Source organism: Caretta caretta, chromosome 28 (genome assembly GCF_965140235.1).
Source record: "Caretta caretta isolate rCarCar2 chromosome 28, rCarCar1.hap1, whole genome shotgun sequence".
Taxonomy (NCBI): Eukaryota; Metazoa; Chordata; order Testudines; family Cheloniidae; genus Caretta; species Caretta caretta.
The window spans coordinates 1781947-1920919 of NC_134233.1; the positions used below are offsets into that span (position 1 = coordinate 1781947).

The window sequence follows — 138973 nt, forward strand, 5'->3', positions numbered from 1 at the left end:
AGACAGGGGGAAATGGAGGGATAGGAGGCCGGGAAGAAAGGATGGAGACAGGGAGAAATGGAGACGAGCCAGGAGAGGGAAGGGGGGACGGATGGATGGAGGTGGGGGGGGAGACAGGGGATGGGGAAGACCGGGACGGAGGAAGATGGGGGGATGGAGAAGACCCAGGGGAGGGAAGGGGAGATGGGGGGGTGGATGATCGGGGGAAGGGGTGACAAAGGGGTGACAAAGACAGATGTTGGGGGGCAGGGAAGGGGGGGACAGATGACGGGGGAACGGCGAAGGATGGAGAAGACCCAGAGGACAGGGCGGGGGGCCGCATTTCCCTCCCCCCCCCGCACCCCCTCTTACCTCTGCCAGCTGCTGCAGGCCGGGGGCCCCCCTCCCTCCCCGGCGGGCCCCCCCTGGCCGGGTCTAGCGCCGAGCGAGGCTCCGCATCTCCCAGAGCATCAGGCAGCGGCCATGGGGTGGGTGGGGGCGGGCGTGTGGGGGGGGGGAGGGAGGGAGAAGGAGGCGGCCTGGCTGGGGGGGGGGGAGGAGGCAGGGAGCGGAGCTCGTAGGGGGGGGCTGCGTATGTCAGCAGAGTAGAGACCCCCCCAGCGAGGAGCTGGGTGTGTGTGTATGGGGGGGGGAGATGCAGGCTCTGTGGGGGGGAGGGGGGGGAAGGATTGCAGTGAAAATAACCCAGAGGGAGGCGAAGGCAATCAAAGCCCCCCCCCCTTCTCTCTCCCTGGGAGGGGCCCCTCCTCCCCAGCAGGGTGGGGTGTGCGGGGGGGGGGCGCTGAAGCAGGGACGTGTCGTTCAATGGTGGCAGGAAAGGAAGGGAGATGGGGGGGGATCAGCTGGAGTCGCTCTGGGCTAGGACGGGGGGGGGTTCGGGGTGGGGGGGCTGCCCCCCCTCTCCGTGCTCAGCCCAGATGCATCATAGCGCGCGTCACGGGGTCTTAAAGGAAACTCGCCGTATGCGGGGCCGCAGCCCCCCCCCCAAAAATCACACACAGCCCAGAGGGGGAGATGGGGGGGGCGACGGAGAGAGAGGGGATGAGAGAAAGGAAGGAGAGAATGGGATGGGGGCTGGGAGCCAGGACTCCTGGGTTCTCTCCCCGCTCCGGGTGGGGAGTGGGGGCTGCTGGTGAGAGCAGGGGGGGCTGGGAGGCAGGACTCCTGGGTTCTCTCCCCGGCTCGGGGAGGGGAATGGGGGCCACTGGGTTAGAGCAGGGGGGGCTGGGAGGCAGGACTCCTGGGTTCTCTCCCCGGCTCGGGGAGGGGAGTGGGGGCCTCTGGGTTAGAGCAGGGGGGGCTGGGAGCCAGGACTCCTGGGTTCTCTCCCCAGCTCCAGGAGGGGAGTGGGGGCTGGTGAGTTAGAGCAGGGGGGGCTGGGAGGCAGGACTCCTGGGTTCTCTCCCCGATTCGGGGAGGGGAGTGGGGGCCGCTGGGTTAGAGCAGGGGGGCCTGGGAGGCAGGACTCCTGGGTTCTCTCCCCGGCTCGGGGAGGGGAATGGGGGCCGCTGGGTTAGAGCAGGGGGGGCTGGGAGGCAGGACTCCTGGGTTCTCTCCCCGATTCGGGGAGGGGAGTGGGGGCCGCTGGGTTAGAGCAGGGGGGGCTGGGAGGCAGGACTCCTGGGTTCTCTCCCCGGCTCGGGGAGGGGAGTGGGGGCCGCTGGGTTAGAGCAGGGGGGGCTGGGAGGCAGGACTCCTGGGTTCTCTCCCCGGCTCCGGGAGGGGAGAGGGGGCTGGTGGGTCAGAGCTGCAGGGGGCAGGGCTGGGCTAGCAGGGGAGTGAGGGGCACCCGTACAGCTGTTCCACTTTGCCCTGAAATTGCAGCAGGTATAATCACACTCGAACCCGGGGTCAGCCGTGAAGTGAATCAGCAGCAGGTGTAAACCAAACCCAAGGCAGCGCTTCCTCTCCCCGACGCTCAGGCGACCTGGGGAACTCCTCGCCACAGGACGCTGGGACGGCCAAAAGTATACCCGGGGTCAAGCACGAATGAGAGACGTTCCCGGCAGACAGGTCCATCAGAGGCTGGTAGCCCAGACTGGTGGGGACGCGGCCCCCATCAGACGCCAGACTGGGGCGTTGTACTCAGCACTCAGAGGGGGGTTCTGCTTGGCTGGGATGGGGGGCCACAAGGATGGCAGGGGAGGGGCTCAGTAGGGGATGCTCTCCCCCCTCAGTCAGTGAGGACCACAATGCCTCATATAACCAGCCGCCCCGCCCCAGAGGTGGCTGCATCTCGGCGCCGGGCGAGGGGTCCCCGTGTCACCGGCCGTTCTGCCCCAGAGGTGGCCGCATCTCAGCCCCGGCCGAGGGGTCCCTGGGTCACCGGCCGCCCCGCTCCAGAGGTGGCTGCATCTCAACGTCAGATGTTGTGCTTGGGGGGTGGGGGGGTGGGACTGGGAGCACAGGAGGGCCCCATGGACACAGAGAGGTCACAGGGCCCCACTGGGTGTCCGTTCCTCAGCGCCCCCTGCTGGGGAGAGGGAAGGAGGGGTCCTCCCCCGCCCTGGGGCCTCGTCTCACCTGCCCGCTGCCCCCCCCGACCCGCTGCTAAATTTAAAGGGCCGGAGGTGGCAGGTTTACCAGGACGTCAGAAGATTCACAGGCCCGAGTCCTGTGATGGGGAATTTTACACCTTTCGTACGTAAGCGACCCAGATACCAGCCCCGGAGGGGACGGGACCGGTCACCTGCAGGAACAAACCAACCTTCCCCCCCAGACACGGGGCCGGCCTAGCAGGGGCTGCGGGTCGGGAGTGAGGGGCGCTGGGGGGGTGCAGGGCTGGGCTGGCAGGGGGCTGCAGGTCGGGAGTGGGGGGCACTGGCAGGGCTGGGGGGGGCAGGGGGCTGCGGGTCGGGAGTGAGGGGCATTGGCAGGGCTGGGCTAGCAGGGGGGCTGCAGGTCGGGAGTGAGGGGCACCGCTTGGGGCTGGGGGGGGCAGGGGCTGCAGGTCGGGAGTGAGGGGCACCGGCGGGGCTGGGGGGGGGCAGGGGCTGCAGGTCAGGAGTGAGGGGCACCGGCGGGGCTGGGGGGGGCAGGGGCTGCAGGTCGGGAGTGAGGGGCACTGGCAGGGCTGGGGGGGGCAGGGGGCTGTGGGTCAGGAGTGAGGGGCATTGACAGGGCTGGGCTAGCAGGGGGGCTGCAGGTCGGGAGTGAGGGGCACCGGCGGGGCTGGGGGGGGCAGGGGCTGCAGGTCAGGAGTGAGGGGCACCGGCGGGGCTGGGGGGGGGCAGGGGCTGCAGGTCGGGAGTGAGGGGCACCGGCGGGGCTGGGGGGGGGCAGGGGCTGCAGGTCGAGAGTGAGGGGCACTGGCAGGGCTGGGGGGGGCAGGGGGCTGTGGGTCGGGAGTGAGGGGCACCGGCAGGGCTGGGGGGGGCAGGGGCTGCAGGTCGAGAGTGAGGGGCACCGCTTGGGGCTGGGGGGGTAGGGGCTGAAGGTCGGGAGTGAGGGGCACCGCTTGGGGCTGGGGGGGGGCAGGGGCTGCAGGTCGGGAGTGAGGGGCACCGCTTGGGGCTGGGGGAGCAGGGGCTGCAGGTCGGGAGTGAGGGGCACCAGCAGAGCTGGGGGCGGGCAGGGGCTGCGGGTCGGGAGTGAGGGGCACCGGCGGGGCTGGGGGGGGCAGGGCTGGGCTGGCAGGGGGCTGCAGGTCGGGAGTGAGGGGCACCACTTGGGGCTGGGGGGGGCAGGGGCTGCAGGTCGGGAGTGAGGGGCACCGCTTGGGGTTGGGGGGGGCAGGGGGCTGCAGGTCGGGAGTGAGGGGCACCGCTTGGGGCTGGGGGAGCAGGGGCTGCAGGTCGGGAGTGAGGGGCACCGGCAGAGCTGGGGGGGGGCAGGGGCTGCGGGTCGGGAGTGAGGGGCACCGGCGGGGCTGGGGGGGGCAGGGCTGGGCTGGCAGGGGGCTGCAGGTCGGGAGTGAGGGGCACCGCTTGGGGCTGGGGGGGCAGGGGCTGCAGGTCCGGAGTGAGGGGCAACGGCAGAGCTGGTGGGGGCAGGGACTGCGGGTCCGGAGTGAGGGGCACCGCGTGGGGTTGGGGGGGCAGGGGCTGCAGGTCGGGAGTGAGGGGCACCGGCAGGGCTGGGGGGGGCAGGACTGGGCTGGCAGGGGGCTGCAGGTCGGGAGTGAGGGGCACCGCGTGGGGCTGGGGGGGCAGGGGCTGCAGGTCCGGAGTGAGGGGCACCGGCAGAGCTGGAGGGGGCAGGGGCTGCAGGTCGGGAGTGAGGGGCACCGGCAGGGCTGGGGGGGGCAGGGCTGGGCTGGCAGGGGGCTGCAGGTCGGGAGTGAGGGGCACCGCGTGGGGCTGGGGGGGGCAGGGGCTGCAGGTCGGGAGTGAGGGGCACCGCTTGGGGCTGGGGGGGGCAGGGGCTGCAGGTCGGGAGTGAGGGGCACCGCTTGGGGTTGGGGGGGGCAGGGGGCTGCAGGTCGGGAGTGAGGGGCACCGCTTGGGGCTGGGGGAGCAGGGGCTGCAGGTCGGGAGTGAGGGGCACCGGCAGAGCTGGGGGGGGGCAGGGGCTGCGGGTCGGGAGTGAGGGGCACCGGCGGGGCTGGGGGGGGCAGGGCTGGGCTGGCAGGGGGCTGCAGGTCGGGAGTGAGGGGCACCGCTTGGGGCTGGGGGGGCAGGGGCTGCAGGTCCGGAGTGAGGGGCAACGGCAGAGCTGGGGGGGGCAGGGGCTGCGGGTCCGGAGTGAGGGGCACCGTGTGGGGTTGGGGGGGCAGGGGGCTGCAGGTCGGGAGTGAGGGGCACCGCGTGGGGGAGGGGCTGCAGGTTCTCGCTGGTCTCTGCCGCCCCCTGGTGGCGGCCGGGGCGCTGCGGGGCCGGTACCGTATATACTGTAGCCTGGCGCCTCGCCCCAAGCGGGAACATTGGGTTTGGCTGCGTCTTACCGTATCCCCCCGACATGGGGCGCACTCCAATCGCCCCCGTCCCTGTGGTCACGGGGCGGGACGCGGCTCTGCGCCAGCATTGGCCGAGGAATGGGAACGACAGGCCTCTTGTCCAATCGGCGCCGAACGGGGAGGGAATCCCCACGTTCCACTCTTCCGCCTCGCTGCGGCCCGGCGGCGCGCGCCCTGATTGGCCCGGCCGCGGGGGAGGTGGGCGTGGCCGGGCGGCCGGGCGCGGCGATTGGCGGAGGCGGGGCAGTGACGCGGCGGGGCCATGGCGGGGCGCTGGGGCCGCGTGGGGGCGCTGAGCGGGGCCGGGGCGGTGGGGGCCGCTGCCTACGGGGCGCACGGTGCGGGGGGGCCGGGGCAGGAGGGGGCCGGGATCGGGAGGGGCCGGGGGCAGGAGGGGGCCGGGATCGGGAGGGGCCAGGGGCAGGAGGGGGCCGGGATCGGGAGGGGCCGGGGGCAGGAGGGGGCCGGGATCGGGAGGGGCCGGGGGCAGGAGGGGGCCGGGATTGGGAGGGGCCAGGGGCAGGAGGGGGCTGGGATCGGGAGGGGAGGGGCCGGGGGCAGGAGGGGGCCGGGATCGGGGGGGTCCGGGGGCAGGAGGGGGCTGGGATCGGGAGGGGAGGGGCCGGGGGCAGGAGGGGGTTGGGATCGGGGGGGTCCGGGGGCAGGAGGGGGCTGGGATCGGGAGGGGAGGGGCCGGGGGCAGGAGGGGGTTGGGATCGGGGGGGTCCGGGGGCAGGAGGGGGCTGGGATCTGGGGAGGGCCGGAGGGAGCTAGGATTGGAGGGGGGGTCCGGGGGCAGGAGGGGGCTGGGATCGGGAGGGGAGAGCCGGGGGCAGGAGGGGGCTGGGATCGGGGGGGGCCGGGGGCAGGAGGGGGCTGGGATCGGGAGGGGAGGGGCCGGGGGTAGGAGGAGGCTGGGATCTGGGGGGGGCCGGAGGGAGCTAGGATTGGAGGGGAGGTCCGGGGGCAGGAGGGGGCTGGGATCGGGGGGGTGGGGGGCCAGGGGCAGGAGGGGGCTGGGATCTGGGGAGGGCCGGAGGGAGCTAGGATTGGAGGGGGGGTCCGGAGGCAGGAGGTCGGGGAAAGGGGCTGGATCCGGGGAAGGGGCTAGAGGGGGAGGGGCTGGGGCAGGAGGGAGGGGGGGCCGGAGGGAGCTAGGATTGGAGGCGCGGGGGTCGGGGAAAGGGGCCGGGGGCAGGAGGGGGTTAGGGGACTGGAGGGAGGGAAGGGTAGGAGGGGTCGGGGGGTCTCTGCCCTCCCCCCCAGCCGGGCTAACCCTGCTCTCTCTGTGCCCCAGGCTTTCGGCGCAGTGACCGGGACGACTACCAGAAGGAGGTGGGGGGGTCATGGAGACCTGCGGGTGTACCAGTGTGGGGAGCGGGGGCTGGTGGGCCAGAGCAGGGCGGGGCTGGGAGCCAGGACTCCTGGGTTCTCTCCCTGGCTCAGGGAGGGGAGCGGGGGCTGGTGGGCCAGAGCAGGGCGGGGCTGGGAGCCAGGACTCCTGGGTTCTCTCCCTGGCTCAGGGAGGGGAGCGGGGGCTGGTGGGTCAGAGCAGTGGGGGCTGGGAGCCAGGACTCCTGGGTTCTCTCCCTGGCTCAGGGAGGGGAGCGGGGGCTGGTGGGTCAGAGCAGTGGGGGCCGGGAGCCCGGACTCCTGGGTTCTCTCCCCGGCTTGGGGAGGGGAGCAGGGGCTGGTGGGTCAGAGCAGTGGGGGCCGAGAGCCCGGACTCCTGGGTTCTCTCCCCGGCTCCGGGAGGGGGGTGGGGGCTGGTGGGTCAGAGCAGGGCGGGGCTGGGAGCCAGGACTCCTGGGTTCTCTGCCCGGCTCGGGGAGGGGAGCGGGGGCTGGTGGGTCAGAGCAGTGGGGGCCGGGAGCCCGGACTCCTGGGTCCCTTCCCGGTTCTGTGTCCCTCACTTTTCGCTCTTTGCTGGCAGCTCTACGAGACGGCCAACAAGTACCACTTCCTCCACAGCCTGGCGCTGCTGGCCGTGCCCCACTGCCACCGCCCTCTGCTGGTGCGTAGCCTGGGGGTGCCCCCGTCTGCAGGGGTGGGGTGGCACCCCGGGGACCTCAGCTCCCAGGAGGACCCTTGTTTGCCCTCCCGGCGGCCCGCTGGATTGGTTGGGGTGGGCCCTGTACCCCCCCACTGCTACCCATGCCCCCCCAGATACGCCCCCCCAGATACACCCCCCTTGGTAAGATTCCGCCCTCCACCCTGCTGTCCCCGTCGCCAGGGTCTCCCTCCTCCCAGTCCCACACCCCAATCCCCCTCTCGACCCTCCTCCCCTCAGTCTACCCCCATCTTCCTCCACCCCATTTACCCCTCAGGATCTTCCCTCCCGCCTGGGGTGCCAAGAGCAGGCTGGGAACCCCAAGACCTGGCCCCTGGAGCCAAGGCAGCAGCTCCCCCGTCTGGCAGCTAAAGTAGAGCCTTTATCTTCTTGGGCTTAGACCGGGTGGGGGCGGGGACGATGATCTGTGCCTTGAGCGAGCAAGCGGGGCTCAAACATCCCCAACTGTTCTCATGCTGCCCCCCCCCCGCTTTCCTCTGCCCCCCCAGGCCGGCGCGCTGCTCACCTCCGGGATGGGGCTCTTCTGTGGACCTCTGTATTACCATGCGTGGAGTGGAGACCCGACTCTCAACAAAGCGGCCCCCTACGGGGGCTCCCTCCTCATCCTCGGCTGGCTGGCGATGGCTCTCTGACCCCCCCCACCCTTGGGGGACCCCCTGGCTGACCCCTACCCCCCCCCCCCCGCACCACTGGGGCTCCTGGCCCCGCCCACCCAGCTGAATTGTCACTCAAGCCCCGCCTCCTGCGTGTGGGCCTGGCTTCCTCCAGCACTGGCCCCGCCCCCACTGGCGAGGCGATGTAGCCAATAGGTGAACTGGAGGTGGGGAGGGGCGTTGACTGTGCCAACCACTGACCAATTGGAGAGCTGGGCTTAATGTGTGCCTGTCACTCGCGGGCCTGGATCTGCAACCAATGGCAAAGCAGGAGGCCCTCCTCCTCCATTGGCCAAGCTGGTGGCCAATCAGAAGGCTGTCTCTAGGGCGGCTGTTGTCATTGGCCAAGGGAGTTCTCACCCAGGGACCAACTTTCTAGCCAGTGGGAGGGGAGCTCTTCATTCATTGGCTGATGCTGAGGGGTGGGCGGGCACTAGGCTAAGCCTTGTCCTATCACAGGCTGCCTGGGTTCTGATTGGCTGGGTGGAGCGGAAAAGCGGGATTGTCGCTTCATGTGGAAAATCGGTTGATTTGACGATTTTTTGAGTCAGTTTTTTCTTAATTAACGAATCAATAAACGCTAATTTCTACGCTGAGGCCTGGGCGTCCGGATTCTCTTTCTCCTCTCTTAGGTGAATTACGGCAGGGCGAGTGTGGGGGGGGACACCCAATGCGAAAACCTGAGAGAGGCTGGGAGGGGAAACTGAGGCACAAGATGGAGACGTGATTTAAGATCACACAACAGCCCAGTGGCGGAGCTGGGGAGAGAACCCAGGAGTCCTGGCACCCAGCCCCGCCTGCTCTAACCCACCAGCCCCCACTCCCCTCCCAGAGCCGGGGAGAGAACCCAGGTGTCCTGGCTCCCAGCCCCCCTTGCTCTAACCCACCAGCCCCCACTCCCCTCCCAGAGCCGGGGAGAGAAGCCAGGAGTCCTGGATCCCAGACTCCCTGCTCTAACCACCAGCCCCCACTCTCCTCCCGGAGCCGGGGAGAGAACCCCGGAGTCCTGGCTCCCTTCCCAGTCCAGTCTCCCACCTTCGATTTCGCCCCCGGTAGTTATGGGGAGGACGGCTGGTGACGCAGGGACCCCTTGCCCGGCGCCGAGATGCACCCACCTCTGGGGCGGGGCGGTGGGTGACACGGGGACCCCTCTCCCGGCCCTGAGATGCGGCCACCTCTGGGGCGGGGCGGTGGGTGACACGGGGACCCCTCGCCCGGCCCTGGGATTGACGGGCCTGGGCCGTGCCCAGCTGCGCCAGGCCCTGGTCTATAAATAACCGATGGATTCACAGGTGCTCGGGTTGCATCCCCCCCCCCCATCGCCATGCTGAGGACGGGGTGACTTCGACCCTCGGATAACTGGGGCAGGGAGGCCCGATGGGGAGTGGGGGGGGGCAGGGGCAGGCAGCTCTGCGTGCGGGTACAAAACACGACACCCAGCCGAGCCCGTCACGCCTACGCACGGGACAGGCCCGCGGGCGCCAGCTGCCGCCCACAGTTACCCCACACCCCAGAGACGCCCGGTCACAGCCCTGCCTGGCCCCCCATGACACACACACAACTGCCCCCCCGTGATGGCCCCCCCCACAGCTGCCCCCCCAATGACACACCCACGGTGCTGCCCCCCGTGACACACACCCACGGTGCTGCCCCCCGTGACACACCCCCACGCCCCCCACACACACATAGAGCCCCCCCACACACACAGCTGCCCCCCAGTGACACCCCCCCACACAGCTGCCCCCCCACTGACTCACCCACGGTGCTGCCCCCCATGACACACCCCCACACACACATAGAGCCCCCCCAATCACACACACACACACACACAGCTGCCCCCCAGTGACACCCCCCCACACACAGCTGCCCCCCCATGACACACACCCATGGTGCTGCCCCCCCATGACACACCCCCACACCCCCACACACACACATAGAGCCCCCCCCCCACACACACACGGTGAGGGGGGCAGGGAGTGGGGTCGGGGGATACTGGGGGTGTGAAAGGGGGGCAGGAGACACGGGGAAGGTGGGCAAGCGGGGGGGGGATACCGGGGAGGGGGGCAGGGAATGGGTGGGGGGTAGCGGGGGCGGGCCCATGGATCGGGGAGGGGGGAGGCTGCCCGGCGGGGGGAGGGGCCGGCTATTCCGGTCTCTCCTCCCTCCTCCCTCCGCCCAGCTCGGCTCGGCTCGGCTCGGCCCCGCTCTCCCCGCGGCGCGCCCCGAGGTACGGGACCTGGGCGGGGGGAGGGGGGTGCTCCGGGAAGGGGGAGGAGACAGGAGAGGAGGGGGCAGCCGGGGGGGGGGGAGAGGGGTTTTGCCGGGGGGGGGAGGCTGGACTCAGACAAAGCCAGACCTGGGGCGGGGCTGTGGCCGACTCCGAGGGGGGAGAATCCGGTGCCCTTAGGTTTTGGGGGTTGGGGGGGCGGCTGGGGCAGGGCACCCCCCTCTTCCCACCGGGAGCAGCTCCATAGTCTTGACTCGTCCCTGGCCCAGATTTCCCCTCCCCCGCTGTCTAGGGCTGGGTCTGCCCCTCTGACCCCCCCCCTCACGCAGTGGGGCGTTGCTGCCCCCCCCCCAGATGGGATGCAGAGAAAAAAAAGGGGGGGGGGGTGGGAGCCAGGACTCCTGGGTTCTCTCCCCCGCTCTGGGAGGGGAGTGGGGGCTGGGGGGTTAGAGCCGGGGGGGGGTGTTGGGATTTGGGGGGGACCCTCGAACGGAGGGGGGTGTCTCTGAGTCAGGGCGACCCCCCGGGGAAGGGCCGGGAACCTCAGCGCTGGGGAGAGCGCCTGGCCATCGACGGGGGGCGGGGGGCTGCTGTCCTGCCCCCCATCCAGTGGGGGGAGGAGCCGGGGCGGCGCGGGGGGGGGGTGTTCCCAGCATCACCGCCCGTCCGGCTCCACAGGGCGCCTCACCCGTCAGCGCTCCAGCGCCGCTAATGAAAGTCCTTTATGTAAGACCCCGGACTCCTGGGTTCCCTCCCCGGCTCTGGGAGGGGAGTGGGGCTGGTGGGTTGGAGCGGGGGGGCTGGGAGCCAGGACTCCTGGGTTCCCTCCCCGGCTCTGGGAGGCGAGTGGGGGCTGGTGGGTTGGAGCCGGGCGGGGGCTGGGAGCCAGGACTCCTGGGTTCCCTCCCCGGCTCTGGGAGGCGAGTGGGGGCTGGTGGGTTGGAGCCGGGCGGGGGCTGGGAGCCAGGACTCCTGGGTTCCCTCCCCGACTCTGGGAGGGGAGTGGGGCTGGTGGGTTGGAGCGGGGGGGCTGGGAGCCAGGACTCCTGGGTTCTCTCCCCGGCTCTGGGAGGGGAGTGGGGGCAGGTGGGTTAGAGTAGGGGGGGCTGGGAGCCAGGACTCCTGGGTTCCCTCCCCGGCTCTGGGAGGCGAGTGGGGGCTGGTGGGTTGGAGCCGGGCGGGGGCTGGGAGCCAGGACTCCTGGGTTCCCTCCCCGGCTCTGGGAGGGGAGTGGGGGCTGGTGGGTTGGAGCCGGGCGGGGGCTGGGAGCCAGGACTCCTGGGTTCCCTCCCCGGCTCTGGGAGGCGAGTGGGGGCTGGTGGGTTGGAGCCGGGCGGGGGCTGGGAGCCAGGACTCCTGGGTTCCCTCCCCGACTCTGGGAGGGGAGTGGGGCTGGTGGGTTGGAGCGGGGGGGCTGGGAGCCAGGACTCCTGGGTTCTCTCCCCGGCTCTGGGAGGGGAGTGGGGGCAGGTGGGTTAGAGTAGGGGGGGCTGGGAGCCAGGACTCCTGGGTTCCCTCCCCGACTCTGGGAGGGGAGTGGGGCTGGTGGGTTGGAGCCGGGGCGGGGGCTGGGAGCCCGGACTCCTGGGTTCTCTCCCCGGCTCTGGGAGGCGAGTGGGGGGGCTGGTGGTTAGAGCTGGAGGGGGCTGGGAGCCCGGACTCCTGGGTTCTCTCCCCGGCATCGGGTGGCGCTGAGTGTGTGTTGTGGGCCGAGTTGTGTCTCGGGGTGTGAGTGTCGGTGGGGCTGTCAGACCCCTGTGTGTGGGGGCGGGGGAGGGATCTTGGGGAGATCTGGGGGATCTGTGGGGGGAGCTGAGAGTATCTGGGCATGCGGGGAACCTGTGGGAAGCTGTGGGCATCTTGGGGGGGGCTTTGTGGGGGGCTGGGAATATCTGGCGGGGTGGGAGGAGGCATGGTCTGGGGGTTAATTTGTGGGGGTTGGTGTAATGGGGTCTTTGGGGGTTGTGGGGGGGGAGAGGAGGGTCTGCGTGTAGCAAGTGGGGCTGGGGGGGTTTCGGGGGAGGGGCAAGAGACTCAAGCTCAGGTTTAAATCAGCCCCGACCCCCTGCCTGCGTGACGAGGCCTCGGGGTCCCCGGGCCCACACAACCTCCCCCCCCGGCCATCCCCACCCTGCGTGACCCCGGTTCCTCCTGCACCCCAACCCAAGCCCATCCCCCCCCGCCTGACCCACCCCGTGACCCCCTCTTCTCCGTCACAGGAGCCGTGAGGAGCCGGGGCACTGAGCGGGGGAAGGAGCCGGAGAGAGACGTGGGGGGGCCGCAGCTGAGACCCCCCCAGCATGGCAGCAGCAGGTAGGGGGCAGTGGGAGACAAATTGCCCCCTGCCGGGGGCAGATATGTGCCCCCCTGTCCATCCCCTCTGTACCTCCATCCCTCCGTCCCCCTAGACACCCTTCTATCCATCCCTCCATCCCCTGACACCCCTCTATCCATCCATCCCTCCACCCCTCCCTCTGTCCCCCCCGTACCTCCATCCCTCCGTCCCCCTAGACACCCCTCTATCCACCCCTCCCTTCCCCCTAGACACCCCTCTATCCATCCATCCACCCCTCCACCCATCCCTCCCCATAGACACTCCTCAATCCATCCACCCGTCCGTCCGTCCATCCCCTCGATCCATCCCTCCACCCCTCACGGCCCCATAGACACCCCTCCCTCCCTCCGTCCCCTCTGTACCTCCATCTCTCTGTCCCCATAGGCACCCCTCTATCCATCCCTCCACCCCTCCCTGCCCTCTAGACACCCCTCTATCCATCCATCCCTCCACCTCGCCTTCCCCTAGACACCCCTCCATCTCTCCATCCATCCACCCCCCATCTGTCCCTCCCCATAGACACCCCTCTGTCCATCCATCCATCCACCCCTCCATCTGTCCCTCCCCATAGACACCCCTCTATCCATCCATCCACCCCTCCCTCCGTCCTTCCCTCCATCTTTCCATCCCTCCATCCCCATAGACACCCCTCTATCCATCCATCCACCCACCCATCTGCACCTCCATCCCTCCAGCCCCACCCACCCCTCCCCCCTCTGTCCCTCCCCATAAACACCCCCTATCTATCCCTCCCCCCAACCTCATACACCCCGCCTTAATCCAGCCGTCCCTCCAGAGACTACACCTCCAGCCCCCCACCCCAATCTATCCATTCTCAGCCTGCCACCCAGCCCTGTCTCCCGCCATCCCCCCACACATCGATCCGTCCCCATCCACCCCCTCCCCTGTATCTATCCCCATCCCCCCCTTTATCTATCTATCCCCGTACACCCCCCTTCCCCCCTCTCCTCCCCCCCCAGCTCTGGCTGGTTCAGCACATCAGAATGTGGAGAATGCAGAGGAAGAAAAGACAAACCCCATTTCGAGATCCCGCCCCAGGACAGGAAGCCAGGGCACAGCCCCACCCACGGCTAAACCCAGAGCCAGCCTGGGCATGGGGCCAGCTGCCAGCCCAGCTCTGCCCCCCCAGCCCTGCCGGTGCCCCTCACTCCCGACCCGCAGCCCCCTGCTAGCCCAGCCCTGGGCTCCCCCCAGCCCTGCCGGTGCCCCTCACTCCCGACCCGCAGCCCCCTGCTAGCCCAGCCCTGGGCTCCCCCCAGCCCTGCCGGTGCCCCTCACTCCCGACCCGCAGCCCCCCTCAGCCCAGCCCTGCCGGTGCCCCTCACTCCCGACCCGCAGCCCCCCTCAGCCCAGCCCTGCCGGTGCCCCTCACTCCCGACCCGCAGCCCCCCCCAGCCCAGCCGGTGCCCCTCACTCCCGACCCGCAGCCCCCTGCTAGCCCAGCCCTGGGCTCCCCCCAGCCCTGCCGGTGCCCCTCACTCCCGACCCGCAGCCCCCTGCTAGCCCAGCCCGTGGCTCCCCCCAGCCCTGCCGGTGCCCCTCACTCCCGACCCGCAGCCCCCTGCTAGCCCAGCCCGTGGCTCCCCCCCAGCCCTGCCGGTGCCCCTCACTCCCGACCCGCAGCCCCCTGCTAGCCCAGCCCGTGGCTCCCCCCCAGCCCTGCCGGTGCCCCTCACTCCCGACCCGCAGCCCCCTGCTAGCCCAGCCCTGGGCTCCCCCCAGCCCTGCCGGTGCCCCCCACTCCCGACCCGCAGCCCCCTGCTAGCCCAGCCCTGGGCTCCCCCCAGCCCTGCCGGTGCCCCTCACTCCCGACCCGCAGCCCCCTGCTAGCCCAGCCCTGGGCTCCCCCCAGCCCTGCCGGTGCCCCTCACTCCCGACCCGCAGCCCCCTGCTAGCCCAGCCCGTGGCTCCCCCCCAGCCCTGCCGGTGCCCCTCACTCCCGACCCGCAGCCCCCTGCTAGCCCAGCCCGTGGCTCCCCCCCAGCCCTGCCGGTGCCCCTCACTCCCGACCCGCAGCCCCCTGCTTGCCCAGCCCTGGGCTCCCCCCCAGCCCTGCCGGTGCCCCTCACTCCCGACCCGCAGCCCCCTGCTAGCCCAGCCCTGGGCTCCCCCCAGCCCTGCCGATCCCCCCACTCCCGACCCGCAGCCCCCTGCTAGCCCAGCCCTGGGCTCCCCCCAGCCCTGCCGGTGCCCCCCACTCCCCCTGCACCCTCAGTGCCGGGATGAGTCACGCGGGGGGCGGGGCGGGGATGCTGACACGGGGAATGCAGCCGAACCGGACCAGGGTGGAGGCACCAGGAGGCCCCTGAGTCACTCCCCAGCCCCAGCCTCTGTCAGATGGGCTGAGCCCCAACGCGCTCGTTACAGAGCCGCCCCTGCCCTTCCTCGCTCCCTCCAGTGTCACGTTCCTGCTTTCCCGGCTCCCTCCCTTCCTTCCTCTCCGCCTCGCTCCCTCCTCCACCTCCAGTCCTGCTTCGCTCCCTTCTTCGCCCTCGCCCCAGAGCCAGGGCCCGGCCTCGGGCGGCTTTCGCCGGCCCCTGGGGGCCACTCTGCCTTCGGCCTGGCCCACGCGGCCTCTTTCTGTCTTTCCTGCTCGGCCTTTCTGTCTCACTCTTCTTTTCTTCCTTCCTTTCTTTCTTTCTTACTCTTCCTTTTTCTTTCTTTCTCACTCTTCTTTTCTTCTCACTCCTTTTCTTTCTCACTCTTCCTTCCTTCCTTTCTCACTCTTCTTTTCTTTCTTTGTCTTTCCCACTCTGCCTCTTTCTTTCTTTCTTTCTTTCTCACTCTTCTTTTCTTTCTTTGTCTTTCCCACTCTGCCTCTTTCTTTCTTTCTTTCTTTCTTTCTCACTCTTCTTTTCTTTCTTTCTGTTCTTTTTCTTTCTTTTCTTCTCACTCCTTTTCTTTCTCACTCTTCCTTCCTTCCTTTCTTTCTCACTCTTCTTTTCTTTCTTTGTCTTTCCCACTCTGCCTCTTTCTTTTCTTCTTTCTTTCTCACTCTTTTCTTTTCTTCTTTCTTTCTTTCTCACTCTTTTCTTTTCTTCTCTTCTCACTCCTTTTCTTTCTCACTCTTCCTTCCTTCCTTCCTCACTCTTCCTTCCTTCCTTTCTTCCTCACTCTTCTTTTCTTTCTTTGTCTTTCCCACTCTGCCTCTTTCTTTCTTTCTCACTCTTCCTTTCTTCTTTTCTTTCTCACTCTTCCTTTCTTCTCACTCCTTTTCTTTCTCACTCTTCCTTCCTTTCTCACTCTTCTTTTCTTTCTTTGTCTTTCCCACTCTGCCTCTTTCTTTCTTTCTCACTCTTCTTTTCTTTTCTTCTCACTCTTCCTTCCTTCCTTTCCTTCTCACTCTGCCTCTTTCTTTCTTTTTCTCACTCTTCTTTTCTTTTCTTCTCACTCTTCCTTCCTTCCTTCTCTTCTCACTCTTTCTTTCTCACTCTTCTTTTCTTTCTCTGTCTTTCCCACTCTGCCTCTTTCTTTCTTTCTTTCTTTCTTTCTTTCTTTCTTTCTGAAAGTGCTTTGCATAAAAGCGCTAGATAAAAACAACCCTTACTGACAATTAACTTTGTTTTTGTTCTACACATAAGAGCCCACGACTCATATTTTAATACCCGGCGTCTTACCTCTCCCGTGCGATGGCTGTGCCCTCCGTCTCCCCCCCAGCGGCAGCCCCCGAGCTGGGGCTGGGAAGGAGGGGGGGTCTCTCCCTGGCAGCCTGGAGCTGGGGAAAGCTGCCTCTTTCTCCAACCACCGCAGCCCTGCATGTCCCAAACTCCCCCCACCCCCTCTTCTCACCCCACTGCCCCCTCCCACCTCCCCCCCCGTCCCCCCCAAGGCCAGCCGCTCACCTGACCTGTGCGCCTTACCTGTGCGCCCCCGTAATGAGGTGCCCAGGCGCGCCCCGGAGGGGGAACTCGCCACGGACCACCGGTACTGGAGCCGATCGAGGGCTCACCGGCACGGCGCCTCCCACTGGTCCGTCCGGGAATTGGCTCAGCACTCGGAGCGCCCCCTGCTGGCCGGTGTCTCTCCTGCCTCAGGGCCCCGTGTCCCTCCCGGACCCCAGTGGGACATAGCTTGGGGTACTGCCCCACAGCACCCCCCCCACTGTTGGTCTCCCCTCCCAGGGGAACCCCCAACCCGCTATGCCCACCTTGCCTCAGTGGCTACGGCCGGTGGTCCTCCAGCCCCCTTTCCGTGGGGCAGATGCAGACTGTGATGGCCACTCATCACTGGCAAGGGGGTGGGACCAGCTGCCTCTGCCTATCCCCGGGCTGCCCCTCTGCGCCCCCAGTACCCCCCTTAGGCCTTAAACAAGGGCTCAGCCCGGGGAGTGGCCGAGCCGGAGCCCCCCTTTGCCCTTCCCCAGCCCGGCTCCACGCCCGGGACCCTGAGCTCCCCGGCCTGGGCTGAGACGGACCCTTATATCAGGGCCAGGTGTGGGCTGATGGGGGCGGGGCCCCAGCTGTGGGTCCTTCCCCCAATCAGCCAGTCCGTTTCCCCTAGGAGCGGGGTACCTGCCCCTCTACGCACCCCCTCAAAATCCCGCACCCCGGGGGGCGGGGTAGGAGGGTCCCCGAGCCTGCGCGACCCGGAAATGCCCCGGCAGCCGCGCTCGCCGTCCGGCTGACCACGCTCCTGCTAATGGGAGCGCGCGGCCGTTTGGGCCTTGGCCTGCTAAAGCCAGGGTTGCGAGTTCAATCCCTGAGGGGGCCGTTTCGGGATCTGGGGCAGGAATTGGGGATTGGTCCTGCTCTGAGCCGGGGGGGGGGTTTGGACGAGATGACCGCCTGAGGTCCCTTCCAGCCCTGATAGTCTATGAGTCTGGACGCCATTAATTAACTCACAGACCCGATCCCGGCGGGGACCCCCCCCCCGTTATGTCCTGCCAGCCTGACTGTGAACCGCTGCGGGGTGAGGGGTGCGCTGGCCCTTTAAGGGGGGGGGGCTGCCTGGCCCAAGGAGTTCTGGGATTTGTAGTTCCAAGGAGCCGGGGGAGGGGTCCCTGTGTAACCAGTAATACTGGGGGAGGGGGAGGAATTTGATGGGGGGGGGTTGATTTTTAACCCTGTCCCCCCTCTTTCATTCACAGGTTACCCCCAGGCTACCTACCCCTCCGCCCCGTACCCCAGCCCCGCCCCCGCCCCTGCCCCCACCCTGGGATTCAACGTGTACCCCTCCTCCAATCCGGGCACGGGGCCGCTGGTCCAGCCCCAGGCCCCGCCCCAGGCATACGGGGACCCCGCCGCTCAACACCCCCACTCGGCCATCACGCCCTACCTGCCCGTGTCCACCGGCATCCCCCCGGGGCTGGAGTATCTAATGCAGGTGAGTGGGGGTGTAAACGGGAACCGTGACCCGCCCCAGAGCTGGCCGCATCTCGGCGCCGGGCGAGGGGTCCCCGTGTCACCGGCCGCCCCACCCCAGAGGTGGCCGCATCTTAGTGGCAGTGAACCTGACTGGAGGGGGGCTGGTGGGTGGGGGTGAGGGTGGGGGCTGGGAGCCAGGACTCCTGGGTTCTCTCTCTGGCTCGAGGAGGGGAGTGGGGGTGGGTGGGTTAGAGCAGGGTGGGGCTGGGAGCCCGGACTCCTGGGTTCTCTCGCCGGCTCTGGGAGGGGAGTGGGGGCTGGTGGGTTAGAGCAGGGGGGGCTGGGAGCCCGGACTCCTGGGTTCTCTCCCCGGCTTTGGGAGGGGAGTGGGGGCTGGTGGGTTAGAGCAGGGGGGGCTGGGAGCCTGGACTCCTGGGTTCTCTCGCCGGCTCTGGAAGGGGAGTGGGGGCTGGTGGGTTAGAGCAGGGGGGGCTGGGAGCCCGGACTCCTGGGTTCTCTCGCCGGCTTTGGGAGGGGAGTGGGGGCTGGTGGGTTAGAGCAGGGGGGGGCTGGGAGCCCGGACTCCTGGGTTCCCTCCCCGGCTTTGGGAGGGGACTGGGGGCTGGTGGGTTAGAGCAGGGGGGGCTGGGAGCCCGGACTCCTGGGTTCTCTCGCCGGCTTTGGGAGGGGAGTGGGGGCTGGTGGGTTAGAGCGGGGGGGGCTGGGAGCCCGGACTCCTGGGTTCCCTCCCCGGCTTTGGGAGGGGACTGGGGGCTGGTGGGTTAGAGCAGGGGGGGCTGGGAGCCCGGACTCCTGGGTTCTCTCCCTGGCTCTGGGAGGGGGCTGGGGGGGTCTGAGTCTCTCCTACCCCAGCCCCTTTGGCTCTTTTCAGATCGACCAGGTTCTGATCCAGCAGAAAGTGGAGCTGGTGGAAGGTGAGCGAAGGAAACACCACATGGGGTGTGTGCCGCGCCCACACCGTCCTCCCCCGCTACACAACCCCCCCCTCCCGCCCCCGCATCCTCTCAGCCACACACAACACACACCCCGTGCCAGCCGTACACAGCACACCAACCGCACACACTGTCCTCTCAGCCGTACACAACACGCCAACTACACACACACGCCATTGACTCAGCCACACACAACACACACCCCGGCCTCTCAGCCGTACACAACAGCCCAATCTCACACACACACACACAATCCTCTCAGATGTACACAACACGCCAACTACACACACACACCATTGACTCAGCCACACACAACACACACCCCGGCCTCTCAGCCGTACACAACAGCCCAATCTCACACACACACACACACAATCCTCTCAGATGTACACAACACGCCAACTACACACACACACCATTGACTCAGCCACACACAACACACGCCCCAGCCTCTCAGCCGTACACGATACCCCAATGACACACACACACCCCGGTCTCTCAGCCGTACACAACACCCCAATGACACACACACACACACACACACACAATCCTCTCAGCTGTACACAACACGCCAACTACACACACACGCCATTGACTCAGCCACACACCACACACACCCCGGCCTCTCAGCCGTACACAACATCCCAATCACACACACACACACACACACACAATCACACAATCCTCTCAGATGTACACAACATGGCAACTACACACACACGCCATTGACTCAGCCACACACAACACACACCCCGGCCTCTCAGCCGTACACAACATCCCAATCACACACACACACACAATCACACAATCCTCTCAGATGTACACAACACGCCAACTACACACACACGCCATTGACTCAGCCACACACAACACACACCCCGGCCTCTCAGCCATACACAACAGCCCAATCTCACACACACACACACAATCACACAATCCTCTCAGATGTACACAACACGGCAACTCCACACACACACCATTGACTCAGCCACACACAACACACACCCCGGCCTCTCAGCCGTACACAACAGCCCAATCTCACACACACACACACAATCACACAATCCTCTCAGATGTACACAACATGGCAACTACACACACACGCCATTGACTCAGCCACACACAACACACACCCCAGCCTCTCAGCCGTACACGATACCCCAATGACACACACACACCCCGGTCTCTCAGCCGTACACAACACCCCAATGACACACACACACAATCCTCTCAGATGTACACAACATGCCAACTACACACACACACGCCATTGACTCAGCCATACACAACACACACCCCAGCCTCTCAGCCGTACACAACACCCCAAACACACACACACAATCACACAATCCTCTCAGATGTACACAACATGGCAACTACACACACACGCCATTGACTCAGCCATACACAACACACACCCCAGCCTCTCAGCCATACACGATACCCCAATGACACACACACACCCCGGTCTCTCAGCCGTACACAACACCCCAATGACACACACACACAATCCTCTCAGATGTACACAACATGCCAACTACACACACAAACGCCATTGACTCAGCCACACACAACACACACCCCGGCCTCTCATGACACCCCGGCCATGACGGTTGCCGATGACAGCGGCCGTGACGGTTGTGATGGCGACGAGGGCGGCCGTGATGGTTGGTGTTGACATCAGCCATGACGGTTGTGATGGCAATGAGGGCGACCATGACGGTTGTGATGGTGATGAGGGTGGCCATGATGGTTGGTGACGAGGGCGGCCAAGACGGGTGTGAGGGCGACGAGGGGTGGCCATGACGGTTGGCGATGAGGGGCGGCCATGACAGTTGGTGATGGCGACGAGGGGCGGCCGTGAAGGTTGGTGATGGCGACGAGGGGCGGCCGTGATGGTTGTGATGGCGACGAGGGGCGGCCATGACGGTTGGTGATGTCAGCGGCCATGACGGGTGTGATGGCGACGAGGGGCGGCCGTGACGGTTGTGATGGCGACGAGGGGCGGCCGTGACGGTTGGCGACGAGGGGCGGCCGTGATGGGTGTGATGGCGACGAGGGGCGGCCATGACGGTTGGTGATGGCGACGAGGGGCGGCCGTGACGGTTGGTGATGACAGCGGCCATGACGGTTGTGATGGCAATGAGGGCGACCATGACGGTTGGCAACGAGGGCAGCCATGATGGTTGTGATGGTGATGAGGGTGGCCATGATGGTTGGTGACGAGGGCGGCCAAGACAGGTGTGAGGGCGACGAGGGGTGGCCATGACGGTTGGCGATGACAGCGGCCATGACGGTTGGTGATGGCGATGAGGGGCGGCCGTGATGGTTGTGAGGGCGACGAGGGGTGGCCATGACAGTTGGCGATGACAGCGGCCGTGACGGTTGTGATGGTGACGAGGGGCAGCCATGATGGTTGTGATGGCGACAAGGGCGGCCATGACGGGTGTGAGGGCGACGAGGGGTGGCCATGACGGTTGGCGATGACAGCGGCCATGACGGTTGGTGATGGCGATGAGGGTGGCCGTGAAGGTTGGTGATGGCGACGAGGGGCGGCGGTGATGGTTGTGATGGCGACGAGGGGCGGCCATGACGGTTGGTGATGACAGCGGCCATGACGGGTGTGATGGCGACGAGGGCGGCCGTGACAGTTGGCGATGGCGACGAGGGGCGGCCGTGACGGGTGTGAGGGCGACGAGGGCGGCCATGACGGTTGGTGATGGCGACGAGGGCGGCCATGACGGGTGTGAGGGCGGCCATGACGGTCGGCGAGGGCGGTGTCACGGCCGTAACTGTCTCCCCTCCTCCCCTCCCAGCCGTCATCGGCTTCGAGACCGCCAACAAGTACGAGCTGCGGGATGGGCTGGGCCGGCGGCTCTTCGAGGCCGAGGAGCAGAGCGACTGCTGCACCCGCAACTGCTGCGGGTCCCTGCGGCGCCTCCGGCTGAGCCTGGCTGAGCCGGGGGGGCGCCCCGCCCTCCGCTTCCTGCGCCCCCTCAAGTGCGCCTCCTGCTGGTGCCCCTGCTGCCTGCAGGAGGTGAGGGACGGACCCCACCCCCGCGTCCCTCCCCCACTCCGGTACCCCCCCGTGTCCCTCCTGCACCCCGACAACCCCCCCGTGTGCCTCGCCCACCCCGGTACCCCCCGCACCCCGACAACCCCCCTGTGTTCCCCCTGTGTGCCTCGCCCACTCCCACGTCCCCCCCGTGTCCCTCCTGCACTCCGACAACCCCCCTGTGTCCCTCCAGTGTGCCTCCCCCACCCCGGTACCCCCCGCACCCCGACAACCCCCCCATGTCCCCCCCATGTGCCTCCCCCACCTTGGCACCCCCCGCACCCCGACAACCCCCCCGTGTCCCCCCCCGTGTGCCTCCCCCACCCCGGTACCCCCCGCACCCCGACAACCCCCCTGTGTCCCCCCCGTGTCCCTCCCCCACCTCGGCACCCCCCCGTGTCCCACCCATGTCCTCCCGCACCCCGGTACCACCCTGTGTCCTGCCTGTGTCCCTCCCCCACTCCCATGTCCCACCGGTGTCCCTCCCCCACCGTGACACCCCCCTGTGTCTGTCCCGTGTCCCTCTCCCCATCCCGGCACCACCCTGTGTCCGGCCCATGTCCCTCCCCCACCCCGGTACCCCCCCGTGTCCCTCCCCCACCCCGACAACACCCCTGTGTCCTGCCCGTGTCACTCCCCCACCCCAGCACCCCCGTGTCCCTTCCGCACCCCGACAACCCCCCCCGTGTCCTGCCTGTGTCCCTCCCCCACTCCCAGATCCCCCCCCGTCCCTCCTGCACACTGACAACCCCCGTGTCTGTCCCGTGTCCCTCCCCCATCCCGGCACCACCCTGTGTCCTGCCCGTGTCCCTCCCGCACCCCGACAACCCCCCCGAGTCCCTCCCGCACCCTGACAACCCCCTTGTGTCCCTCCCCCATCCTGGCACCCTCCCCCACCCCGGCCCCACCCCCGTGTCCCTCCCGCACCCTGACAACCCCCCTGAGTCCTACCTGTGTCCCTCCCCCACCCTGGTACCCCCCCGAGACCCTCCCACACACTGACAACCCCCCCCGTATCCCACCCCAGCACCACCCCGTGTCCCTCCCCCACCCTGGCACCACCCTATGTCCTGCCTGTGTCCCTCCCCCACTCCCATGTCCCACCCATGTCCCTCCCCAACCCCGGCACCCCCCTGTGTCCGGCCCATGTCCCTCCCCAACCTGGGTACCCCCACGTCCCTGCCCCACCCCACCCCTGTGTCCGGCCCATGTCCCTCCCCAACCCCACTGCACCCTCTGTGTCCCTCCCTGTTGGTCCCCCCCGCACCCCGCCTGTGTCCCTCCCCCACCCCTGTACCACCCCCGTGTCCTGCCCGTGTCCCCCCCTTACCTTGCTGTGCCCCCCTGTGTCTCTCCCCCTGCCCTCCGCTGCACCCCCCCGTGTCCCTCTCTGACCTTACTGCCCCCCCATGACCCACCACCCTGGCGTCCTGCTGCCCCAATCCCCCCCCCCCAGTCCTGTGCTATTCCCCTATCTCTCCCCACAACGTCCTGGCCCCAGGCACGGCTCCTACCCCCCCCCCAGCCCCAGGTACCCCCTTCCCCTCCCCTCCCGGGGCTCCCCCTCTGCCCTGACCCCTCTTTTCCCAGCCTAGGCTCCCCAGTGTACCCCCCCGCCCGCTCAGGGCACCCACACCCGCCACCCGGCTCCCCCCCCCCGGGAGGCAAGCGCCCCATGACCCCCCACAAATCTGGGCCCCCCACTGCCTCCCCCCCAATCTCCAGGACTCCCAGCCCCACTCCCGGGGGGCTGGTTTCGGTGGGGACACGGGGCGGGGGGTTTCTCCCTGCCACCCCCATTCTAACCCCTGCCTGGTGTGTGTCTCTCCCCGCCCTCCCCCCACCCCAGCTGGAGGTGCAGTGCCCCCCGGGCACCACGATCGGGCATGTGGTGCAGACCTGGCACCCCTTCACCCCCAAGTTCTCCGTCCAGGACGCCCAGAAGCAGACGGTGCTGCGGGTGCTGGGGCCCTGCTGTGTCTTTCGCTGCGGGGGGGACGTCAACTTCGAGGTAGCGGGGGGCCGGGCGGGGCGGGGCCTGGCCTCGCTTTGGAGGGGGGCAGCTGGGCCTGGAGGGGGCGTATCTGGGGGGCGCAGGATGGGGGACATCTGGGTCTGGGGCTGGTGTCTTGGTGGAGTGGGGGATATCTGGGGGGCAGGATGGGGGACGTCTAGGCCTGGAGGGGGCTTATCTGGGGGGCAGGATAGGGGGGCGTCTGAGACTGGGGTTGGCGTCTCGGTGGACGGGGGCGTATCTGGGGGGCTGGATGGGGGTGTTTGGGCCGGGGGTTGGCATCTCGGTGGGAGGGGGCAGGGTGAGGGGCATCTGGGCCTGGAGGGGGTCTGTGGGGGGCAGGACAGGGCATCTGGGTCTGCAGTTGGTGTCGGTGGATGGGGGCAGGACGGGGGGCATCTGGGCCTGGAGGGGGTATATCTGGGAGCAGGATGGGGCATCTGGGACTGGGGTTGGCATCTCAGTGGAGGGGGGGGCATGTGGGGGACAGGACGGGGCTTCTGGGTCTGGGGTTGGTGTCTTGGTGGAGTGGGGATATCTGGGGGGCAGGATGGGTGTGTGTCTGGGTCTGGGCTTGGCGTCTTGGTGGAGGAGGCATATCTGGGGGGCAGGACGGGGGGCATCTGGGTCTGGGGTTGGTGTCTTGGTGGAGGGGACGCATCTGGGGGGCTGGATGGGGGGGCGTCTGGGGTTGGTGTCTCGGTGGAGGGGACGCATCTGGGGGGCAGGACACGGGGCATCTGGGGTAGGCGTCTCGGTGGAGGGGTGTTGGGGGGCTGGATGGGGGGAATTTGCATCGTGGTGTGGGAGGGTAGTTGGAGGAGGGGGTGCTTGGGGAGGATACAGGAATGGGGTGTGGGGGAGGATGTCCGAGATGGGGGGCTGTGGAGGTAGATGGGTTCGGCCTAGGTGGGGGACTAGGAGCACTGGGGCTTCGTCAGGTGGGAGGGCTTTCTGGGGCACTTCCTGTGTTGGCATGTCCCAGGGGGAGGAGCTATGGGGGCACTTCCTGTATGGGGCGTGGACTACGGGTGTACAGGGCAGGGAGGATTGGCAGCTGAGGCACTTCCTGTTCAGGAACTGCCTCGGGGGCGGGACTTCCTGCATTGGGCACGCCCCAAAGGGCATAGTCCCTTGCGGGGGGGAGGGTAATGGTCTCTCCTGGGCCCTGTGGGGCAGCGTCTGACTCACATTCGGTGCTGCTCCCCTCCCCACAGGTGAAGACGAGCGACGAGTCGCGGGGCGTGGGCCGGATCAGTAAGCAGTGGGGGGGGCTGCTCAAGGAGGTCTTCACTGACACCGATGTCTTCGGCATCCAGTTCCCCGTGGACCTGGACGTCAAGATGAAGGCCGTGCTGCTGGGGGCCTGCTTCCTCATCGTGAGTGCCCCCCGCTCCCCTCCATCCCACCACTGCCACCAATCAACCCAACCTCGCCATCCCCCTGCTGCCACCAATCAACCCAACCTCGCCATCCCACCTCTGCCACCAATCAACCCAACCTCGCCATCCCCCCGCTGCCACCAATCAACCCAACCTCGCCATCCCACCTCTGCCACCAATCAACCCAACCTCGCCATCCCCCTGCTGCCACCAATCAACCCAACCTCGCCATCCCACCTCTACCACCAATCAACCCAACCTCGCCATCCCACCTCTGCCACCAATCAACCCAACCTCGCCATCCCCCCGCTGCCACCAATCAACCCAACCTCGCCATCCCACCTCTGCCACCAATCAACCCAACCTCGCCATCCCCCTGCTGCCACCAATCAACCCAACCTCGCCATCCCACCTCTGCCACCAATCAACCCAACCTCGCCATCCCACCACCCCCGTCGACAAATCACCTTCTTCTGTTTTGCTACCAGTTGACCTCTGCCCTCATCCGATGTGTGATACCAACCAACCTGCCCACCCTCTCTCCCCGTCCACCGACCAATACAGCCAGTTTCTTCCCTTTCCACCCCCGCCCCCTACCGTCACAGAGTTTAAGGCCAGAAGGGACCATCTTGTCTGACCTCCTGTATCTCACAGGCCACCAGCCCCATCCTGTACCCACACACGAAACCCAACAACCAAAATAGGCCAACGGATTACAGCCCACGGGAGATCACCCTCTCCCCAGTCTATCGGTCCCACCAGTGAGCGCCCTCCCCCCGCTACTGCCACTGGCCACCCTAACTTCCCCTTCCCCCCACTCGCATCAACTGTCACGTAGTGCCTCTTTGCCATCCTCATCCCACCACTGCCACCAGTGAATAGCCATCCCACCGCTCCCACCAATGAATAGCCATCCCACCTCTCCCACCAAGCACCTCATTCAACCTCTCCCCCATTTCCACCCCAACCCACATGCCCTCCCTCATCCCATTGCTGCCACCAGCCAACCTCTTTTTCATGCCACCAGCCCGCCCTACCTCCCCCTCCACCCACCTCTCCCCACCTGCCCTCTTCCGCCATTCCACCACCACCCCACCTCCTCTTCTCATAACCGGAGCCCCCAGGGTGCAGGGGCCAGGACCCGTTTTCTTTCCATGGTGATCCCACCCCGAGATTGGAGATCAGCCGATTTGGAAAGCACTAGACTGTGTCTGTTCAAAGCCCTCTTCTTCTCTTTTTCCTTCCCCAGGATTACATGTTCTTCGAGAAGGTGGGCAAGACCAGCCAGAGGAGCACGGTGCTGAGCAGTTAGAAGCAGCTGGACCCCCGCACCTCCCACTCGCTGCCACTTACGAGGACCCCCCATCCCACTGCTGACACCAACAGGGGCTCCCATCCCATCTCTAACACCAATGAGGGGTCTTTATGAATAGGACAGCGTGTTTATGGGCTGGCGTGGGTGTCAGGGCAGTGAGACTGTTTGCAGAGGCGGCAAGGAGGCCTGCGGGTGTGGGTGTGTCCTGTGCCATGGGACTCGGTAGACAGCACGATGGGGGCTCTTTTGGTTGTATGTGAAGAACATCAAGCCCCAGGCCTTCTCCCACCAAGGCGTCTTTAGGACCTTCACCCAGACAGGAAACTCTGGCCTCCATTGGCTGCCAAGTTCCTGGGGCCTTCATATCCCCTGCCCCCACCTGTCGGCTGAGGGGGGGTCCCTTCAACACCAAGCCAGTGGTGGCAACATCCCGAAGCCAAATCTCTTAACTATAGATATTTCTCATTCTGTATTTTGTGTATTTATCGCTTATAACAAAGTGTCTTGCGCTGAACCTTAAAGGGGGCTTTGTGGGGGGAGCATCATGGTGCTTTTTAATGGGGTTCCCCCTGGTTCCCCTGAATTCCTGATGCTGAGGGAGGGGCGTCAAGCCACAGTGGAGGAAGGATAGGGTTGGCTTGACCAATGGAGGAGCTATGGCCAGCGTGAAGTGATGCCAACCCACGGTGGCGTCATGTGGGCCAAGAGGGAGGCCAGCCAACCCAAGATGGTGGGCCGTTGGCCGCGATGGATGGAAGCCAACCCAAGCTAGAGGGCTGTTGGCCACGATGGATGGAAGCCAACCCAAGATGGAGGAGCCTTGGCTAAGATAGTCATGCCAACCGCGGAGGCACGTTGGCCACGATGGATGGAAGCCAACCCAAGATGGAGGGAAGTTGGCCACGATGGATGGAAGCCAACCCAAGATGGAGGGCCGTTGGCCACGATGGATGGAAGCCAACCCAAGATGGAGGAGCCTTGGCTAAGATAGCCATACCAACCGCGGAGGCACGTTGGCCACGATGGATGGAAGCCAACCCAAGATGGAGGGCGGTTGGCCACGATGGATGGAAGCCAACCCAAGGTGGAGGGCCATTGGCCACGATGGATGGAAGCCAACCCAAGATGGAGGGCCGTTGGCCAAGAGAGGGAGTCAAGCCAACCCAAGATGGAGCCCTATTGGCCAACGCGAGAGACGACAACCTTGGACAACTCCACTGTGTCTTTCGTTCGTGAGGGGAGTGGAGGGGGGAGGAGACTGGAGGGGAGGGGAGAGGAAGGGGAATCTCCCCCACGGGCAGGAGAGGAGCGGACTGGACCTTGTCTCTCGACGGAGGGTTTTGCTGGGCGTTCCTCCACGGGCAACCAAAACCAATAAAAAGCTAAGACCCTGGGTGTCCACGGCTCCTCTGTCCTGGCTCCTCATCCGTGAGCCCCTTCCTCGTGCTCTCTCTCCTCTTCCTCTCTGCCCCCCATATCCTTCCCCCCACCCCTCATTGTCCCCCGAAATCCATCTCCCTCACAACTCCTGCGCTCACCACCCCGGTACCCCCACCTCCCACCCATCTTGCCCTGCCCCACTTCAGGGAGGGTGAAGGTCACATGGCCCATTCCAGGTGGGGTGAAGAGGTGGAATGGCGGAATTCCCATGGGGGCCCAATCACGCTACCTGGGACGCTGGACTCGAGGTCACCTTTATTGCAGTGCACAATATATACACAACACCCCTAACAACTGTACAGTAGGAACACACAGGGCCTGGCTCGCAGGCCCACCCCTTCATGTGCAAGGCGCACACCACCTGGCACGCGGCCAGCTTTGCACACCCCCATTCATCACGCACAAGTCTCGTGAAAAATCACGAACCCCGGGAAGGGGGCGGACACACCGTCACGCGCGAGGGACGCACAAGCCTGGCCGCGGCTGTGTGCGCACGCGCATCCCAGACTCACAATCGTGTGTCTCCCCCAAAACACTCACACAACGGGGCAAGCTCCACACCCTCACAGGGGGGGGAACATGCAAAAACAGACGACACGCAGCGTCACCGACTTCCATGCACACAACACCCATACCCTCGCGCCCCTCCCGAAACGCGCACGCAACCCCGGCAGGCTACAGCCACACAAGCAACTCACAACCAGCCGCAGGATGCCTGGGTTCTCTCCCCAGCTCTGGGAGGGGAGTGGGGGCTGGTGGGTTAGACTAAGGGGGGCTGGGAGCCAGGACTCCTGGGTTCTCTCCCTGGCTCTGGGAGGGGAGTGAGGGCTGGTGGGTCAGAGAAGGGGGTGGGGGTGGGGCTGGGGCTGGAAGCCAGGACTCCTGGGTTCTCTCCCCAGCTCTGGGAGGGAAGTGGGGGCTGGTGGGTTAGAGCGGGGGGGCTGGGAGCCAGGACTCCTGGGTTTTCTCCCTGGCTCTGGGAGGGGAGTGGGGGCTGGTGGGTTAGACGAAGGGGGGCTGGGAGCCAGGACTCCTGGGTTCTCTCCCCAGCTCTGGGAGGGGAGCGGGGGCTGGTGGGTTAGACGAAGGGGGGCTGGGAGCCAGGACTCCTGGGTTCTCTCCCCAGCTCTGGGAGGGAAGTGGGGGCTGGTGGGTTAGAGCGGGGGGGCTGGGAGCCAGGACTCCTGGGTTCTCTCCACGGCTCTGGGAGGCCGGAAGGCCCAGGCCAGGCGGAGGCGGGAAGCCGAGGCTGTCCCTGGGCCCCGCTGGGGTGGGGGACGCCCCCTTCAGGCCCGGAGGCCACGGCTCAGGATGTAGCGTGAGGCCATGGCCAGGTTCCAGCGATGCTTCTCCAGGATGCGCCGGCATTCGTCCCGGGAGTGCGGGCTGATGTGGAACAGCTGGTCAACCTGCCGGGGAAACGGGCGTGTCAGGGGCCTGTCCCCACTAGGGGGCGCCGGCTCCCGGGCGGGGCCTGGCTGGCTCAGGGGGGCGGGGAATGGAGCAGGGGCCTGTCTCCTCTAGGGGGCGCCGGCTCCCCTCAGGGCGGTGGGGGGGGGTGGTCTCCCACCTTCAGCTCCTCGACGGCTCTCTGGGTGTCCCAGCCGTGCAGCCTCAGCGCCTCGCGACACTCGTCCACCGTCACCCCGTGGACCTTCTCCTCCACCTGCAGACGAGAGGCCGAGACCCTGCTGGGGTGGGGCACCGGCCCCCAGCCTCCGCCCCCCAGCCCCCCACACTGCCTGGGAGAGGGACGCTGTGTCAGGACTCCTGGGTTCTCTCCCCGGCTCTGGGAGGGGAGTGGGGGCCGGTGGTTAGAGCAGGGGGGGGCTGGGAGCCAGGACTCCTGGGTTCTCTCCCTGGCTCTGGGAGGGGAGTGGGGTCCGGTGCTTAGAGCAGGGGGGGCTGGGAGCCAGGACTCCTGGGTTCTCTCCCTGGCTCTGGGAGGGGAGTGGGGTCCGGTGCTTAGAGCAGGGGGGGCTGGGAGCCAGGACTCCTGGGTTCTCTCCCTGGCTCTGGGAGGGGAGTGGGGTCCGGTGCTTAGAGCAGGGGGGGCTGGGAGCCAGGACTCCTGGGTTCTCTCCCTGGCTCCGGGAGGGGAGCGGGGTCTGGTGGTTAGAGCGGGGGGGGCTGGGAGCAAGGACGCCTGGGTTGTTTCCTCAGTCACTCACCTCTTTGATTTTCCGCTCCATGTCACTGTTGCCCTTCTGCCCGCCACATGGGGGCCCCATGACCCCCACTGCGGCCCTGTGGGCCCCCCCAGGGGCCTTGGCCCCCCCTGCCTCCCTCCTGTCCCTAGGTTGCTGGAGGGGAGCATCTGTCCTGCGGGGTTGGTTGGGCCGAGGGGCAGGCCGTGACTTCGGGGGCGTCTCTAGGGGCCGGAGCCCCATTTCCCACGGTGGGCGGGACGGTGGGTTGCCGAGGTGATGAGGCAGGAAGGCGAGATCTTTACCCGGACGCCTGGGTTTCATCTGAAGGACGCTTAAATCTGACACTGAGTCCAGACTCTTAGAGAGACCTAGGAAGGAAAAAAGGGAAACTGAGTCAGAGCTGGACTCCTGGGTTCTCTCCCCAGCTTTGGAAGGGGAGTGGGGGCTGGTGGGTTAGATCGGGGGAGGGGCTGGCGGCCAGGACTCCTGGGTTCTGTCCCTGGCTCTGGGAGGGGAGTGGGGTCTGGTGGGTTAGATTGAGGGAGGGGCTGGGAACCAGGACTCCTGGGTTCTCTCCCCGGCTCCGGGAGGGGAGTGGGGGCTGGTGGGTTGGATCGGGGGAGGGGCTGGGAACCAGGACTCCTGGGTTCTCTCCCCATTCCTTTCCAGCCCATGTGGCAGGGGCAGGGCCGTGCCCACCCTGCCCCCCCCCAGCGCCCCCGCCGGGGGGGCCAGATACTCACGCGTCAGCCGGATCAGCTGCTGGGCCCCCGGCTTGATCCCGCCGGGATCTTTAGGGTCTCGGGGCTTCCCCTTCAGCCTGGGAGGGGGACACGCGGGCGGGGGGAGGGAGGGTGAATGATATGGGCCCTCGGAGGCTAATTCCCAGGTCCCGCCTGGAGGGGGGGGAGAACTTGGGGGGTCCCTGCCCCAGTTGACAACCCACCCCACACTTAGAGGGTGTCACGGAAACCCCTGGGGGGAGATGGAAGAGCGGGGGTGGGGTGCAAGGGAGAGGCCCATCCCCTTGATACAGCCCCCCCCTTTAGAGCCAGCTGCATCCCTTCCCCATCACACACAGCCACGCCCCTCCCTTCCCCACCTGCGTGGCCACACCCCTCCACAACAGCCACGCCCCTCCCTCAGAGACACGCCCTTCCTTCCATAGCCACGCCCCTTCCCATCCGACACCCCCAGCCCTCCCTGAGAGACACGCCCCCTCCCCTGCAGCCACGCCCCCTCCCCTCCTCCAGAGACCCTCCCCTTCTCTCGGCCACGCCCCTGCCTTCAGCCACGCCCCCTACCACACAGCCACGCCCCCTTCCCTCAGCCACGCCCCCAAAGCACACACACCCCTCCCCCAGCCATGCCCCCTCCCTCCAAGTGACACGCCCTCTACCCTCAGCCACTCCCCCTGCCCCACACTCACTCCTCGATGCGGTCAGGGGCCCCCCAGCTGCGGCTGGGCTCCAGGTCTCCGTGCCCCACGTGCTGGAAGCTGTTGCGGACGGGGAGGCTGATCCGGGGCACCCCAGAGGGGGGCGATTCCTCCGGGCTCACCACCGAGGCCGGGAAGATCCCGACCTGCAGCGTCCGCCTGTTCTGGCCCCTCCAGGTCGAGGACTCGGGGCTGCATGGGGTGGGGGGCAGGAACTGGTGTGAACCCAGGAGTCCTGGCTCCCAGCCCCCGCCCCGCTCTCACCCCCCAGCCCCCATTCCCCTCCCGGGAAGAGAACCCAGGAGTCCTGGCTCCCAGCCCCGCCCCCCCGCTCTCGACCCCCTGTCCCCATTCCCCTCCCGGAGCTGGGAAGAGAACCCAGGAGTCCTGGCTCCCAGCCCCGCCCCCCGCTCTCGACCCCCTGTCCCCACTCCCCTCCCAGAGCCGGGGAGAGAACCCCGGTGTCCTGGCTCGCAGCCCCTCCTGCTGTAACCACCACCCCCCACTCCCCTCCCAGAGCCGGGGAAAGAACCCAGGCGTCCGGGCTCACCTGCCCTCTATCACCGTTATGAGATCGTTGGTTTCTAGTCTCAGCCACCCCGGTTCATTCAAGTCGTGAGCGGCTCTCACCTCCCGGGGACGGAGCTGAGAACAGAAGGGAAAGGGTTAATCCCACTCATCGGGCTGGGCGGGGAGGGAGGACGACACCAGCAGGGGGCGCCGTGGGGGGCAGGGCAGGGGGGCTGGCTGTGGGGTGGGGGATCCCAGCAGGGGGTGCCGTGGGGGGCAGGGCAGGGGGGCTGGCTGTGGGGTGGGGGATCCCAGAAGGGGGCACCGTGAGGGGCAGGGCAGGGGGGCTGGCTGTGGGGCAGGGGACCGCAGAAGGGGTCACCATGGGGGGCAAGGCAGGGGGCCTGGCTGTGGGGTGGGGGATCCCAGAAGGGGGCGCCGTGAGGGGCAGGGCAGGGGGGCTGGCTGTGGGGTGGGGGATCCCAGAAGGGGGCACCGTGAGGGGCAGGGCAGGGGGGCTGGCTGTGGGGCAGGGGACCGCAGAAGGGGTCACCATGGGGGGCAAGGCAGGGGGGCTGGCTGTGAATTGGGGGATCCCAGCAGGGGGCACCATGGGGGGCAGGGCAGGGGGGGATGGCTGTGGGGTGGGGGATCCCAGCAGGACCGCTGGCTGTGGGGCAGGGGACCGCAGCAGGGGGCACCGTGGGGAGCAGAGTAGGGGGCTGGCTGTGGGGCAGGGGATCCCAGCAGGGGGCACTGTGGGGGGCAGGAGCACTGGTGGGCTGTGGGGCAGGAGACCTCAGCAGGGGTCACCATGGGGGGCAAGGCAGGGGGGCTGTCTGTGAGGGGGGACCCCAGCAGGGGGCGCCGTGGGGGGCAGGGCAGGGAGGACTCGTTGTGGGGCAGGGGACTGCAGCAGGGAGCAGCGTGGGGGGCAGGGCAGGGGGGCTGGCTGTGGGGCGGGCCCCCCCCGGGGGTCTCTCACCTCATGCAGGAGGGCGATGATGTCCCTGAAGTGGGGTCTCTCGTTGGGGTTGTGGGCCCAGCACTTCAGCTGCAGGCCGTACAGCCCCCGGGGGCAATCTTCGGGGCGCTCCAGCCGCCCCCCCTCGCGCTCCACCTTCAGCATGATCTGGGGGGCGGCGGGGGGCAAGGACAGTGTAAATTTCCAGCACCTCAGCGCCCCCTTCCCCCCCCCGGCCCGGGCTGCATTACCCACCCCCACCACTGGATGGAGCCCGAGTCCTTCACCGAGCAAAGGTGGATGGGTTGGAACAGGGGGGGGCCAGGACTCCTGGGTTCTCTCCCCGGCTCTGGGAGGGGAGTGGGAGCTGGTGGGTCAGAGCAGGGGGGCTGGGAGCCAGGACTCCTGGGTTCTCTCCCCGGCTCGGGGAGGGGAGTGGGAGCTGGTGGGTCAGAGCAGGGGGGCTGGGAGCCAGGGCTCCTGGGTTCTCTCCCTGGCTCTGGGAGGGGAGTGGGGGCTGGTGGGTTAGAGCAGGGGGGGCTGGGAGCCAGGACTCCTGGGTTCTCTCCCTGGCTCTGGGAGGGGAGTGGGGGCTGGTGGGTTAGAGCAGGGGGACGGGGAGCCAGGACTCCTGGGTTCTCGCCCCGGTTCTGGGAGGGGAGTGAGGGCCGGTGGGTCAGAGCAGGGGGGGCTGGGGGCCAGGACTCCTGGGTTCTCCTCCAAGCCCGGCCCCCCCAGGCTCACCTGTCGCCCCGAGAGCCCCATCCAGGGCTCCTCGCAGTAGGAAAACATCTCCCAGAGGGTGACCCCGAACATCCACACGTCGGACGCGTGGGAGAAGGTGCCAGAGCGCAAGCTCTCGGGGGCGCACCTGGGGGGCAGGAGAAGACACCTCAGGGAAAGCGAGCGAGAGAGAGAAACCTGCCCCCCAGCACCCCCCGCCCCGCCTCCTGCCCCCCACCCCACAGCGCCCCCTAGAGCCGCCCTGGGGCCAGCCCCGCCTGCCAGGGGAGAGCGCCCCCTGCCGAGCCCCCCGCCCCGCCCACGGCCCCCCCTACGCCGCCCTGGGGCCAGCCCCGCCTGCCAGGGGAGAGCGCCCCCTGCCGAGCCCCCCGCCCCGCCCCCGGCCCCCCCTACGCCGCCCTGGGGCCAGCCCCGCCTCCCAGGGGAGAGCGCCCCCTGCTGAGCCCCCCGCCCCCTGCCCCCCCGCGCCCCCTAGAGCTGCCCTGGGGCCAGCCCCGCCTGCCGGGGGAGAGCGCCCCCTGCTGAGCCCCCCGCCCCGCTCCCTGCCCCCTAGAGGAGCCCTGGAGCCAGCCCCGCCTGCCGGGGGAGAGCGCCCCCTGCCGAGCCCCCCGCCCCACCCCCTGCCCCCCCGCGCCCCCTAGAACCAGCCCCGCCTGCCGGGGGAGAGCGCCCCCTGCCGAGCCCCCCGCCCCGCCCCCGGCCCCCCCTACGCCGCCCTGGGGCCAGCCCCGCCTGCCAGGGGAGAGCGCCCCCTGCCGAGCCCCCCGCCCCCTGCCCCCCCGCGCCCCCTAGCGCCGCCCTGGGGAGCAGGGGAGGCCTCTCACCAGGCGAAGGGGACTCTGCGGTGGGCGGACATGATGTACCGGTCGCCCCGGCGGGAGAGCGCCCGCATGAGGCCGAAGTCGCCGATCTTGGCCTGCTCCTCGGAGGCCAGCAGGACGTTGCGGGCGGCCACGTCCCGGTGGATGAAGAGTTTGGACTCCAGGTAAGCCAGGCCCTGGGCCACCTGCAGGGCATAGAGCCAGAGCCGGTGCAGGGGGTAGGGCGGGCGCAGGTGGTCGTACAGGGAGCCCAGCGGGGCCAGCTCCATGACCTGCCCAGAGCGGAGCGGTGATGAGCCGGGGGAGAACCCAGGCGTCCGGGCTCCCAGCCCCACCCTGCTCTAACCACTAGCCCCCGCTCCCCTCCCAGAGCTGGAGAGAGAACCCAGGAGTCCTGGCTCCCAGCCCCCCCTGCTCTAACCACCAGCCCCCTCTCCTCTCCCAGAGCCGGGGAGAGAACCCAGGAGTCCTGGCTCCCAGCCCCACCCTGCTCTAACCACTAGCCCCCACTCCCCTCCCAGAGCCAGGGGGAGAACCCAGGAGTCCTGGCTCCCAGCCCCACTGCTCTAACCACTAGCCCCCACTCCCCTCCCAGAGCCAGGGGGAGAACCCAGGAGTCCTGGCTCCCAGCCCCACTGCTCTAACCACTAGCCCCCGCTCCCCTCCCAGAGCTGGAGAGAGAACCCAGGAGTCCTGGCTCCCAGCCCCCCTGGCTCTAACCACCAGCCCCCATTCTCCCCCCAGCACTGGCGAGGGAACCCCGGCGTCCGGGCCCCGCTCACCATCTTGAGGGGCTGGCTGAGGACCACCCCGTGGAGCCGCAGGAGATGGGGGTGCTCCAGGCCGCTCATGGCGTTCACCTCGCGGAGGAAGTCGACCAGCGCCAGGGGGTCGGTGCTGACGTCGGAGCGGAGGGATTTCACAGCCACGGAGAGCTGGGGGGGCAGGGTGGGGGTCAGTTCCTGGGGGGATCGGGGGGGGCTGGAGGGGTGGACAAAGGGAGGAATGGAGGGGGGAGGAGAAAGGGAAGCAGCAGCCAGAAGAGAAGGGAGAGGGGGAAACAGGTGGGACCAGCCCCACACCCCCTCCCCGCACACCCCACTCCCTCCCCACGGCCTCCCCCACCCCACTGTCTTCCCTCCCCCACCCCTTCATCCCCCAAGACTCCCCCCACCCCTGCGTCCTCCCTTCCATCCGTCCCCCCCTTTCCAATTCCCCTCTCTGCCTTGCCTGCCATCTCTGCCACTGGGGGGGGGAATCGAACTGGCACCCCCCGACCCCCACCACCTCGTCCTTGGGCCCCGGGAGCTCACCGGGGGTCAGTTCAGGGGCCGGGAGAAGCTCTGGGGCCCTGGCTCACAGAGCGGGGCCCCAGCCAGGCCTCGCCCCGGGGACCATCCCGCCCCACAGCTGCACGGGAAAGGGGGCTCATCGGCGGGGCAGGGGGCGGTATTGGGATCCCGGGGGTCAAACGGGCCGGCCATCCCGTGATGGCTGGCGCCGATCTTGCGATTTTCGGCTCTCGTCTCTGGATCTTTCCCCCCGCCCTGCGGCCCAAATGGGGTCCCCTGGCTGTTCCTGGGGGACACCGGACACCCCCCCCCGTGTCCCTCCACCCCGCACAAGGCCCCAGACACCCCCCTCCGGCAACTCACAGTGCCCCCGCCGGGCGGGGTCCACTCCCCCCGGTGCACCACCCCGAAGCAGCCGTCCCCCAGCCTCTCCCCCAGACGCAGGTCCCACTCGCTGATCAGACATTTCAGGGAGGTGTCCGAGTCCAGGCGGGGAGCGGGGGGGCGGGAGGGCCCCTCCCCCGGCTCCTGGGTCCTCGGGCCACCGATCATCTGAGCAAGAGAAAGACATGCACACCACTTAATGGCCAGCGAACCCAGGAGTCCTGGCTCCCAGCCCCCCCTGCTCTAACCCACCAGCCCCCACTCCTCTCCCAGAGCCGCGGAGAGAACCCAGGAGTCCTGGCTCCCAGCCCCACCCTGCTCTAACCCACCAGCCCCCACTCCCCCCGCAGAGCCAGGGAGAGAACCCAGGAGTCCTGGCTCCCATCTGCCCTGCTCTAACCCACCAGCCCCCACTCCCCTCCCAGAGCCAGGGACAGAACCCAGGAGTCCTGGCTCCCAGCCCCCCCTGCTCTAACCAACCAGCCCCCACTCCCCTCCCAGAGCCGCGGAGAGAACCCAGGAGTCCTGGCTCCCAGCCCCCCCTGCTCTAACCCACCAGCCCCCACTCCCCTCCCAGAGCCGGGGAGAGAACCCAGAAGTCCTGGCTCCCATCTGCCCTGCTCTAACCCACCAGCCCCCACTCCCCCCGCAGAGCCAGGGAGAGAACCCAGGAGTCCTGGCTCCCAGAGCCCGCACCCCGCCTGCCGACGCACACCAGGCTGGCTCGAGGGGGGGGGGCTCTGTTTTTCCGCCCCCCGGACACCAGGGTTCCTGTGAGGATGGGGGAGGGGTGAAGCCAAACCTTGTAAACCCAGGACTTGGGGCGCAGCCCCTGCTGCTTCCTGCGCTTGATGGCGTCTTCCAGCCGCCGCTGACCTGAATTGGGGGGCTGGCGGTTAGAAAGGGGGAGCCCGGCCGGTGCCCCTCACTCCCGACCCGCAGCCCCTCCTAGCCCAGCCCTGCCCCCCTCCAGCCCTGCCGGTGCCCCTCACTCCCGACCCGCAGCCCCCTGCCAGCCCAGCCCTGGGCCCCCCCCACACCTACCAGGGCGCCCCATGCCAATGTGGTCGAGGTCGGAGGGTTTGACGTAGTCGAAGTGGGCCAGGCGGGTGACGTGTAACTCGTCGCGGATCTTGTGGTAAAATTGCTCCAGCTGGATTTCGGTGAGCAGCGCCAGGAGCCAGTCGGGGCCGTCGTCCAGGGCCATCGGGCACCTGCTGGGGGCACGGCCGGGTGAGACGGAGACGCCCGGGGCGTCCCCACCGAGACGGAGAATGGAGATCGGGGCCCCGTCGCGCCGGTCAATCAAGAGACACACAGTATGGGACAGTCCCTGCCCTGTTACAATCGACACAGAGAAAGGAACCCCCTTTCTATGATAGAGAAACTGAGGCACAGAGAAGCTCCCAGCCACGCCCCTCAGGCGACCGTGTGTCTCTCTGCGAGTTATGCTATGTCAGCACCTGGGAGCTGTTTTCCTCCCTCTCTCAGGGCAGCCTCATTGTTTGGTCTTGTCTTGCCCCCTCCCACTCACCCCCTGGGGCCTGCGGGACTCCCTGCCACTGCGCCAACCCGCCTGACTGCTCTGCCCTAGCCCCAGGGGGAAACATACAGCGCCCGCATCCAGACCACACACACACACACCCCTCAGCCTGGGGGGTGTAGCGGATTAGAGCAGGGTGTTCTGGGTGCCAGGACTCCTGGGTTCTCTCCCTGGCTCTGGGAGGGGAGTGGGGCCTGGTGGGTTAGAGCAGGGGGGTTGGGAGCCAGGACGCCTGGGTTCTCTCCCTGGCTGTGGGGAGAGAAGCCGCTCAGGACATGTGGAAACCCGCTCTGAACCCATCCGCTCCCTGCCCCCCAGCACCCCACTCCCTGGGCGGGGCGGTGGGGTGTCACAACGCCACTGACAGTCACCCCAAGGGTTGAAACGCTTCGACACAAAGCGGCCCGCGACCGGGCCCCAGGACGCCTCCCTAAAGCCAACGGGGTGGGGCTGCGAGTTGGGTCTGAATTTCCAGGGTGAAGATTTTGGGGGGGGGGTGAGTTGGGGGGCAAAGGTTCAGGAGAATTGGGGTGAGTTTGGGGAAAGGTTTGGGGAGCAGGTGAGGTGGGGGGGAAGATGTGGAGAGGGCCAGGGGATGAGTTGGGGGGAAGGTTCGGGGGGGATCCCCTCATTCCCTACCCCCCATTTGGGGGGCTATTAACCCTTTCCTGGCTTCATGGGCCGATTCCTTCCCTCTCCTTCGCCAGACTGATGACAACCCAGGGCGGAGTTCAGACTCTAGGACAAATATTGACACAAGCGGATGCCAGACATAGGGACCCGTCCCATTGGGGCTCTGCCCCCGTCAGGCCCTATAGGGGGCGCCGGCTCCTCCCCAGCCCCAGGGCAGGACTGGCTGGCTGAGGGGGGCGGGGAATGGGGCAGGGGCCTGTCCCCTCTAGGGGGCACCAGCTCCCACCCGGCCCCAGGCAGGGACTGGCTGGCTCAGGGGGGCGGGGAATGGGGCAGGGGCCCGTCCCCTTTGGGGGTGTCATACTGGTTTCTGGGACCCCAGGGGTAAATCATGGGGCTTGCTGGGCTGGGGGTCACTGCCAGGAGGGCTAGAGGGGAGGGTGGGGAGGGAAAAGAGGAAGGCGAAAGAAAAAGTGACAGACCCAAGGAAGGAAGGGAACAGAGAACGGGGCGAATGAAGGAAGGGAGGAGTAAAGGAACGGGCTTAAGAGAGAAGGAATGGGGAAATGAGGAGACAGAGGTGTAGAGGGAGTGAGGGAGTAAGAAAGAAAGAAAGAAAGAAAGAAAGAAAAAGGATTAATGAGTGAGAGAAGAAAGAAAGAAGGAAGGAAAGAAAGCAATGAGTGAAAAAGAAATGAGTGTGAAAGAAGGAAGTGTGGATGAAAGAAGGAAAGAAGGAAGTGTGGATGAAAGAAAGAAAGGAAGAAAGAAGGAAAGAAGGAAGTGTGGATGAAAGAAGGAAAGAAGGAAGTGTGGATGAAAGAAAGAAAGGAAGAAAGAAGGAAAGAAGGAAGTGTGGATGAAAGAAAGAAAGGAAGAAAGAAGGAAAGAAGGAAGTGTGGATGAAAGAAAGAAAGGAAGAAAGAAGGAAAGAAGGAAGTGTGGATGAAAGAAAGGAAGGAAGAAAGAAGGAAGTGTGGAAGAAAGAAAGAAAGAAAAAGGATTTATGAGTGAGAGAAGAAAGAAAGAAGGAAGGAAAGAAAGAAATGAGTGTGGAAGAAAGCAATGAGTGAAATAAAGAAAGCAATGGGTGTGAACAAAAGAAAGAAGGAAGGAAAGAAAGCAATGAGTGAAAAAGAAATGAGTGTGAAAGAAGGAAGTGTGGATGAAAGAAGGAAAGAAGGAAAGAAGGAAGTGTGGATGAAAGAAGGAAAGAAGGAAGTGTGGATGAAAGGAAGAAAGGAGGAAAGAAGGAAGTGTGGATGAAAGAAAGAAAGGAAGTGTGGATGAAAGAAAGAAAGGAAGAAAGAAGGAAGTGTGGATGAAAGAAAGAAAGAAAAAGGATTAATGAGTGAGAGAAGAAAGAAAGAAGGAAGGAAAGAAAGAAATGAGTGTGGAAGAAAGCAATGAGTGAAATAAAGAAAGCAATGGGTGTGAACAAAAGAAGGAAGGAAAGAAAGCAATGAGTGAAAAAGAAATGAGTGTAAAAGAAAGGAGTGTGGATGAAAAAAGAAAGAAAGAAAGAAAGAAAAGGGGGAAATGCAAAGCGGGAAGGGGGAAAGGAGGGAATGGAGAAGGAATACAAAGGCAGGACGGAGCAGGAGAAAGGAGGGAAGGGGAAACGAGCCCAGGGAGGAGTGGAGGGACGAGCGGCCCGGGGGAAGGAGGGACGGGCGCGGGGGCTGGGAAAGGGAATTGAAAAGGGAGGAAGTCAGAAGGGGGGAGGGGGAGGGAAGGAACAAGACCCGCAGGAGGGAGGCGGAAGGAAAAGTGTGTGGGGGGGGCGTCTTTGTGCCCCCCCAGCTGGGGCTCACCTGGGATGGGGGAGGGGAGGGGGGTCCCTCTCCCTCGCTCTCTCCTCTGCGTCTCTCTTCGGGCTCAGTCCCCAGTAGATTCCTCCCCCCTCCCCCTCCGCCAGCTCCTCCCCATCCCACTGCTGCCACCAATGGCGCCCCAGCTCCCGGCCGCTCCCTCCCTCCCCACACACACCTGGGCGGGTCCCGCTGAGTCCCAGGGACACCTGACACCTGGCCAGGTAGGCACCGCCCCCTGGGTGTCACGTGGGGCACATCACGCATGGGACACCTTAGAACACGGGGGAGGGGGCATGTGCCCCACTGGGCCCCCTCACCCTTGTGTCATGGGGTCTGTGTGTGTGTGTGTGGGGGGGGTTACAGAAAGTCACGGGGTGGGGGAGGGATAACATGGGCCGGTGGGGACGTGTGACACGCTCCCGACACGCGGTGCCGTTCTGACACGCCAAGCCCCGTGCGAGGCACGCATGGCACAAGGGCCAGGTGGGACACACAAGTGCACAAGCTGGCCGGCCCGCTGCCCTGCCCCCCCACCTTTGCACAGCCGTCCCCCTGCCCCCCCTACGCCCCCCTGGCCCCTCGCCCACCCGCCACACTGCCCCCATGCTCTGGGCCTTGCACGCCCAGCCGCCTGCCCCATGCCCTGGGCCTTGCACGCCTGCTACCCTGCCCTGGGCCTTGCACGCCTGCCACCCTGCTGCCATGTCCTCGCACGCCTGCCACCCTGCCCTGTGCCTTGGGCCTCGCACGCCTGCCACCCTGCCCCATGCCCTTGCACATGGGCCACCCAGCTCCCACACCCTTTCATGCCCGAGACCATGCCCCCACACCCTCGGGTGCACCCCCAGAGACGGCTGCTGCCAGGACAAGGCCCGGAGGGGAAGCCCATTTATTGGGGGTGGGGGGTGGGGGGGGTCACTCGGGCACCGGGTAGAACCGGAATCTGTGGAGAGAAAATCCAGACATCAGCCCCGTGGGTCACCTCCCCCACACACCTCGCCCGGACCTCCGCCCCCCAGCCGCAGGGGCCCCTCAGTGCCGCGTCCCCCCACTCCCTGGCTTTCCATCCCCCTTCTCCCTCCCCCACTATTCCCATTCCAACCCCTCCCTCCCCATGTTCTCCCCCCTCAGACCCCACTGTGCCCCATCCGCCTTCCCCCACAAAAAACCCAGCCCAGGCCCCGCCCCCTCCCCTTCCCCAGCCCAGGCCCTGCCCTTTCCCCCTCCCCTATCCACAGGCCCCGCCCCCTTCCATAACCCCGCCCCCTCCCCAGCCCAGGCCCCGCCCCCAGCTCACTGTAGGGCGCAGGTGATGAACCCCACAAGCAGGCTGGAGGCGGACAGGACGCTCAGCAACAGCACCGAGGCCTGGAGATCCCTGCGCCCTGGGGGGGGGGGAAATGGAGGGGCTGAATGGGGGGGGGCGGGGCAGAGAGGGGCAGTCTGGGGGGGAGGGGGCGGGTCGTGACTGGGAGGGACCCCGGCACCCCTTCTCCCCCAGCAGATGGCAAGGGGGCGTCGTGTAGGTGGGGGGAGCAAGCCAGCGCTGGAGGGGGCAGAGGAGAGAGGGGGAGGCCAGGCCCCCCCACTGGAGGGGGGCTCAGGCCGTGGGGCGGGAGGGGGGAGCCCCTCACCGGAGTAGCATTTCTTCGGGGCCCAGCAGGGCACCTTCCCCTTCTTGCAGCTGGAGCAGTTGATGGCCAAGGCCGAGCCCCCTGGAGAGGAAGAGGGGGCCAGGGTCAGCTGGGGGGGTGTTGGGGTACCCCTCAGCCCCCCACCCCGGGGTGCTGCAGAGGGGGGGCCATTTGCTGAGAGCTGGAAGGACACGGAGAGGCCAGAGGTCGCAGGTGACCGGGGGGGGGTCTCCTCCGCCCGCCCTCCTTGTCTCCGGGATCAGCCACCTCCGGGGTGGGGCCTGCTCTGCTGACCCCCCCGTTGTACAGCGCCCCCCAGCGCCGCCCTGGGGCCAGCCCCTCCGCCCAGGGGAGAGCCCCCCCCGCTGAGCCCTCCGCTCCCTGCCCCCCAGTGCCTGATACAGTGGGGCCCCCCAGAATAATTTGGGGGGACTCCATTCCCCCATACTAGTTTTGGGGTCACCCCTCCCAGCACCCGCCTCCCGAGGGCCGGTACTTACGGCAAGCTGGAGGGCACAGAACTGTGGGAGGGGGGGCAGAGAAAGAGAGAGAGAGAGAGAGAGGTAGAGTGAGGTCATCATGGACTGTGGGGGGGGGCCCTGCCCCCCTGTACCGCACATCCCACCCCAGCTCATGGGGCAGGGGCGACTCTCAGCGACGGACGCACCCCAAAACCCGCTGTGGTGGACACGGGCGGGCACCCCAATAAGGGAACGGGGCCCGGGCCGACACCCCGGAGTGGAGGGGGGGGGACAGCGATGACACCCCAATAGCGGCCCAGCCCCTCCCCACAGCCCCCCAGTACCCTCCTTGCTGGCTTCCAGGAGCTTCACTTCCCGCAGCCAGTCCCAGAACTTGGGCAGGTCCGAGAGAGTCCGGCTGATCTCTGTGGGGACAGCGACGGCGCCCGTTGGATGCCATCCTGCCCCCCCAGGCCCCCCGCGGGGGGGGAGCGGGGGGGGACGGGGGGGGCAGGGGGCATTACCAATGACACGTAAGACTCGGTGTGTTTTCTCAGTCACCGCGTCCAGGGCTTGCTCGTCTGCAGGAGGAAAAGGAAGGGTTGCGGGAGGGGGTACGGGGTGGGTGGGGGGGGGGAGTCTGCTGGAGTTAATCTATGGGGCACGCCGGGATGCCGGTGGATGGGGAGTGGGGACGGGGCAGTCTGGTACTGCGGGTTAAATCTTGCGTCCAGGGCGGCAAGGAAACATCGGTGGTCAGTAGGGACCAGAGTTAACAACCCGATTTGCGTCAGGCAGGGCAGGCCACGCTCCCCTTCACCCTGTGGAGGTTATTAGAAGAACCCAGGCGTCCTGGCTCCCCTCCCGCCCAGAGCCGGGGCTAGAGGACGGCACCCTACCCAGGGCGAACCCCTTGAAGGACTCCGGGCCCCAGGGCTGGCTGGGGCAGCCCGGGCGGCCGTGAACCTGGCGGTAGCGGGCACAGAGCCGGGCGAAACGGGCCGGGACGTCCTTGTGCCCCGGGCGGCACTGAACGCAGCCCCGGGCCGGGGGGGCCAGGAGGGCCAGGGCCAGCAGCAGGGGGGCAGCCAGCGTGGGGGGCCGGGGGAACAGAGCCACGGGGGCGCCCCAGGGGGCTGCCAGGGCCCGCTGGGGGGCACCGGTTCCCCAGCCGGGTGCCATGGGGCGAGGGGAGTGGGGCGCCAGGCCCAGGGGGAGATGGGGGTCAGGTTTCTCTAGGGCCAGGAGCAGGCGGGGGCGCGGGGGGGGGGGAAAGGGCGTGGCCTTTGGAACGCTCTGTATCCAGTTGTTTGTCCCCAGCGTTCCGAACGCCCCGCCCCCGCGCGCGGCTCTTAAAGGGGCGACGCTGGGGCGGGGGGCGTGGCCTTTGGAACGCCCCGTCGCCGGACGTTCTAAACGCTCCGCCCCGCCTGCCACGAGTGCTGTTCTTAAAGGGGCAGCCGGCGGGACAGGGAGGGGGGGGGAAGGACGCGAGCCTGTGGGTTGCCCTCCACACTCTCGGGGCCCACCAGGGTCCACACGTTGCCCTTGGCAACAGCCCCACCCAATGACTCAACATTCCGCTCTTAAAGGGGCACCCGCCAAGAGTCTTTCGGGGCAAGGCCTCGAAGGGGGCGGGGCTTCTCCGCCTCCCACCCCAGCCAGGAATTACGCTCCTGCCCTCCTTGAAATGGGGGGGGGGGGAGAAAGGAGGGAGAAAAGAATAAAATAGCCCCCCAGGGTGATATCTTACAAGCCCCACCCCCTTCCACAGATTGTCTCCCCCCTTCCCCCCCCCCCCCCGGCAGGTGTGTTGCTCAGTGTGACAGGGTATCAGTGTGTAGAAGGGGGGCAACTCCCCCATGTGCACGTGGCTGCTAGAAAACCTTCTAGCCCTGGGGGCAAGGCGGACCCCCTCGCCCCCGAAAAAAAGCCAGAGTCCACACCCACACCTTCAGGACATTCATTTGTTCCACACAGCTTCGCACCAACATCGGTTACAGACAGGTGTGCAAAGGGGCCAGGCCCCCACGGCAGCTGACGCTCCACCGCCCCCCCCGCCGCGTGTGCAAAGGCGCTTGTGCAAACGTGCGGAGGCCCTGGGAGCACCGACCCCCTCAGCGGGGTCTGCAAATGCACGAGGGAGCCAGGGCCGTGGAAATACAGGGGGGCAGAGGGCTTGTCCAAGACCCCCCCCCCCACACACAGGGTCCCAGCCCAACTGCCCACTTGCAATTCCCCAGGCAGCCAGTAGGTGGTGCCCCCGAAGCCCCACCCCCTGCCTGGGAAAGTCCCACCCTCTTAAAGAGACAGCCCTACTGAAGTCCCACACCCGACAGAGGTGACTTGTCCTTGCCGGAGATGGGGGATTTAGGGGGGGGGGGTGGCAGCCTCCCCCACCCAACAGAGATCACTGGAAAGCTAAAGGTGTGAGCCTGGTTTCCTGCCCCATGCTCTAACCCCCGCCTCCCTCACAGAGCCAGAGAGAGAACCCAGGAGTCCTGGATCCCAGCCCTGCCCTGCTGTAACCCATGAACCCCCGCCCCACTCGCAGAGAACCCAGGAGTCCTGGATCACCCCCTCCCCTTTTATGTGCAGTAGGGGGAAGGTAGGGCCATGGGGGGGGGGGAAATGTACAATAGCAACAGACTTAAAGTGCAGATACAGGCATTAATCAGGCACCCCAAAAAGTCACCATCCTTCCCTCCCCACACACCCCATTAAGCACCAGCTCGAGCTCCAGGCGGGGGAGCTGGAAGTCCCTTGCGACCCCACCCCCCGGTCGGGTGGCTGATTCCGATCCCAGGGTCTTCATTTCCCAGCTGTGGGGGGGAAGTGGGTCAGGACCCGGCTGGGCTCTGCTCCCCAAAACCCAGGGCATTGGCAGGAAGGAAGGATCCATCGCGAGGCAGAGAATCGGTTCTGGAAAGGAGCCGGAAGAGGGGACGGGGGGGTGGGGGGAAAGAGAGAGAGGAATTGGTGAGAAGTAAAACAGCTGTCCTGTCCTGCCCCGCCCCCCCCCCCCCCGCCCATCCCAGAGCGGGGGAGAGAACCCAGGAGTCCTGGCTCCCAGCCCCCCACCCCACTCTAACCACTAGCCTCCACTCCCCACCCCAGCCCCATAACAAAGCAGGGCATTATGATATCAGGCCAGGCAGGCATGACAGGGTACAAAGCCAGCTTTGTGTCGAGGGCCGTCTGAAGCAAGAGGCAGAGTTTCAGCCCCACTCCCTAGGCATCGGGGACCACCCCCCATGCCCCATTTACTCCCTGGAGAAACAGCCAGTCCCTCTCCCCAATTTACACAGCTTGCCCATGAGAGTCAGGAGACCCTACCCAAATAAAGGGGACCTTTGCCAACACCCCAAAGTATACAATGATCGATTCTATATAACCAGAAGCCCCCCCCCAATACTCACCCCCTTATAATAAATCCAGAGACCTCCCCAGAAATATCCAGGGGGACCCCAGTGCTGAGGTAAATGAAGAAAAGCCATGCACCCCCAAAAAATCACACCTTGCCCAGCCCTCCCTCCCCCAAATCCTGGGTTTGGGGCGTGGTTATGAGTTATCCAATGCCCCCAGTGGCCATTCAGGGAGTTGCAGGGATTCTTTCCACAATGCCCCTCCCCCGAAACACACTATAGCCTTGCAAGTATCCCACTGCTCCCACCAAGATATGGGGGAGAAACTATTTCTTCCCCCCACCCCACCCAGTCACTCCCTGCCTGGGATTCAGTCACTGCTCCCACCTCCCTGTCCACCCTATCTCAGGGCCCACCCTCCCTGCCGCCCCAATCCCATCTACCCTCATCTCCTTCCTACCACCAGAAGTGATTTTCTTGCCCCCCTCCACCCCCCAACAACCTCCACTAATGGACCCCTCCACCCGCTCTTAGCCTATCTGCCTCTACCCCTGCAGTCGCCCTCCCTGTTCCCCATCTCACCAACCCCGAGATCCTCTTCCTGCCACCATTCAGGATCCTATTTCATACACCAGCACCCACCAAGAAGTCCACCCCCAGCTTTCACCTACTCCCGTTCTTCCTGCCCCCACCACCTATCTCCAGAGCCATCCACCTCCTCCCCATCCCATCCACTCCCACTCCCTTCCTGCCACCAATCCACCCTCCACCACCTGCACCCCACCCGCCACCTCGTCCAGAGACAGTGCCCATCCCCAGCCAGCCTCCCCCTGCCATCTACCACCATGGCAGATGGTTTCATCTAGAGCCCCCCCATCCCCTTTCTCCCACCAGTCATCATCGTTTCAGGATCCATCCATCCTCCGCAACCTTCCCCATCCCATCGCGCCCCCACACCATCCATGCACCAATCCTGCCCCCCCAGTTACCAGCATACTGCATTACAGACCAGCGGGACCAATGCCCCCCCAACCACTATTCCCATTTACCTCCATCCCCTTGCTGCCACCAACCACTATCCCCTTGCTGCCACCAACCACCATCCGCTGACATCTCCAATCCCGGTCACTTACCAGTGCCCACCACTGTAGTCAGGTGAGAGCAGCCCCCCCCCCCCAATCTCGTTCCCCAGCCGGTTCTTCTGCCCCCTCCTCCGTGGTCAGTGGCGGACGAAGCGCAGCGAGTGCGAGTTGAGGATGTCCTCCGGGTCGGGGAAGACCGAATCCACCCGGAAGCCTTGGTCCAGGGCCGCCTTCAGCACCTCCTCCAGGAACTCCGCCGCCGTGCCAATCTCCCGCCCCTCCGGCGGCGCCGTCCGGAGGGGGCGCACCTTCTGCTTGGCGTACTCCGCCTCGGGCAGGTCCGGGGGCCGCGGGGCCCACTCCAGGCACAGGTGGTGCGGGCTCCGGGTTTCCCCCTCTTCCGCGGATCGGCGCGGCCCGGGCCCCTCCTCTTGGGGGGCGTCCCCGGCGGCGCCCAGCCGGCGGCCCAGCAGCGCCAGGAAGGGCCCGTCGGTGCAGAAGAGGTTGGCGGTGAAGACGCGGAGCCGGCAGGTGCTCAGGCCGTAGTTCTGCGGCCCGCGCCGGACGGTGAAGTGCAGCAGCCGCTCCCGGCCGTCGACGGCGGCGTGGAGCACGGCCCCGGCCCGCCGCCGCCGCCGCTCGGCCGCCAGCCGGCTCAGCTCGGCCAGCAGGGGCCGGATCTGGTAGAAGTCCGCCTCCGCCCGCAGCAGGGCCAGCTCCGCGTAGCCCTCGGGCAGGTCCAGCCGGCCCAGCCGCAAGAAGTTGAGGACGTGCCGGAAGGCTTTGCCGTCGCGGTCGATGAAGTAGTGGCCCCGGCCGTCGGTGCGGGCCGGCCGGGGCCCCCGGAACATGGCCCCCAGCATGGAGTCGGGGAAGCGGGTCAAGGTCTCCAGCGTGGTGCTGTACAGGGTGCCGCCCACGTTCAGGGAGACGGGGCCCACGGGCAGCCCCGGGGGGTCCCCCCGGGCAGCCGGCAGCGGCCCCTTCTCCGCCTCTTCCTCCCCCATGCCAGCACCTGGAAGGGTTCGCGAGACAGCGTGAGGGCTGGGGACTCCGATCCCACCCCCAGACAACGTGTGTGTGTGTGTGGGGGGTCCTCTCTCCCGGACGCCGGGGTTCCCTCTCCTTTTCCGGCACCTGGGTTCTAAGGTGCCCAGACACCTGGATTCTCCCCCGGACGCCGGGGTCCTCTCTCCCTGCTCCTGTGGGTTCTCTCCTGCTCTTGCTCCCGGACGCCTGGGTTCTCCACTCCCTCCCTCTGTCCCAGCTGCTGGGGAGGGGGGGTCCTTTCTCTCTCCCCCGGACGCCTGGGTTCTCTCCTGGGACAGATACCTGGGTTCTCTGTTGCCCGGATCCCCCCCCTCTCTCGCTAACCAACTCCCCACCCCGGACACCTGGGTTCTCTCCCCGTAAGGGCACCGGGTGAAGGGGGGGGGGGGGGAGGGCGCTCTCACCGCCTTCCCCAGCCGGTGCCGCCGACCCCAGCGACTCCCCGCCTCTACCAGGAAGTGAAGCTACCGGCGGGCTGAGCCGCGCCAGGCCCCTTTATAGGGAGGGAGCAGCTGGTGGGGGGCGGAGCCAGTCCCTCCCCCGCCGGCTCGCCCGGTCCCTGAGCCGCTCCGGGTTCGCGAGTTCGGTCCCCGCCCCCGGCCCCGGCCCCGGCCCCGGCCCCCTCTGCGGGGAACCCCGGCTCCCTGCAGCCGTCCAGCTCGGGGACCCCTCTCCTCCCTCCTTTCCCCTTCCCTGCTTCTTCCTTCCCCCCTTCCCACTCGGGGACCCCTCTCCTCCCTCCTTTCCTCTTCCCCCTCTGCTTCTTCCTTCCCCCCTTCCCACTTGGGGACCCCTCTCCTCCCTCCTTCCCCTTCTTCCTTCCCTCCTTCCCCCTCCGCTTCTTCCTTCCCCCCTTCCCACTTGGGGACCCCTCTCCTCCCTCCTTCCCCTTCTTCCTTCCCTCCTTCCCCCTCCGCTTCTTCCTTACCCCCTTCCCACTCGGGGACCCCTCTCCTCCCTCCTTTCCCCTTCCCTCTTCCCCCTCCGCTTCTTCCTTCTCTGCTTCTTCCTTTCCTCCTTTCCACTCAGGGACCCCTCTCCTCCCTCCTTTCCCCTTCCCTGCTTCTTCCTTCCCTCCTTCTTCCGTCCTAACTTCCCACTCGGGGACCCCTCTCCTCCCTCCTTCTTCTTCTTCCTTCCCTCCTTCCCACTCGGGGACCCCTCTCCTCCCTCCTTTCCCCTTCCCCTTCCGCTTCTTCCTTTTCTGCTTCTTCCTTCCCCCCTTCCCACTCAGGGACCCCTCTCCTCCCTCCTTCTTCTTCTTCCTTCCCTCCTTCCCCCTCTGCTTCTTCCTTCCCTCCTCCACTTCCTCCATCACTTCTTCCTTCCCTCTGTCCCCATCCGCTCTCTCCTTCCCTCCTTTTCTGCTTCCTCCTTCCCCTTCTCTTCTCATTCGTTTCATTCACACTCCTATCTTCATTTGTTCCTCCATTCTCTCGTTCTTTTGTTCACACGTCTTTCCTTTCTTTTTCCCGTTCTTTCGTTCTCCCTCCTCTTTCCTTTCGTGATCCTGCGTTTTTCATTCCCAGTCCTCTCGATCTCCCATCCACGCTCCTCTTTTCGTTTGTTCCTTCGTTCCCTCCTTCCTTCATCTTTACACATATTTTTATTGTTTCCTTCTCCCCCGTCTTTTCTTTCATTCTCTCCCTTTTTCTCATTGTTTGTTTCATTCCCCTTTTTCTTCCATCGTTTCATTGTTGCCCTCACACTCGTCTGTTCTGTCGTTCTCACGTTCTTTCATTCGTTCGCCTTCACTTCCCATTTTCTTCCTCCTTGCACCCGTCGCCCGCCTTTGGTTCTTCCCTCGCCGGGGTGGCTCGGTCATGCAACCCCCCCACCCCGGCCAGTCCGGGACAGGTGTGTCCGTGGATCCGTGACTGGCCGTGTGTGTCACCGCGTCTGGGCGTGTGACTCAGGGCGTGTGTACATGCCAGTCGGTGCCGCGGTGTGAGTCCACCCACCGCCACGGACGTGCGAGAAGCGTGTTGGGGCAACGGCTGTTTGTCGCTCGTGCCCGGATGCCTGGGTTCCAACTCCCCCAGAGTCTGCGGTTCTCTCCCTCCCGGATGCCTGGGTTCTCTCTCCCCCAGAATCTGGGTGTGTCTACATCCCAGACACCTGGGTTCTCTCTCCCCCAGAATCTGGGGGTGTCTCCATCCCCGATGCCTGGGTTCCAACTCCAGCAGAATCTGGGGTTCTCTCCATCCTGGACACCTGGGTTCTCTCTCCCCCAGAATCTGGGGTTCTCTCCATCCCGGACACCTGGGTTCTCTCTCCCCCAGAATCTGGGGTTCTCTCCCTCCCGGACACCTGGGTTGTCTCTCCCCCAGAATCTGGGGTTCTCTCCATCCCGGACACCTGGGTTCTCTCTCCCCCAGAATCTGGGGTTCTCTCCCTCCTGGACACCTGGGTTCTCTCTCCCCCAGAATCTGGGGTTCTCTCCATCCTGGACACCTGGGTTCTCTCTCCCCCAGAATCTGGGGTTCTCTCCATCCCGGACACCTGGGTTCTCTCTCCCCCAGAATCTGGGGTTCTCTCCATCCCGGACACCTGGGTTCTCTCTCCCCCAGAATCTGGGGTTCTCTCCCTCCTGGACACCTGGGTTCTCTCACTCCCAGATTCTGGGGTTCTCTCCCTCCCGGACACCTGGGTTCTCTCCCTCCTGGACACCTGGGTTCTCTCGTTCCCAGATTCTGGGGTTCTCTCTGTCCCAGACACAAAGACTCTCTATTCAGGCTGTGGTGTGGTTTTAATTGCACCAAAAAACCCCAAACCTTCTGCAGCCACATCACAACCAGGAGACCTTGACTCACCACCCTCCACACCCACTGTGGGGTGTATCTGCTCCACCGAATGCCGCTGTCAGAATCATAATTAGCTCCAGTGTTAATTAGCCAGGGACGCCACCCAGGACTAGCCAGCGAACCGGATCTGCAACAAACTGACACGCAGAGAAACACAGCAGCAAAACCAGCCTTGAGAACCCAGGAGTCCTGGCTCCCAGCCCCGTCTGCTCTAAGCCACCAGGTCTCACTCCCCTCCCAGAGCCAGGGAGAGAACCCAGGAGTCCTGGCTCCCAGCACCTTCTGCTCTGAGATTTAATCAGCAACCCAGATTCCAGCCAAGATCCCCATGGGTGCTGAGTCAGGCAGTTTTGTGGGGCTGGTGCCCCACATCATGGTGGGGGTCTTATGGGATGACGGCATCCTCAGGAACCCCGCAGTTACTTGGAGGTGTAACAGCCACATGGGAGAAACAGCCGCCCCGCCCAAGAGGTGGATAGAAAGCTGGCTAGATTGTCGGGCTCAACGGGTAGTGATCAATGGCTCCATGTCTAGTTGGCAGCCGGTATCAAGTGGAGTGCCCCAAGGGTCGGTCCTGGGGCTGGTTTTGTTCAATATCTTCATTAATGATCTGGAGGATGGTGTGGATTGCACTCTCAGCAAGTTTGCGGATGACACTAAACTGGAAGGAGAGGTAGATACGCTGGAGGGTAGGGGTCGGATACAGAGGGGCCTAGACAAATTAGAGGATTGGGCCAAAAGAAATCTGATGAGGTTCAATAAGGATAAGTGCAGGGTCCTGCACTTAGGACGGAAGAACTCAATGCACAGCTACAGACTAGGGACCGAATGGCTCGGCAGCAGTTCTGCGGAAAAGGACCTAGGGGTGACAGTGGACGAGAAGCTGGATATGAGTCAGCAGTGTGCCCTTGTTGCCAAGAAGGCCAATGGCATTTTGGGATGTATAAGTAGGGGCATAGCGAGCAGATCGAGGGACGTGATCGTTCCCCTCTATTCGACATTGGTGAGGCCTCATCTGGAGTACTGTGTCCAGTTTTGGGCCCCGCACTACAAGAAGGATGTGGATAAATTGGAAAACGTCCAGCGAAGGGCAACAAAAATGATTAGAGGACTGGAACACATGAGTTATGAGGAGAGGCTGAGGGAGCTGGGATTGTTTAGTCTGCAGAAGAGAAGAGTGAGGGGGGATTTGATAGCTGCTTTCAACTACCTGAGAGGTGGTTCCAGAGAGGATGGATCTAGTGGTAGCAGATGACAGAACGAGGAGTAATGGTCTCAAGTTGCAGTGGGGGAGGTTTAGGTTGGATATTAGGAAAAACTTTTTCACTAGGAGGGTGGTGAAACACTGGAAGGTGGTGGAATCTCCTTCCTTAGAAGTTTTTAAGGTCAGGCTTGACGAAGCCCTGGCTGGGATGATTTAGTTGGGGTTGGTCCTGCTTTGAGCAGGGGGTTGGACTAGACACCTCCTGAGGTCCCTTCCAACCCCGATATTCTATTCTATGATCTCAGCGCCGGGCGAGGGGTCCCCTTGTCACCAGCTGCCCCGCCCCAGAGGTGGCCGCATCTCATGCTCTTGCTTCGTTGAACAATTTGTTTATTGAATGGCTCCAGACGCCTGATTGGGCGGCGCTAACCCAAGCCCCGCCCTCTCCCTCCCCCCCCATGGCTTCCCAGGCATGGCTCCGCCCCTGGTTGGCCTTAAGCCTTGAGCTCCTCCTCGCACACCCAGCGGTAGAGCCGGGAGCAGTGTTCATCGTTCCAGAGCCCGTCGTCGTGCAGGTGGATGCAGTCCTCCCCACCCCCGAGTCCGTGGCCGTGGTATTCGTCGGGCTGGCCTTCCCTCCAGGACCTGCAACGACAGCACGATCGCCGGAGGGGGGGCCAGAGTGAGAGAGGAACGGGCCGGGCAGGGACCCTGGGGAGAGCCCAGAGAGGGAGCGGGGGTTAAAGGAAGGGAGATTAGAGCAGATTAGGCCAGATGGGATTAGGTCAGATGAAGATTTTTGGAGGCAGGGGGGCTAGACAGAAGGAGCTCGTTCTGAAATCTCTCTACCCCACGTCGGCCCCTCGCGACGGGCTGAGACTTGGGGTGGACTGGATGATGTCACGTGACGTGACGTGACGTGACATGACGTCGGTTGAGATGACCTGACGTGGAGTGACGTGACATGATGTCCCGTGACATGACGTGACGTCCATGACAAGACATGACATCTGATGAGATGACGTGACGTGACGTGACATGACGTCGGTTGAGATGACCTGACGTGGAGTGACGTGACATGATGTCCCGTGACATGACGTGACGTCACATGACAAGACATGACATCTGATGAGATGACGTGACGTGACTTGAGATGACTCCACGTGACATCATCATGACATGACATCAGATGAAACGACATGATGTGCTGTGGCTGGTGTGGATTAACATGGCATTGGTTACTGGTGTAGAGTGGATTAGACTAATCTACATTGGGTGTGGATTAGATTACTGGACTAGGCTTGTTTAGATGAGGCTACATTGGGTGTGGATTAGATTAGGTTGGATTCGATGAGGCCACGTTGGGTGTGGATTGGATTATGATAGATTAGATGAGGCCATGTTGGGTGTGGATTGGATTATGATAGATTAGATGACGCCACGTTGGGTGTGGATTGGATTTCTGGAATGGACTGGACCCGATGAGGCTGGACTCGGGGGAACTGAGATGACCCAGGGGCCAGTCATAGCCAGCCATGCTCCCGGGGGGCGGGGCTTCATGGGCCAGGCTCCGCCCCTTCCCCCCCCCCCCCCGGGCATTAGCCAGGCAGCGGCCGCTCACATGCCCAGTGGTAGAGGCGGGAGCAATGGTCATCGTTCCACCGTCCGTCATAGTGGTACATGACACAGTCCTCCCCGCCCTCCAGGCCATGTTCAGTATAGTTATCCGGCTGATCCGGACTCCAGTCTCTGAAACGAAAGCAGAATGGGGGAGGGGCAATGGAACCCCAGTCTGCGGAGCTGCAGGAGGGGAGGATGGGAGCCAGGGACCCCAGTGTCCTGCGGGAGAGGAGATCGGTTGGGATTAGGGATCTGATTAGATTGATTTTGGAGGGTATGAAAATCAAATCAGATTGGCATTCAGATTAGCACAGGGATGGGTTGGGTTAGGATGTGGATTTGAATTGGGACTAGAGCTGGATTGGATCTGGATGTGGATCTGGACTGGGTCAGGAGAGAAATTGGATTTGGAACAGGATCAGTATTGGATTGGCATCTGGACCTGGATTTGGACTGAATCAAGACTTGACCTGGATTTGGATTGATATCAGGATTTGATCTGGAGCAGGAATGGGTTGAGATAAGGATTTGATTGCAATCTGAATTGGATCAGGATCGGAAACAGAACTGGATCAAGTTTCAATCTAGATCACAAGTGGATCTCGATCCGGATTGGATGTGGATTGCATCTGGATTCGATTGGATTAAATCTAGACCGAGATTGGATCTGGAGTCGATCTAGATTGGGACTGGACTGAGATCAGGATTGGATACAGATCAGGCCTGGGATGCAAGGTTAGGGTCGGGTCTCTATGGGAGTAGGTTTGTATTTGGGAACCTGAGACTCAGTTATGATTTGTTGAAGAGGGATAAGTGTGGGTTAGATAAAAACCAGTACAGATTATCGTAGAATATATTTCATTAAAAGGAATAGTAGATTAAACAGATGGGAATATTATCTAACAACCCCTAATCCTGGGCTAGACCAAATTCACCAAAGCACGTGGAATTTGAGTTATTTTGGACTGGAGAAAACAAAATTCGATGATATTAAATCAGATTGGGTTAAAGGTGGGTGTAGACTGGATTCAAGATTATACCAGAGGCTGGGACTCAGAATTTGTATAGACGCGAGCACTCTGGAACATGACGCGACGTCACGTGACGTCACATGATCGGCCATGACATTAGATGAGATGCCATGACGTGACAAGACATCCGAGGAGATGCCATGACATGACGTGAAGTGACGCGCCGTGAGATGACGTTCCGTCTCACGACGTGACAGCCGACGAGATGCCGGGACGGGACATGAGATGATCCCACATGATGTCATCATGACATGACAGCCGATGACATGACGTGACGTGATGTGATTGGTGCGGATTAGCATGCCATTGATTACGGGTGTAGAGTGGATTGTGGATTAGATTAGTGGCAAATAACATCAATTTCAAGGAAGTCGAGGACTGACGGTGAAACGAATAGATTATGAAGGAATTAAACAATTAGGTGACTAGGAATTAGATTAGATGGCATACTAGATTAAATTGGAGTGAATCAGATTAGAAAGAGATTAGATTATGGTGGAGGAGATAAATTAGAAAGAGATTAGATTACGTTGGAGGCGATAGGAATTGCTTAGAGTAGATGAATATTGGAACAGATGATCGCAGAAGGATTGTTAGGTTCTAGTATCTTGGGTTAGATTGGAACAGATTACATTGATGGATTATTAAATTACATTAGAGGCAGATTGTTTATTAGATGAAGAGGAAGAGTTACATTAGATAGAAACGAGAGTAGCAATTAATTATATTAATAGTACATGCAACCCTAACCCTAACCCTAACGGATTACACAGTTTATTCAATTATATTAGCATGCATAGCAATTATTAGATTAAATTGGAGGAGCTTTTCGTGCAGATTGGAATCGATTATATTACAGAGGATCTAATATGAGATGGGTGTAGATCCAGATATATAGAATGTGAGATTAGAAGGGATATTTCATAAAACTGGCATGATACGAATTGGATTAGATGGATTATTAGATTCAACTATATCATTATATTATTTGATTAGATTATTAATAGTAGATTATTAGATTACATTATTTGATTATTTACGATTAATAGATTATTAGGTTATAATATTTGATTATTAGATTCAATTATTATTAGATTAATAGATTATTAGGTTATTCGATTCGATTACAATACATTGGTTGAGAGGGATAGTATCTTAGATTTGAATCGATTCGTTTCCATGGCCGGAGGTAGCCGGAGAGATCAGATTAGATTCGAAAGGCAGTAAAGGAGTTTATCATAGATTGGATTGGACAGATTATTAGATTTAATTATATTATTAGGGGTGATTCGATTCGATTATAATAAATTGCTCAAGGGGGCTATTATCTTAGATTTGAATGGATTCATTGAGATGGCTCGAGGACATAACCGGAGAGATCAGATTAGATTCGAAAGGCAGTAAAGGAGTTGATCGTAGATTGGATGAGGTGGATTATTAGATTTAATTATATTATTAGGGGTTATTCAATTTGATTACAACACATTGATTGAGGGGGATATTATCTTTGATTTGAATCAATTCGTTTCCATGGCTGGAGGACATAACCAGGGAGATCAGATTAGATTTGAAAGGCAGTAAGGAGTTGATCATGGATTGGATTGGATGGATTATTCGATTTAACGAAATTATGAGGGGTTATTTGATTCGATTATAATAAATTGGTTGAGAGGGCTATTATCTTCCATTTGAATCGATTTGTTTCCATGGCTTGAGGACGTAACAGGAGAGATCAGATTAGATTGAAGGGAGTTGATCATAGATTAGATTGACAGGGAAGATTATCTGAAATAAATTGGCTATTTTGGGTAAGGTTGGAAGGGATTATTTTCAAGGGATTCATCGTGGAGATTAGGGGAGAGACTGGATTAGATAATCGAGGCAATGAATGAGATGGGATTAGATTCGGATCGATTACTGGGGCCAGTCGATTTGATCGTGAATTTGGCGCCGATCGGACGCGGGAAACCCAAGGCCAAGATTCGGCCGGATTAAGGATTAACCCGGGAGAAGTGGGGGCTGAGGGAGTCTCCCGGGGACGGACGGAGCCGGGAAGCGGGGGACCTGGGGGATAGGCCGAGGCGGGGGCCAACCCGCGCCGCTCACCGGGAGTCCATGGTGTAGAGGGAACCATCGACCCACCGCCACTGGCCGCTCTTGTCGGTCAAACCGATCCAGGTGTACAAAGGGACCGTGCGTCGCTGTACGTACAGCTGCCAAGGGGGGGAAACGATAATCAGCTCCGGATTATTTAAGGGGCCCGCGCGCCCCTCGCTGGGAGAGGCCGGGGCGGGAGGAGGCGGGAGCCCCCCCCCCCCAGCGCCCCCCGCTGGGAGAGGCCGGGGCACCGCGACCTCTACCTGCTCCTCCTGGGTGTTGATGATGACCAGGTGCGAGTCCTGCGCCTGGCAGTAAAGGTTCGATTCCTCCCAGGTCTTCTGCTCGGTGGAGAACCAGTAACAGCCCCGCCCGAAGCGCTCCCAGGCCCTGGGGCAGCAGCCGGGCCGGCTCCCTGGGGCAAGGGCGAGGTCAGCGGGTCAGAGAATCCGCCCCCCTCCCTCCCCGCTCCCCACGGCGCCCCCTGGTGGGAGAGGCCGGGGCTGGCGTAGCCGGGCGCGCCCCCCCGCAGCCAGCCCCCACCCCCGGCCCCGCTCCCCATGGCGCCCCCTGCCGGCCGCTCACCGTTGGATTTCAGTTCGATCAGGTCGCAGTTCAGCGAGTTCAGGGAGTCCCGCAGCACCCCCACCTGCTCCTCCAGCCGCTGCTGAGCTGCGGGGGGGGGAGGGAGGAGATGGGGGGTTAGCACCCCCTGCTGGGGAACCCCCCCCCCCACACACAGCGCCCCCTGCTGGGGAAACCCCCCTGCTCACTAGCGCCCCCTGCTGGGGAAACCCCCCTGCTCACTAGCGCCCCCTGCTGGGGAAATTACCACACACACAGAGTGTCCCCTGCGGGGGAAACCCCCCCCACACACACACAGCGCCCCCTGCTGGGGAAACCCCCCTGCTCACTAGCACCCCCTGCTGGGGAAATTACCACACACACAGAGTGTCCCCTGCTGGGGAACCCCCACACACACACAGCGCCCCCTGCTGGGGAAACCCCCCTGCTCACTAGCACCCCCTGCTGGGGAAATTACCACACACACACAGAGTGTCCCCTGCGGGGGAACCCCCCCCCACACACACAGCGCCCCCTGCTGGGGAAACTCCCCCCCCCCACAGCGCCCCCTGCTGGGGAAACTCCCCCCCACACACAGTGTCCCTGCTGGGGACCCCCCCCCACAGCGCCCCCTGCTGGGAAACCCCCCCCACTCACCTTGGATTGATTTTTCCTTTGTTTCATCCAGGGACGCGGCCACATGGGTCAGTTTATCCTCCAAGGTGTGCACTGCGGGGGGGGGGGAGATAGGGTGCTGGGGGGGGCACATCTCCCCTCCCCCTTGTGTTCCCCTTCTCCCTCCCCGTCAGACCCCTCCCCTTTCTGATCTTCCCTCTGAGCCCCCTCCCCTCTACTCCCCCTCCCGCTCTCCTCTTAACCCCCACCCCATCAGCCCCCTCCCCTCTGATCCCCCTCCCCCTCCTCACCAAACCCCTCCCCTCTGATCCCCTCCCCATCAGCCCCCTCCACTCTGATCCCCCTCCCCCTCCTCACCAAACCCCTCCCCTCTGATCCCCTCCCCATCAGCCCCCTCCCCTCTGATCCCCCTCCCCCTCCTCACCAAACCCCTCCCCTCTGATCCCCTCCCCATCAGCCCCTCCCCTCTGATCCCCCTCCCCCTCCTCACCAAACCCCTCCCCCCTGATCCCCCTCCCCATCAGCCCCCTCCACTCTGATCCCCCTCTCCCTCCTCACCAAACCCCTCCCCTCTGATCCCCCTCCCCATCAGCCCCCTCCACTCTGATCCCCCTCCCCTCCTCACCAAACCCCTCCCCTCTGATCCCCTCCCCATCAGCCCCCTCCCCTCTGATCCCCCTCCCCCTCCTCACCAAACCCCTCCCCCCTGATCCCCCTCCCCATCAGCCCCCTCCACTCTGATCCCCCTCCCCCCTTCACCAAACCCTCCCCTCTGATCCCCTCCCCATCAGCCCCCTCCACTCTGACCCCCTCCCCTCCTCATCAGCCCCCTCCCCACCAACCCCCTCTCCTCTGATCCCCCTCCCCACCCCATCATCCCCCTCCCCTCTGATCCCTCCTCCCCACCAACACTCTCCCCTCCAATCCCCCTCCCACTCCCCTGCCAGCCCCCCCAGCCGCGCCCCCCACTCACTGCTGCGGGCCAGCCCCACGAGCTCGGTGCTCAGACTCTGGTTCACGCTGCCCAGCACCCCCTGCGTCCCCCGCTGCTCCGCGCCCAGCCTGGAGCCTGGGGGGGGGTGAGCGGGGGGGGAAGGGGGTGAGAGCCGGTCCCAGACCCTCCCCCTCCCGCCCCCAAGACCCCTCCCTCTGGAGCCCCCCTCTCCCTGCCCCTCCCACTGCATCCCCCCACGCCGGGGGGGGGGGTGGCACCCACGCCCCGTGAATGCACAAGGAGCCGTGACAGTGACGTGCAAATGGAGAACTGGGCTCCACGGGCTCGAGCCCACCTGGGTTATGCACCCCCGGCCTCGCACACGCACCCCTAGCCTTGCACGCCGGCCCAGGCCTCACTCGCACACGCCCAGGCCTCGCACGCCCACCCAGGAGGCCTCGCATGCCCACCCAGGAGGCCTCGCACGCCCACCCAGGCCTCGCACGCCCACCCAGGAGGCCTTGCCCGCCCGCCCAGTCCTCGCACGCCCACCCAGGCCTTCCACCCCTGCCCAGGCTTTGCACGCTCACTCCTGGCCAGGCATGAGCAGGACCAGGCTCGCACACTTGCTCCCAGCCCTCCACGCTCACCCCGAGCTTTCCCCCTGCGCACACCCCTCGCCTCGCACAATCAGCCCAACCGTGCACACTCTGCCCCCCCCCACACCGGTGCACACTCACCCCTCTGTTCACCCCCCCACCTCGCACGCCCAGCTCCCACCCTCGCACACTCACCGCTGACCGCCAGGGCGATGGTCCCGACGGTGAGCCCAAGGCACAGGGCCAGCAGGGCGCAGAGAGGCCGGGGGGGGGCGCAGAGCCGCTGCCAGGCAAACTGCTGGGCGGGAACGCTGGGGGGGGGAGAGAGCGTCACGGGGGGGGGGCTCGGCCACCCCGATCGCCTCCCTCGCTCCCTGAGACTGCCACCCTCTCCCCCACATGAGAGGGACCCAGGAGTCCGGGAGTGGGGGAGATGAGGCAAGGACCCAGGAGTCCGGAGATGCCAGTGGGGGGGGCCTCAGAGCTGAGACTCATCCCCTCCCCCATCTCATGGGCGTGACCCCCACCCCGCAGCCTACCCCACCCCTTGTCTCCCGGCCTGGATTCCCCCCCCCGATGCTGCACCACGTGATACCCCACTCCCATTCCTCTGTACCCCAAGTCCCCGCAGACACCCCACCCGGCCCCCTGCCCCTGCCCCCCGGGCCCCGCCCCCTACCTGTCCCACGCGGGGTGCAGTCCCCATCATCCGCCTCGAGCGCCTGGAAATCCTCGTAGTCCTTGCCCATGGCGCCGGGGGGCGGCTGGGGGGCGGGGGGACAGGTTAGTTATGGGGGGGACGCGGGGAGCAGGGGGCCAGGGCGCTACTCCTCCTTCCCCCTCCCTTCCCTTTCCCTCCCCCCTTCATCCCCCCGTTACTGCCCCCCAGCGCGACTTCTCCCTCCCCCCTCGGCCCTACTCCTTCCTCCCTCTCCCCTCCCGCCCCCCTTCCCTCCCCCCCGCCCTACTCCTTCCTCCCTCTCCCTTCCCTCCCCCCCGCCCTACTCCTTCCTCCCTCTCCCCTCCCTCCCCCCCGCCCTACTCCTTCCTCCTCTCCCCTCCCTCCTCCCTTCCCTCCCCCCCAGCCCTACTCCTTCCTCCCTCCTCCCTTCCCTCCCCCCGGCCCTACTCCTTCCTCCCTCTCCCCTCCCTCCCCCCCGCCCTACTCCTTCCTCCCTCTCCCCTCCCTCCCCCTTCCCTCCCCCCCGCCCTACTCCTTCCTCCCTCCCCCCTCCATCCCCCGTTACTGCCCCCCCGGCCCTACTCCTTCCTCCCTCTCCCCTCCCTCCTCCCTTCCCTCCCCCTCTGGTCCTACTCCTCCCTCCCCCCCAGCACTAGTCTTGACCTCCATTGCTTGAGTCTCTTTCTCCCCACTTTGGGGGGGGGGGGTTTGACACCTCCATTCACTCATTCCTTCACTTCCTGCCTCTTGGGCTCTGTACCTCTCTCCTGGCGTTGTGGGGGGGGGCTGACCCCTCTGGTCTCCTGTTGCCTTAATCCACGGCCTAGGATGCGTCTACCCCTCCGCTGACTCGCTCCCTCCTTCCCCTCCAGGAGCACTTTGATCTGTAAATATTCCTCCTGTATCGAGTTGGGACAAAACAGGCCCAGGGTGACCTCAGAAATATTAAAGGGGCAGGGAGAGAACCCAGGAGTCCGGGCTCCCAGCTCCCCCCCCCCCCCGCTCTAACCACCAGGCCTCACTCCTCCCCCAGAGCCAGGGAGAGAACCCAGGAGTCCTGGCTCCCAGCTCCCCCTGCTCTAACCACCAGGCCTCACTCCACTCCCAGAGCCAGGGAGAGAACCCAGGAGTCCTGGCTCCCAGCCCCCCCTGCTCTAACCACCAGGCCTCACTCCTCCCCAGCGCCAGGGAGAGAACCCAGGAGTCCTGGCTCCCAGCTCCCCCTGCTCTAACCACCAGGCCCCACTCCCCTCCCAGCGCCGGGATGCCGGGCTAGATGGGCCTTGCTTCTGAGCCCAGGCAGGACCTTGTCTTCGCTGCGGTGGCTCCAGCCGGCGCCGAGGATCCAGGGAAGCCGCATCTACCTGCCTGTCCCCTGCGCCCGCGATATAAAGACACTCCCCCACCCCGCAACCGCTGCCCCCCCCAGCCCCCCCAAGCTCTCCTCCCACGGCGACCTCTGTGGGTTTGCCCACATCTCCGATCGGAGGCAGATGGAGCTGGTTCCCCTTTCTCGTTAAATCAGGAAGCCCCCCCCCCGCCCCCTACAAAGGGGGAAATGGGAAGTGACTTGGGGCGTTGGGAATAACCTCGCGCCCCCCCTCCACCCCCCCCCCCCCGAGTGCCTCAGAATAGCTGACTCGGCTAAGTAGGGTGAGGGCTGGCCAGTGCCTGGGTGAGAGACCAGCCCTAGGGGGCGCAGTGGGGCCGGGAGCGGGGCAGGGGGCTCAGCAGGGGGCGCTCTCCCCTGGCAGGCGGGGCTGGCCCCAGGGCGGCGCTGGGGGGGGGGGGCGCAGTGGGGCAGGGAGTGGGGCGGCACTAGGGGCCAGGGTGTGTGTTTCGGGGGGGGGCTCAGCAGAAATCACTACCCCCTTCGTTAGCGAAGAACCTCTTCCTCTGGGGGGGGGGACAGGCCCTGCACCCCGTCCCCCACCCCCCTGAGCCAGCCCGGCTCCCTCCTGGGGCCAAGTGGCAGCTGGTGCCCCCTGTGCTTCCTCTTACAACTTTGCTGTCCGTCCGTCTGTCCCCATGCCCCCCTCCCTGTCCATCTGTCCCCATGCACGCCCTGTCCGTCTGTCCCCATAGCCACCCCTGTCTGTCCCCATGCCCGCCCCTGTCTGTCTGTCCCCATGCCCCCCCGCTGTCCATCTGTCCCATGCACGCCCCGTCTGTCTGTCCCCATAGCCACCCCTGTCTGTCCCCATGCCCGCCCCTGTCTGTCTGTCCCCATGCCCCCCCGCTGTCCATCTGTCCCCATGCACGCCCCATCTGTCTGTCCCCATGCCCCCCCGCTGTCCATCTGTCCCCATGCACGCCCCGTCCGTCTGTCCCCATAGCCACCCCTGTCTGTCCCCATGCCCGCCCCTGTCTGTCTGTCCCCATGCCCCCCGCTGTCCATCTGTCCCCATGCACGCCCCATCTGTCTGTCCCCATGCCCCCCCGCTGTCCATCTGTCCCCATGCACGCCCCGTCTGTCTGTCCCCATAGCCACCCCTGTCTGTCCCCATGCCCGTCCCTGTCTGTCTGTCCCCCATGCCCCCCCACTGTCCCATCTGTCCCCATGCCCGCCCCATCTGTCTGTCCCCATAGCCACCCCTGTCTGTCCCCATGCCCGTCCCTGTCTGTCTGTCCCCATGCCCCCCCCGCTGTCCATCTGTCCTCATGCACGCCCCGTCTGTCTGTCCCCATAGCCACCCGTCTCTCCCCATGCCCGCCCCTGTCTGTCCCCATAGCCACCCCTGTCTGTCCCCATGCCCGTCCCTGTCTGTCTGTCCCCATGCCCCCCCCCGCTGTCCATCTGTCCCATGCACACCCCGTCTGTCTGTCCCCATGCCCGCCCCTGTCTGTCCCCATGCCTGCCCCTGTCTGTCTGTCCCCATGCCCCCCCGCTGTCCATCTGTCCCCATGCCGCCCCTGTCTGTCTATCCCCATGCCCCCCTGCTGTCCATCTGTCTCTCCCTATACCCGCCCCCCGTCTGTCTGTCCCCATACCTGCCCCGTCTGTCTGTCCGTCTGTCCCATGCCCGCCCCACTGTCTGTCTGTCCCCATACCTGGCTCCATCTGTCAGTTTGTCCCCATGCCCGCCCAGTCTGTCTGTCCCCATACCTGCCCCCGCCTGTCTGTCTGTCCCCATGCCCGCCCCGTCTGTCTGTCCGCGTACCTGCCCCTGTCTGTCTGTCTGTCCCCATGCCCGCCCCGTGGTCTAGTGCCCCCCAGGGATGCAGGCCTTCACCCCCCAGCAAGGTACATAAAGGGCTTAATCAGTGACCGATTCCTGGCCTGGCACTGCTCCCGGGTCACTGCGCTCAGGTCCCTCGCCCAGGCGGGCCGCACGTCACCCCAAGGTGGGGCAGGGAGACCCCAACATCCCACTTCCAATGTGGGACACGACAGTGGGGCAGGGGGCGCAGGGGGGGCGCGGCGGGGGCTCTCTCCCCCGGCAGGCGGGGCTGGCCCCAGGGGGCACTGGGGGGCGCAGGAGGGCAGGGGGCGCGGCGGGGGGCTCTCTGCCCCGGCAGGCGGGGCTGGCCCCAGGGCGGCACTAGGGGGCGCCGTGGGGCAGGGAGCAGAGGGGGTGGGGTTTATTGGGGGGCTGGGTTTCCACCAAGAACACTAAAGACCGTTTGTAAATTCTGGGTCACTTGAATTTTTATTTTTAACTTTTTTAAAACTTTTTTTTTTTTTCAAATATTCTCCTCGTCTCTTCTCGTCGCTCGCTTCAGTCCCCTCGACCTCAATAAAGTTTCTGTGACTCTTTAAATTAAAAGTAACGTCTTGTGGGGGGCGGGGGAATAAAACCGCCACAGATTAATCATCGGTCCTGGCTCCCAGCCCCGTCCCCCCGCTCTAACCACCAGCCCCCGCTCCCCTCCCAGAGCCGGGGAGGGAACCCAGGCGTCCTGGCTCCCAGCCCCCCCGCTCTAACCACCAGCCCTGCTCCCCTCCCCGAGCCGGGGAGCGAACCCAGGCGTCCTGGCTCCCAGCCCCCCCTGCTCTGACCCACCAGCCCCCACTCCCCTCCCCGAGCCGGGAAGCGAACCCAGGCGTCCTGGCTCCCAGCCCCCCTGCTCTGACCCACCAACCTCCGCTCCCCTCCCCAGAGCTGGGGAGAGAACCCAGGAGTCCTGGCTCCCAGCGCCCCCCAGGAAACTCACACCCAGCTGTCTCTCTGAGTGGGAACAGAAAGGCGCAGTGTGGAGAAGCGGGTAGAGAGATCGATATTGTCCGTTTTAATTCTCTGGTAATAATATTTCTATGCAAAATATTCTTTTCTCCCCCTCCCCCCTCCCCCATTCCCAGACCCCTGTAGGAAAGAGAGACCCCCCCCCCCACCCGTCACTAAACCTGAAGCAGCCCCCGAGGGTCACCGTGTCCCCCCCGGGGGTCATGAAGTGCACACAGCATCGCCCTCGGGGTGGGTTATGGTCACTGCAGAGGCCGAGAAAGTGCCTTTGTGGGAGAGAACCCAGGAGTCCTGGCTCCCAGCCCCCCCTGCTCTGACCCACCAGCCGCCACTGCCCTCCCAGAGCCGGGGAGAGAACCCAGGAGTCCTGGCTCCCAGCCCCCCCTGCTCTGACCCACCAGCCGCCACTCCCCTCCCAGACCCGGGGAGAGAACCCAGGAGTCCTGGCTCCCAGGCCCCGCTGCTCTAACCCACCCGCCCCCACTGCCCTCCCAGAGCTGGGGAGAGAACCCAGGAGTCCTGACACAGCGTACCCAATTCCCCGCTACTCGGGCCGGACGTGGCAGGTCTTTCTTCTCGCAAGGGTCTCTGCGGCCGGCTCGAGTTTATATACCAACCCCCCCCCCCCAAAAAAACCCCAACCCCAAACCACCCCCAAACCAAAAGGAAAGAAATCAACAGCGTCATAATTCAGAACGTGTCCCAACGGAAAGGCCTGTAACGAGAAAAGAAAGGACCGCCCGCCCGCCCCCCCGGTTTCATACAATCACGGACAGCCGCACCAAAAACACTCGCTATGACCCCGAGGGGAAGAACGAAAAAAGATATTCACAGAACGTCGAAAACTTGTTTCGGTTCCCACCCCCCCGGGAAAGAAAAATCGAAATTGCCGAGCCAGCAAAATGCGAACGGCGGGTTATTTCCTCCTCTGTCCCCGGCCGACGAAGCCACAAAAATGAATTGGCTCGGAAAGACGGGGCGAGGGGGGGCGTTGGTTTTAAATCCGTTCGTTCCCCCCCCCCCCCAAGCCCAGCCCGCCGCGGCGATCGTCCCGACAACGCCACGAACCCGGGGCGGCTCTTGGCTCCGGGTCTCCTTGGATCTGGGCCGGGGGGGGGACACTCTTTGACGCCCGCTGGTGCGGAGACGAGGGTTTTGTCCGTCCCCGGCTCTCTCGCTTTTCCCCGTTCCGCTCTTCTCCTTCGCGCGTCCCCTGACGCCGGGGGGGTGGGGGGGTGGCCGGGGGGGGGGGGGGCGGGGGGGGGCAAAAGCCAAGTTCCGGAAGCGCAGACGTCACAAGCCAACACCTCTCGAAAAAACACAAAGCATGCACAAAGCGCTTTCCTCGAAGCGGGCGGGCGGGGTGCATTGAGACGGGAGCGGGGCCGGGGAAGGAGCCAGGCGAAGGATTGCGCCAAAAAGAAACCCAAGGAAGGAGAAGAAAGAAACAGCCCTTCTCGCGCCGCCCCCCGCCCGCCCCGCCCCCTCCTCCCCGAAACGTGACCCCCAACGGCTCAGTTCCGTGTCCACAATCGTCTGGGTCAGGCCGGAGTCGCCCCGCGTGGGGCAGGTGCCTAGAGCCTCTCCCGGGCCGGGATCCAGATGTAGGGCCCCGAAAGTTCCTCGATAATCCGTTTGATTTTGTGGTAGATCTCCTCGAAACTCTCGCCTTCCACGATGGCTGCAGGGGGGCAGGGGGGAAACACGGCACAGGGTCAGTGGGGGGAGACGGGCGAGGGGGCCCCCCCGGAGATCCCACCCGGGCCGGGGGCAGATCCCGCCCCGGATCTGGGGACGCGCCCGTCGGGAAGGATTTTCCCAGCCGGGCCGGCTTCGGACCAAGGGCGCCGGTGAGTGCATGGGAGCCGGCAGCCTCCGTGTCCCCCAAATTTGGGACAGCGGGACCGTCCCAGGGGTCTGACGGGGGGACCCTGGGGCTGGGGGGGACCCACCCGAGAAGCACTCTGTGAATTCTTGCTCCAGTTTGATGGCTCGATCGAAGGCTTTCCGCGCCTGCTCCTCCGTTACCCGCTTGCTGATCTCTCTGTGGGGGGGGGACGGGGGGACACACGTGTCAGACTTCGCTCTTCGCCCCCCACTTAGACCCCACCCCACAGCCCGCTTAGACCCCACCCACCGCCGTCTCAGCCCCCGCCCCACAGTCCGTTTAGACCCCGCCCCAGCCATCTCAGACCCCGCCCCAGCCATCTCAGACCCCGCCCCCCGCCATATCAGACCCCGCCTCCACCGCCCACGTAGACTCCTCCCCCAGCTGTCTCAGACCTCGCTCCCTGATCCCACCTGACCCCGCCCCCGCCATATCAGACCCTGCCCCCATCCATTGCAGACCCCGCCCCCAGCCTTCTCAGCTCCGCCCCCAGCGAGCCCGCCCCCAGCCCATGGGCCCCGTACTCACAGGACATTCTCCAGGGACCGGGGCCGGATGAAGATGGCGATCGGGTGGAGCTGGGCGGCCTGGAGCCGTCGCACCGCGTTGGCCGAGACGTCAAGGATGCAGTGTTTGCCCTGCAGTGCCGGGGGGGGGTTCATCAACCATCCACCGACCCCCCCTTCCCGCTGCCCCCCTCCCCTCCACTAGCCCCCCCCATGATGTCCCTCCCTCCCCCCTGCCAGCCCCCGCCCCCCCAGCTGGCCCTCCCTCACCTCCGCTAGCCCCCCCGTGATGTCCCTCCCTCCCCACTACTGGACCCCGCCCCCTGGCTGCCCCTCCCTCCCCTCCGCTAGCCCCCCCCCCGTGATGTCCCTCCCTCCCCACTACTGGCCCCTGCCCCGGCTGACCCCCCCTCCCCGCTGCCTCTCCCTCCCCTCCACTAGCCCCCCCTCCCGCTGCCCCTCCCTCCCTTCTGCTAGCCCCCCTCCCGCTGTCCCTCCCGTCCCCCAGCGGGCCCACACCCCGCTGCCCCCCCCTCACCTCCGCTAGCCCCTCCCTGCAATGTCCCTCTCCCCCGCTGCCGGCCCCCACCCCCCAGCTGCCTGCTCCCTGCTGCCCCTCCCTCCCCTCCGCTAGCCCCCCTGTGATGTCCCCACTTCCCCTCCGCTAGCCCCCCCATGTCCCTCCCTCCCCCTGCCAGTCCCCGCCCCCAGCTGCCCCTCCCTCACCTCCGCTAGCTCCCCCCCACGATGTCCCTCCCTCCCCCCTGCCGCGCCCCCGCCCCCTGGCTGCCCCCTCCCTACTGCCCCTCCCTCCCCTCCACTAGTCCCCCCCCCGTGATGTCCCTACCTCCCCACTGCTGGCCCCCTCCCTGCTGCCCCTCCCTCCCCTCCACTAGCCCCCCCACGATGTCCCTCCCTCCCCACTGCCGGCCCCCTCCCCGCTGCCCCTCCCTCACCTCCACTAGCCCCCCCCACAATGTCCCTCCCTCCCCACTGCCGGCCCCCTCCCCGCTGCCCCTCTATCCCCTCCACTAGCCTCCCCCCTGCGATGTCCCTCCCGCCCCACTGCTGGCCCCCGCCCCCCCCCGGCCGGCCCCCCCGGTACCTGCTCGGCCACCTCGCGCACGGGACTGGACGCTGGTCCCGTACAGGTGGCTGTTGTACTGTCCCGGCCTCGATGAACTTGTGGCCCTGGATGTCCTTCTCCATCTTCTCCGCGAGGCCACGAAGTGATAGTCCCGGCCGTCCACCTCGTACTCCCGCTTGGGCCGCGTGGTGTCTGGGGGGGGCGGGGGGGTCAGGGCCTTCTCCGGAGCCCCCCCGTAGCCCGGCGCCCCCCTGCTGAGCCCCAGCCCCCTCCCGCTGCCCAGCACCTCTCTCTGCCCCACCCCCCGACCATGCGGCACCCCCCGCCGAGCCCCCTGCTACAACGGCGCCCCCCTGTAGCCCAGCACCCCCTGCCCCCCCCGCTGCCCAGCACCTCTCTCTGCCCCACCCCCCGCCAGACGGCGCCCCCCCGCCGAGCCCCTGCTACACGGCGCCCCCCTGCCCCCTCCCGCAGCCCAGCACCTCTCTCTGCCCCACGCCCCGACCATGCGGCACCCCCCGCCGAGCCCCCTGCTACACGGCGCCCCCCTGTAGCCCAGCACCCCCTACCCGCCCCACAGCCCAGCACCTCTCTCTGCCCCACCCCCTGCCAGACGGCGCCCCCCCGCCGAGCCCCCTGCTACACGGCGCCCCCCCTGTAGCCCAGCACCCCCTACCCCCCCCGCTGCCCAGCACCTCTCTCTGCCCCACCCCCCGACCATGCGGCACCCCCCGCCGAGCCCCCTGCTACACGGCGCCCCCCTGTAGCCCAGCACCCCCTACCCCCCCCACTGCCCAGCACCTCTCTCTGCCACCCCCCCTGCCAGACGGCGGCCCCCCGCCGAGCCCCCTGCTACACGGCGCCCCCCTGTAGCCCAGCACCCCCTACCCGCCCCACAGCCCAGCACCTCTCTCTGCCCACCCCCCCTGCCAGACGGCGGCCCCCCGCCGAGCCCCCTGCTACACGGCGCCCCCCTGTAGCCCAGCACCCCCTACCCCCCCCGCTGCCCAGCACCTCTCTCTGCCCACCCCCCTGCCAGACGGCGCCCCCCCGCCGAGCCCCCTGCTACACGGCGCCCCCCTGTAGCCCAGCACCCCCTACCCCCCCCGCTGCCCAGCACCTCTCTCTGCCCCACCCCCCGACCATGCGGCACCCCCCGCCGAGCCCCCTGCTACACGGCGCCCCCCTGTAGCCCAGCACCCCCTACCCCCCCCACTGCCCAGCACCTCTCTCTGCCCACCCCCCCTGCCAGACGGCGGCCCCCCGCCGAGCCCCCTGCTACACGGCGCCCCCCTGTAGCCCAGCACCCCCTACCCGCCCCACAGCCCAGCACCTCTCTCTGCCCACCCCCCTGCCAGACGGCGGCCCCCCGCCGAGCCCCCTGCTACACGGCGCCCCCCTGTAGCCCAGCACCCCCTACCCCCCCCGCTGCCCAGCACCTCTCTCTGCCCACCCCCCTGCCAGACGGCGCCCCCCCGCCGAGCCCCCTGCTACATGGCGCCCCCCTGTAGCCCGGCACGCCCCTGTCTCCCCCCTGCAGCCCAGCCCCCATCTGCCCCACCCCCCTGCCCCCTGTAGCCCGGCACTCCCCCACCTCCCCGCAGCCCAGACCCTCCTGCCCTACCCCCTGCCCCCACAGCATGGACGCCCCCTGCCCCACCCCCCCCACAGTGCAGCACCCCCCCGCCCTGCCCCCTGCCGAGCCCCTGTAGCCCGGCACCCCCCTACCCCCCCACAGCATGGACGCCCCTGCCCCCCGCCCCCACCAGGACTCACGGGGGACGCAGGACCCGAACTTGTCGGGGAATTCGGAGAGCAGATCGTCGTTCGCTCGGTCCTTGGTGGGCCCCAGGATGATAATGGGGCGAGCGTAGTGCACTGGGGGGGGGGGGGGAGAGAGAGAGAATCGAGATGGGGGACAGACGGATTCCCCTCCCCCCCTCCCCAGCGCCCCCTGCTGGCAGCCAGCCAGACCCTCACCTTCCATCTGCATCACGGTCTCGTAGCTCAGGACTGAATCTTCCCGACCTGGGGGTGAGAATCCGAAAGAGTCACCGGCAGGGCTGGGGGGGCACATCTGGGGGGGCAGGGGGCTGCGGGTCGGGAGTGGGGGGCACCGGCGGGGCTGGGGGGGCAGGGGGCTGCGGGTCGGGAGTGGGGGGCACTAGGCGTATATCGGGGGGCAGGGGGCTGCGGGTCGGGAGTGAGGGGCACCGGCGGGGCTGGGGGGGCAGGGGGCTGCGGGTCGGGAGTGGGGGGCACCGGCGGGGCTGGGGGGGGCAGGGGGCTGCGGGTCGGGAGTGGGGGGCACCGGCGGGGCTGGGGGGGGCAGGGGGCTGCGGGTCGGGAGTGGGGGGCACCGGCGGGGCTGGGGGGGGCAGGGGGCTGCGGGTCGGGAGTGGGGGGCACCGGCGGGGCTGGGGGGGGCAGGGGGCTGCGGGTCGGGAGTGGGGGGCACCGGCGGGGCTGGGGGGGGCAGGGGGCTGCGGGTCGGGAGTGGGGGGCACCGGCGGGGCTGGGGGGGCAGGGGGCTGCGGGTCTGGAGTGAGGGGCACCGGCGGGGCTGGGGGGGGCAGGGGCCTGTGGGTCTGGAGTGAGGGGCACTGGCGGGGCTGGGGGGTCGCGTAGGACGTAAAGGGACAGTTGGAAACGGAAGGAGAAGGCGACAGCAGGAGAGAAACCCACCTTGAGAGCCCGATCCTGGCACCCGATCCTGGAGCGGGGCAGAAAGAGAGAGAGAGAGAGGAAGAGAGTGAGAGCGAGAGCGAGAGAGAGAGATGGGGTGCGTCGGGGTAGATAGAGGGGGTGGATGGGCTGTGACGAAGCGGGACTGTTCTTAATGTTTCCTCTGAACAGTGTGGGGGTGCCTCAGTTTCCCCTAGGCAGTTCTTAAGTATCTAGGGGGTGGGATGAGGGTGTATGATCCTTGCAGAGCCCTGGAGGGCAGGTGTGTGCAGGGGTCTGGACACAGAGAATGGCCGACACCCTGTTTCCTGGCCACGGATGGCCTGGGCCCTTCCCCCCTGCAAGGTGAGAGCTGAAGGGTTGGAGAACGAAGGGATCCGGTGACCTCCTGGCCTGGGAAAGGGACAAAGCCCAGAGGAGGAGGGGCTGGGGGGAGTTTCAGTTTGGGGCTGGCTGGGGACATGGAGTGAGGGGCAGACGGGGTTGTCTGGCTCACTGCCCCCCAAAATGGACCCGGCTGAGGGGTCCCGGTCTCTGCACCTACAAGCTCTGTGTCAGACCCTGTCCCTGTCGTCTAATAAACCTTCTGTGTTACTGGCTGGCTGAGAGTCACGTCTGACTGCGAAGTTGGGGGGCAGGACCCTCTGGCCCCCCCAGGACCCCGCCTGGGCGGACTCGCTGTGGGAAGCGCACGGAGGGGCAGAGGATGCTGAATGCTCCGAGGTCAGACCCAGGAAGGTGGAGCCAGGGGAGCTGTGTGTCCTGAAGACAGGCTGCCCCCCGAGAGGAGACTCCCCCCGAGTCCTGCCCGGCTTCATGGGGAGCAGTCCCAGAGCATCGCCCGGGGACCCCGGGACAGGGGCATAGATAGATGGGGGGGTGGACGGGGTAGATGGATAGATGGGGGGTAGATACAAAGATAGAGGGGGTGGATGGGGTAGATAAATAGATAGATAAAGGGGGGTGCATGGGGTAGATAGATAAAGGGGGGTGGGTAGATGGGGGGTGGATGGGGTAGATAGATAGAGGGGGGGTGGATAGATGGATAGGACAGACAGACAGACATAAATTGCCCATGTCCCCTCCCATTTCTCTACCCATAGGGGGGTCCATTACAGCCTCCATCTCTCACCTCCCCCCATCCCATTCCCCTGCCCGCCCCACAACCCCAGAGCCCCTCACCCCAGGATAGCCCCACCCCCCATGGATCCCCCCTCCCCCACGTCTCTTCCAGCTCTGGTGCCTGCGGTGGGAGCCGCGCCCCACAGCGCCCCCTGGGGGTCAGGCACCCTGGCTGCCTCCCCCCCCCGGTGTTTGCAGACCCAGCCCCCCCGCCCCCAGGGGGAGCGTGTGGGGGGCATGGGAGCAGCCACTCACCTTGGCCTTTAACCGCGTCCACTCCCGGCGCTCCACCCTGCAGGGAGGGCAAAACTCAGAGACGGCCCCGCCCCCTGCCCTGCGGCCCCGCCCCTTTCCAAAGCCCCACCCCCAAACCCTCCCCACAACCTCTCCCCCTGCGGCCCCGCCCCCTGTGGCCCCGCCCACTTCCCAAAGCCCCACCCCCAAACCCTCCCCACAACCTCTCCCCCTGTGGCCCCTCCCCCTGCCCTGAGGCCCCGCCCACTTCCCAAAGCCCCACCCCCAAACCCTCCCCACAAGCTCTCCCTCTGCAGCCCCCCCGCCCTGCGGCCCCGCCCCTTTCCAAAGCCCCACCCCCAAACCCTCCCCAGAAACTCCCCCTGAAGCCCCGCCCCCTGTGGCCCCGCCCACTTCCCAAAGCCCCACCCCCAACCCCTCCCCACAACCTCTCCCCCTGCAGCCCCCCCGCCCTGCGGCCCCCCCCCCTTCCAAAGCCCCACCCCCAAACCCTCCCCAGAAACTCCCCCTGCAGCCCCGCCCCCTGCCCTGCAGCCCCGCCCCCTTTCCAAAGCCCCACCCCAAACCGTCCCCAGAACCTCTTCCCCTGCAGCCCCTCCCCCTTCCCAAAGCCCCACCCCAAACCCTCCCCCTGAAGCCCCGCCCCTGCCCTGAGGCCCCGCCCACTCCACCCCTCCCCACACCCTCTCCCCTTGAGGCCCCGCCCCCTGCCCTGCAGCCCTGCCCCCTTCCCAAAGCCCCACCTCCCCCCAACAGCCACTTCAGCCCCACAGACTCTCCCCCAGCCCCCGCCGGTACCGTCTCTTGCTGGGCACGAAGCCGATCTCGTCGCCCTCCCCGTCGGGGTGGACCCGCCGCGCCTGCCACCACTCGTCGTCCGAGGCGTCGACCACGTGCAGCACGTCCCCGAAGCGGAAACTCAGCGCCTGGCTCAGGAACCCGCAGTCCTTCGTCTTGTCGTAGTCGAACAGCGCCCTGCAGGGCGGGGCGGGGGGTCAGAGAACCCAGGCGTCCGGGCTCCCAGCCCCCTGCCCTGACCTGCCCTCCCGGAGCCTGGGAGAGAACCCAGGAGTCCTGGCTCCCAGCCCCCTCTGCTCTGACCCACCAGCCCCCGCTCCCCTCCCAGAGCCGGGGAGAGAACCCAGGCGTCCGGGCTCCCAGCCCCTCCTGCCCTGACCCGGCAGCCCCCACTGCCCTCCCGGAGCCGGGGAGAGAACCCAGGAGTCCTGGCTCCCAGCCCCTCCTGCCCTGACCCGCCAGCCCCCACTGCCCTCCCAGAGCCGGGGAGAGAACCCAGGCGTCCGGGCTCCCAGCCCCCTCTGCTCTGACCTGCCAGCCCCCACTGCCCTCCCGGAGCCGGGGAGAGAACCCAGGAGTCCTGGCTCCCAGCCCCCTCTGCTCTGACCCACCAGCCCCCGCTCCCCTCCCAGAGCCGGGGAGAGAACCCAGGCGTCCGGGCTCCCAGCCCCCTCTGCTCTGACCTGCCAGCCCCCACTGCCCTCCCGGAGCTGGGAAGAGAACCCAGGCGTCCGGGCTCCCAGCCCCTCCTGCCCTGACCCGGCAGCCCCCACTGCCCTCCCGGAGCCGGGGAGAGAACCCAGGAGTCCTGGCTCCCAGCCCCCTCTGCTCCGACCCGCCAGCCCCCGCTCCCCTCCCGGAGCTGGGAAGAGAACCCAGGCGTCCGGGCTCCCAGCCCCTCCTGCCCTGACCCGGCAGCCCCCACTGCCCTCCCGGAGCCGGGGAGAGAACCCAGGAGTCCTGGCTCCCAGCCCCCTCTGCTCCGACCCGCCAGCCCCCGCTCCCCTCCCAGAGCTGGGGATAGAACCCAGGCGTCCGGGCTCCCAGGCCCCCGGCCCGCTCTGACCCACCAGACTAGAGGACACTCCCCTTCTGTGGACAGGGGGGACATGAGGCTCCCCGGCTCCATGCGTATGAGGGGCGGAGTTAGTGGGGTGCTCAGCAGCCGGGCTGGGGGGTCGTGTGTGTGGGGACGGTTGGGGGGGCTCAGGAGGGTTTGTGGGGGGATGGGGGAGCTAAAGGAGCTCTGTGTGGGGATGGGAGGGTTTCTGCGGGGTGGAGCGTCTCAGTGGGGTGGGGAAGCTCCTGGGGTGTCTGTCAGGGGCTGGGGGGACTCCTGGGGAGTTGGGAGGCTTGTGGGGAGATGGGGGGCTTAGGGGGGTGGAAGGTTCTGTGGGGGGATGGTAGGATTTGTGGGGGGTGGAGCGTCTCAGAGGGGGTGGGGAAGCTCCTGGGGGCTCTGTGGGGGGCTTGTGGGGTGACAGGGGGGCTCGTGAGGGGCTGGGGGGAACTTGTTGGGGGTGGCTCCTGGGGATCTACGGGAGGTCTTGTGGGGTGACAGGGGACTCGTGGGGGGGCTGGGCATCTCAGGGGGTGGGGGGCTCCCGGGGGTCAGTGGGGGGGCTCGTGGGGGGGCTGGGCATCTCAGGGGTCTGGGGGGGCCCCGGGGGGGCTCTCACCGGATGTAAAAGCCCCGCTTCGGGTTGCTGCGCAGGGAGGCCGTCCCGGAGCCCAGGCTGCTGCTCATCAGCTGCTCCCGCAGGTCGTGGATTTTGGCCTCGAAGCGGCTGTACTCTGGGGGGCAATCGGGGGGTTCGGGGCCAGGCGCTGCCTGGGGCCCCCCCCAGGACGTCCCTCCTCACCCCTCGGCATCCCCCAAATCCGCCCGGCCGGCGCGAGGCCTCCTGCCAGGGGAACCCGCCGGTCCGTCCGTGCGCCCCCGTCCCGCCGTCCGTCCGCCCGCCCAACACCCCGTCCTGCCGTCCGTCTGTCCACCCACCCTCCATTCCCATCCGCCCGCCCAACACCCCGTCCTGCCGTCCGTCCATCCCCATCCCTCCATCTGTCCATTCACCCACCCTCCATTCCCATCCGCCCGCCCAACACCCCGTCCCTCTGTCCGTCCATCCCCATCCCTCCATCCGTCCATCCACCCACCCTCCATTCCCATCCCACCGTCCATCCGCCCGCCCAACACCCCGTCCCTCTGTCCGTCCATCCCCATCCCTCCATCCATCCATCCATCCACCCACCCTCCATTCCCATCCCACCGTCCATCCGCCCGCCCAACACCCCGTCCCTCTGTCCGTCCATCCCCATCCCTCCATCCGTCCATCCACCCACCCTCCATTCCCATCCCACCGTCCATCCGCCCGCCCAACACCCCGTCCCTCTGTCCGTCCATCCCCATCCCTCCATCCGTCCATCCACCCACCCTCCATTCCCATCCCACCGTCCATCCGCCCGCCCAACACCCCGTCCCTCTGTCCGTCCATCCCCATCCCTCCATCCGTCCATCCACCCACCCTCCATTCCCATCCCACCGTCCATCCGCCCGCCCAACACCCCGTCCCTCTGTCCGTCCATCCCCATCCCTCCATCTGTCCATTCACCCACCCTCCATCTGCTCAACACCCCATCCCCCCATCCCTCCGTCCGTCCGTCCACCCAACACCCCATCCCCCCATCTGTCCATCCCCATCCCTCCATCCGTCCATCCACCCACCCTACATCCCCATCCCGCCGTCCATCCATCCGCCCAACACCCCGTCCTGCCGTCCGTCCATCCCCATCCCTCCATCTGTCCATTCACCCACCCTCCATTCCCATCCGCCCGCCCAACACCCCGTCCCTCTGTCCGTCCATCCCCATCCCTCCATCTGTCCATTCACCCACCCTCCATCCGCTCAACACCCCATCCCCCCATCCCTCCGTCCGTCCGTCCACCCAACACCCCATCCCCCCATCTGTCCATCCCCATCCCTCCATCCGTCCATCCACCCACCCTCCATTCCCATCCCACCGTCCATCCGCCCGCCCAACACCCCGTCCCTCTGTCCGTCCATCCCCATCCCTCCATCCATCCATCCACCCACCCTCCATTCCCATCCCACCGTCCATCCGCCCGCCCAACACCCCGTCCCTCTGTCCGTCCATCCCCATCCCTCCATCTGTCCATTCACCCACCCACCCTCCATTCCCATCCCACCGTCCATCCACCCGCCCAACACCCCGTCCCTCTGTCCGTCCATCCCCATCCCTCCATCTGTCCATTCACCCACCCTCCATCTGCTCAACACCCCATCCCCCCATCCCTCCGTCCGTCCGTCCACCCAACACCCCATCCCCCCATCTGTCCATCCCCATCCCTCCATCCGTCCATCCACCCACCCTACATCCCCATCCCGCCGTCCGTCCATCCGCCCAACACCCCATCCCTCCGTCCGTCTGTCCACCCACCCTCCATTCCCATCCGCCCGCCCAACACCCCGTCCCTCTGTCCGTCCATCCCCATCCCTCCATCTGTCCATTCACCCACCCTCCATCCGCTCAACACCCCATCCCCCCATCCCTCTGTCCGTCCGTCCCCCCAACACCCCATCCCCCCATCTGTCCATCCCCATCCCTCCATCCGTCCATCCACCCACCCTCCATTCCCATCCCACCGTCCATCCGCCCGCCCAACACCCCGTCCCTCTGTCCGTCCATCCCCATCCCTCCATCCGTCCATTCACCCACCCTCCATTCCCATCCCACCGTCCATCCGCCCGCCCAACACCCCGTCCCTCTGTCCGTCCATCCCCATCCCTCCATCTGTCCATTCACCCACCCTCCATCCGCTCAACACCCCATCCCCCATCCCTCCGTCCGTCCGTCCACCCAACACCCCATCACCCCATCTGTCCATCCCCATCCCTCCATCCGTCCATCCACCCACCCTACATCCCCATCCCGCCGTCCATCCATCCGCCCAACACCCCATCCCCCCATCTGTCCATCCCCCCACCCTCCATGCCCCAGGCTGTCCATCCCCATCCCGCCGTCCGTCCATCCGCCCAACACCCTGTCCCACCATCCGTCCGTCCACCGAACACCCCATCCCCCCATCTGTCCATCCCCATCCCTCCATCCATCCATCCCCCCACCCTACATCCCCATCCCGCCGTCCATCCATCCGCCCAACACCCCATCCCCCCATCTATCCATCCCCCCACCCTCCATCCCCCAGGCTGTCCATCCCCATCCCGCCGTCCGTCCAGCCGCCCAACACCCCGTCCCACCATCCGTCCGTCCACCGAACACCCCATCCCGCCATCTGTCCATCCACCCGCCCTCCATTCCCATCCCAGCGTCCGTCCGTCCACCCACCCTCCAACCCCATCCCTCCGTCTGTCCGTCCACCCTCCATCCCCATCCTGCCATCCGTCCATCCGCCCAACACCCCATCCCACCATCCGCCTACCCAGTCTCCATCCCCATCCCTCTGTCTGTCCATCCGCCCACCCAGTCTCCATCCCCATCCCTCTGTCCGTCCATCCGCCCACCCAGTCTCCATCCAACACCCCACACATCCCTTCTCCCGGCTGGCCAACCCCCGGGCATCCCTCCATCCTTCCAACCCCATCCGCCCACCCAGCCCCAGCCCCAGCCCCAGCCCCACCCACCGAGCCCCTGTCCCTCCCTCCATGATGCCACCCAGAGGTGGGCCCCGGCCCGAGCTGACCCTCACCGTCAGGTTTATACTGAGCGATGATTGTCACTGTCTGGCCAGCGTTTTTCAGTGCGATGGCAGCCTGCTCGTGGGTTGCATTCCTGAGATCCACCCCGTTCACCTGAGGGGAGAGGGATGCCATGTCAGGGGGGCGGGGAATGGGGCACAGGGTCTGTCCCCTCCAGCGGGCGCCGGCTCCCATCCGGCCCTGGGGCAGGGGACTGGCTGGCTCAGGGGGGTGGGGAATGGGGCAGGGGCCGGTCCCCTCTGGAGGGGCGCTGGCTCCCATTTGGCCCCAGGGCAGGGGGACTGGCTGGCTCTGGGGGGGCGGGTTCTTACCGAGAGGATCTGGTCCCCTTTCCGCAGCTCCCCACTCAGGTCTGCTGGCCCCCCGGCCAGGATGAAGGAGATGAAGATCCCTTCGCCGTCCTCGCCCCCGACAATGTTGAATCCCAGGCCCGTCGAGCCGCGGTGGATGATGATCCGGCGGGGTTCCCTGCGGGAGTGGGGGGGGGGGCGTAGCGAGGTCAGGAACCCCACAGGGCGAGGGCACAGTCACCGACGGAGTCCCGCAACACCCCACCACCCAGAGTGCACAGCCGGAAAGGCAGAGCACCCCGAGGGGGATGAGTGTGTGAGGCCTGATGGCCATGACGCCTGGCGGTTACAGGGGGTGGCTGTACATCTCGTGGGCGACGGTAGCTTACGGGTGCGGCTGTACGTCGCTGCAACTCTGTGTGTGTGTGTTGGCCGGGTGCGCCTGTACGTCACTTCCACAACACGGAGGCCCTGGTTCTTTCACAAGCGCCTGTGCGCATTTCCCTGTACCCCTCCTATCCGCCTGTATGTGGACACCCGAACCCGGTCCATGAGCCTGTGCGCCTGTACTTCCCCGTGAGGCTGGAAGAGTTGCAGGGACCGGCCGCACGCCCCTGTGCCAGGATGTGCTCACGCACACGTTGACCCGCACCCCCATTTGAACGCCTGTATGTCATGTGGGCCCCTGAACGGTACATGGTAGCATGCAGGGCGCATGTGTGGCCGTGTGCGACGTGTGTTCCATAGGCGGTTGTATAGTCGGTGACAACCTACACAGCGCATGAGCGCCGGTACCTGACCAAGTTGCCTGTTGGTTATGAGGCTGCGTGTGTGTCACAAATGTGTCATGTGGATGCCTGAATGTCACACGGCTGCCTGTCTATTATTTGTGCGCCTCTGTGATCTGTATACAGCTGTACATAACCTGTGCGCCTGTAGGTTACAGTGGGTGGCTGTAGGTAACCTGTGCGCCTGTATGTTACGGTGGGTGGTTGTAGGTAACCTGTGCGCCTGTATGTTACGGTGGGTGGCTGTACATTAGCTGTGCGCCTGTATGTTATGGTGGGTGGCTGTAGGTAACCTGTGCGCCTGTATGTTACAGTGGGTGGCTGTACATTAGGTGTGGGCCTGTATGTTACGGTGGGGGGCTGTACATTAGGTGTGGGCCGGTATGTTACGGTGGGTGGCTGTACATTAGGTGTGGGCCTGTATGTTACGGTGGGTGGCTGTACATTAGGTGTGGGCCGGTATGTTACGGTGGGTGGCTGTACATTAGGTGTGGGCCGGTATGTTACGGTGGGTGGCTGTACATTAGGTGTGGGCCTGTATGTTACGGTGGCTGGCTGTACATTAGCTGTGCGCCTGTATGTTACGGTGGGTGGCTGTAGGTAACCTGTGCACCTGTATGTTACGGTGGGTGGCTGTAGGTAACCTGTGCGCCTATATGTTACAGTGGGTGGCTGTACATTAGCTGTGCGCCTGTATGTTACAGTGGGTGGCTGTACATTAGCTGTGCGCCTGTATGTTACAGTGGGTGGCTGTACATTAGCTGTGCGCCTGTATGTTATGGTGGGTGGCTGAACATTAGCTGTGCGCCTATATGTTACGGTGGGTGGCTGTACATTAGGTGTGCGCCTGTATGTTATGGTGGGTGGCTGTAGGTAACCTGTGCACCTGTATGTTACGGTGGGTGGCTGTAGGTAACCTGTGCGCCTATATGTTACAGTGGGTGGCTGTACATTAGCTGTGCGCCTGTATGTTACAGTGGGTGGCTGTACATTAGCTGTGCGCCTGTATGTTACAGTGGGTGGCTGTACATTAGCTGTGCGCCTGTATGTTATGGTGGGTGGCTGTACATTAGCTGTGCGCCTATATGTTACGGTGGGTGGCTGTACATTAGGTGTGCGCCTGTATGTTACGGTGGGTGGCTGTAGGTAACCTGTGCGCCTGTATGTTAAGGTGGGTGGCTGTAGGTAACCTGTGCGCCTGTATGTTAAGGTGGGTGGCTGTAGGTAACCTGTGCACCTGTATGTTACGGTGGGTGGCTGTACATTAGCTGTGCGCCTGTATGTTACGGTGAGTGGCTGTACATTAGCTGTGCGCCTGTATGTTAAGGTGGGTGGCTGTAGGAAATCTGTGCGCCTGTATGTTACGGTGAGTGGCTGTACATTAGCTATGCACCTGTATGTTACGGTGGGTGGCTGTACATTAGGTGTGCGCCTGTATGTTACGGTGGGTGGCTATACATTAGGTGTGGGCCTGTATGTTACGGTGGGTGGCTATACATTAGGTGTGGGCCTGTATGTTACGGTGGGTGGCTGTACATTAGCTGTGCGCCTGTATGTTACGGTGAGTAGGTGTACATTAGGAGTGCGCCTGTATGTTACGGTGGGTGGCTGTACATTAGGTGTGCGCCTGTATGTTACGGTGGGTGGCTGTACATTAGGTGTGCGCCTGTATGTTACGGTGGGTGGCTGTACATTAGCTGTGCGCCTGTATGTTACAGTGGGTGGCTGTAGGTAACCTGTGCACCTGTATGTTACGGTGGGTGGCTGTAGGAAATCTGTGCGCCTGTATGTTACGGTGAGTGGCTGTACATTAGCTGTGCGCCTGTATGTTAAGGTAGGGCTGTAGGTAACCTGTGCGCCTGTATGTTACGGTGGGTGGCTGTACATTAGGTGTGCGCCTGTATGTTACGGTGGGTGGCTGTAGGTAACCTGTGCACCTGTATGTTAGGGTGGGTGGCTGTACATTAGCTGTGCGCCTGTATGTTACAGTGGGTGGCTGTAGGTAACCTGTGCACCTGTATGTTAGGGTGGGTGGCTGTACATTAGCTGTGTGCCTGTATGTTACGGTAGGTGGCTGTACATTAGCTGTTCACCTGTATGTTACGGTGGGTGGCTGTACATTACCTGTGTGCCTGTATGTTAAGGTGGGTGGCTGTAGGAAATCTGTGCGCCTGTATGTTACGGTGAGTGGCTGTACATTAGCTGTGCGCCTGTATGTTAAGGTAGGGCTGTAGGTAACCTGTGCGCCTGTATGTTACGGTGGGTGGCTGTACATTAGCTGTGCGCCTGTATGTTACGGTAGGTGGCTGTACATTAGCTGTTCGCCTGTATGTTACGGTGGGTGGCTGTACATTAGCTGTGCGCCTGTATGTTAAGGTGGGTGGCTGTAGGAAATCTGTGCGCCTGTATGTTACGGTGAGTGGCTGTACATTAGCTATGCACCTGTATGTTACGGGGGGTGGCTGTACATTAGGTGTGCGCCTGTATGTTACAGTGTGTGGCTGTACATTAGGTGTGGGCCTGTATGTTACGGTGGGTGGCTATACATTAGGTGTGGGCCTGTATGTTACGGTGGGTAGCTGTACATTAGCTGTGCGCCTGTATGTTACGGTGAGTAGGTGTACATTAGGTGTGGGCCTGTATGTTACGGTGAGTGGCTGTACATTAGCTATGCACCTGTATGTTACGGTGGGTGGCTGTACATTAGGTGTGCGCCTGTATGTTACGGTAGGTGGCTGTACATTAGCTGTGCGCCTGTATGTTACGGTGGGTGGCTGTAGGTAACCTGTGCACCTGTATGTTAGGGTGGGTGGCTGTACATTAGCTGTGCGCCTGTATGTTACGGTGGGTGGCTGTAGGTAACCTGTGCACCTGTATGTTAGGGTGGGTGGCGTACATTAGATGTGCGCCTGTATGTTACAGTGGGTGGCTGTAGGTAACCTGTGCACCTGTATGTTAGGGTGGGTGGCTGTACATTAGCTGTGCGCCTGTGTGTTACGGTAGGTGGCTGTACATTAGCTGTTCACCTGTATGTTACGGTGAGTGGCTGTACATTAGCTATGCACCTGTATGTTACGGTGGGTGGCTGTACATTAGGTGTGCGCCTGTATGTTACGGTGGGTGGCTGTAGGTAACCTGTGCGCCTGTATGTTACGGTGAGTGGCTGTACATTAGGTGTGCGCCTGTATGTTACGGTGGGTGGCTGTACATTAGGTGTGCGCCTGTATGTTACGGTGGGTGGCTGTACATTAGCTGTGCGCCTGTATGTTACGGTGGGTGGCTGTACATTAGCTGTGCGCCTGTATGTTACGGTAGGTGGCTGTACATTAGCTGTTCGCCTGTATGTTACGGTGGGTGGCTGTACATTAGCTGTGCGCCTGTATGTTAAGGTGGGTGGCTGTAGGAAATCTGTGCGCCTGTATGTTACGGTGAGTGGCTGTACATTAGCTATGCACCTGTATGTTACGGTGGGTGGCTGTACATTAGGTGTGCGCCTGTATGTTACGGTGGGTAGCTGTACATTAGCTGTGCGCCTGTATGTTACGGTGGGTAGGTGTACATTAGGAGCGCGCCTGTATGTTACGGTGGGTGGCTGTACATTAGCTGTGCGCCTGTATGTTACGGTGAGTGGCTGTACATTAGGTGTGCGCCTGTATGTTACGGTGGGTGGCTGTACATTAGCTGTGCGCCTGTATGTTACGGTGGGTGGCTGTACATTAGGTGTGGGCCTGTATGTTACGCTGGGTGGCTGTAGGTAACCTGTGCGCCTGTATGTTACGGTGAGTGGCTGTACATTAGCTATGCACCTGTATGTTACGGTGGGTGGCTGTACATTAGGTGTGCGCCTGTATGTTACGGTGGGTGGCTGTAGGTAACCTGTGCGCCTGTATGTTACGGTGAGTGGCTGTACATTAGGTGTGCGCCTGTATGTTACGGTGGGTGGCTGTACATTAGGTGTGCGCCTGTATGTTACGGTGGGTGGCTGTACATTAGCTGTGCGCCTGTATGTTACGGTGGGTGGCTGTACATTAGCTGTGTGGCTGTATGTTAAGTTGGGTGGCTGTAGGAAATCTGTGCACCTGTATGTTACGGTGAGTGGCTGTACATTAGCTGTGCGCCTGTATGTTAAGGTAGGGCTGTAGGTAACCTGTGCGCCTGTATGTTACGGTGGGTGGCTGTACATTAGCTGTGCGCCTGTATGTTACGGTAGGTGGCTGTACATTAGCTGTGCGCCTGTATGTTAAGGTGGGTGGCTGTAGGAAATCTGTGCGCCTGTATGTTACGGTGAGTGGCTGTACATTAGCTATGCACCCGTATGTTACGGTGGGTGGCTGTACATTAGGTGTGCGCCTGTATGTTACAGTGGGTGGCTATACATTAGGTGTGGGCCTGTATGTTACGGTGGGTGGCTATACATTAGGTGTGGGCCTGTATGTTACGGTGGGTAGCTGTACATTAGCTGTGCGCCTGTATGTTACGGTGAGTAGGTGTACATTAGGAGCGCGCCTGTATGTTACGGTGAGTGGCTGTACATTAGGTGTGCGCCTGTATGTTACGGTGGGTGGCTGTACATTAGGTGTGGGCCTGTATGTTATGCTGGGTGGCTGTACATTAGGTGTGGGCCTGTATGTTACGCTAGGTGGCTGTAGGTAACTTGTGCGCCTGTATGTTACGGTGAGTGGCTGTACATTAGGTGTGCGCCTGTATGTTACGGTGGGTGGCTGTACATTAGCTGTGCGCCTGTATGTTACGGTGGGTGGCTGTAGGTAACCTGTGCACCTGTATGTTAGAGTGGGTGGCTGTACATTAGCTGTGCGCCTGTATGTTACGGTGGGTGGCTGTAGGTAACCTGCGCGACTGTATGTTACGGTGGGTGGCTATACATTAGGTGTGGGCCTGTATGTTACGGTGGGTAGCTGTACATTAGCTGTGCGCCTGTATGTTACGGTGAGTAGGTGTACGTTAGGAGTGCGCCTGTATGTTACGGTGGGTGGCTGTACATTAGGTGTGCGCCTGTATGTTACGGTGGGTGGCTGTACATTAGGTGTGCACCTGTATGTTACGGTGGGTGGCTGTACATTAGCTGTGCGCCTGTATGTTACGGTGAGTAGGTGTACATTAGGTGTGCGCCTGTATGTTACGGTGGGTGGCTGTACATTAGGTGTGCGCCTGTATGTTACGGTGGGTGGCTGTACATTAGGTGTGCGCCTGTATGTTAGGGTGGGTGGCTGTAGGTAACCTGTGCACCTGTATGTTAGGGTGGGTGGCTGTACATTAGCTGTGCGCCTGTATGTTACGGTGGGTGGCTGTAGGTAACCTGCGTGCCTGTATGTTACGGTGGGTGGCTGTACATTACCTGTGCACCTGTAAATCACAGTGTGTGACTGTCCATTACCTACCTGTATGTCATGGGGTATGGCTGTATGTTACCTGTGCGCCTGTATGTCACAGTGCATGGCTGTCCTTTAGCTGTATGTCACCGTGTGTGGTTTTACATTACCTGTGCGCCTGTACATTACAGTGCGTGGTTGTCCATTTTCTGTGCGCCTCTGTATTGTGCACGCGGCCGTGTGTTACATGTCCGCCTGTATGTCACCTGAGCGCCTGTCCATCTCCTGCACCCAGGGACCTACACTTCAGCTGGACAACCGTGTGCATCCCTGGCAGACGAATGCCATTAAGAGGCCACAAAGGGGGTGATCTTTGTGCACCCCAAACTATGCCAGTCGCCTCCCTCCCTCGGCACCCAGGCGCGCTAGGGGGCAGCCATCTGGCCCCAGGGGAGGGGCAGGGGCTTTGCTCACCTGGGTATGTCCTCTTCCCCCATCATCTCCTTGGGGATGGGGGAGTAGCGCCGGGGGGAGGTGGGGGTCATGGCTTGTGGATAGTCAGTGCCCAGGTAACTCTGGTGGCTGATTTCGTTGTCCAGGTGCTGGGAGTACGCTGTAGCGGGGAGAGAAAAGCGCGGTGTTACGGGCGGAGATGCGGCCACCTCTGGGGCGGGGCAGCCGTTCATGCCGAGGTCCCGCCATGCTCCCTGCCCCACAGCGCCCCCTGGGGCCAGCCCGGCCTGCCCCCGGCTGAGCCCCCCACCCCGCCCCCCGCAGCCCCCGGCAGTTCTCACAGGTGGTGATGTCGGGCGGGGCGTAGGAGTCATTGAGGTACATGTTGGTGGGTTTCGCCACCTTCAGGTAGACGACGTCGTACGTGTTCTTGAGGGCGGCCACCGCGTCCTCGTGCATCACGTCCTCCAGGCCGACGTTGTTAACCTGGAGTGGGGGGGACATGGGGTCAGACCTATGGGCCCATCTGCCCCGGTATCCCACCTGCCTCTTCTTCCAGCTCGGGCCCATGGGCCCATCTACTCTCGGCAATATCCAGTGGCAGGGAGTCCTGCAGAAAAATTCTGTCCCGGGGACGCCCCCCACCCAGCTCAGCACCCCACAGGTAAGCCCCTCCCACTCGGCTTCCCCCCCCCCGACGAAGGCTCCTCCCTCTCAACTAAGCCCCTTCCCTCAACTAAGCCCCTCCCCAACTCTCTCCATTCCACTAAGCCCCTCCCACTCAGCTTCCTCCTCTCAGCTAAGCCCCTCCCACTCAGCTTCCCCCTGACATAGGCTCCTCCCTCTCAACAAGCCCCGCCCCTCAATTAGGCCCCTCCCTCAACTCACTCCACAAAGCCCCTCCCACTCAGCTGCCCCCTCACTTAGGCTCCTCCCCCTCAACTAAGCCACACCCTCTGCTAAACCCCTCCCACCCTGCTAAGCCCCTCCCACCCTCTACTCAGGCCCCTCCCCGCCCACCCTGGGGCTCAGTTAACCCCTGCCTGGCTGGGGGGAAGACTCACCGCCAGGATCTTGTCCCCAATCTGGAGGCGCCCATCCTTGTGGGCGGCCCCCCCCTCGATGATCTTTGTGACGTAGATGCTGTTGTCCCCAGGGATGTGCTGGTTGCCGACGCCCCCCGCGATGCTGAACCCCAGACCTGAGCCGGGGGAGGGGAGAGAGATTCAGAGGGGGAGATTTTCGGGGGGGGTGGGGGGGCAGGCAGAACTGGGGAGAGTCAGAGAGAAGGGGATGAGGGGGAGATCCCAGGGAGGGGTCTTTGGGACTGATCTTTGAGGGGGGGTCCCTCTGGGGAGCATGGGGTGATGATGGGGTTCGGGGGGATCATGGGAAAGAAAAGGGGGACTTCTGCCCTAAGGAGGGGAATCCTGGAGGGGGGGATCTCCAAGGAGGGAGTAGAAAGTGGTGGGGGGCTGTCAAGGGGGAGCATGTATGGGGGGGCTAGTGGCGGTGGGGAGGGGATTCCAGGGGGACTCCTGGCTTTGGGATGTGCTGGGTCCAAGGGGCTCTCTCCAGGATGGGGGTTATCCGGTGGGGGGGGCAGGTCTCTCAGTGTATGGGGGGGACCAGGGGCTTATTGAGGGGTTCTCTTCAGGGGTTTCTTAGTGGGGGGAACCAGGGGGTGGACAATGGAGACCCTGGCTCTAAGGGGGGTCTGGGGTGTTCTCTCAGGAGGCCTCAGTGGATGGAAGCAGGAGGGGGGGCTGGTGGAGCAGGGAGTGTATGTGACCCCCAAGTTATCAGGGTCTCTCAAGGGAAGACGGGGGGTTCATAGGGACATCCCCAGCCATGGGGGGGGGTCTCTCAGAGGGAGGATCTTTCCAAGGAGCTTGGGGGGCTGTCCGGGGTATCCCAAGCCATGGGGGGCGGATTCAGGGGGGCTGTCCAAGGGGCTCCCCGGCTGCAGGGCGTCTCTGACCTTTGGGCCCCTTGATGAGCTTCACTTCCATGACCTTCTCGGCCAGGGCCTTGCGCCGCATGACGTAGAGACGCACGATGGAGCCGGCTTCCTTCAGCGCCTCCACCGCCGTGCTGTGGGTCACCTCTCGCACGTCCACATCGTTCACAAACAGGATGCTGTCGTTCACCCTGGTGCAGGGACACGGTCGGGGGGGAGATCAGGGGGTCTCATGGGGGCCGGGGGGCCCCGGGGCGATTGCGAGCGGGTGCCGGGAGCAAGCGTGCGAGACACACGTGCTGCGAGCGATGGGGCGACGGAGGAGATATGAGCGACCGGGCAAGGAGCCCTTGGGCGGGTGTGCCATGAGCAATTGGGGAATGAGTGTGCAAGGAGTGACAGCATGGCAAGCGTTTGTAAGCCTCTGCAATGAGTGGTTGTGCGATGAGTGTGCAATGACCACCCGGGCAATGAAAGATGGCGCAACAAATGATTGTGAGCATCTGCAAGAGCGATTGTGCAAGGAACAACTAGGAGAGTCTGCCGTGAGCAGTTGTGCAAGGACCAATTGTGCAAGGAATGAGCCGGAGAGTGTGCAGGGAGCAGTTGTGCAAAGAGCGATTGTAAGCCTGCGCCACGAGGGATTGCGTGATGAGGAATTGTGCAAAGAGGGATTGTGATCACAGGCAATGAGTGTGGGGTGAGCAATTGTGTCGTGGGCGATTGTGAACGTCTCCAGTGAGTGACTGTGCAATGGTGAGTGTCTGCCATGAGCAACGGCGTAATAAGTGTGTAACAGGGAACAATGGTGCAATGAACAATTGTGAGTACGTGCCACAAGCGATGCGGTAAACAGTGTGCAATGAGCAATTCTGCAGGGGGAGAGTGTGAGCACATGAGTGTGCAACGAATGGTTGTGCCGTGAGCGATTGTGCGCATTTACAATCAGCAAGTGTGCACAGAGACATGGTGAGCACCTGCCAGACTGTGATTGGGCCCGTGCAATGAGTTTGGCAGGAGTGCGACAAACATGTGTGCAAGGAGGGACTGTGAGCGTTTGTGCAACGACGGCGACAGTTTGCAACACGTGATTGCGTGCCTGCCACGAGCGATTGCACGATGAGCGTGCAACGCACACGCGTGCAATGGCCGTGTGCCATTGTGCCCCAAGCCACTGTGAGCGCACAAGGGTAATGAGCAACTGGGACCAGGCAATGAGTAATTGGGCAAGTCACCAGGCGCCGGTGCCAAGGAACGGTCAGCAAACCGATTCGCACGCGTGCAAGGAGCGATTCTGCAAACGATCGTGCGCGGGATTGTGCACGAGGAGGCCGGTGCACATTCAATCAGCCTCCGGGGGCTTGTCACCCCCCGCAGCGAGGCGTTGTGTGCGGGCGTGTGCATGGCCACACAACCCACCCGTTGCACCGGCTCGGCGACCTCGCACACCCGGCTCACCCTCGCTTCCACGCTCACGCCGAGCCCGCCCCGCTCCCCAGCCCCTTCTCCGCCCCCCACTCCCCCCGCGGGTACCTGAGGCGGCCGTCCTGAGCCGCGGCTCCCCCAGGGATGATTTTGGTGATGAAGATGCTGGCTATACGTATATCTATTGGGGTTGTCCGTGCCCCCAGCAATGCTGAACCCCAACCCGGAGTTACCCTGGAGGAGACACCCCCAAAACCTGTCAGTCGCGCTCCAGGGGCTGCGGGTCGGGAGTGAGGGGCACCGGCAGAGCTGGGGGGGCTGTGGGTCGGGAGTGAGGGGCACCGGCAGGGCTGCAGGGGGGCAGGGCTGGGCTAGCAGGGGGCTGCGGGTCAGGAGTGAGGGGCACCAGCAGGGCTGGGGGGGCAGGCAGGCCGGCAGGGGGCTGCGGGTCGGGAGTGAGGGGCACCGGCAGGGCTCGGGGGGGCAGGGCTGGGCTGGCAGGGGGCTGCGGGTCGGGAGTGAGGGGCACCGGCAGGGCTGGGGGGGGCAGGGCTGGGCTGGCAGGGGGCTGCGGGTCGGGAGTGAGGGGCACCGGCAGGGCTGGGGGGGCAGGGGGCTGCGGGTCGGGAGTGAGGGGCACCGGCAGGGCTGGGGGGGCAGGGCTGGGCTGGCAGGGGGCTGCGGGGCGGGAGTGAGGGGCACCGGCAGGGCTGGGGGGGCAGGGCTGGGCTGGCAGGGGGCTGCGGGTCGGGAGTGAGGGGCACCGGCAGGGCTGGGGGGGGCAGGGCTGGGCTGGCAGGGGGCTGCGGGGCGGGAGTGAGGGGCACCGGCAGGGCTGGGGGGGCAGGGGGCTGCGGGTCGGGAGTGAGGGGCACCGGCAGGGCTGGGGGGGCAGGGCTGGGCTGGCAGGGGGCTGCGGGGCGGGAGTGAGGGGCACCGGCAGGGCTGGGGGGGGCAGGGCTGGGCTGGCAGGGGGCTGCGGGTCGGGAGTGAGGGGCACTGGCAGGGCTCGGGGGGCAGGGGGCTGCGGGTTGGGAGTGAGGGGCACCGGCAGGGCTGGGGGGGGCAGGGCTGGGCTGAGGGGGCTGCGGGTCGGGAGTGAGGGGCACCGGCAGGGCTGGGCTGGCAGGGGGCTGCGGGTCGGGAGTGAGGGGCACCGGCAGGGCTGGGGGAGGGGGCGCAAGGCGTTCGTCTGTGGGGTGCTTTACGCCCCAATTCACCCCCAAGAAGGACACGGGAACGCGGAGTCTCACCCGTTCTAACGTGATTTCTTCGTACTCCATCTCCCCCTCCGTCCCGTTGACCTAGACAGAAAGGGGGGGGGGACGCGTGAGAATTGGGCCCCCGCACGGCGGAACGAAGGACAAAGAACGAAAGGATGAATTAAGAGACAGAAAAGATCCAAGGAACTCGGGGAAAAAAGACAAGAAAAGCCACAAGATTTATTTGCCTGCATCATACAAGAACCCCCCATCCCCCCTCCAATTCCCCGGGGGGGGATCTTCCACCCCCCCCACACACACACCTGGGAAAAGGGGTAAGAACTACCGAGAGGCCTCTCTGTTGAACAGAAGCAGCCAGAAGTGAGTTGTGGGGGGGAAGGTTTGGGGGCTGGGGGGAGGGGAAGATTTGGAGCTGATTTTGGGGGCAGGTCAGGGTGGGTTGGGGGAGATTTGGGGGGCCAGAGATGAGTTTGGGGGGAAGGTTTGGGAGTTCAGATCAGTGGTGAGTTGGGGGGGGGAAGGTTGGGGCAGGGGGAAGGTTGGGGGGAGGGGAAGATTTGGAGCTGATTTTGGGGGGAGGTCAGGGTGGGTTGGGGGAGATTTGCGGGGCCAGAGATGAGTTTGGAGGGAAGGTTTGGGGAGTCAGATCTGGGGTGAGTTTGGGGGGAAGGTTGTGGGCTGGGGGGAGTTTGGGGGAGGGAAAGATTGGGGGAGAGTTTAGGGTGGGTTGGGGGGGAAGGTTTGTGGGGGTCAGATTGGGGTGAGTTTGGGGGGCAAAATTGAGGGCATTTGGGGGGAAGGGAAGTTTCGGAGGGAAGTTTTGGGGGGAGGTCAGTGGGGGTTGGGGGAGATTTGGGGGGGTCAGAGATGAGTTTTGGAGGGAAGGTTTGGGGAGTCACAGCAGGGTGAGTTTGGGGACAAGGTTTGGGGGGGTCAAATCAGGGAAGAGTTGGGGGGAAGGTTTTGGGGGCTGGGGGGAGTTTGGGGGAGGGAAAGATTTTGGGGGGGGAGTTTGGGGTGGGGGGGACGGATCCTAGTGATCAATGTGCACCTAGGAGGAAGCTGCACCGGTCCAGAAACTAGGTCCCCCCCCAGCCCCCCAAACCCCCCAGCCCCCCACTTGGCTACTCACATACGCCGGCGCCTCCAGGGTGTCCGTATTCACGATGACCGGCGGAGAATTCGCCTGCAGGAGAGGAGGAGACAAAAGCAGGAGACCCCAGCGTGAGGCTGGGGGCATCTCAGCAGCTTCCCCGCGGTGCCACCGGCCCCCCGAGATACCAGATCCCACCCCCGGGGGCTGAGACACCCCCAGACCGGAGCCAAGTATCCCACCCAACCTGCTTGGCCTTGGGTTCCCAGCGAGCTCGCGGCTCCGGTCCCCCCCGAACGGGTGGGCGAGACCTGGGAACTTTTGGGGTGGAAGAAAAGATCCCCCCAACTTTATGCTGCGCCCCAGCAGTAACCGCAGTCCAGCCGGGCTGGGGGGGGGCCATGACAGCCAGGGGGCACCCTGAGCTGTCTAACCGAGCCCCGAAAGTGACCCGCCCCCCCAAATATTCAACCCATCAAGCTCCAGAATGACAGCTTGTGAAATGTCACACCCCAAATGATACAGCGGCCTCGAGAGCTCCTCAGGTTTTGCCCCCCCCAAAGAGTGAGGGAGCCCCCCCAAAAATCTACACCAACACCCCCCAAAATTCATGGGACACCCCCCCGTGAATATCCCCCTGGCAAAAAAATAGCCCAACTATTCCCCTGAAACCCACAAAACCATCACTCAAAACCGCCACCCCCACACACCGGGAGCACCCCAAAATTTCACGGCAGCCCCAAAGCGCCCCGTGAACCCCCAAACTCGACAGGGGGCTGCGGGTCGGGAGTGGGGGGCACCGGCAGGGCTGGGGGGCCCAGGGCCAGGCTAGCAGGGGGCTGCGGGTCGGGAGTGAGGGGCACCGGCAGGGCAGGGGGGCGGGGGCAGGGCTGGACTCCGGATGGGGGAAGGCCCCACCCCAGAGGTGGCTGCATCTCAGCCCAGGGACGGGGGAGGGGGGCATGGCCGCTCTTCCTTCCTTCGCTGGCTCCCTAGCGACCTTCCCAGCTTCCCCCGCCCGGTCCGCCGCCTCGGCAACGGTAACCATGGCGATGCCAGGGAACTGGGACCAAGTACCGCGGGGGGGGGGGGGAGTTGTCGTGGCAACGAGGGGACCGCCACAGACCATGGAGCTCTAGGGCCGAGGGTTGTGTCGGCTGATTAAAAAGGCCAATTAATGGGGGGCGGGGGCAGAATGGGGCCTGTCCCAGCTAGGGGGCCCCGGCTCCCATCCAGCCCCAGGGCAGGGACTGGCTGGCTCAGGGGTCCTGGCTCCCAGCCCGCCCCTGCTCTAACCGACCAGCCCCCACTCCCCATCCAGAGCCAGGGAGAGAACCCAGGAGTCCGGGCTCCCAACCCCTCCTGCTCTAACTCAGCAGCCCCCACTCCCCTCCCAGAGCCAGGGAGAGAACCCAGGAGTCCTGGCTCCCAGCCCCCCCTGCTCTAACCGACCAGCCCCCACTCCCCATCCAGAGCCAGGGAGAGAACCCAGGAGTCCTGGCTCCCAACCCCTCCTGCTCTAACTCACCAGCCCCCACTCCCCTCCCAGAGCCAGGGAGAGAACCCAGGAGTCCTGGCTCCCAGCCCCCCCTGCTCTAACCGACCAGCCCCCACTCCCCATCCAGAGCCAGGGAGAGAACCCAGGAGTCCTGGCTCCCAACCCCTCCTGCTCTAACTCACCAGCCCCCACTACCCTCCCAGAGCCAGGGAGAGAACCCAGGAGTCCTGGCTCCCAGCCCCCCCCATCTCTAACCACCAGCCCCCACTCCCCTCCCAGAGCCAGGGAGAGAACCCAGGAGTCCTGGCTCCCAGCCCCCTAACCAGTAGGCCCCACTCCCCTCCGCAGCTGAGGCTGCTCCCTGCGTGGGAGGCTGCGTTTCAAAGCTCCAGCGGAGAAGAGGAGAGAAGGGACAAAATGTGCCTAACGGAGGTTTCATATTAATTATTCAGAGCCGCTAATGACTCCAGCAGAGCCCGGCTTTCCTCTTGCAGAGCCCATGGAACTATCCAGAGCGATGGGCCAGCACCACCCCAGAGGTGGCCGCATCTCGGCGCCGGGCGAGGGGTCCACGGGTCACCGGCCGCCCCGCCCCAGAGGTGGGCGCATCTCGGCGCCGGGCGAGGGGTCCCCGGGTCACCGGCCGCCCCGCCCCAGAGGTGGCCGCATCTCGGCGCCGGGCGAGGAGTCACCGGCCGCCCCGCCCCAGAGGTGGCCGCATCTCGGCGCCGGGCGAGGGGTCCCCGGGTCACCGGCCGCCTCGCCCCAGAGGTGGGCGCATCTTGGCGCCGGGCAAGGGGTCCCCGGGTCTCCAGCCGCCCCGCCCCAGAGGTGGGCGCATCTCGGCGCCTCTCCCTCCCCCACTTCCTGCAGCGGGGCTCAATGCGTCAGCTAACTGGGACAGCTGGAGGGGCCCAGTGGGCCAAGTATCTAGGGCTCGGGTGGGGGAGTTGCTGGTCTTGGATGAGAGCCCCCCGCCCACTGCCCCAGGGCGGCGCTGGGGGGCAGGGAGCAGGGCGGGGGGCTCGGTGGGGGGCGCTCTCCCCTGGCAGGCAGGGCTGAGCACTAGGGGGCGCTGTGAGCCAGGGAGTGGGGTGGGGGCTCAGCAGGGGGCGCTCTCGGCTGGTGGGGGGCTGGCCCCAGGGCAGCACTAGTGGGCGCTGTGGGGTGGGGGGCTCAGAAGGGGGGGCTCTGCCCCAGCAGGCACGCCATGAACCCAGGCGTCCGGGACCAGATCTCCCCAACAGCTGAGATGCCCCCACCCCTCTGCTCCCCCCAAAACATCCTGCCCAGCCCCCCCCCGCTCTGTTCAACACTTGACTTATTCAGCAGCCCCTCCCCCGCTCCCCCATTCATAGGCAGGGATGGTGACGTCAGGCAGACATCCCCCGTGACGTCATGCCTGTTGCCCCGCCCCTGCTCCATTCATGGCTCCCCTGCCCCCCCCCAGCCCTGCCGGTGCCCCTCACTCCCGACCCGCAGCCCCCCAAAAATCCCACCCTTCCCCTGCCCCTCCAATTACCCCCCACCTCTCTCTTCCCCACCCCCCTGCTTCCCCTCACAGCCTACGCCGGCCCCCAGGCTTCTCCCCCAACCCCCCGGCCTGTGCCCCCGGCCCATCCTGCCTGGTCCCATCCCTTCCCCATCCCCCCCCCCGCCAGCTCCTCCTGTCAGCCCCCCAGATCCCTGCCCCCTCCAGCTCTCCCATCCCTTCCCCATCCCCCCCCCGCCAGCTCCTCCTGTCAGCCCCCCAGATCCCTGCCCCCTCCAGCTCTCCCATCCCTTCCCCATCCCCCCCCCGCCAGCTCCTCCTGTCAGCCCCCCAGATCCCTGCCCCCTCCAGCTCTCCCATCCCTTCCCCATCCCCCCCTCATCCCCCCCCCCCGCCAGCTCCTCCTGTCAGCCCCCCAGATCCCTGCCCCCTGCAGCCGGCCCCCCCTCCACCGCCCTCCCCCGCGACCCTTCCCTTTTTTATCACCCTCCCCCAGTCCTCCCTCCCCCTACTAGCCTGCCTCCCCTCCCCATCAGCCCCACTCCCCTCCCCCACACCCCACTATCCTCTCTCCCCCCTCCCCTCCCAGCTCCTCCTCCCCCTCCCTCCTCCCCTCCCCATCCCACCTCCTCCCTCCCCCCACTATCCCCCTTTCCGCCCCCTCCCCCAAACATCCCCCCAGTCCCCTCCTCCCCCCAGCTCCCTCCCCCACACATCCCCCCTCCCCCCACTATCCCCCTTCCCTCCCCCCTCCCCTCCCGCATCCCCCCAGCTCCTTGCTCCCTCCCCCCACATATCCCCCCTCCCCCCACTATCCCCTTTCCCTCCCCCCTCCCGTCACACATCACCCCCGTCCCCATCCCCTCCCGCATCCCCGCAGCTCCCTGCCCCCTCCCCCCACTATCCCCCTTCCCTGCCCCCTCCCCGTCCCGCATCCCCCCAGCTCCCTGCCCCCTCCCCCCTCCCGTCACACATCACCTCCCGTCCCCCCTCCCCTCCCGCATCCCCCCAGCTCCTTGCTCCCTCCCCCCACACATCCCCCCTCCCCCCACTATCCCCTTTCCCTCCCCCCTCCCGTCACACATCACCCCCGTCCCCATCCCCTCCCGCATCCCCGCAGCTCCCTGCCCCCTCCCCCCACTATCCCCCTTCCCTGCCCCCTCCCCGTCCCGCATCCCCCCAGCTCCCTGCCCCCTCCCCCCACACATCCCCTTTCCCTCCCCCCTCCCGTCACACATCACCCCCGTCCCCCCTCCCCTCCCGCATCCCCGCAGCTCCCTGCCCCCTCCCCCCACAATCCCCCTTCCCTCCCCCCTCCCGTCACACATGTCCCCCCTCCCCTCCCGCATCCCCCCAGCTCCCTGCCCCTCGGGCCCCCCGCCGCCCCCGGTACCGTGGCCCGGCCCCGCTGCCTCTGGGCCCGCCGGACGTTGTTGAGCAGACGCCGACCCATCTTCTTGGCGTACCAGACCGACACGAACATGGCCCCGGTGCTGGGGGGGGGGGACACACGGGATGGGCCCCCCCCTTCCCGGCCCCCCCCCGCTGCAGCCCCCGCCCCCAAAGGGGGATGGGCAAAAGCCCGCGGGGGGAGGGGCTAATCTCCCCCCTCCACCTCCAGCAGCCGCCCCCCCCCCCCGCGTGTCCCTCGCCGGCTGCAGGGACCCCCCCCCACGCCAGCCGATCCGCCACCGGCTTCTCCTCCGCCGGCTGCGAAGTGTGTGTGGGGGGGCGATTTTTTTTTATCCCTCCGCCCCCGGCGGGCCCGGCTCCCCCCCCCGCTCGGTGGCCCCTTCCCCCATCCCGCGCCGCAGCCGGGGGGCCGGAGGGGGCCGCGGATCGCGCCGGGATCTTCCCTCTGCGCGTCTGACGGAGACACCAGCCTGCCGGGGGGCGGGGGGGAGGCAGCTCCCCCCACACCAAGGCCACCCCTTCCCCCCCAGCTCAGGGAGAATCACAGCCTGGGTGTCCCCCCCCCCGCTCCCAGCCCTGCCCCCCCTCACTCCCGGTCTGCAGCCCCCTCTTAGCCCAACCCTGCCCCCCCACTCCCCACCCGCAGCCCCCTGCCCCCCCAGCCCTGCCGTGCCCCTCACTCCCGACCTGCAGCCCCCTCCTAGCCCAGCCCTGCCCCCCCACTCCCCACCCGCAGCCCCCTGCCCCCCCAGCTCTGCCGGTGCCCCTCACTCCCGACCTGCAGCCCCCTCCTAGCCCAGCCCTGCCCCCCCACTCCCCACCCGCAGCCCCCTGCCCCCCCCAGCTCTGCCGGTGCCCCTCACTCCCGACCTGCAGCCCCCTCCTAGCCCCGCCCTGCCCCCCACTCCCCACCCGCAGCCCCCTGCCCCCCCAGCTCTGCCGGTGCCCCTCACTCCCGACCTGCAGCCCCCTCCTAGCCCAGCCCTGCCCCCCCACTCCCCACCCGCAGCCCCCTGCCCCCCCCAGCTCTGCCGGTGCCCCTCACTCCCGACCTGCAGCCCCCTCCTAGCCCAGCCCTGCCCCCCCACTCCCCACCCGCAGCCCCCTGCCCCCCCCAGCTCTGCCGGTGCCCCTCACTCCCGACCTGCAGCCCCCTCCTAGCCCAGCCCTGCCCCCCCTCACTCCGGACCCGCAGCTCCCCTGCCAGCCCAGCCCCCCCCACTCTGCCGGTGTCCCCCATTCGCGACCCGCAGCCCCCCTGCTAACCCAGCCCTGCCGGTGCCCCTCACTCCCGACCTGTAGCCCACCCCCCCCCGCCCCTGCAATTTCAGAGATCTCCAGCTGGGTGCGGAGATGCAGCCACCTCTAGGGTGGGGCACAGCCCACAGCACCGCTGCCAGATTATTTGGGACAGGAAGCGAAGGCGGTTTCTGTCTCCCATTGACACTCTGGGGGCGGGGGGGGCGTTGTTTAGCCCGCCAGCGTGGTCTGACCCAAGGGGGAATTTAGCCCGGACACCGGGGTCCTGACGCCCTGCGCTCCTGGGGAAATTAGCTGAGAAACTTTAATGCATCTAACAGCTCAAGTCCTCAGAGCCATTGAAAACCAAGGCTCTGGTGGGTTAGAGCGGGGGGGCGAATGGGGGGTCTGGGAGCCAGGACTCCTGGGTTCTCTCCCGGCTCTGGGAGGGGCGTGGGGGCTGGTGGGTTAAAGCGGGGGGGGGGCTGGGGTTCTAGTCCTCTATCTGTGCCTCAGTTTCCCCCTCAACATCACGGAGATGGAGTTCACTCTCTCTCCTGGCGGGGGCGGGGGACGGGTGCCGGTGTCGTTACCTAAAGCGGCCACGCGGTGGCGCCCAAGTCCCGCAGGTGGCGGCTTCCGGGACCGCAGCCCCACTTTACAAAGCGCCTTAAAGTGAAAGGCCTCCTTTATCGGTGGGGGGGGGGGGGGCCGCCAGCTGGAGGTGGGGACAGCTGGGGGAGGCTGGGAATGATGCGGGGGGGGGGGTGTAACCTGGGGGACAGAGATGAAGAAAGAGAGAATGAAAGAATGAATGTGAAAGAAAGAAAGAAAGAAAGAAAGAAAGAAAGAAAGAAAGAAAGAAAGAAAGAAAGAAAGAAAGAAAGAAAGAAAGAAAGAAAGAAAGAAACCAAAGTGGGAGTAAAAAGAAAAGGAGTACTTGTGGCACCTTAGAGACCAACCAATTTATTTGAGCATGAGCTTTCGTGAGCTACAGCTCACTTCATCAGCTGTAGCTCACGAAAGCTCATGCTCAAATAAATTGGTTGGTCTCTAAGGTGGCACAAGTCCTCCTTTTCTTTTTGCGAATACAGACTAACACGGCTGTTCCTCTGAAACCTGTCAAAGTGGGAGTGAAAGGAAAGAAAGAAAGAAAGAAAGAAAGAAAGAAAGAAAGAAAGAAAGAAAGAAACCAAAGTGGGAGTGAAAGTAAAGAAAGAAAGAAAGAAACCAAAGTGGGAGTGAAAGTAAAGAAAGAAAGAAAGAAACTAAAGTGGGAGTGAAAGAAAGAAAGAAAGAAAGAAAGAAACTAAAGTGGGAGTGAAAGAAAGAAAGAAAGAAACTAAAGTGGGAGTGAAAGTAAAGAAAGAAAGAAAGAAAGAAAGAAAGAAAGAAACCAAAGTGGGAGTGAAAGTAAAGAAAGAAAGAAAGAAACCAAAGTGGGAGTGAAAGTAAAGAAAGAAAGAAAGAAACTAAAGTGGGAGTGAAAGAAAGAAAGAAAGAAAGAAAGAAAGAAAGAAACTAAAGTGGGAGTGAAAGAAAGAAACTAAAGTGGGAGTGAAAGTAAAGAAAGAAAGAAAGAAAGAAAGAAAGAAAGAAAGAAAGAAAGAAACCAAAGTGGGAGTGAAAGTAAAGAAAGAAAGAAAGAAACCAAAGTGGGAGTGAAAGTAAAGAAAGAAAGAAAGAAAGAAACTAAAGTGGGAGTGAAAGAAAGAAAGAAACTAAAGTGGGAGTGAAAGAAAGAAAGAAAGAAAGAAAGAAAGAAAGAAAGAAACCAAAGTGGGAGTGAAAGAAAAGAAAGAAAGAAAGAAACCAAAGTGGGAGTGAAAGAAAGAAAGAAAGAAAGAAAGAAAGAAAGAAAGAAAGAAAGAAAGAAACCAAAGTGGGAGTGAAAGAAAGAAAGAAAGAAAGAAAGAAAGAAAGAAAGAAACCAAAGTGGGAGTGAAAGAAAGAAAGAAAGAAAGAAAGAAAGAAAGAAAGAAAGAAAGAAACCAAAGTGGGAGTGAAAGTAAAGAAAGAAAGAAAGAAACCAAAGTGGGAGTGAAAGTAAAGAAATCATGGAAAGTGATAAAGAAAGAAAGTAGGAATGAAAGTAAAGAAATCATGGAAAGAAAGAAAGAAAGAAAGAAAGAAAGAAAGAAACCAAAGTGGGAGTGAAAGAAAGAAAGAAAGAAAGAAAGAAAGAAAGAAAGAAAGAAACCAAAGTGGGAGTGAAAGTAAAGAAAGAAAGAAAGAAAGAAAGAAAGAAAGAAAGAAAGAAAGAAAGAAAGAAACCAAAGTGGGAGTGAAAGTAAAGAAAGAAAGAAAGAAAGAAACCAAAGTGGGAGTGAAAGTAAAGAAAGAAAGAAAGAAAGAAAGAAAGAAACCAAAGTGGGAGTGAAAGTAAAGAAAGAAAGAAAGAAAGAAACCAAAGTGGGAGTGAAAGGAAAGAAAGAAAGAAAGAAAGAAAGAAAGAAAGAAAGAAAGAAAGAAAGCTGGGAATTCAGTTGGGGTTGGTCCTGCTTTGAGGAGGGGCTGGGATCCCTCCTGGGATCCCTCCCAACCCTGATCTTCCGCGAGTCTATGAAGGAAGGAAAGACGGAAGGAATGAAAGAAAGAATGAAGCAAAGCAAAGAGCCACCAAAGTAGGAATGGAGGAATGAAAAGAAAGCAGGCCTGGAAAGTGACAAAAATGAAAAGAGAAAAGAAAGCCGTGATTAGAGAACGGAAGGAAGGAAAGCAAGCCGGGAAGACGAGGAAACGCAGGAAAGAAGCAGGCCAAGGATGAACGAGTGCAGGGGCTGAGGGGGGCCGATGGAAGGAAGGAAAAAGGCAGGGCTGGAAGAACGAACAGAGTCAACGCAGGGGGAAAATGACACCGAACGGAAGGAAGAAAAGGGAACCGGGAAGAAGGACAGAGGGACCCCCCGACGAAAGAAAGACGGGATGAAATAGGGAAGAAGAAGTGAACGGACGAGGGCGCGAGTCAAGTACGGAGATCAGCACGGAAGAAAGGAAGTTGGGGTTCGGGCAGGGGGAGATGGTCTCCGACATGTCCCCCCCAGGTCCATTGTGGCTTATTGCATGGGGGTGGGAGGGAAGGGCAATGGGGCAGCCCTGCCTGCCAGCGGAGAGCGCCCCCTGCTGAGCCCCCCGCCCCGCTCCCTGCCCCACTGCGCCCCCCAGCGCCGCCCTGGGGCCAGCCCTGCCTGCCAGCGGAGAGCGCCCCCTGCTGAGCCCCCCGCCCCACTCCCTGCCCCACAGCGCCCCCTAGTGCCGCCCTGGGGCCAGCCCTGCCTGCCAGGAGAGAGCGCCCCCTGCCGAGCCCCCCGCCCCGCTCCCTGCCCCACCGCACCCCCTAGCCCTGCCCTGGGGCCAGCCCAGCCTGCCAGCGGAGAGCGCCCCCTGCTGAGCCCCCCGCCCCACTCCCTGCCCCACAGCGCCCCCTAGTGCCGCCCTGGGGCCAGCCCTGCCTGCCAGGAGAGAGCGCCCCCTGCCGAGCCCCCCGCCCCGCTCCCTGCCCCACCGCACCCCCTAGCCCTGCCCTGGGGCCAGCCCAGCCTGCCAGCGGAGAGCGCCCCCTGCTGAGCCCCCCGCCCCACTCCCTGCCCCACAGCGCCCCCTAGTGCCGCCCTGGGGCCAGCCCTGCCTGCCAGGGGAGAGCGCCCCCTGCCGAGCCCCCCGCCCCACTCCCTGCCCCACAGCGCCCCATAGCGCTGCCCTGGGGCCAACCCCGCCTGCCACGGGAGAGCGCCCCCTGCTGAGCCCCCCACCTGCTCCCTGCCCCACTGCACCCCCTAGTGCCGCCCTGGGGCCAGCCCTGCCTGCCAGGAGAGAGCGCCCCCTGCCGAGCCCCCTGTCCCATTCCCTGCCCCACAGCACCCCCTAGTGGGCTGCTTCTGTATTCTGTCCTCTGCCAGCCCTTGGCCGGGGGGGTCGGCAGCCCCCGGTAATTGGATTGTGGCAGGAAGGGAGTAAAGCCGCTTTGGGAGGCTACGTAAGGAGATCAGAGAGAGCGGGTGAGAACATCCCCCCCCCCGCCGGTGCCCCTCACTCCTGACCCACAGCCCCCCGCTAGCCCAGCCCTGCCTCCCCCCCGCCCTGCCGGTGCCCCTCACTCCTGACCCACAGCCCCCCAGGATATCCCAGCCCTGGGCTCCCTCCAGCCCTCCCGACACCCAGCCTGTCCTAAATGCCTGAATGCAACACCCCAAATCCATTAGCGGGGTGCAGTGAGAGAACACCCCAAAACTGCCAATGATCCGGCGGGGGTGAAATGAACCCTTATGTGTCACCGCACTCCAGACCCCCCCCAAAAAGGAGCCCCCACAAATTCCAAGCTGTTCCCCAAGGCCCCCCGATCACCTCCCTCCCCCTCCGCCCCCCCTCTCTCTGTACCCCAACATATCCAGGCTTCCACCCCAAAAGAAGCCTCCAAAGCCCCCCAGATCCAACTCTGGAACCATTCGCCCTGCCAAACTGAACTCCCCAAAGGTTATTCCACGCCCCCTAGGGCGCCCCCCAAGAAACTGGATCCCCTGTTTCATAACAACCCCCCAAGTTTTTATCCTGTGCCCTACACTGAACCCCCAAAGCATCCTCACATCTCATACAGCACCCAGAAAATCTCATCCCACATCGACCCCCCCATATTTATTATCCGCCCTAACTGCCTGCCCCCCAATTTCATCCCAGCCCCCACATCGCACCCCCCAAAGTTTGCACCCAGCCCCCAGATCAATCCCCTCAACCATTCCAATGCCTTATCCCCCTAAGTTCAAGCTGCACCCCTCAAATTGAGCCCTGGGCCGAGCTGTCCCCCCCCATCTCTGCAGGAACCCCACAAACCTCTCCTTGGGTTTGAGATGCCAGCTTAGAAATCCTCACCCCCACCCTGTCCTGCCTCCCCTCCCCTCAGCCAGGATCTCTGCCCCCCATAACTGGGGTCTGACCCCCACCCCCATTATAAATACCTCGCCATGGGGCGGATGGAAGCTGAGCAGGGAGGGGCGGCTGGGGGGCGCGGGGGTCGTGCATGGGGGTGGGGGGAGGGAGGGAGCAGGAGTGGGGTACAGAGCGAGGAAGAGACACACACACAGACACCCACACCCACAAAAACACACCCATGGCCAGACACCCACCCACACGCCCAGACACACACACACACAGAGACATCCTCCTGACACACACACAAAAACACACCCAGACACCCACCCCCACACAAAAACACACCCATGCCCAGACACACACACACACACACACACACACACATCCTCCTGACACACACACACACAAAAACACACACGCACCCAGACACACACACACACACACACACAGACATCCACACCCACACACAGAAAAACACACACATGCCTGGACACACACACACACCCAAACACCCAGACACACACACACAGACATCCTCCTGACACACACACAAAAACACACACACACACAGACATCCTCCTGACACACACACACACAAACACACACACACACACAGACATCCTCCTGACACACACACAAAAACACACACACACACACACAGACATCCTCCTGACACACACACAAAAACACAGACGCACCCAGACACACACACACACAAACACACCCAGACACCCACACACAGAAAAACACACACATGCCCAGACACCCACACACACACACGCCCAAACACCCAGACACACATACACACACACACATCCTCCTGACACACACACACACACAAACACACATGCACCCAGACACACACACACACACAGACATCCTCCTGACACACACACACACACACACAAAACACACCCAGACATCCACACCCACACACAGAAAAACACAGACATGCCTGGACACACACACACACCCAAACACCCAGACACACACACACAGACATCCTCCTGACACACACACAAAAACACACACACACACACAGAGACATCCTCCTGACACACACACACACAAAAACACACACGCACCCAGACACACACACACAGACATCTTCCTGACTCACACACACACACAAACACCCACACACAGAAAAACACACACATGCCCAGACACACACACACACACACACACAGACACCCCCCACACACAAAAACACACACACACACACTATGTATACACACACCATGTACACACACACTATGTATACACACAACACACCATGTATACACACAGATAGACACACACACAATGTACACACAGCACAACATGCATACACACAGCTAAACACAAAAAATGCACACACACACACCATGTATAAACACCTCTACACACACACACAATGTACACCCACAGCTAGACATGCATGCAACGTACACACAGCTACACACAATATATACACACAGACAACACACACACGCAATGACACAAAGTGTACACCCACAGCTACACAAAACACAGACACCTAGACGCACATTCATCCCCAGAGCTACGTCCAGCAGATCCACACACACACACAATGAGAGACACACAGTGTACACACCCAGCCAGACCCACACTCAATGTGAGATCTACACGAGGCTTATACACACCCCACCCACACAAAATGTGATGTACAGTGTAAACATTTTTAAGAAAGGGGAAAAAAGTGATCCGGGGAATTGTAGGTTAGTTCGACATCTGTCGTATGCAAGGTCTTGGAAAAAATTTGGAAGGAGAAGGTAGTTAAGGACATGGGAGTCAATGGTCAATGGGACAAAATACAACATGGTTTTACAACAGGTAGATGGTGCCAAACCAACCCGATCTCCTTCGAGAAAGTAACAGATTTTTTTTGACAAAGGAAACGCAGTGGATCTAATTGACCTAGATTTCAGTACGGCGTTTGATACCGTGCCACACGGGGAATTATTAGTTAAATTGGATAAGATGGGGATCAATAGGAAAATTGAAAGCTGGATAAGGAATTGGTTAAAGGGGAGACCACAACGGGTCCTACTGAAAGGTGAACTGCCAGGCTGGAGGGAGGTCACCAGTGGAGTTCCTCAAGGATCGGTTTTGGGACCAATCTTTTTATCACTGACCTCGGCACAAAAAGCGGGAGCGCGCTAATAAAGTTTGCGGCTGATACAAAGCTGGGAGGTCTTGCCAATTCAGAGAAGGACCGGGATATCCTACAGGAGGATCTGGGTGACCTTGTAAACTGGAGTAATAGTAATAGGATGAAATTTAATCGTGAGACGTGTAAGGTCATGCATTTAGGGATTAATAACAAGAATTTTAGTTATAAGCTGGGGACGCATCAACTAGAAGTAACGGAGGAGGAGAAGGACCTTGGAGTATTGGTTGATCATAGGATGACTCTGAGCCGCCAATGTGATATGGCCGTGAAAAAAGCTAATGCGGTCTTGGGATGCATCAGGCGAGGTATTTCCAGTAGGGATAAGGAGGTTTTAGTACCGTTATACAAGGCCCTGGTGAGACCTCACCATGAATACTGTGTGCAGTTCTGGTCTCCCCTGTTTAAGAAGGATGAATTCAAACGGGAACAGGTACAGAGAAGGGCTACGAGGATGATCCGAGGAATGGAAAACTTGTCTTATGAAAGGAGACTCAAGGAGCTTGGCTTGTTTAGCCTAACTAAAGGAAGGCTGAGGGGAGATACGATTGCTCTCCATAAATATATCAGAGGGATAAATACCGGAGAGGGAGAGGAATTATTTAAGCTCAGTACCAATGTGGACACAAGAACAAATGGATATAAACTGGCCATCGGGAAGTTTAGACTAGAAATTAGACGAAGGTTTCTAACCATCAGAGGAGTGAAGTTCTGGAACAACCTCCCAAGGGGAGCAGTGGGGGCAAAAGACCTATCCGGCTTCAAGATTAGACCCGATACGTTTATGGAGGAGATGGTACGATGGGATAACATGGTTTTGGCAATTAAATATTCACGGTAAATAGGCCCGACGGCCTGTGATGGGACGTTCGATGGGGTGGGATCTGAGTTACTACAGAGAATTCTTTCCTGGGTGGCTGGCTGGTGAATCTTGCCCACATGCTCAGGGTTCAGCCGATCGCCATATCTGGGGTCGGGAAGGAATTTTCCTCTAGGGCAGATTGGAAGAGGCCCTGGGGGTTTTTCGCCTTCCTCTGCAGCGTGGGGCCCGGGTCACTTGCTGGAGGATTCTCTGCTCCTTGAAGTCTTTAATCCACGATTTGAGGACTTCACTAGCTCAGAGACAGGTGTGAAGTTTGTTTTTGTAGGAGCGGGTGGGTGAAATTCTGTGGCCTGCGCTGTGCAGGAGGTCGGACTCGATGATCCTAATGGTCCCTTCGGACCTAAATATCTATGAAACACGCACACACTGAGAGACGGACAAGCTGCCCACTGACACACACTACACACACATGGAGACATGTGCACCGCAAGACACCGGGACCCACACAGAAAGACACAATGCTCGCACATACAAATGTACACACTCACACACCTCTCTCCCAAGGCAGACCCCCCCACCACCACAAATACTCCCCAGTGGACCCATTGCCCGAGTTCTGCCCGACCAACTTGTGTGGGGATTTCCACACAAGCCCCCAACCCGACGTACTGCCCCCTACAGCCACACAGCGGCAGCTCTGACCCACCAGCCCCAACTCCCCTCCCAGAGCAGGGGAGAGAACCCAGGAGTCCTGGCTCCCAGCCCCCCCTGCTCTGACCCACCAGTCCCCACTCCCCTCCCAGACCCGGGGAGAGAACCCAGGAGTCCTGGCTCCCAGGCCCCGCTGCTCTAATCCACCCGCCCCCACTCCCCTCCCACAGCAGGGGAGAGAACCCAGGAGTCCTGGCTCCCAGGCCCCGCTGCTCTAACCCACCCGCCCCCACTCCCCTCCCAGAGCTGGGGAGAGAACCCAGGCATCCTGGCTCCCAGCCCCACCGGTCTAACCCATCCGCCCGCACTCCCCTCCCAGAGCAGGGGAGAGAACCCAGGAGTCCTGACTCCGAGGCCCCCTGCTCTAACCCACCCGCTCCCACTCCCCTCCCAGAGCTGGGGAGAGAACCCAGGCGTCCTGACTCCCAGGCCCCCTGCTCTAACCCACCTGCCCCCACTCCCCTCCCAGAGCTGGGGAGAGAACCCAGGCGTCCTGGCTCTCAGCCCCACCGGTCTAACCCACCCGCCCACACTCCCCTCCCAGAGCAGGGGAGAGAACCCAGGAGTCCTGACTCCCAGGCCCCCTGCTCTAACCCACCCGCCCCCACTCCCCTCCCAGAGCTGGGGAGAGAACCCAGGCGTCCTGGCTCCCAGCCCCACCGGTCTAACCCACCCGCCCGCACTCCCCTCCCAGAGCAGGGGAGAGAACCCAGGCGTCCTGGCTCCCAGCCCCACTGGTCTAACCCACCCACCCGTACGCCCCTCCCAGAGCTGGGGAGAGAACCCAGGCGTCCTGGCTCCCAGCCCCCCCTGCTCCCCTCCCAGACCCGGGGAGAGAACCCAGGAGTCCTTGTTGCTGGTTTTCTCCTGGTGACTAGTAAATAGTGCTGCGTGTGTGAATTATCCCTCCACAACATGAGTGCGCTCGCACACACCCAGGGGCACACTCAGATACACTCGACACAGACATTCCCCAACCTACACACCCTGGGAAACACACGGCCACACACAGTGCGTCTGACACCCCCAGGCAACGACACCCTCGCACTGAGCTACACCGTGACACACCTGATGGGACACGTCTGACACACACACTCAGATACACAACTGACCCACCCCCTGGGAAACACTCACGCTGAGATACATAATGCCACAGCCTGTGACACACCTCTCACACACACACACTAAGATACACACTTACGCGTTGAAAGAGACACACACAGGGATCGACTAATGCACACTCTCTCACACACACCCCTTAAGAAACACACATACATGGACTCACAAACACACAGCCACACCCACTGAGATGCACACGCAGACACTGACAGCAAGATACACATTAACACACACCCGATGATACACAGACTGACAACCCCAACACACCCCCAGCCACATCCTCCAACACAAATGCACTGATATACTCAGACCCACACGCACAGATCCACAAACACACACACACACACGCAGACTGACAAATGCACGCCCGGATGCACAAACACACACACAGACCCACAAACACACACGCACTGATATACTCAGACCCACACGCACAGATCCACAAACACACACACACACGCAGACTGACAAATGCACGCCCGGACGCACAAACACACACACAGACCCACAAACACACACGCACTGATACACACTGACCCACACGCACAGATCCACAAACACACACACACACACAGACTGACAAATGCACGCCTGGATGCACAAACACACACACAGACCCACAAACACACACGCACTGATATACTCAGACCCACACGCACAGATCCACAAACACACACACACAGACTGACAAATGCACACCCGGACGCACAAACACACACACAGACCCACAAACACACACGCACTGATATACTCAGACCCACACGCACAGATCCACAAACACACACACACACACGCAGACTGACAAATGCAGGCCCGGACACACAAAACACACACACAGACCCACAAACACACACGCACTGATACACACTGACCCACACGCACAGATCCACAAACACACACAGACTGACAAATGCAGGCCCGGACGCACAAACACACACACAGATCCACAAACACACACGCACTGATATACTCAGACTCACACGCACAGATCCACAAACACACACACACACGCAGACTGTCAAATGCAGGCCCGGACGCACAAACACACACACACTGATATACTCAGACCCACACGCACAGATCCACAAACACACACACACACACAGACTGACAAATGCATGCCTGGATGCACAAACACACACACAGACCCACAAACACACACGCACTGATATACTCAGACCCACACGCACAGATCCACAAACACACACACACATGCAGACTGACAAATGCAGGCCCGGACGCACAAACACACACACAGACCCACAAACACACACGCACTGATATACTCAGACCCACACGCACAGATCCGCAAACACACACACACGCAGAGTGACAAATGCACGCCCGGACGCACAAACACACACACAGACCCACAAACACACACGCACTGATACACACTGACCCACACAGTCACAGAGAGCTAGTGACACACACACCCTGGCACACGAGAGCGGGTCTCTCACACACAGGTCCACACCAACACACACACAGATCTACGGAGATTCACACACACAGCATCACCTAGAGCCACTGACTCACACACACAGAGTGACACACCCAGATCCACTCACAGACACACAAATCCATTCACACACACCTCACACAGTGATACACGAATCCACTCACACGCACACAGAGCGACATACACAGATCCAGTCACACCCACACACAGAGTGACACATCCACATCCACACACACCCAGATCCACTGAGAAGCCCACTCCCAGACAGCCAGCACCCCGACACACCCGCACACAGCGACACATCCAGATCCACTGACACACAAACACAAATCCACTGATACACACGCAGCGACACACCCAGATCCGTTCTCACATGCACAGTGACACACAAATCCACTCTCTCTCTCTGTCACACACACACACACACAGAGTGACACACAAATCCACTCACACACAGAGCGACACACCCAGATCCACTCTCTCTCTCTCTCACACACACACACACACAGTGACACACAAATCCACTCACACACAGCGACAAACACAGATCCACTGACACACACAGCGACACACCCAGATCCATTCTCACACACTCCGTGACACAAAAATCCACATACACACAGCGACACACCCAGATCCATTCTCTCTCTCTCACACACACACAGTGATTCACCAATCCACTCTCACACACAGCGTGACACACCCAGATCCACTCACACGGACACAGCGACACACCCAGATCCATTCTCACACACTCCGTGACACAGAAATCCACACATACACAGTGTGACACACCCAGATCCACTCACACACATACAGTGACACACCCAGATCCACTCACACGGACACAGCGACACACCCAGATCCACTCTCTCTCTCTCACACACACACACAAACACACACAGTGACACACAGCGACAAACACAGATCCACTGACACACACAGCGACACACCCAGATCCATTCTCACACACTCCGTGACACAAAAATCCACATACACACAGCGACACACCGAGATCCATTCTCTCTCTCTCTCTCACACACACAGTGATTCACCAATCCACTCTCACACACAGAGCGACACACCCAGATCCACTCACACAGAGACAGCGACACACCCAGATCCATTCTCACACACTCCGTGACACAGAAATACACACACACACAGCGTGACACACCCAGATCCATTCTCTCTCTCACACACACACAGAGCGTGACACACCCAGATCCACTCACACGGACACAGCGACACACCCAGATCCATTCTCTCTCTCTCTCTCACACACACACACACACAGTGATTCACCAATCCACTCTCACACACGGAGCGACACACCCAGATCCACTCTCTCTCTCACACACACAAACACACACAGTGACACACCCAGATACACACACACACAGTGACACAGAAATCCACTCACACACAGCGACACACCCAGATCCACTCACATGGACACAGCGACCCACCCAGATCCACTCACACGGACACAGCGACACACCCAGATCCATTCTCACACACTCCGTGACACAGAAGTCCGCTCACACACAGCGTGACACACCAGGATCCACTCACACACACACAGTGACACACCCAGATCCATTCTCACACACTCCGTGACCCATAAATCCACACACACAGCGTGACACACCCAGATCCACTCACACACACACAGTGACACACCCAGATCCACTCACACGGACACAGCGACACACCCAGATCCATTCTCTGTCTCTCTCTCTCTCACAGACACACACAGTGATTCACCAATCCACTCTCACACACGGAGCGACACACCCAGATCCACTCTCTCTCTCTCACACACAAACACACACAGTGACACACCCAGATACACACACACACAGTGACACAGAAATCCACTCACACACAGCGACACACCCAGATCCACTCACACGGACACAGCGACACACCCAGATCCACTCACACGGACACAGTGACCCACCCAGATCCATTCTCACACACTCCGCGACACAGAAATCCACACACACACAGGGTGACACACCCAGATCCACTCACACGGACACAGCGACCCACAGATCCACTCTCTCTCTCTCACACACACACACAAACACACACACACAGTGACACACCCAGACCCACTCACCCACCCACCCACAGTGACACCTCCAGACCCACTGAGACGCCCACTCCCAGAAAGCCAGCGCCCCCCTGTCCCCGCGACACACTCGCACGCAGGGGAGGAATTGGGGGAGCGGGTGTGTCGAGGGGGGGCAGGGCTGGGCCGGTGACCCCCTGTGCTGGCCGGGCGCCCCCTGCCCTCCCTTCCTACCTTCATGGGGGAGACGTGGGAGTGGGACACGTAGCCGTGGACGTTCTCGATCTGGGACAAGTTCTTCTCCGAGACGTGGACGAGCTCGGGGGCCTTTACCTGGTTGGGGAGATGCGCCGGGCTCTGCTCCAGGGGCGGGCTGTCCTCATCTTGGTAGCGATATTTCTGGGGGGGGCGACAAGCGTGCGGTGAGCACCCCCTGCTGGCCCCCCCCGCCCCGCAGCCCCCCCTGCTGGGCCCCTTCTGCTGACCCCCCTCTGCCCTGCGGTGCCCCCTGCTGGCCCCCTTCTACTCCACTGCATCCCCTGCTGGCCCCTCTCTGCCCTGCAGCACCCCCAGCTGGCCCCTCTGTGCCCCCTGCCAGGTCCCTTCTGCCCCACTGCACCCTCTGCCAGGCCCCCTCTGCCCCGTGGCGCCCCCTGCTGGCCCCTCTGCCCCCCCTTTCTGGGCCCCCCTTGCCCTGCAGCACCCCCTGCTGGCTCCCTTCTGCCCTGCGGTGCCTCCTCCTGCCAAGTGACGCCCCCTGCCGGCCCCTTTCTGCCCCACGGCGCCCCTTGGCATCCTCTGTCAACCCCCTCTGCCTCACGGCTTCCTCTGCTGGCCCCCATCTACCCCACAGTGCCCCCTGCTGGCCCACTTCTGCCCAGCAGCACTCCCTGCTGACCCCTATCTGCCCCACAGCACCCCCTGCTGGCCCCATCTGCCCTGCGGCGTCCTCTGCTGGCCCCCTTCTGCCCTGCAGTGCCTCCTCCTGCCAAGTGGTGCCCCCTGCTGGCCCCTTTCTGCCCCACAGCGCCCCTTGGCATCCTCTGTCGACCCCCTCTGCCCCACAGCGTCCTCTGCTGGCCCCCATCTACCTCACAGTGCCCCATGCTGGCCCCCTTCTGGCCCGTGGAGCCCCCTGCTGGCCTCCCTCTGCTCCGCACTGCATGGTGCCCCTGCTGGCCCCCCTCCGCCCCCTGTCACACAGCGACCCCCGCTGGGCTTCCTGCCTCCCCTCCAACATACAGCGCCTCCTAGTGCTGCAATTGGATAGTGGGGTTCAGCACGGACTCAGTGGGACAGCGCCCCACACCCCCCCGGACTCACACACACACACTCCCAGATGCTCTAAACACACAGCCTATCACACTAAAACACCCCAACATCTCCACAGCGACAAAGACACCCCTTCCCCTCGGCCCCTCCCTGCCCCCCCAAATCGCCGGCGCCCCCACCAAGCACCCTTTTACCACAGGGAGGGGGGTTTACACCCCAGTTCTAATCTGCACTTAAAATAGCGGGGTTCAACCGCCCTGCCTAGAGTCACTATCGGGGGGGGGGAGCCGCCATTGTGCCCGGCGCTGCACAGAGTGAGAGACACCCCATGCCCTGAACAGCTCACATTCTAAATAGACAGCCGGTGGGATGGGAAACTGAGGCAGGGAACTTGCCCCTGGTTACACGACAAGCCAGAAGTAGAGCTGGGATTGGCACCCCAGCTTCCTGAACCCCAGACTGGTGGGGTTCAGGACACCCTAAAGAACCAGGTATCATCAGTCGACACTTTGAGTCTCCCCCGGTTTTGAATCCCCCTTGCGAAAAAACACCACGCAGTAGAGAGCCAGAAAATGTATCCCGAGCGGGAGCTCAGGGCTTCCGCGGGAGTTAGCTCATTATTTTGTTAATGAAGCAAACGGGCCCAACATAATTAGCATTGTTCCCCACCGGAAAACTTCCATGGACAATGAATCAGGGAAACTGGTTTGAACCGTTCGCAAAATGAGACCCAACCCGGCCATCCACCCTCCGTAATGTTCTCTGGCATGCCACGCTGGGGGCAAACACGGCCACATGGATTTTGCTAGGCCTGCAAAATCAACCCTCGCCATTTTCCTATGCTGTAAGAAAGCGTAAATTTGTCCCGAGCGAGAGCTCAGGCCCCTCTCTGGAGTTAGCTCGTTATTTTGTTAATTAAGAAGAAGAGACAAAATCATTAGTGCTCTTTTTCATAAGCGAATCCTCTCACCCAACAACCAACAGGTCAACCCATTTTCGGTGGCTTAGGACTGGGATACAACCCAGCTGTCGGCCCCCGGCAATGGTCCCTGCATATGAAATTGGGGGCCAACAGGATGGATATTCCCAGTCTGGGGACATTGAGTCTCACCATTTTTGGACCATATCGACCTTAAAAACTCTGTACAGTGGAGAGCCAGAAATCTGGATCTTGGGTCTTCCCGGAGTGAGCGTGTTCTTTGGCTCGTTAACACAAGACGAGAAAAATAACGAACAGAGTGCATCATACCTGAATTCTACCCCGCAACGGTTCTCGGATAATATGGGAACCGGCATCGTGATGCCGAATAGAAGGATAGAGTACACAGGTGCATGCCCAAGTCTTTTTGTAAGAAGGGAAGGGAGCCGTTTGTCAGACCCCACCCAATATCCTGCATTCTTTGGAAAGCTAATCGCTAATTTTTGAAGACTAAGAGAGAGCTGAGTCCTTCTGAAATTCCAGCCCGGCTAATTTCAACACAAACCAGCGTCCAACAAACGGAAAACCACACACGTAGACCAGCTGACCCCATTTGGCAAGCCGCCACTCACGGCAAAGACCACTCAACGCAACGATGCCAACAGAAGTCTGACTCAATGCAGAGACGACCCAACACAAACTCCAGTACCAAGATGACCCAACATGAAGAGGACCCAACGCAAGGACAACTCAGCATGAAGATGATCAACCAACAAGGCGGAAGATTGAATTTACAGGGCTCAAGGAGTCCAATGCTAGTCAACATCTGTGTCAATGATCTGGAGGAAAATGATGGGGAATTCATAGATCAATAGGCCTGAAGAGACCTTTAGATCATCTAATCTGACCTCCTGTGTAATGCAGGCCATTGAATTTCCCCCAGTTCCCCCTGTATTGAGCCCAATAACTTGTGTTTAGCTAAAGCAATAAGGTTGAACAAGGACAAGTGCAGAGTCCTGCACTCAGGACGGGAGAATCCCAGGCACCGCTACAGACTAGGGACCGAATGCCTCGGCAGCAGTTCTGCAGAAAAGGACCTAGGGGTGACAGTGGACGAGAAGCTGGATATCAGTCAGCAGTGTGCCCTGGTTGCCAAGAAGGCCAACGGCATTTTGGGATATATACGTAGGGGCATTGCCAGAAGATCGAGGGACGTGATCGTCCCCCTCTATTCGGCATTGGTGAGGCCTCATCTGGAGTACTGTGTCCAGTTTGGGGCCCCACGCTACAAGAAGGATGTGGAAAAATTGGAGAGAGTCCAGCGAAGGGCAACAAAAATGATTAGGGGGCTGGGGCACATGACTTACGAGGAGAGGCTGAAGGAACTGGGATTATTTAGTCTGCAGAAGAGAAGAGTGAGGGGGGATTTGATAGCTGCTTTCAACTACCTAAAGGGGGGTCCCAAAGAGGATGGATCTAGACTGTTCTCAGTGGTAGCTGATGACAGAACAAGGAGCAATGGTCTCACGTTGCCGTGGGGGAGGTCTAGGTTGGATATTAGGAAAAACTTTTTCACGAGGAGGGGGGTGAAGCACTGGAATGGGTTCCCCAGGGAGGTGGTGGAATCTCCATCCTTAGAGGTTTTTAAGGCCCGGCTTGACAAAGCCCTGGCTGGGATGATTTAGTTGGGGATGGGTCCTGCTTTGAGCAGGGGGTTGGACTAGATACCTCCTGAGGTCCCTTCCAACCCTGATCTTCTATGAGTCTATGAAAGCATCTTCCAGAAAGAGCATCACTGGAAGCCATCAGGAGATGGCGAATCCACCCCTTCCCTTGGGAGTTGGTTCCAATGGCTACTCCCCCTGACTGTTAAAAATCAGTGCCTTATTCCCTGTTTGAATTTGTCGAGCTTTCACTTGTAGCCTTGGTTTTAGTTCTACCTGTCTCCCCCAGGTTCAAGAGCCCTTTGGTACTTTGGATTTTGATCCCTGTAACCAGGTCACCCCACAATTGTTCTTTTCGGAAAAGCTAAACAGAGGGAGCACCTTCAGTGTAAGGCATCTTCTCCAATCTGCTGATCATCTTTCTGGCTCTTCTCTAAGCTTCTGTGCGGCCAAATCACAGCACCTGTTCTTGGTTTCTGCCCAACTTGCCCTCCAATCCAGTTCCCTCTGTGTAAGGGTCCTCCTCTTTGCTATCCACGCCACCAGTGGTTGGACCATCTGGTGACTCTCCAAATCAGCATAAAGATGACCCAACACAAAGACCACCCAAAGCGATGACCCAATATGAAGATGACCCAATGCAATGGTGAGTCAGCACAAAGACCACCCCACACAAAGACCCAGTGCAAAGATAACGCAAAGACCACCAAACGCAGACCCAACATAAAGACGACCCAACGCAACAGAGCAAAGACCAACCAGCACAGGGATCTAATGGAAAGATAATGCAAAGATCACCCGACGCAAAGACCCAACACAGGGACAACCCATTGCAGAGGTAACTCAGTGCAAAGACCCAACACAAATATGACCCGAAGTGTCCCGCCTAAAACCTCCTTTTAGAGTTTTTGACAAACTGTTTTCCCGTCTCCCCTGCTTCTCATGGGAAAGTTCAATGTTTTATTGGAAAACTCAATGCCCAGACTCTGAAAAAATTGGCCGGGGGGGGGCGGGGAATGCTGCCACAGTAGCTCATGAGAGTTGGCGTTCAGGTGCTATTTCTCCCATGATGCACCACAGTGAGGGCCATCCATGATGGCATGGGAAGAGGGGGGGAAACGCGGTGCATTGTGGGAGATATATCCAGCCAGGGAGGAGGGGCTAAAGAGGAGCATGGGCCCTGTCATCAACAGCTCCCAGGAAGAATTTCCGAATTGAAACAACAACGCAAGGACTGTGGTAAGGTCATGCCGGATAAAAAAGAGAAGCATTACACCTAATTGGCAGACAAGATAATGAAGACTTGGGCTATTCCACCCATCCCGTCCTTTAGGGGTTCTTAAAAGAAAAGACTTTGGGGGAGAAATCTGCCGACAAACACTGCAGCAAACTTCACCATCATGGAGGCCGACCCACCATCTCCTAGGACCCATAACTCTGTTGGGTTTGCGAGATCAAAGTGAAGAAAACCATACAAACCGACTACCTGACCCCATTCCCCAAGCTGCAACCCAACAAAAAGACGGCCCAACACAAAGGCCACCTAACACAAGGACAACCCAATGCAACGACCCAACATAAGGATGACCCACCACAAAGACAAATCAATGCAAAGACGACCCAACACTAAGATGACCCAACACAAGGAGGGTCCAACGCAAAGACAACCCAACACAAAGACCCAACATAAGCATGACCCAACACAGAGACAACCCAATGTGAAGACAACCCAACACAAAAATGACCCAATACAAAGACCCAATGTAAAGACAACCCAACACAATGACCCAACATAAGGATGGCCCAATGCAAAGACAACCCAATGTGAAGATGACCAAAAACAAAAACCCATTGCAAAGACGACCCAATGCAAAGGTGACCTACTGCAAGGACAACTCAATGCAAGGACAACCCAACACAAAGACAACCCAACACAAAGACCCAACATAAGCATGACCCAACACAGAGACAACCCAATGTGAAGACGACCCAACACAAAAATAACTCAACACAAAGATCCAATGCAAAGACAACCCAACACAAAGGTGAGCCAACGCAAAGTCCCAAAATAAAGATGACCCAACACAAAGATGACCCAATACAACCCCTACTGTCTTCTCGGTTCCCAGGATCTATTCATAGCACCATTAGCCCCACAAGATCAGAGTGAAGAAACAACACAAACATACTAGCCGACCCCATTCCTCAAGTGGCCACCCAAGGGAAAGACCACCCGAGGCAAACACCCAACACCATAGGTGCTGACTTTCTAATGTGCCGGGGTGGAGAGGTGCTCCCCCTGGCTCTGCCCCAGGCCCTCCTCTACTCCACCCCTTCCCCCAAGACCACACCCCTACCCTGCCTCTTCCCAACCCCGCCCTGCCTCTTCCTGCCCCATTACATCCCCTCCCATGGGCACACCCCGTCCCTGCTCCTCCCCCTCCACCCCAGCGCGTCCTGCAAGCCGTGGAACAGCTGATCCGCAGCAGGCGGGAGGCGATAGGAGGAGGGCAAGGCGCTGATTGGCAGGGCCACCGGTGGACGGGAGGCGCTGGGGTGGGGGGAAGCTGATGGAGGGCTGCTGGTGGGTGCTCAGCACCCACCTTTTCCCCCCCATGGTTTCTCCAGCGGTGGAGCACCCACAAAGTCCGCGCCTATGCCCAACACAACACATTGACCTGCCCCATCCGGGCCAAGAGACGGACCCAGAGGGAAGGAACAGAACAGGGAATCATCAAGTGATCCATCCCCTGTCGCCCATTCCCACCTTCTGGCAAACAGAGGCCAGGGACACCATCCCTGCCCAGCCTGGCTAGTAGCCATCGATGGACCCATCCTCCAAGAACTTCTCTAGTTCTTTTTTGACCCCTGTTCTAGCCCTGGCCTTCACAACATCCTCTGGCGAGGAGTTCCCCAGGTTGACTGTGTGTTGCGTGAAGAAATACTTCCTTTTGTGTGTTTCATTCCAGCCACGAGGCTGCAAGTGAGAGGCATTTTCTCTCCTCGCTGGCCATTTCCCTCCCCCTCCTGTGCGGGTTTGTCTTGTTTTGGCCTCACAGGAAACGGGATCGGACTTTAGCTCCAGCCCGGCTCAATCTTCTGCGTGTTCCCCCAAAAGGACAGTTATTACTATCTTTAATCCCGGCTAAAAGACGGTCAGACAAGAGATTTTTTCCGGCTAAAGGGGCAGGGAACACGGGATGTTGGCAAAATTAAAGCCTTACTTAATACTCGACCTTGCCAGTGTTTCAACTGGTTTCCCAGCTTGTGAATAGAGGGGGTTTATCCGGGCGTTTGCTGGGGGGACAACGCAGGCCGGGGTTTTTGGACTCCTAAAGCTTCTCTCCGGCTGTTTAGTGGGGGGACAGTTTTGGGGTCACCTTAACCCCTTTGGGACCATCCGAATCAACGCCACCGATTCGCAGCGGATGGGGCCGGGCGCTACACAGACCCCCAGTGTGCAACAGGATAACGACACAAAGGGCTGGAGGGGAAACCGAGGCAGGGAGTCAGGGCAGAACCGAGAATTGGATTTCAAGGTCCTGATGCCCCTCCCAGAGCTGGGGAGAGAACCCAGGAGTCCTGGCTTCCAGCCCCTCCTGCTCTAACCCACCTGACCCCACTCCCCTCCCATAATACACATGAACCCCAAGAACTGCCCCCCCCTTCACACTCCATCTTTGATCTGCTGCCAGGACAGACGGAGAAGAGGGGAACCCCTAGGAGAAGGGAATGATGGGAAGGGGGCTGCAGGTCGGGAGTGAGGGGCAACGGCAGAGTTGGGGGGCCCGCGGCAGGGATAGCAAGGTCTCTCCCCCGCCCCCCACATTGGCCTGCCCCATGTGGTTCCCACCCAGCTTCCCTGGTCTCAGCGGATTAATTCCCTTAATCCCCAACGCGCAGGCCTCCAGGACAGGCTAAGGACACAGAAGCCAAGACTGAACACGGCTTGGAAACTGCCCTGCCCCCTAACCCAGCCCCACAGAGCCCCCGAACCCAGCCCCACAGAGCCTTCCAGCCTCCAGAGGCCCCTAACCCAGCCCCCAACCCAGCCCCCACAGCCCCTACCCCCTAACCCAGATCCCATAAGCCCTCTGCTCCAGCCCCACAGAGCCCCCCAGCCCAGCAGCCCCCAAACTCAGCCCTCCAGAGCCCTCCAACCTGGCAGGGAGGGGGGGGGGGAAGCTGGGGGTCAAATTCAATTTCCAGCCAGTATCCAGCATCTGACCCCAGTGACTTTCCTAAGAAACCGCCGCTCGGCCGGTACCCGTGTCCCAGCCGGACCGGTACCAGAAGCAGGCCCAAGCCGTCCCAGCCCCGGGCCCGGTCAGGCTCGGCTCCGTGTGCCCCGAGCCAACGCAGCGCCAGACCCCCAGACGGCAGGGTCACCCCAGAACCCGAACCCACCCGGATCAGAACCGGGGCCCTCAGCACATCCCCCCCGCGCCCCCCAGGGACCCAACTCCACCCCCCGCCTCGTTCCCCTCCAGGCTCACACTCCCCTCCGCCCAACTCCCCTGTTTTCCAGCCCCCCCCCACTCAAACCTGCACCCCCCCCAGATTCCAATTCACCCCCCTCTGCTCCGCTCCCCCCTCCCAGCCCAGCCCGGTCCCCTTCCCTTACAATCCACTGCCCACCCCCCCTCGCTGGGTCTCAGCCCCCCGACCCATCAGACTCCCCCCCCTTAGTCCCCCCCAAGGCCCCCCCCCGCGGTACCTTGCACCCAAACATCAGGGACAGGGTCCGGTTGCTGCAAATGACTTTGCATTGGCACACGACGGGGGGGAAGCACCCCAGCTTCCTGAAGGGGGGGGACACGGCGTTCAGCCCCATGGCTCCCCCCCCCCGGCTCCGCGGCGCCCCCTACCGGCCCTTCCCCCCCACGCCGGGGCGGGGCGGCCCCCCCCCCCCGCCCGCCGCCTCCCTCCCTCCCTCCCTCCCTGCGCCGGGCGCGGAGCCTCTGGTCGGTTCGGTGTCCTTCGAGTGATCTTCGCCCCCCCGCTCGCCCCCGCGGCCGGTCCTCCCCCCACAGCCCTCCCCTTCGGCCCTCCCCCTCCCCTCACTTCCTCCCCTTCCCTCCCTCCCTCCCCTTCAGCCCTCCCTGCTTCCCCCTCCCTCCCCTCACTTCTTCCCCCCCAGCCCTCCCCTTCATCCCTCCCCCCTTCACCCTCCCCCGCTTCTCCCTCCCTTCCCTCACTTCCTCCCCCCCAGCCCTCCCCTTCATCCCTCCCTCTCCCTCCCTGCTTCCCCCTCCCCTCCCTCCCTCCCCTTCATCCCTACCCCCCCAGCCCTCCTCTTCAGCCCTGCCCCCTTCCTCCTTCCGTCCCTCCCCCGCTCTGCCTTAATCTCTCTCCATCCCTCCGCCTCCCCCCACATCCCTCCCCCTTCCTCCTTCCCTCCATCCCCCTCCCCTCCTCCATCCCTTCCTCCTCCCCCCCCCGCCCCGCTCCCTGCCCCACAGCGCCCCCTAGCGCCGCCCTGGGGCCAATGAATGTCATGGTATTTCGAGACCTCAACCACCAGACTGGGTTCAGTAAATACACAGAGACAGAAGGAGGCATCCTTAAAGACGTCTAGGAGCTGTACGTCATGGACAATAGACAGAGAGTGTGGGTCTGGGGATGGACACCTAGATAGATGGGGCATAGGGGGATGGATGGATAGATAGAGGGGGCATATGGGGACAGATAGAGAGAGAGAGAGAGAGAGATAGACAGAGGGGGTGGATGGGGATAGATAGATAGAGAGGGAGGGAGGGAGGGGGTGGATGGGGATAGAGAGAGGGGGTGGATGGGGATGGATCGATAGATAGAGAGGGAGGGAGGGAGGGGGTGGATGGGGATAGATAGAGGGGGTATATGGGATCGATAGAGAGGGAGGGAGGGAGGGAGGGGGTGGATGGGGATAGATAGAGGGGGTGGATGGGGATGGATCGAGAGGGAGGGAGGGAGGGGGTGGATGGGGATGGATCGATAGAGAGGGAGGGAGGGAGGGGGTGGATGGGGATAGATAGAGGGGGTGGATGGGGATGGATCGATAAATAGAGAGGGAGGGAGGGAGGGGTGGATGGGGATGGATCGATAGGGAGGGAGGGAGGGAGGGAGGGAGGGAGGGGGTGGATGGGGATAGATAGGGAGGGAGGGAGGGAGGGGGTGGATGGGGATAGATAGAGGGGGTGGATGGGGATGGATCGATAGAGAGGGAAGGAGGGAGGGAGGGGGTGGATGGGGATAGATAGAGGGGGTGGATGGGGATGGATCGAGAGGGAGGGAGGGAGGGGGTGGATGGGGATAGATAGAGGGGGTGGATGGGGATGGATCGATAGAGAGGGAAGGAGGGAGGGAGGGGGTGGATGGGGATAGATAGAGGGGGTGGATGGGGATGGATCGAGAGGGAGGGAGGGAGGGGGTGGATGGGGATGGATCGATAGAGAGGGAGGGAGGGAGGGAGGGGGTGGATGGGGATAGATAGAGGGGGTGGATGGGGATGGATCGATAGAGAGGGAAGGAGGGAGGGGGTGGATGGGGATAGATAGGGAGGGAGGGGGTGGATGGGGATAGAGGGAGGGGGTGGATGGGGATGGATCGATAGGGAGGGAGGGAGGGATGCACCCCGTCCTGCACCCCAACCTCCTGCCCCAGCCCAGTGAGAGTGAGCGGCGGAGGGAAGGGGGATGGACTAAGTGGTGGGCGGGGCCCCAAGGAAGGAGTGGGCGGGGCCCCAAGGAAGGGGCGGGGCAAGGGCCTCGGTTTTGTGGCATCGGGAAATTGGCAGCCACCCCCCCCCGCTGGCCCCACAGCACCCCACCGTCACAGACCCAGGCAGCGTCACACTCGCTCCCCGGCGTTCGCCACCCGCCGCACGCTCACCCCGCCAAAGAACCGAGCCCACGGTGAGGGTCACCCACCCGTCTCTCTCTCCCTTTCAGCCCCCCAATATCTCCTGCAGCCAGAGATACACTCACACACGTACACACTCCTTGCCGCACAATCCTACTGACACAATGGGCCCCCCCACACACGCACACTCAGTTCCAGTAGTGCGCATCACAATCCCTCACAGACACACACACCCTGAGACAACCCCAGGTGCACAAACACACACACACACACACAACCTCAGCTCCACACACCCTGACACAATCCCAGCTCCACACACCCTGACACAATCCCAGGTATACACACATTGACACAATGCCTTCCATGTGTGCACACACCCTGACACAATCCCAGGTGCCCACACACACACACACACACACAACCTCAGCTACACACCCCCTGACACAATCCCAGGCGCACACACACCCCCTGACACAACCTCAGCTACACACACCCTGACACAATCCCAGCTACACAAACACACACACACAACCTCAGCTACACACACCCTGACACAATCCCAGGTGCACAAACACACACACAACCTCAGCTACACACACCCTGACACAATCCCAGCTACACACACACACACACACACACAATCCCAGCTCCACACACCCTGACACAATCCCAGCTCCACACACACACAACCTCAGCTACACACCCCGACACAATCCCAGCTACACACACCCCCTGACACAATCCCAGCTACACACACACACACACACACAACCTCAGCTACACACACCCTGACACAATCCCAGGTGCACAAACACACACACAACCTCAGCTACACACACCCTGACACAATCCCAGCTACACACACCCTGACACAATCCCAGGCACACACACACACACACACAATCCCAGCTCCACACACCCTGACACAATCCCAGCTCCACACACACACAACCTCAGCTACACACCCCGACACAATCCCAGCTACACACACCCCCTGACACAACCCCAGCTACACACACACACACGCACAACCTCAGCTACACACCCCCTGACACAATCCCAGGTGCCCACACACACACACATACACACACACAACCTCAGCTACACACCCCCTGACACAATCCCAGGCGCACACACACCCCCTGACACAACCTCAGCTACACACACCCTGACACAATCCCAGCTACACAAACACACACACACAACCTCAGCTACACACACCCTGACACAATCCCAGGTGCACAAACACACACACAACCTCAGCTACACACACCCTGACACAATCCCAGCTACACACACACACACACACACAATCCCAGCTCCACACACCCTGACACAATCCCAGCTCCACACACACACAACCTCAGCTACACACCCCGACACAATCCCAGCTACACACACCCCCTGACACAATCCCAGCTACACACACACACACACACAACCTCAGCTACACACACCCTGACACAATCCCAGGTGCACACACACACACACACACACACACACAACCTCAGCTACACACCCCCTGACACAATCCCAGGCACACACACACACACACACACACACACACACCCTCAGCTACACACACCCTGACACAATCCCAGGTGCACACACACACACACACACACAACCTCAGCTACACACACCCTGACACAATCCCAGGCGCACACACACACACACAATCCCAGCTCCACACACCCTGACACAATCCCAGCTCCACACACACACACAATCCCAGCTCCACACACACACACAATCCCAGCTACACACACCCCCTGACACAATCCCAGCTACACACACCCTGACACAATCCCAGGTGCACACACACACACGCACAACCTCAGCTACACACACCCTGACACAATCCCAGGTGCACACACACACACACACAACCTCAGCTACACACCCCCCGACACAATCCCAGACGCACACACACACACACACACACAACCTCAGCTACACACACCCTGACACAATCCCAGCTCCACACACCCTGACACAATCCCAGCTCCACACACACACACACAACCTCAGCTACACACCCCCTGACACAATCCCAGCTACACACACCCCCTGACACACCTGATGAAGTGAGCTGTAGCTCACGAAAGCTCATGCTCAAATAAATTGGTTAGTCTCTAAGGTGCCACAAGTCCTCCTTTTCTTTTTGCAAATCCCAGCTACACACACACACACATGCACAACCTCAGCTACACACACCCTGACACAATCCCAGGTGCACACACACACACACGCACCCCCTGCATCACAATCCCATAAACACTCACACACACATTCACACCAACACTATCCCCCCCACACACCAACACAATCCCAGGGTATGCGCACACCTCATAACACAATCCCTCCTGCACACACACACACAACTCAATATTAGACACCCACCCTGACCCACTCCCACACGTAGAAGGTGCATAGACCCCCCCCTTCAGGGCCCACAACACCCACCAGAGGTAGCACCCGCTCGAGTCGTCTCTGGGGGCACCTGTCCCTGTATGACCCCATGTCCCCATGATCTAGAACCAAGAGGTGCTCATCATGGTACTGTACAAAGCCCCAAAGACAGGGGGGTCCCCCTCCCTGGTCTCTCCGGCCACAGGATTAGCACAGGCAACCTATGAATCCATCACCAAAGGAGCCGCTCCAACTGACTCAGAGATACCCAAAATCCATTTAGGGGAGGCAAAACTACCCCTTGGGTTAGCACCGCTCACCATCACCCCCTTCCCCCCCTACTTAATTAACTAAACTAATCTAAATTGACTCCACATGGTCGCTTGAAGGGGGCCAGCTAATTAAACCTGTTTTGTTAACTGGCTACATCAATTCATTCATTAAAGGGTTTGTCTACATGGGAAATTAATCCGGATTAATGGAAAGTGGGAAATTAATTCAGATTAACAGGAAAACAGGTATTTAATCCCGAAGAAAGGACATTAGAAATTTACTGTGGATTAATGGAAGATGGGAATTTAATCCAAATTATGAGATGGTGGGAATTGAATCCTGATTTAGAGAAAGTGGGAGATGAATCAGATTAATTGATTGTGGGGATTTAATCTGGATTATCAAATGGTGGGAACTGAGACCTAACTATCAGAGGGTGGGAACTGAATCCATATGAATGGAAAGTGGGAATTGAATCCAGATTAACTGATTGTGGGGATTTAATCCACATTATCAAATGGTGAGAACTGAGACCTAACTATCAGAGGGTGGGAACTGAATCCATATGAATGAAAGGTGGGAATTGACTCCAGATTAACAGAAAGTGGGAGATGAATCCAGATTAACAGAAAGTGGGAGATGAATCCAGATTAACTGATTGTGGGGATTTAATCTGGATTACCAAACGGTGGGAACTGAGACCTAACTATCAGAGGGTGGAAACTGAATCCAACAGAACGGAAGGTGGGAATTGAATCTGAATGTTCAGAATGTGAGAACTGAATCCAGATTAAAGGAAGGTTGCAATTTAATTGTGATTAATTGAACGTGTGGATTGAATCCAGATCAATGACAGGTGATTTAACCCAGATTGACAGAAAGTGAGAAAATAATATGGATTATCAGAAAGTGTGATTTTAATCTGGATTAAGATCCAGCCATGTGAACAACACTCCCATGAATTTGGATTAGTATAATTCACTTCCAAAGCAGGACCAATCCCCAATTTTTGCCCCAGATCCCTAAATGGCCCCCTCAAGGATTGAACTCACAACCCTGGGTTTAGCAGGCCAACGCTCAAACCACCGAGCTATCCCTCCCCCCCTTGTCGTAAACCATCGAGGGAAATACAACCTAGATGGAGCTACTAGAAGGTGGGTGCAGAACTGGTTGGAAAACTGTTCCCAGAGAGGAGTTATCAGCAGTTCACAGTGGTGCTGGAAGAGCATAACAAGTGGGGTCCCGCAGGAATCGGTTCTGGTTCTGTTCAATATCTTCATCAGTGAGTTAGTTAATGGCATAAAGAGGGCACTTATAAAGTGTGCGGACGATACCCAGCTGGGAGGGGTGGCAAGTGCTTTGGAGGACAGGATTAAAATGCAAAACGATCTGGACAAACTGGAGAAATGGTCTGAAGTAAATCGGATGAAATTCAATAAGGACAAATGCAAAATACTCCACTTAGGAAGGAACAATCAGCTGCAGACATACAAACTGGGCAATGACTGCCGAGGAAGGACTACTGCGGAAAGGAATCTGGGGGTCATAGTGGACCACAAGCTAAGTATGAATCAGTGGAATAACCCTGTTGCAAAAAAAGCGAACGTCATTCTGGGCTGTTTTAGCAGGAGCATCGTAAGCCAGACACAAGAAGTCTCTGCTCCTTGAAGTCTTTAAACCACGATTTGAGGACTTCAATAGCTCAGACATAGGTGAGAGGTTTTTCGCAGGAGTGGTGGGTGAGATTCTGTGGCCTGGTCCCTTCTGACCTAAATATCTATGAATCTATGAAAAAGTAATTTTAAGGCCCGGCTCGACAAAGACAGTTACGCGGAGGAGGGAGCAATTCATTTCGGATTGAAAATGAAACGACTCTAAACTTCTGGTGAATCAAGAAGTTTGGGGGGTGCGGGGAGAATCGGTTGCGTCCAACGTTTCGCTTTCGAGCCTTTTAAAATTTTTCGCACGGTTTTATGCACTGCAAACGGAAGGATCTTGTAGCGGGGCGGGGGGAAGTACGCGAAAACCCTGAACGTGGCACAAATGGCACGAACCCTTCTGGTCTTTGCAGAGCGTTGGGCAGAAGTTTGGGGTTCGGTGTAGCTGAAGTATACTTTTGCCGATTTTGTAAAATGAATGTAGTTACTGGATTTTTTTTGCAGACTTGTTTATTTATTTATGGTATCTGTACTTTATTTCACACCTGGCAGCTTAGTTTGCCGAAGGGTCATTTTATGCATGCAATGGTTGGCAGATGTATTCATTCATTCTTGCCAGCATTTTAGCTACGTAGCGCTTTTACGTCTGCAGAGATGGTTTCTCTTTAGTTTTGCAGAATCATAGATCATAGAGTATCAGGGTTGGAAGGGCCCTCGGGAGGTCATCTAGTCCAACCCCCTGCTCAAAGCAGGACCGATCCCCAATTTTTACCCCAGATCCCTAAATGCCCCCTCAAGGATTGAACTCACAACCCTGGGTTTAGTAGGCCAAAGCTCAAACCACTGAGCTATCCCTCCCCCCATGTTTTATTTACGGTCTTATTTCACTTGGGCAGACATTTATTTCTCCCATTGTATTTTTGCAGCTTTTTTAAAATTTATTTGACTGATTTCATGCTCCTTTCACAGTTTTTTTTTGTTGCGTTTTTGTGGGTGTGTGTGCAGAATGCATTTGTTTTAATTTTGCAGGTTCATTTGCTTGTTTCATTGTATTCTTGCAGATTAATTTTTTAGGCATTAGCTCTTGTTTAATTTAGTTTTTGCAGATTCTTCATTTCTTTTCTTCATTTTAAGTTTGCATTTATTCTGCAGATTTTTAGAAGAAGGCTTTATTTTGGCAGGGTATTTTTATTCTTTTCCCTTTTGCAGATTCTGCCCCCCCCCCCCCAGAATTTGTGTGTACAGTTGGTTTGTTGTCTTTTGGGTGGTTTTTTTCCATCCAAAACAATTCAGCAAAATCTAGGGAGGGACATGATCATTCCCCTCTATTCGGCAGTGGTGAGGCCTCATCTGGAGTACGGTGTCCAGTTTGGGGCCCCCACTAGAGAAGGGATGTGGAAAAATTGGAGAGCAACGAAAATGATCTGGGGCACATGACTTATGAGGAGAGGCCGAGGGAACGGGGGTTATTTAGTCTGCGGAAGAGAAGAATGAGGGGGGATTTGATCGCAGCCTTCAACTACCTGAAGGGGGTTCCAAAGAGGAGGGAGCTCGGCTGGTCTCAGTGGTGGCAGATGACAGAACAAGGAGTAATGGTCTCACGTTGCCATGGGGGGTCTTGGTTGGATATTAGGAAACACTATTTCACCAGGAGGGTGGTGAAGCACTGGAATGGGTTCCCTAGGGAGGTGGTGGAATGTCCTTTAGATGTTTTTAAGGCCAATGACAAAGCCCTGGCTGGGTTGATTTCATGGGGGTTGGTCCTGCTTTGAGCAGAGGGTTGGACGAGATACCTCCTGAGGTCCCTTCCAACCGTGAGATTCTATGAATTAAGTTTCCAGTCAAAATTCGGTTGAGTTGCAAGGGTCATGGTGGATTTGCCATCACAGGCAGGTTTTAAATCAAGAGTGAATGGTTTCCTAAAAGATCTGTTTGAGGTATGAATTCATGGACGTTTTCCTGTGCTATCCAGGAGGGCTGCCTTGATCAGAAAAGTCCATGGAATCGATGACTCAATAAATCGATTTGCATTTTCCCCCCCATGCAAAAGTTTAATTTCATTTCTTCCCACCTCCATGTAGGTCCCATTTCAACATTTCCAAGGGGATGGAATCTAATATTGCAGAGCGAACAACCGATTCTTTTCCCCCAATGGTTTGTTGGTGCGATTCCTTCTTCGGGCGACTACTGAAGTTTCACTGTGTAGTAACTAGACCCTGCACGTCTCAACCACACGTGAACTCGCTGCTTGCAGGGGGAAACCATCTTATTCTGTCAAAACTCCCCAGGCAGACGCTCCCTCCTGAAATCACAATTTTATGTTGCTAGAATTCCTCCGCTTTGGAAGTGAAGCAAACAAATGGGTTAATCCAGATTAATTTCCTCCATGTAGACAAAATTGTGGTTCTTCGTGGAAATGACCTTTGCCTTCCAATGTCTAATTTGCAGCATTAGAATCGAATTGGTCATAGATTCTTTGCGTCCTAGATTTTAAGGCCAGAGAGATCAATAGAGATAACTGCGTCAAACTCTGGACTGAGGATCTGGGCAAAATCATCTCACCTGGTTCATAGAATCATAGAATATCAGGGTTGGAAGGGACCTCAGGAGGTCATCTAGTCCAACCCCCTGCTCAAAGCAGGACCAATCCCCAACTAAATCTACACAGGAGGTCAGAGTAACGGACTAATGATCTGTTGTACTCCGGATATCTATGAACATCTGGAGGAAATCCCATTCCTGTAACTTTCCATCCAACTTCTCCAGTGGAATAAAGTAACTGAAGTGGTGGGAAAATGTTTCTTTTTCCCCCAAAAAATTTCTCCCACTTTTGTGCCTTTAATCCCACGGAAAAGTATGGGTTAGAGATCACAGCAAAATGGGGATTTAAATCCACATTTGGGGAACAAAAAACACCCGGACGAAAGTGTTGGCTTTTTTGGAAACCCCCCGCAAAGAAATATGTGGAAAATGTTTTCTGGGTTTTTTCGCTCTGGAAAAAAACTTATTTCTGGTGAAATGGAAAAAATATTTATCTTGGGGAAAATTTTGATAATTCCTCTGCCAGAAGGGAGTCTCAGCTCTTAACACATACACACCAATTGGAAGAGGTCGGTAAATAAATATTATGAACCCACTACTCCCCACGGGTGACTCCCAGCTCCCCCCTGCTCTAACCCACTAGACCCCACTCCCCTCCCAGAGCTGGGGAGAGAACCCAGGCATCCTGGTTCCCAGCCTCCCCTGCTCTAACCCACTACTCCCCACAGGTCAGAGATTCAAAAGGTGAAAGATGCAAACGCTGAACAATGGAAGGAGGCCCTGTCTTTGCCCTATTTGCTTCGTGAATCTCCATTCTTGCAGACGGGAAAGCAGGATGTCAAAGCAAGTAGGCCAGGAATACTTAGAGAACCCCCGAGCAAACCTGGCATCTAGAACACCCTGAAAATTGACACCGTTGCTTTCGTGATGACCTTCACATTCACAAAAGTTTTCAGAGCAGCATTTAGATGCAACAGAAGCCATCTCTGCCCTATAAAACAAGCCCAGAAGCCCTATGAGCTAATCGAATCGAGTTCAGAAGCCCAACCCCATAAGCTAATTGTTACTTCGAGATCAGGTAGACTCATGGAAGATCAGGGTTGGCAGGGACCTCAGGAGGTATCTAGTCCAACCCCCTGTTCAAAGCAAGACCAACCCCAACTAAATCATCCCAGCCAGGGCTTTGTCAAGCTGGGCCTTAAAAACCTCTAAGGATGGAGATTCCACCACCTCCCTAGGGAACCATTCCAGGGCTCATTTCTGAAAGTCCCCAAATGGTTTTTGGAATAAGTGGCTACAACCAGAGTCAAAACTCTGGGTCCACTTGGCAGCTAACGGCCGCTCTCCTGGCAGAAATCTTAGCAATATTAGCAACAAGAGAATGCAATAATAAACAGGCAGGCCCATAAGCGAATAGATTGCAAGAATTTTTAGTGGAACAAAACACGAATACAACCGGGAACGATCAGAAATAGAATGCGCCACCAAGTCTTTTCGATAATCGATAGCATACCTAAGGAGGTGGTGGAATCTCCATCCTTAGAGGTTTTTAAGGCCCGGCTTGACGAAGCCCTGGCTGGGACGTTTTAGTTGGGGTTGGTCCTGCTTTGAGCAGGGGGTTGGACTAGATGACCTCCTGAGGTCCCTTCCAAGCTCGATGATTCTGTGATATCAATGCTCAGAGATTGCAAGAGTATTAATTGACGAGGAATCGGCTGTGAGGATAAACTGACTACAATAACCATAACATGCAGCAGAAGGCACCGATAATGACGAAAGCTAATCAGTGACGGTATTATCAGTTGAGTGAAAAATGAACGCAACCTTATCAATGATAAGTGGCGGAATGCGATCATGAATAGGACTGCTATGTAATAAAAACAGAATGCAATAAATGATCACAAATATTATGTAGTTGCAAATATTGATCATAAAAAGCAGGGGGTAATGGAATGCATTACTATCAGTAATGAGAGCAGGATGTAATCATCAGCATGAATGCTAATAAACGGCAAGACTGTAAAATATCATAAAAGGAGAGTACAATCAGAATCGTAGGACTGGAAGGGATCTCTCGAGGTCATCTAGTCCAGTCTCCTGCACTGAGACAGGAGCAAGTATTATCTAAACCATCCCTGACGGGTGTTTGTCTAACCTGCTCTTAAAAATCTCCAACGACAGAGATCCCACAACCTCCCTGGGCGATTTATTCCAGCGCTTAACCACCCTGATGGGACATTTTTCCTAATGCCCAACCTAAACTGCCCTGGCTGCAATTTAAGCCCATTGCTTCTTGTCCTATCCTCAGACATTAAAGAGAACAATGTCCCTCCCTCCTCCTCATAACAACCTTTTACGGACTTGAAAAATGCGATCACGTCCCCCTCTCAGGCTTCTCTTCTCCACACTAAACAAACCCAAGTTTTTCAATCTTCCCTCGTCGCACACATTTTCTAGAACTTTCATCGTTTTTGTTGCTCTTCTCTGGACTTTCTCCAGTTTGTCCACCTCTGTCCCGAAATGTGGTGCCCAGAACGGGACACAAGACTCCAGCTGAGGCCTAACCCACGCGGATTAGAGCGGAATAAATTATCATAAAAGAGAATAGAATCATAGCATCTCAGGGTTGGAAGGGACCTCAGGAGGTCATCTAGTCCAACCCCCTGCTCGAAGAGGGAGCAACCCCAACTAAATCATAAACTAAACTAAATAATAAATATTGATAGTAAATAACAGGATGCAATAATCAATATGAATGTTAATAAGAGATTGCAAGACTTAAATATAAGGAAACTGAATGCAATAATAAATATTATTATTTATTTGTGGGGGGAGGGATAGCTCAGTGGTTTGAGCTTTGGCCTGCTAAACCCAGGGTTGTGAGTTCAATCCTTGAGGGGGCCATTTAGGGATCTGGGGCAAACATTGGGGATTGGTCTTGCTTTGAGCAGGGGGTTGGACTAGATGACCTCCTGAGGTCCCTTCCAACCCTGATATTCTATGTTTCTATATGAACGCAAATAAATGATAGATTGAAAGAATACTAAATGCGCTAATGCAATAGTAAATACATGATAATAGAATGCCCTGAGAGATATTATTGATAATTAATAGCAGAATGCACTTATAAATATTAACGAGGAGAGGGAAGAAAGCTAGGTGAAATACGTTGGCTTAACTTCTTTCCGCTAAAAACACAGACGTAGCAACGCTGAAACGTTTTGAAAATTCCCCTCGGCATCGCTGGATGGTCCCAGAAAGAAAAGCCCACTGATTCCCAGGGAGTCGAAACTTTTCCACTTCAAGTTCTTTTCTGTTCAAGTGTTTTAACCGCCATTTAAAAATTAAATAAAGAGCCACTTGCGATCGAATCGCTTTGGCCCAAACAAATCCAAAACCCGCTTTGCGAGCCGCTGAAAATGGAGAGGCATTTGGTGACTTTTCAGAATTTGCACCAAACCCCCAAAACCCTTTGTTTGCCTGATTCCGGAGGAGAATATAGGGCTGGAAGAGACCCTGAGGCCTGTTCCTGCTATCGCCGTCATCTCATCCCGCAAATAACCTGATCAAATTCCATCTTCAAACTACTTTGTCCGGCTATCGGGACGCTTTAACGCAGGGGCTCTCAACCGGGTTACGCGCCCCCCTGGGAATACGCAGAGGTCTTCCAGTGGTTACGTCAATTCCTCTAGCGATTTGCCTAGTTTTACACCAGGCTATACAAAAACCACCAGTGAAGTCGGTACAAACTAAAATTTCACACCGTGACTTGTTTACACGGCTCTGTAGACAACACGCTGAACTGTATGGACAATATTTACCTTCCAGCGGATGTATTTTATTATATGGTTACAAATGAGAAAGTCGGCAATTTTTCAGTCGTGGTGTGCTGTGTATTTTTAGGTCTGATTTTGTAGGCGCGTGGTTTTTAAGGGAGGCGAAACTTGGGCGTACGCAAGGCAAATCAGCCTCCTGAAAGGGGTACCGTCGTCGGGGAAAGGTGAGACCCACCAGACCCTGTCTGGGATGTTTAGAAACTTTCTTCTCACTTCCAGCCTCATTGATATCAAGCCCGTTTATGCCCATTCTGCTATTACCAATCGTGAATATTCATAGAATCATAGACTATCAGGGTTGGAAGGGACCTCAGGAGTTATCTAGTCCAACCCCCTGCTCAAAGCAGGACCGATCCCCAATTAAATCATCCCAGCCAGGGCTTTGTCAAGCCTGACCTTAAAAACTTCTAAGGAAGGAGATTCCACCACCTCCCTAGGTAACGCATTCCAGTGTTTCACCACCCTCTTAGTGAAAAAGTTTTTCCTAATATCCAATCTAAACCTCCCCCACTGCAACGTGAGACCATTACTCCTCGTTCTGTCATCTACTACCACTGAGAACATTAACGACAACCATAAATATTATTGATCATAAAAAGCACCAAGGAACAGGCAGTATCCCTTCGAATATGGCGGTGAATGCTCTAATCAATATGAAAGCTAATAAACAGAATGCATGACTAAATATGCTGAACGATCAACCAGAGAATGAAACAGTACTAACGAGCAGAAGGCAAATCACGGTGCTACACTGAAGGCCATAATAATCGATCATTGGCTTCAATCGCAGAAGCCAATAATCAATAGCGTTCATGATATGAAACAGACCAGTGATGATTGCTGCTAAGGAGACGAATGCAATTGTACGAATACTAGGAGAATGAAATAATGAATATTATTTATTATCCATAGGCAAATGAGAGTACATAGCAGAATGTATCAATGATTAATTACGGTAAATAAGTGATCATACAAAGCAGACTGCAATTATTATTAATTATAACAAAGAGAAGGTGGTAATGTTCATAAATAGCAGAAAGTAATCCTTATCAGTTGGAATAATCGGAAAGCAATCATCATTATTGATCAATAGCCGCATGTACTAAAATATTATCAGTTAACAGATAGCTGAATGCAATCAATCATTATTCATTCGAACCAACAGACGGCTCTAATCATTATTGGTGATAACGAGCAGAAAATATTATCAATACCAAATAACCGAATGCAATCTTTATTATAAACAGAAGGGAATGATAGGTCTTAATTATACTCAATAAGCTCTAATAATTATGGACAGCGGAATTCGGTGAAACATTATCCGTAAGAAATAACCGAACACACAAATTATTATAAAGAGAAGGGAATAAGTATTAATTATAATAAATAGGGTCTAATCATACTTGATAGGAACTAGCCTTGGGTCTCAAACTTTTGTACTGGCGACCGGTTTCACACAGCAAGCCGCTGGGCACAACTCCCCCTTATAAATTAAAAACACTTTTTAAATTATAATTTAACACCATTATAAATGCTGGCTATAAAGCGGGGTTTGGGGTTGGCAGGGTTCCCTCCCCACTCTGAACTCTAGGGTACAGACGTGGGGACCCGCAATGGGGAAAGAAGATACTTTCAAATCTTGGGAGGGGGGGAAGGTTTTGTTTGTGCTCTTTGTTTGTGTGTGTGTGTGTGGGGGGGGGGGGGGTTCTCTCCTGGGACTGAGAAGGGCCAGACAGAAATAAAGAGCACAAACAAAACCTTCCCCCCTCCCAAGATTTGAAAGTATCTTCTTCCCCCATTGGTCCTGATGGTCAGGTGTCAACCAGGTTATTTGAGCTTCTTAACCCCTTACAGGTAAGGAGGAATTCTAGGCTACCCTTAACTGTATGGTTAAGACGGGGTGGAGGCTGACAGCTGGCGATCACCCATAGAATAACCTCGCGACCCCCTGAGGGGTCCCGACCCCCGCTTTGAGAAAACTAGCGGAATTCGGGAAAACGTTATCCTTAAGAAATAACTGAATGCACAGATTATCATAAAGAGAAGGGGATAACAAGTATTAATTATCATAAATAGGCTCTGATAATTACTGATAATAACTAGCAGAATTCGGGAAAACATTATCTATAAGAAATAACTGAACGCAATATTAAGTATTAGTTATCATAAACCAACTATGAGAAATTATTGATAACAACTAGCGGAATACGGTAAAACGTTATTCGTAAGAAATAACCGAATGCACAAATCATCATAAAGAGAAGGGGATCATAAGTATTAATTATAATAAATAAGCTCTGATAATTATTGGTAATAACTAGTGGAATTCGGTAAAACATTATCCACAAGAAATAACCGAATGCACAAATTATCATAAAGAGAAGGGGATAATAAGTATTAATTATCATAAATAGGCTCTGATAATTACTGATAATAACTAGCAGAATTCAGGAAAACTTTACCCGTAAGAAATAACTGAACGCAATATTAAGTATTAGTTATCATAAACCAACTATAAGAAATTATTGATAACACCTAGTGGAATACGGTAAAACGTTATTCGTAAGAAATAACCGAATGCACAAATTATCATAAAGAGAAGGGGATCATAAGTATTAATTGTAATAAATAAGCTCTGATAATTATTGGTAATAACTAGCGGAATTCGGTAAAACATTATCCACAAGAAATAACCGAATGCACAAATTATCATAAAGAGAAGGGGATCATAAGTATTAATTATCATAAATAGGCTCTGATAATTACTGATAATAACTAGCAGAATTCGGGAAAACTTTACCCGTAAGAAATAACCGAATGCACAAATCATCATAAAGAGAAGGGGATCATAAGTATTAATTATAATAAATAGGCTCTGATAAGTATTGGTAATAACTAGCAGAATTCGGTAAAACGTTATCCATAAGAAATAACCGGCTGGCGCGAGAAGGCCACAAGGAACGGGGCCTTCGTTCAGCCGACTCCCCCGGCGCCATCGGGCGTGAACGCAGAGCTGTGGGCCTGGCTAGGGATCGGCGCAAATCGCCCGGTCCCCAGTGGGCCAGGCGGGATCGGGGGCGGGTCCAGGAGAGGGTGACCGGATACAAGGGTGAAGAATCGGGTCCCGGTGGGTGTCAATAGGCGCCTAGATAAGACAAAGCCCCCAGCAGCGGGACGGGCCCCATATTATCCGGATGTCTAGTTGCCCTAGTTCAGTAGGGTGCCAATAGGGGGCGCTGCAAAGGATTCTGGGAGCCAAAGGGGCAGGGCGACAGGTGGAGGGGTTGGGGTGAGCTGAGCACAGTCTTGCCCCCCCCGAAGAAATCTGCCCCCCCCCCGATATTGACCGATGAAATGCAATGACTGCCAGCCCTCCAATACAGACCCACACAGTATATGGACTGCCCCTCTGGGCCAGGGGGTCCCATCAGCTGGGACATGGGGGGGGGTCTTGGGGCTGGGGGCTGCCCAGAGCTGGGGTTTTGGGGGGTGGGTGTCCCCGGGGACCTGGGATATAATGCAAAGCCTAGAGGTCTCTGGGGGGAAATGGGGGGAATCTGGTGGGGGCGGAGGGGGCGCTGGGATACAGCAGAGTCACTGGAGGTAGAGTGGGGGATAGCGTGGGACAGTGGGGTGTCCCGGGGGTCACAGATACAGTGGGGGGGACACAGGGGACGGGACACAGCTGGGGGAACATGGGGAGGTCATGGATACAGCAGGGGGGGACACAGAGGGGCCGGGGGGGGACAGGGTACAGTAGGGATGATACAAAGGGGCAAGACACAGCAGGGGGGACACAGTGGGCGGTTCAAAGTGGGGGGCCACGGGGGGGCCGGATAAAGCCAGGGGGGAGCCAGGGGGAATACAGCAGGGGGGAGCCGGGGGGTCAGGGACACAGCAGAGAGGACATGGGGGGCTCAGGGGGCCCGGGATACAGCAGGGGGGTCATGGGGGAGCTCTGGGGGCCCGGGACACAGCAGCGGGGAGCCAGGGGGGATACAGCAGGGGGGAGCTGGGGGGCCTCAGGGGGGCGGAATACAGCAGGGGGGACACGAGAAGGCGGGATACAGCAGGAGGGAGCCGGGGAGCTCGGGGTGTGGGGTGGGATACAGCAAGGGGGACACAGGGGAAGCAAGGGGGAGCCGGGGGGGGAGATACAGCAGGGGGGGCTCAGGGGGGCAGGATACAATGGGGGGGACACGGGGGGGCAGGACACAGCAGGGGGGACACAGGAGGAGCCGGGGGGAGCCGGGGGGAGATACAGCGAGGGGGCTCGGGGGGGCAGGATACAATGGGGGGATATGGGGGGCAGGACACAGCAGGGGGGACGGGGGGGATCAGAGCAGGTGGGATACAGCGGGGGACACAGAGGGGCAGGACACAGCAGGGGGGACATGGGGGCTCGGGGGGGTGGGATACAGCAGGGGGAACAGGGGAGGCTCGGGGGGGGCGAGATACAGCAGGGGGGAACCGGGGAGGCTCGGGGGCGCGAGATACAGAAGGGGGACAAGAGGGGCACCGGATACAGCAGAGGGGAGCCGGGGGTGGCAGGATACAGCGGGGGAGCCAGGGGGACTCGGGGGGGCAGGACACAGCAGGGGGGACACGGGGGGGGCTTGGGGGGTGGGTTAAAGCAGAGGGGGAACCGGGAGGGCTCAGGGGGGTGGGGGGTTACAGCAGGGGGGAACTGGGGAGGCTCAGAGGGGGCGGGATATAGCAGGGGGAACGTGGGAGGGGGCAGGACACAGCAGGGGGGAGACGGGTGGGCTCAGGGGGTGCGTTGAAGCAGAGGGGGAATCGGGGAGGCTCGGGGGGGGCGGGATACAGCAGGGGGAACATGGGGGGGCAGGACACAGCAAGGGGGACATGGGGGGGCTCAGGGGGTGGGTTGAAGCAGAGAGGGAACCGGGGAGGCTCGGGGGGGCGGGATACAGCAGAGGGGAGCCGGGGGGGGCTTGGGGGGGCAGGGCACAGCAGGGGGGACATGGGGGGGCTCAGAGCAGATGGGATACAGCAGGGGGACATGGGGGGCAGGACACAGCAGGGGGGACACGGGGGCTCAGGGGGGGTGGGATACAGCAGGGGGGACATGGGGGGGCAGGACACAGCGGGGGGACACGGGGGGTGGGTTAAAGCAGAGGGGGAACCGGGGGGGCTCAGTGGGGGTGGATTACAGAAGGGGGGAACCGGGGAGGCTCGGGGGAGGCGGGATACAGCAGGGGGACAAGACGGGGGCCGGATACAGCAGAGGGGAGGCGGGGGGACTCGGGGGGGCGGGATACAGCAGGGGGGACACGGGGGGGGTTACAGCAGGAGGGAGCCGGGGGCGGGGGGGGCTGAAACGCCGCAGTCACGTCCCGTTGCTGGGTTTTCCTCGCCCGGCCCCGCCCCGCTGCAAACCCGGGACACCCCCCCCCGCAGCACCCCCCAACCCAACACCCGCAGAGCCCCCCCCCACAAAATAACACCCAGTCCCGGCGGCGGCGAGGGGGGGGAATCTGCTCGTGCAGCCCCGGATGCTGTGTCCCCCCCCCCAAAAAAACCCTGTTGCCATGACAAATGCAGGGGGATGGAGCTGGGGGGGGCTGAGATTGGGGGGGCTGAGATCTGGGGGGGGGGGAGAGATGCCACCTACCACACAGAGACACATGGATGACAGCTTGGTCCGGCCCTTCATGAGCGCGGCTGGGGGGCGGGGGGAGGGGGCAGGGGGGGGCGATCGGCGTGGGGGGGGGCCGCCGGCGTGTGAGGGGGGGGTGGCCGGTCACGACAGCTGGAGGGAAGCGTGAAAGGGCGGAGGGGGGGGCGGAGGGGGAGGGAGGTGCGGGGGGGGGGTTACGGCGCACACGCGTGTGTTTCACACAGTGGCCCCCCCGCGCACACACACACCAGGCTGCCCCAGCCCCTCCCAACAGGGGGCACTGTGGGGGGGGGAAGGAGGAATTGTGGGGGGGGACTCCCTGGTCGGTGGCATCTTGTTGGGGGGGTTCTGGGGGGGCTTGTCAGGGGAAGACGGGGGGGTCTATGGGGTGGGTGAGGGAGCATTGGGGGTCTCTCATAAGGGGGGTGTGGGGACTGGGGAAGGGCCTCCATCGTGTTGGGGGGGAGGAGCTCTGGGGGTCTCTAAGGGCTGGGGGGGCTGGGGAAGGACATGGGGGGGCAGTGACTGGGGTCTCTGGGGATGGAGGGCAGGGGTCAGGGGATCTGCAGGGCTCGGGGAAGGGAGTTTGGGGAGCAGGGGATCTGGGGGACCCAGAGGGGGGAGTTTGGGGGCAGGGGATCTGGCCTCAGGGGATCCGGGAGGCCCAGGGGAGGGAATTTGGGGAGCAGGGCACCTGGGGGTCTCAGGGGAGGGAGGTCAGGGGTCAGGCAATCTGCGGGGCCCAGGGGAGGGAGTTTGGGGAGCAGGGGATCTGGCAGCAGGGGATTTGGGGGGCCCAGGGGAGGGAGTTTGGGGAGCAGGGGACCTGGGGGTCTCAGGGGAGGGAGGTCAGGGGTCAGGCAATCTGTGGGGCCCAGGGGAGGGAGTTTGGGGAGCAGGGGACCTGAGGGACTGGGGGGATGGAGGTCAGGGGTCAGGCAATCTGGGGGGCTCAGGGGAGGGAGTTAGGGGAGCAGGGGATCTGGCAGCAGGGGATTTGGGGGCTCAGGGGAGGGGATTTGGGGAACAGGGGATCTGGCAGCAGGGGATTTGGGGGCTATGGGGAGGGGATTTGGGGAACAGGGGATCTGGCAGCAGGGGATTTGGGGGCTCAGGGGAGGGGATTTGGGGAACAGGGGATGTGGGGGGGCCAGGGGAAGTAGTTTGGGGAGCAGGGGACGAGGGGGGCTGAGGGGATGGAGGTCAGGGGTCAGGCAATCTGGGGGTCTCAGGGGAGGGAGTCCCAGGGGCAGGGATTGAGGGAGGGGTCTCCTGTGGGGCGGGATCCATCTCTCTCCCCTGCCCCCCACGCCTCCTCCATCCCTGCCTCACCATCTGCTGGTCGCTTAGCAACCGAGCCATGGGGGCCCTGGGGTTGTCATGGTGACCGGCTCCGGAGCCCTGGAGATGGGGGGCTGCGGGGGGGGGGGTGAGCATAGGTGGGGCTGGAGATTGGGGGGGAAAACGGGGAGTAGGGAGAAGGGAGGGGGACATACTGACCGGGGGAGGGGCAGGTGGGAAGGAGAGAAGGGGGATGGGGGTTACAGGGGGGTGAATTGTGGCTAAGGGAAAGGGAGAGCCAGACGCTCCGCCCCAGAGGTGGCCGCATCCCGCGCCGGGCAAGGGGTCCCTGGGTAACCACCCACCCACCCACGCCAGAGGAGGCCGCATCTCGGCGCCGGGCAAGGAGTCCCCGGGTCACCGGCCACCCTGCCCCAGAGGTGCCGCATCTCAGCACCGGGCAAGGGGTCCCCGTGTCACCAGCCGCCCCGCCCCAGAGGTGGCTGCATCCAGCGCCGGGCGAGGGGTCCCCGGGTCACCAGCCGCCCCGCCCCAGAGGTGGCCGCATCCAGGGCCGGGCGAAGGGTCCCCAGCCGCCCCGCCCCAGAGGTGGCCGCATCCAGGGCCGGGCGAGGGGTCCCTGGGTCACCCGCTGCCCCGCCCCAGAGGTGGCCGCATCCAGGGCCGGGCGAGGGGTCCCTGGGTCACCCGCTGCCCCGCCCCAGAGGTGGCTGCATAGGTAGCTGCCAAGTAATGTCACTTGCAAATACTCACACCCACACCCACCCACACCCCCACACACACACCCACACACACCCCCAGTGCTGCTCGGCCTGGGCCCCGCCGGAGCCGAGTCGCTGAGCGGAGAATTGTTACTTTCCTTCGGGAAGTGCCTAAAACCACCCAAGCGAGCTCAGGGCCCCCTCGCGCCGGGCACAGGCTGGGGCAGCCCCCCACATCCCAGAGCTGGCAGGTGACCCACACCCAGGCAGTGCACCCACTAGTGGCCTAGTGGGCAGAGCTGGGGGCGGGGGGGCAGGGCTGGGCCGGCAGGGGGCTGCGGGTCGGGAGTGAGGGGCCCCGGCAGGGCTGGGGGGGCCCCCCTAGCAGCAGCTGCCCCTGGAGGTCTCTCCCCCTCTCATTGTGGGGCTCACAGTCACCCACTTCCGGTGTGTCACACGCTCGCTCCCACGCAGCCTCTCGTAGGGGGTGGGGGGAGCGTGTGACCGGGGAGTGAGAGAGAGAGAGAGAGACAACCCGACACACACACATCCTCACATTGACACACACAGACACACACACCCTCACATTGACACACAGCCTGACACACACACATCCTCACATTGACACACACACATCCTCACATTGACACACCCAGACACACACACCCTCACATTGACACACAGCCTGACACACACACATCCTCACATTGACACACACACACCCTCACATTGACACACAGCCAGACACAGAAACACACACACACAACCTCACATTGACACACAGCCCGACACACACACATCCTCACATTGACACACACAGAGACCCTCACATTGACACACAGCCAGACACAGAAACACACACACAACCTCACATTGACACACAGCCCAAAACACACACACAGAGACACACACATCCCAACACACACACACCCTCACATTGACACACACCCAGACACACACAGCCTGACACACACACCCCCTCACATTGAGACCCACCCAGACACACACACCCTCACATTGACACACAATCTGACACACACACACATTGACACACACCCAGACACACACAGTCTGACACACACACACCCTCACATTGACACACAGCCCGACACACACACACACCCACACACAACCTCACATTGACACACACCCAACCTCACACACACAGAGTCACACATGGCTACACACCCGAACACACACAGAACTTCACCCTGATTCACCCACACAACCTCCCACTAATAGCCAGAGACACACACTCAACCTCACACTGACCTACACACACACACTCTCTGACACACGGACAGACACAGCTGGGTCGTCTCACACATACTCAGTGTCACCACATCTCTCTCACACACACGTGTGTTCGTGTGCACTCATGTCAGACACTCCACACACACACACCACACCCCACAACTCCCCCTCCCCGCCCCACACGCCCATCAGAAGTGGGTCAGAACTGTGCATTTAAACTTCAGAGCCAGACCCACAAATCT

The 138973-nt window shown here is 61.5% G+C and overlaps 8 protein-coding genes across 12 annotated transcripts in view; 2 read left to right on the forward strand and 6 right to left on the reverse strand.

Moving 5' to 3' along the window:
* Nucleotides 1-493, reverse strand: part of NLGN2 (neuroligin 2) — a 29596-nt gene extending 29103 nt beyond the window's left edge. The window contains exon 1 of one of the 2 annotated variants that reach the window (XM_048833838.2): nt 352-493. The gene's annotated coding sequence lies outside the window, so the exon portion shown is untranslated. The remainder of the gene's footprint in view (nt 1-351) is intronic. The other variant, XM_048833837.2, reaches the window with a different exon arrangement.
* A 4661-nt stretch (nt 494-5154) lies between these two features.
* Nucleotides 5155-8215, forward strand: TMEM256 (transmembrane protein 256). Its single transcript, XM_048833968.2, has 4 exons — nt 5155-5232; nt 6192-6229; nt 6828-6908; nt 7454-8215. The coding sequence occupies exons 1-4, from the start codon at nt 5157-5159 to the stop codon at nt 7595-7597; spliced, it is 339 nt and encodes a 112-aa protein (XP_048689925.1). The 5' UTR covers nt 5155-5156; the 3' UTR covers nt 7598-8215.
* Nucleotides 8216-9725: 1510 nt separating this feature from the next.
* On the forward strand, nt 9726-27616 carry PLSCR3 (phospholipid scramblase 3). 2 transcript variants are annotated; one of them, XM_048833919.2, is made up of 8 exons: nt 9726-9845; nt 12065-12158; nt 17288-17523; nt 18397-18439; nt 21274-21494; nt 23362-23523; nt 24744-24905; nt 26158-27616. In XM_048833919.2, exons 2-8 carry the CDS (start codon nt 12146-12148, stop codon nt 26218-26220), a joined length of 900 nt encoding a protein of 299 aa, XP_048689876.2. In that variant the 5' UTR covers nt 9726-9845; nt 12065-12145; the 3' UTR covers nt 26221-27616. The 2 variants fall into 2 exon arrangements, with proteins under 2 accessions (XP_048689876.2, XP_048689875.2); XM_048833918.2 differs by lacking the exon at nt 9726-9845 and adding an exon at nt 10473-10571.
* A 290-nt stretch (nt 27617-27906) lies between these two features.
* TNK1 (tyrosine kinase non receptor 1) lies at nt 27907-40470 on the reverse strand. Of its 3 annotated transcripts, none has more exons than XM_075123883.1 (14): nt 39957-40470; nt 37011-37180; nt 36769-36842; nt 35946-36134; nt 35073-35225; nt 34294-34562; nt 33470-33596; nt 32747-32893; nt 31802-31896; nt 31243-31443; nt 30557-30633; nt 29835-30181; nt 29234-29329; nt 27907-29072 (listed from the first exon to the last, which is right to left on the reverse strand). In XM_075123883.1, exons 2-14 carry the CDS (start codon nt 37171-37173, stop codon nt 28950-28952), a joined length of 2061 nt encoding a protein of 686 aa, XP_074979984.1. In that variant the 5' UTR covers nt 37174-37180; nt 39957-40470; the 3' UTR covers nt 27907-28949. The 3 variants fall into 3 exon arrangements, with proteins under 3 accessions (XP_074979984.1, XP_074979983.1, XP_074979985.1); XM_075123882.1 differs by having other exon boundaries at nt 37011-37183; XM_075123884.1 differs by lacking the exon at nt 39957-40470 and having other exon boundaries at nt 28985-29072; nt 30116-30181; nt 37011-38896.
* A 127-nt stretch (nt 40471-40597) lies between these two features.
* Nucleotides 40598-43488, reverse strand: TMEM95 (transmembrane protein 95). The gene is made up of 7 exons (XM_048833951.2): nt 42951-43488; nt 42576-42632; nt 42396-42476; nt 42091-42111; nt 41591-41671; nt 41254-41341; nt 40598-40899 (listed from the first exon to the last, which is right to left on the reverse strand). Exons 1-7 carry the CDS (start codon nt 43231-43233, stop codon nt 40872-40874), a joined length of 639 nt encoding a protein of 212 aa, XP_048689908.2. The 5' UTR covers nt 43234-43488; the 3' UTR covers nt 40598-40871.
* A 512-nt stretch (nt 43489-44000) lies between these two features.
* On the reverse strand, nt 44001-48017 carry KCTD11 (potassium channel tetramerization domain containing 11). Its single transcript, XM_048833930.2, has 3 exons — nt 47953-48017; nt 46550-47513; nt 44001-44973 (listed from the first exon to the last, which is right to left on the reverse strand). Exon 2 carries the CDS (start codon nt 47503-47505, stop codon nt 46636-46638), a length of 870 nt encoding a protein of 289 aa, XP_048689887.2. The 5' UTR covers nt 47506-47513; nt 47953-48017; the 3' UTR covers nt 44001-44973; nt 46550-46635.
* Nucleotides 48018-52015: 3998 nt separating this feature from the next.
* ASGR1 (asialoglycoprotein receptor 1) lies at nt 52016-59786 on the reverse strand. The gene is made up of 8 exons (XM_075123758.1): nt 59710-59786; nt 59233-59348; nt 58478-58573; nt 57526-57597; nt 56890-56976; nt 56568-56719; nt 56314-56420; nt 52016-52201 (listed from the first exon to the last, which is right to left on the reverse strand). The coding sequence occupies exons 1-8, from the start codon at nt 59784-59786 to the stop codon at nt 52051-52053; spliced, it is 858 nt and encodes a 285-aa protein (XP_074979859.1). The 3' UTR covers nt 52016-52050.
* Nucleotides 59787-63926: 4140 nt separating this feature from the next.
* Nucleotides 63927-117116, reverse strand: DLG4 (discs large MAGUK scaffold protein 4). The gene is given in 25 exon segments (XM_048833755.2): nt 63927-65584; nt 65856-65947; nt 66320-66429; nt 67403-67423; nt 67425-67466; nt 67468-67514; nt 67517-67576; nt 69161-69262; nt 69365-69412; nt 70070-70097; nt 71447-71483; nt 72245-72421; nt 73924-74038; nt 76974-77076; nt 77295-77451; nt 83866-84004; nt 84186-84330; nt 84909-85045; nt 85826-85995; nt 87338-87412; nt 87414-87463; nt 88483-88533; nt 89585-89638; nt 108653-108817; nt 116991-117116. Coding segments are annotated over 25 exon segments (2349 nt in total). The 5' UTR covers nt 117108-117116; the 3' UTR covers nt 63927-65477.
* Between the last annotated feature and the right edge of the window lie 21857 nt (nt 117117-138973).

Coding starts and splice junctions, on each gene's coding strand:
- TMEM256 (XM_048833968.2), top strand. CDS start 5,157: ATGGCGGGGCGCTGGGGCCGCGTGGGGGCGCTGAGCGGGGCCGGGGCG. Junction 5,233..6,191: donor CGCTGCCTACGGGGCGCACG/GTGCGGGGGGGC, acceptor TCTGTGCCCCAG/GCTTTCGGCGCAGTGACCGG. Junction 6,909..7,453: donor ACTGCCACCGCCCTCTGCTG/GTGCGTAGCCTG, acceptor CTGCCCCCCCAG/GCCGGCGCGCTGCTCACCTC.
- PLSCR3 (XM_048833919.2), top strand. Junction 17,524..18,396: donor GGCTGGAGTATCTAATGCAG/GTGAGTGGGGGT, acceptor GGCTCTTTTCAG/ATCGACCAGGTTCTGATCCA. Junction 24,906..26,157: donor TGGGGGCCTGCTTCCTCATC/GTGAGTGCCCCC, acceptor TTCCTTCCCCAG/GATTACATGTTCTTCGAGAA.
- TNK1 (XM_075123883.1), bottom strand. CDS start 37,173: ATGGCCCTGGACGACGGCCCCGACTGGCTCCTGGCGCTGCTCACCGAA. Junction 36,843..37,010: donor CATTGGCATGGGGCGCCCTG/GTAGGTGTGGGG, acceptor CCCCCAATTCAG/GTCAGCGGCGGCTGGAAGAC. Junction 31,444..31,801: donor ATAACGGTGATAGAGGGCAG/GTGAGCCCGGAC, acceptor CACCCCATGCAG/CCCCGAGTCCTCGACCTGGA.
- TMEM95 (XM_048833951.2), bottom strand. CDS start 43,233: ATGGCACCCGGCTGGGGAACCGGTGCCCCCCAGCGGGCCCTGGCAGCC. Junction 42,633..42,950: donor CTTCAAGGGGTTCGCCCTGG/GTAGGGTGCCGT, acceptor TTCCTCCTGCAG/ACGAGCAAGCCCTGGACGCG. Junction 41,342..41,590: donor CCCGAAGAAATGCTACTCCG/GTGAGGGGCTCC, acceptor CCCCCCCCCCAG/GGCGCAGGGATCTCCAGGCC.
- KCTD11 (XM_048833930.2), bottom strand. CDS start 47,505: ATGGGGGAGGAAGAGGCGGAGAAGGGGCCGCTGCCGGCTGCCCGGGGG.
- ASGR1 (XM_075123758.1), bottom strand. CDS start 59,786: ATGGGCAAGGACTACGAGGATTTCCAGGCGCTCGAGGCGGATGATGGG. Junction 57,598..58,477: donor CGTGGGGCTGGCCCGCAGCA/GTGAGTGGGGGG, acceptor CCCCCCCCGCAG/TGCACACCTTGGAGGATAAA. Junction 56,977..57,525: donor AAAGGAAAAATCAATCCAAG/GTGAGTGGGGGG, acceptor CCCCCCCCGCAG/CTCAGCAGCGGCTGGAGGAG.